The following is a 144179-nucleotide window of genomic DNA, read 5'->3' as shown; positions in this document are numbered from 1 at the left end:
TGCTCTCTCCATTCATGGGGCATGCTCACAAGGCTGAGAGTAGATCCTCTGCACCCCTTAACAGCAAAGCCTTGTGTGCTGTGACTATGAGAATTCTGTGACTGCACAATAGGATGCAGAGTATAGCTGGGTTTCTGGGCAATCATTGTGTCTGGTATCAGAGGCTTAAAGTTCCTTGACAGCCTATGTGGGTCACTGCAGAGGGTTCCTTGCTCATACTGAGGACCACACAGATCCCTTGCGCAATTCATGCACCAGTGTGTACCCACTGTGGGCTAACCCCAGTCATTGATCACCTTTGAAGAGAGGAGGCGAAGTTGTGATTATGCCAACAGGTGTGATCATACCCCCTCCCCTGCTGACAATAGAAGAGATCTACTATGCCCAACTTGGATGTCCCCCTGGATTCTTGCCCTACCCTGGAGAACTGACCAGAGCTCCCTGGCCACCCCCAGCACACACCTCTGGGCAATCACTCTAGGAGCAGAAACCCCACTAAGCCAGAGTCAGCCTTAGAAGCAATGAGAAGCAAATTCATGAGTTAAAGAAGTCCATACATGACATGGAGGAAAAATTTTTCCTGTGAGATTTAGATTTTGAAGAAAAATCAACCTGAAATATTAGAAATAAAGAATTCAATACATCAAATAAAAAATACAGTGGAAAGCCATAACAACAAACTTGGTGAGGCAGAAGAAACAATATCCAAGCTAGAAGACAAAGACTTGCAAAGATTTGCCTTAGTCAGACCAAAAACAGAAGAAGAAATTAGAAAAATTAAAAACAACGTTTGAGATTTATGGGATACTATCAAATGACCCAACATATGGGTCTTAGGAATTCCTGAAAGTGTGGAAATAGAGACTGGATTAGAAGGCCTATTCAGTGAAATAGAATACTTCCCTAATTTGGAGGAAGAAAGGGACAACCAAGAACATCAGCACAAAGAACCTCTAATAGATATGACCAGAGAAGATTTTCACCATGACACATTTTAGTCAAACTTTCTACAGTAAAATATAAAAAATTCTAAAATGTACACGAGTTGCCAGTTTAATCTCCAATTAGACTCATAGCAGACTTATCATAAGAAACCCTAAAGGCTAGCAGAGAATGGAGATACAGTCCAAGTCTCAAAAGAAAAAAACAATCAAGTCAGAATACTATATCCTACAAAACTCTCATTTATGATTTAAAGTGAAATAAAGACCTTCCATAACAGAAATTGAAAGAATTTGTCATCACTATTTCAGACTTACAAATGTTGCTTAAGGATGTGCTATACACAGAAACACAGAAAGATAGTCATGCTTATGAAAGAATGTGAAAGCAGAATGTGGGGGCAAACTGTTGAAATCTTTACTTAATATATACTGAACTGATCTTCTGTATATAAAGAGAATTGAAAATAAATCTTGATGTGAATGGAAGGGGAGAGGGAGTGGGAAAGGGGAGGGTTGCAGGTGGGAGGGAAGTTATGGGGGGGAGCCATTGTAATCCATAAGCTGTACTTTGGAAATTTATATTCATTAATAAAAGTTTTTTAAAAAAACAATGTGAAAGCAGAAAATCTCCTGGTAAACATACAAAGAAAATCCAAAGCAAACAATAGGAATAAGTATGGGAAAATGGCAGGACCAAGTTGTTACTTAACAATAGTAACTTTGAACGTAAATGGCCTAAACTCTCTGATTAAAAGATACAGACTGGCTGGCGCCGTGGCTTAACAGGTTAATCCTCCACCTTGCAGCGCCGGCACACCGGGTTCTAGTCCTGGTTGGGGCGCCGGATTCTATCCCGGTTGCCCCTCTTCCTGGCCAGCTCTCTGCTATGGCCCGGGAAGGCAGTGGAGGATGGCCGAAGTCCTTGGGCCCTGCACCCGCATGGGAGACCAGGAGAAGCACCTGGCTCCTGGCTTCGGATCAGCGAGATGCGCCGGCCGCAGTGGCCATTGGAGGGTGAACCAATGGCAAAAAGGAAGACCTTTCTCTCTGTCTCTCTCTCTCTCACTATCCACTCTGCCTGTCCAAAAAAAAAAAAAAAAAAGATACAGACTGGCTGAAAGGATTAAAAAACAAGACCCATCTATTTGCTACATACAAAAAACATACCTCATCATCAAAGATACACACAGACTGAAAGTGAAAGAATGGGAAAAGATAGTCCATGCTAATGGAAAGTAACAATGAGTAGGTATAGCCATCCTAGTATCAGACAAAAAAGACTAACACAAAAACTGTTAAAAGAGACAAAGAAGAGCATTATGTAATGATTAATGGATCTATTTAATAGGAAGAGGTGACTATAACAAATGTATATGCACCCAATGCCAAGGTGCCTATCTATTTAAAACAAATGGATCTAAAGGAGACATAATCAAATACAATAATAATGGGGGATTCAACATCCCATTTTCATCAATGGACTGATCAACTAGACAGAAAGTCAACAAAGAAACAACAAAGCTAATCTACACTATGGACAAAATGGACCTAACTGATATCTATAGAACTTTTCATCCTACAGATGAAGAATATACATTGTTTTCATCAGTGCATGGTACTTTCTCTAGGATAGACCATATGCTAGGCCATAAAGCAAGTCTCAGCAAATTCAAAAAATTGAAATCATATCATGTGTTTTTTCTGACCACAATGGGATGAAACTGGAAATTAACAACTTAAGAATCTATAGAAAATATGCAAATACATGGAGACTGAAAAACACTCCTGAATGAACAGTGGATCATAGAAGAAATCAAAAGAGAAATCAAAACATTTGTGGAAATGAATGATGACAATACAACATATCAAAACATACAGGATACAGCAAAAGCAGCATTAAGAGGAAAGTTTATAGCAGTTAGTGCCTACATCAGGCAATTGGAAAGTTATCAAATGAGCTATCAATGCATCTCAAGGATCTAGAAAAACAACAGCAAACCAAATCCAAAATTAGTAGGAGGAAAGAAATGATTTAAATTAGAGAAGAAATATACAAATTTAAAAGAAAAAATACACAAAAGATTAGTGAAATGAAAAGCTGATTTTTTGAAAAAATAAGCAAAAGTGATAACACATTGGACCAACTATTAAAAAAAGATATAGAAGGCCCAAATTAATGAAATCAGTGATTAAAAGGAGATTTAACAATGGATACCACAGAAATAAAAAGAATCATCAGGAATTACTACAAACAGCTATATGCTAAAAATTAGAAAATCTAGAAGAAATGAAAAGGTTCTTGGACACATACAATCTACCAAAATTGAGCCACGAAGATATAGAAAATCTAAATAGATCAATAACCAAGACAGATTGAATCAGTAATAAAGACCCTCCCAACAAAGAAAAGCCCAGGACCAGATGGCTTCACTGCTGAATTCTAAGTTAAGGAATTCTAATTAAAGAAGATCTAATTACAATTATTCCCAAGATATTCAAAATAATTGAAAGGGAGGGGATCCTCCCAAACTCCTTCTATGAGGCCAGCATCACCTTAGCTCCAAAACCAGAAAAAGAAACAACAGAGAAAGTATAGACGAATATCACTGATGAACACAAATGTAAAAACTCTCAACAAAATACTAGCTAATCAAATCTAACAACACGGCCGGCACCATGGCTCAATAAGCTAATCCTCCGCCTTGTGGCGCCGGCATACCAGGTTCTAGTCCCGGTCGGGGCGCCGGATTCTGTCCCAGTTGCTTCTCTTCCAGTGCAGCTCTCTGCTGTGGCCCGGGAGTGCAGTGGAGGATGGCCCAAGTACTTGGGCCCTGCACCTGCATGGGAGACCAGGAGAAGCACCTGGCTTCTGGCTTCAGATCAGCGCGGTGTGCCAGCTGCAGCGCACTGGCTGCAGCGGCCATTGCAGGGTGAACCAACTTTGGAAAAGGAAGACCTTTCTCTCTGTCTCTCTCTCTCACTGTCCACTCTGCCTGTCAAAAAATAAAAAATTAAAAAAAAATCTAACAACACATAAGAAAGATTCTTCACCCAGACCAAGTAGGATTTATCCCTAGTAGGTAGGTATGGAGAATATGATTTCTGCCAAAGCACTCTCAGTGAGGATATTTTCTTCCTGGAGACAGAATGTGGCCACATAAACTGATTAAGGACAATATTTGATTTACTAATAAGAAGAGAATTGAGCCCTTGTGGGAATGTTGGCTCCACAAAGACATGCAGTTGCTTTCCCAGACATGCTTATCTAATGTCTTGTGAAAGGAGAGACAGGACACAGGAACATGTTTCAAATAAACCTTAGCATTATGTGAACATGTGCATGTGCTATACAATAGGCTGTTGTAATCATTGCCAGTAAAGAAACATGCTGGAATGGTCCAGCAGCACTTTTCAGAGGAAGAGTTCCTGTGTCCCATCTCTCCCTTTGCTTACATACCCCAACGGGGAGGTATAGTTCAACATTTGAAAATCAATAAATGCAATACATTATATTAATAAGTTGAAGAAGAAAACCATGTGATTATCTCAATAGATGCAGAGAAAGCATTGGATAAAATACAACATCCTTTCATGATAAAAACATTAAGTAAATTGGGCATAGAAGGAACATTCCCCAACACAATCAAGGCAATTTATGACCAATCCACAGCCAGCATCATATTGAATGGGGGAAAAGTTGGAAGCATTTTCACTAAGATCCAGAAACAGACAAGCATGCCCACTTTCACCACTGCTATTCAATATAGTCCTAGAAGTTTTAGTCAGAGCCATTAGGCAAGAAAAAGAAATCAAAGGGATACAAATTGGAAAGGAAGAACTCAAATTATCCCTGTTTGCAGATGATATGATTCTCTCTATAAATGAACCAAAAAACTCGATTAGAGACTATTGGAACTTATAAGAGAATTTGGTAAAGTTGCAGGATGTAAAATTAACACAACAAGTCAATAGTTTTTATATTCACAGACAATACCAAGGCTGAGAAAACTTCTAAGATCATTCCCATTCACAATAGCTACAAAATTTTAAATACCTTGGAATAAATTTAACCAAGGAGGTGAGAGATCTCTATGATGAAAATTATAAAACATTAAAGAAAGGCGTAGAAGACACAAGAAAAGGAAAAATCTTCCATGTTTGTGGATTAGAAGAATTAACATCATCAAAATTTCTATATTACCAAAAGCAATTTACAGTTTCAATGCTATTCCAATCAAAATACCAATTACATTCTTCTCAGATCTAAAAAAAAAAGATGCTAAAATTCATATGGAAACACCAGAACCTTGAATAGATAAAGCAAACCTAAACAACCAAAACAAAGCTGGAGGCATCACAATATCAGATTTTGAGACATACTACAGGGTAGTTTTAATCAAAACAGCCTAGTACTGGCACAAAAATAGACATGTGGACCCATGGAACAGAATAGAAACTCCAGAAATCAATCCAAGAATCTACGATCAAGTAATCTTTGACAAAGGAGCTAAAGTCAACCCCTGGAGAAAGCATACTCTCTTCAACAAAAGGTGCTAGGAAAACTAGATCTCCACATGCAGAAGCATGAAACAAGACCCCTACCTTACACTTTACACAAAAATCAACTCAAAAATGGATCAAGGATCTAAATATATGACGTGATACAATCAAATTACTAGAGAACTTTGGGGAAACTCTGCAAGATATTGGCACAGGCAGAAACTTCTTGGATATGACTCCAGAAGCACAGGCAATCAAAGCAAAAAATAGACAAATGGGATTACATCAAGCTCAGAAGCTTCTGCACTGCAAAAGAAGCACTCAGCAAAGTGAAGAGGCAACCAACAGAATGGGAGAAAATATTTGCAAACTATGCAACTGATAAAGGAGTAACATCTAGAATATAGAAAGAGCTCAAAAAACTCAACAAAGCAAACAACCCAGTTAAGGAATAGGCAAAGGACTTGAATGGGCATTTTTTTTTTGACAGGCAGAGTGGATAGTGAGAGAGAGAGAGAGAGAGAGAGAGAGAGAGAGACAGAGAGAAAGGTCTTCCTTTTTGCCATTGGTTCACCCTCCAATGGCCACCGCGGCTGGCGCATCTTGCTGATCCGAAGCCAGGAGCCAGGTGCTTCTCCTGGTCTCCCATGCGGGTGCAGGGCCCAAGCACTTGGGCCATCCTCCACTGCACTCCCAGGCCATAGCAAAGAGCTGGCCTGGAAGAGAGGCAACCGGGATAGAATCCGGCGCCCCAACCGGGACTAGAACCCGGTGTGCTGGTGCCGCAAGGCGGAGGATTAACCTGTTAAGCCACGGCGCTGGCCCGAATGGGCATTTTTCAAAAGAGGAAATTGATATGGCCAACAGACACCTGAAAAAATGCTCAGGATCACTATCCTCTGGGAAATGCAAATAAAAACCACAATGAGGTTTCACCTCATCCCTGTTAGATCAACATACTGAAATCAACAAACAATAAATGCTGGTGAGGATGTGGGGGAAAGGGTACCTTAATCCACCATTGGTAGAAATGTCAACTAGTACAGCCATTATGGAAGACAGTATGGAGACAGCTCAGAAAGCTGAAAATAAATTTACCAAACAGCCAGCAATGTCACTCCTGGGAACTTACCCAAATAAAATCAAATCAGCATATGAAAGAGTTATCTGTATCCCAATGTTTATTGCAGCTCAATTCACAACAGCTAACATATGGAACCAAACCAGATGTCCGTCAACTGATGACTGGATAAAGAAAGTGTGGTGTATATATGGCATGGAGTAATCCTCAGCTATAAAAAAGAATGAAATTCTGTCTTTTGCGATAAAATGGATGCAACTAGAAACTGTTGTGCCTAGTGAAATAAGCCAGTTCCCGAAAGATAAATACCATATTTTTTCTGTGATCTGTGGTAACAGAGTACCAAAAAATGTAATGTATATGAGTTAAATTGACATTTGAGATTAGAATGATTGTTTACAGCCCTGTCTCTACTGTTGAGGAACAGTATTTCTTTTTTTTTTCCTTACAATTTGTTGAACTTTTTACTTAGTGTAGGGTTAATCTTATGAGTATAAAATAGACTGAGAATAGATCATTATAAGAATTAAAGGAGGGACTGGTGCTGTGGCGTAGTGGGTGAGGCCACTGCCTGCAGTGCCGGCATCCCAGCTGCTCCTCTTCTGATCAAGCTCTCTGCTATGGCCTGGTAAGGCAGTAGAGGATGGCCCAAGTCCTTGGGCCCCTGCATTCATGTTGGAGACCTGGAGGAGATTCCTGGCTCCTGGCTTTCAATTGGCTCAGCTCTGGCCGTTGCAACCATTTAGGGAGTGAACCATCAGTTGGAGGACCCCTGTCTCTCTCTCTCTCTGCCTCTGCCTCCCTGTAACTCTGCCTTTAAAATAAATAAATAAAAATAAATGAATCTTTAAAAAAATAATTAAAGGAAGGAATGGGAAAGGAAGGAGGGGAGAGGGTGGGAGCTTGAGTGGGAGGGAGGGGAGGGTGGGGAGTATCACTATTATCCTAAATCTGTATATATGAAATATATTAAATTTATTCACCTGCTAAAAAATTTAAAAAGAAAAAAGGGGGGGAGTCCTGCTTCTCCCCAGCTCTCCAGAATATTATATACTCCCCAACTCTGCAGAATATTATACTACCTCCAATTCCTTGGAATGTACTTCCTCCCTCCATTCCTCTACTGTCCTGCCCCTAATCTTTTTTTCTTTTAAAGATTTATTTACTTATTTGAAAGTCAGAGTTACACAGAGAGAGAAGGAGAGGCAGAGAGAGAGAGAGAGAGAGAGAGATAGATCTTCTGTCTACTGGTTCACTCCCCAATTGGCAGCAATGGGTAGAGTTGCGCTGATCTGAAGCCAGGAGCCAGGAGCTTCTTCTGGGTCTCCCATGCAGGTACAGGGGCCAAAGGACTTGCGCCATTTTCCATTGCTTTCCCAGGCCATAGCAGAGAGCTGGATTGGAAGTGGAGCAGCAGGGACATGAACCAGCACCCATATGGGATGCCAGCACTGCAGGCAGAAACTTTATTCACTATGCCACAGCACCGGCCCCACCCCTGCCCCTAATCTTTACAGAATGTTCTATTCCCACATTCCTCAGAATGTCCTCCCTCTACCCCCCAACTTCTGAGAATGTTGTGTTCCCTCCAACTCCTCAGAATGGACTGCCTCCCCACCTACTCCTAGAACTCTTCATAACGTCCCGCCCCCCAATCCTCACAATGTCCTTCTCCCCAGTCCTGAGAATGTGCTGGCCCCCTCAAGTCCTCAAAATGTAATGCCGCCCCACTGCTGCCCAGAACGCTGTGTTCCCCAACTCCTCAGAATATTATGTCTCCCTAACTTCAGAATGTCCTTCTCACTGACTCCTCAGGAATATTCTGAGCCCCGAACGTCGCAGAACGTCCTCTATCTTCCGACTCCGCAGAACGCTCTATCCCACCTAATCCTCAGGATACTCTGCCCAGCTCCTTACAATATCCTGCTTTCACGTCCTCAGAATGTCCCTTCCCATAACTCCTCAGAAGATCTTGTCACTCCCAAATGCTTCAACTATTCTGCCTCACAAACTCCTCAGAATGCCTTCCCTCCTACCCACGACTCCTCATAATGTCCTGTTCCCTCAGCTTCTCAGAATGGTCTTCTACCCCAAACTTTTTTTTAAAGATTTATTTATTTTATTTGAAAGAGTTACAGAGAGAGAGGAGAGGCAGAGAGGCAGAGAGAGAGAGAGAGAGAGAGAGAGAGAGAGGTCTTCCATCTGATGGTTCACTACCCAAATGGTTGCAATGGCTGGAGCTGCGCCAATCCGAAGCCAGGAACCAGGAGCTTCTTCCGGGTCTCCCATGCGGGTGCAGGGGCCCAAGGACTTGGGCCATCCTCCACTGCCTTCCCAGGCCATAGCAGAGAGCTGGACAGGAAGTGAAGCAGCCTGATCTTGAACCGGCGCCCATATGGGATGCCGGCGCTTCAGGCCAGGGAGTTAACCCACTGTACCACAGTGCTGGCCACCCCCCGCAAACTTTTCAGAAAGCCTTGCTTCTCACCTGCAATTGCTTACAATATATTGCCCCCTCTAATCCTCAAAATATCCTGCCCCACAAATACTAAGATTGTTCTGCTCCCTAACTCTTCAAAATGTCCCATCCCATAAATCAGAATGTTCTGTCTACCCAGTTTCAAGAAGGGTCTGCCTCCACAATTGCTCAGGCTATCCTGCTCCCTAACTCTTAAGTATGTTCAGCCCCCAGTATCTCAAAACATTCTGTCTGTGAGAATTAACATTTCTCAAAATGTCCTACGTCTACCCCAATACCTAAGAACATTTTGCCCCTCCAACTCTTCAATATTCTACCTCTCCCCCATTCCTCATGTTTTACCCTCCCCACTCCTCAGAATGCCATGCCTCCAAATCCTCAGAATATCTTGTCCCTAAAACTCCTAAAATGACCGCCCTTCCAATTCCTCAAAGTATCGAGCCCCTAACTCCTCAGAATGTCTACCTCCTCCTTACCCCTCAGAATGTCTTAACTCTCCAACTAAGAATATTTTTCCCCCTAATTCCTTAGCACGTCCTACCCGATTCCTGAATTTCACACACCCCAATTCTTTTGAATGCTGTGTTCCCAAACTACTCAGAATGTCCTGTACCACTACTCCTCAAAATATTTGCCTCAACTACTCAGAATATTCTGCCCCTCAATTCCTCAGAATGGCCTCCCACAAACACTGAGAATATTCTGCACCTACCCCCTCCCCGACTCCCTAGCTCGTCCTGCCTCAAATCCTCAGAATAACCTGCCTAACTCCTCAGAATACCCTGTCACCTCAACTCCTAAAATGTCCTGCTCCAATCTTGTTGGTTGTCATTGCATTCGCTCTTTAATGTCAGTGCCACCACTGCCTATAGCTCACAGAACTCCAGCAGGAGAAGGGGATTGCTCCCCAATGCTCTGGCTTTAAGGCACCCAGGAAGCAACTAACCACAAAAGCCTGTCAGACTGACACTATGAGAAGCAATTACTTGAATAGCCCTTATCTTGACTGTCAAGGAACAATTTATTATTTATTTTTTCTCTTACTTAACATAGTATTAATCATAGATGTATTAAGTCAATTGAAAATAGATCCCAGTTAAAAATAAGAGTGGGGATGAGAGAGGAGGGGAGCTATACAGATCAGCACACATTCTCACAGACTTACACCCAAAGGTGAAGCTAAAAACTTGCCATGGGACTCTAAATCCCATTTAGCTGGGTAGCACTAATCCCATCTTATGTGATAAAGTGATCATATTAAGTGTAGAATTGATCATATAGATAGGACCAAAAGTCAAAGGGATTACATAAATAAGACCAAGCATCTGGTAATAATAACGGATAGAATTACAAAGGAGAGAAAGTTCCAACATGTGAAGCAGTCCACACAGCAGACTCAGAATGACAAATGCCCTAAACAGCACTCTGACCTCAGAATCAGCCCCTAAGGTATTTGGACCTGACTGAGAATCCCATGAGAGCATTTCAGGCATAGAAAGCCAAGATATAGTGCCAAAATGGTTCTACATGAAAGATCTCTGTGAGTGAGACCCCAGTGGAAAGAAGGGCCCATCAAAGAAGGCTGTACTTTTCTCTGAAGGCAGGAGAGAATTTCTACTTTGCATATGGCCTATCTAAATACTGACAGAGTTTGTGGACTCAAAAGGCTTCCATGGCCTTGGCAGCTCATGACAAGAGCCTTGGGTGGTCACTGATGTCAAAAATAAGAGTGTTAACTGTTAAATCAACAACAGGAGTCACTGTGCACTTACTCTCCATGTTGGACCTCTGTCCTTAATGAGGCATATTATGAGAATTAACAGTAAAACTTGTCTTCAAACTGTACCTTATACTTTGTGTGTCTGTGAGGGTGCAAACAGTTGAAATTTCTTAGTATAGAGTTGATCTTCTGTATATAAAGTCAATTAAAAACAAATCTTAATGGAAAATGGAATGGGAGAGGGAGTGGGAGTTGGAATGGGAGTGGGAGTGGGAGGGAGGAATGGGGAGAAGAAACACTATATCCCTAAAAGCTGTACATATGAAATTTGTATTCATTAAATAAAAACCTTCAAAAAAAAGCCTGCCAGAATGCGCCCTCTACTGGAGAAAGTAAGAAGACACTTCCTTGTACAGGGCGGGTACCGCGGCAATCTGAGATCTGTTGTCAAAAGTCCACTAAATTACTCTGATTCACAAACTCCCCTTCCAGCGCCTGGTGCGGGAAATTGCTCAGGACTTCAAAGCAAATATGCCCTTCTGAAGTGTAGCCACTGGTGCTTTGCAGGAGGCAAGTGAGGTCTGTCTGATTGGCTATTTTGAAGACACCGGCCTGAGTGTTAGCCATGCCAAATGTGTAACAATTGTGCTGAAAGATGTTCAGCTGGCATGCCACATAGGTGGAGAAGGTGCTTAAGCATTCACTCTGGGGTCTGACACTGTAGCCTACACCCAGTTGTCACCTGCAGTGCTGGCATCTCATATAGCCACCAGTTGAGTTCTGGCTGCTCTACTTGCAATCCGGCTTCCTGCTAATGTGCCTGGGAAAGCAGCAGAAGATGGCCCAGGTACCTGGCCCCTGCACCCACATGGGAGACCTAGATGAAGCTCCTGGCTTCTGGCTTCCGCCTGGTTCAGGCCCTCATGGCCATTTGGGAAGTAAACCAGAGGATCAAAGATCCTCTCCCTCTCCCTTTTCCTGTAGCTCTGCCTTTCAAATAAATAAAATGAATCTTTTAAAAAAAGAATTCACTATTATGGGAAACATTTCATTCTCAAAAGTTTTTTTTTTCTTCTTGTTAGTGATAGTTCTGAATGTTATATCTTTTTTACGGAGTTCAGAAGTTCATAAGTATATGATTGCAAATGGAACAGAACTTACATATTGGCAGTTTTTCCATTTTCATTTGTGTGTGGATTTTTAATATACATGTGGGGACATAAAGCATTAGTTCAAGAGGACTGTTTCAGTGAGCAAACTGAAGAAATTCAACTTTATAACTATCATAAATAAATCTGCTAAGTTTTCCTGGGGAATGACAACATTCAGATTTTTCAAAAAACAAATTTCTTGACAGCAAAAAAAAAAAAAGTTCTGCCATCTCCTCAGAATATTCAGCCCCCCAACCCCTCACAATGCCCTGACTCCCCCTACCCCCAAATGTCCTGCCCTCATCTCAAAATGTACCACCTTTCCACCTCCTCAGTATCTCTTGACACCCCCCTCCCCAGCTCCTCAAAGTGTACTGCCTCAATCTCTCAGAATGTCCAGCACCCTCGTTCCTAAAAATATCTTCCCTCACAACTCCTCAGATTATCATGCGGCTCCATCTCCTCAGATAGAGGAACTCCTCCTAACGTCATAGCCACCAACCCCTAGTGGCCCAGGTGGTTAAGCCTCTGCCTGTGGCGCCGGCATCCCATGTGGGCATGGTTCTAGTCCCAGCTGCTCCACTTCCGATCCAGCTCTCTGCTATGGCCTGGGAAAGCAGTAGAAGATGGCCCAAGTCCTTGGGCCCCTGCACTCATGTGGGAGACCTGGAGGAAGCTCCTGGCTCCTGGCTCCGGATTGGCCCAGCTCTGGCTGTTGCAGCCAATTGAGGAGTGAACAGGCGGATGGAGGATCTCTCTCTCTCTCTCTCTCTCTCTCTCTGTCTCTCCCTCTCTCCATCTGTAACTCTGCCTCTCAAATAAATTAATTTTTTTAAAAAAAGAATATCCTTTCCCCAAACTCCTCAGAATATGCTGCCCTACAACTCCTCATCGTAGTCTGCCACAACTTCCCCACCTGGTTCTCAGTGAGAAGGGAAAAGCGTGGCCACCTCCTCCCCAGGTGGGATCATAAGACACAGCCCTACCTATGAATATTAGCTGCCCTGTATGGATTCCTGCCTCTTTTTCTCCTCTTTCACTTTAGGGAGTAATGGCTATTCCTCCTGGCACAGAACCTTCCCAAAGCCTTTTTTTCCCTGTTCCTGCTTTCCAGACAGACACAAACTCAACAATCACTCATTGTGCCAGGGAACCCAGGTCCACAGAGGCCAAATGGCTTTGCCAGGGTGACCCAGGGTAGGACCACTTGGATTCACTGGTGTGGTTACTCTCAGGCTGCAAGTCCTTTGCTCTCTACATGCTATAGATTAATTTTTAAATTTCATCTTAGGATGGAAAACCCCCCAACACTTTCCTGCCCAGCTCCTTCTCCAACTCCCTTTCTCTGTGCTTGCCCAGTTTCAAGGCAAGGCCAATAAAGGCAAACTCCATGTAATACAATTCCTTCCTAAACTAGAGGCTAGGACCTTTTTTTTTTTAAGATTTACTTATTTATTATTTTCTTATTTATTTGAAAGACAGAGATCTTCCACCTGCTGGTTCACCCCCCCCCCCAGATGGCTTCAACATTTGGGCCCAGGCTAGACCAAAGCCAGGAACCTAGAACTCCATTCAGGTCTCCTACATGGGTGGCAGGGACCCAAGTACTTGGGCCATCTTCCATTGCCTTCCGAGGTACATTAGCAGGAAGCTGGATTAGAAGCAGAGTAGCCAGGATTTGAATAAGCACTCTGATATGGGATGCCAGCATTGCAAGCAGCAGCTTAACGCACTACACACAATGCCAACCCAAGGAGGCCAGAATTATTTTGACTATTTTTATCCTTCATTCCCATTCTCTGACATTTTGCCCCTGCTCAGGGTCCTGAGGGTTATTTCCCCTCATGGTCTCAGTTCAGGCCCCATCTGGGTTTCCCACATAGGGGCAGGGACCCAAATACTTGAGCCATCACCTTCTGCCTCCCAAGGTACACCTTGGCAGGAAGCTCATGTCAGGAGCAGAGCTCCTATTCCATAGCAGGCACTCCTATGTGGGACATAGGTACTCCAATATGGAGGAAGGCATTTTCATCTCTAGGCTAAATGCCTACCTTGGAAAAATGTTGTTTAAAAGAAGTCCACAGGAATATTCAGCAAGCTTAATAGACATGGATCATTTCAAGCACAGAAGAACTGATGTAAATTGCAGGTAAAGCAATTATGCACAGTTAGACTTTTACAATAATTAATTTCATGCTAAGTACTTTGAACTCTTTCGAAGAATGAAATTGGCATCTTGCAAAATTATTCTCCCATTTTAGGAAGAAGGCATGAGCAGAAAGAAAAGTAGAGAGGAGTGAACCAGTTCTAGAAATGTGAATGGGGTGAAAAATTCAGTGTATTTTCTCATTGCTCTCTATATAGACAATTAGGAGATGGATTCAGTGCTTTCTAGGGTCAAAAACCAGGAACATTGCAGTAATGGAAGCAGCAGGATTTTTTTCTCATTCAAGGAACTGGGAAATACCTGTGTAAGATTGTCAGAAAGGCGGACTTTTAGGACTTGGGTTTGAATGACATGGCTTTGAGAGAGCCCAGGACTAGAAGCAGGCCAGTCTAACTCCATCTTAGATCAGACCTCTAACGCCATCCCACACCTCCCTCCCAGCAGGTACACACTGAAAAAATAAAATAGGATACAAGTCCAGTTACTTCAATATTTGCCAATGGACTACAAGATTTAGGGTTGGACAAAAACAAGTTAGAAGTTCCATTAAGATTGCCCCTGCTTTCATGATAGCTAATGTATAACCACTATATCTGCTCTTTGGAGATGATGCATTAAAGACATAGAAATACCCCTAGACCATGAGATCTTTGTGGCTTGCTTCCTTTCCACCAGACTTCCCTTTGCTGGGGGCTTTTCTATTTCCTACTCAAAGAAAGCTTCGCTTCTTCCCCTCTCACCATTGCATCTGGTCTCATAAATGTTCCTTGGACACCAACCCAGGTTCATCTCACCAGTTTCCCTGGAACAGCTGTAGAGAGCATTTAAGGAATTCGTGCTTTGCTCGGAATCCGATGTTATCAGGAAGTGATAGTAAATCTGTAATTGGGAATCTTAATAAACCTGTCTAGAAGTGAGCAAGAATACAGAGTGAGCCTGAAGCTTTCATTGGTTTTAAAAATAACAGAAGCCATCACTCATGTTAGCTGGGACGGAGGATGTGTAGTCATCTCTGCCATTTGAACCACGGTCATGTTTAGTCTTTCTGAAGACCTGATTATGGTAATTTCTTGTTTTTGCCCTAGTTGAACATTGCCACAGAGGGGCCTTGTGTAATGTTACTGCTCTTTGAAATTGTTCACATTCAACAGGAAATCACCATGGCCCAGCTGTGAGTGCCGGACAGCTTCTAGCGACATCAGAGCTTTCAGGGATGCCCAGCTCTTTCCGTCTCCCTTTTTGGCCAGCAGCAGATGAATTCAGCTTGTAGAACATTCATCTGTGATATCCAGATTTTGACCATAGCCAAGATTTTTCTTTAGAAACTGATTTGCAAAGACTGTAGTCTACATTAGTCTCTTTAACTTCCCCATTTTTTAAAACCCTCTGATTTTTTAAAAGATTTTTTTTTTGAGAGGTAGAGTTACAGAAAAAGAGAGAGGCCTTCCATCTGCTGGTTCACTCCCAAAATAGCTGCTACAGCAGGAGCAGGGCTGATATGAAGCTAGGAGTTTCCTCCAAGTCCCCCATGTGGGTGCAGGGGCCCAAGCACTTGGGCCATCTTCCACTGATTTCCCAGGCCACAAGCAGAGAGCTGGATTGGAAGAGGAGCAACCAGGACTTGAACTGATGCCCATATGGTGCCACAGGCTTAGCCTGCTACACCACAGTGCCAGCCCCATATCCTCTGATTTGACATTGGTGACAGAATAGTATTTAAGAATGACAAGGTTTAGGACATAACACCACAAAATGTGACTGTAGGAGACCAGATTATGTCACCTCAAAATATACCCGTTTAGAGTAAGGATCATTTTGAATGGATTATTTTTGGAAACAGCAAACATAGTTGTTCTAAAAACAAGAGTGGCAGTTACCTTTTCACAGGAGGAATTTTTATCTATAAGGGAAATCTCTATCTTAAGGGGTCAGCCTCTCCTCACCAGGATGACTCTAAATCACCAGGGACTCTACTCAGTGGGGAAGGCAGGGACTTAAATCTGCAGCGATTTTAAGTCTGTTAGTAGAGATGTGTGAAATAGGTTCTTGTCTTCACACAAGAAAGAATTCAGATGCAAGACAGAGAGCAGCAAAATAAATCCAGCTATAAAATCATAGCATAGTTTAATCTCTCATTTTCTGGCTATGTGATTTGGTCCTCTATATTGTAGCTAGGCATTATTATAGAAAAAGGTTAGTCATCCCTAGTAGAAGGCCTGGGGATCAAACCTTACACCCTAGTGGAGAGTCGTGAAGAATAGAGTTAACTGCCCATCTGGAAGAGAAATGAGGCAGCAAGTTGGGGCTCCCTGATTGCTTAGCCTGACTTCCTGGGTTTTCAGACTTAACTAGTGCTTACTGTGTAGCCTGACTTAGAGGAGCAGCTGTGGTAGATGTCTCTGCCGTCCTTAGTCTTCAAGATCTTCACCATGTAGCTGATGGGTTATGGGCCTGGGTTGCTGGGTTTAACTAATATTACCATGTAATTCAAAATTGAGTTTTCAGATTCATCTAGGGAGTTTTCTGGCCTTCCGGATTTTCCCTGTGTAGCCTGTGAATACTAAAGCTTTCTTGGGCTCTTGGATCCCAACTATCTAGTATCTGCTGCATAACCGTCTCTAATAGTCTCTCAGTCTCTTTTGGAACACTTCCTCTCTTTTGGCTGGACCTCCCTTTGATCTACATTTTGAACTGGTAATGCCTGGCTATTCAGCGTTAGCTGGACTGAGCCTTTGTCAATCTCCCTTTAGCCTGCAAGCCAGAGACTACTCAGCTGGGGAAAAACATGCTGATATCTGAAGTTTTGCATCATTTCACATCTTGGCAACACCTTCAATATAGTCCAAGTAATCTATTTAGTTATTATCTCTATAAGATGAGACATATATCTTTTGACATTTCCAGGAGCCCAACTGAAAATATCAAAGTCCAAAGAATTTAGAACTTTGATTTTTCACAAAACTTGTTAAAGATGCCAAGAGAACTTAAAGTACCTGGTCAAATTGGAATTCCTTAACGACATGAAATAATAGCCATCCATTTAGTCAGGGGGATTTTACCAGTTGTAGACCAGATTTAATCCTAATGATAAAGTAGCCAAATATTTCTAAAATAAGCACATATTTTAAAATAAATTTAACTTTTAACACAACACTTTCCAACAATCAGAACTTGACAGACAGAGAACACAATAGATTACTTCAACAGAACACAAAAATCTCTTTGGTCATCACGTAAGTTGGAAATAAAATCCTTAAATATAAGAGTTAGCACGTGAAATCACCCCATAATTTGAAACAATCTAACAGTCAGAAAAGAGCATATAGAACCTAAGGATAAAATTGACAGAGTAACCAATTAAACAGAAACTATTAAAAGGAGACATTGCAATTTTTTGAAATAATAGATTTTGAAATTCAAGATGAAGACTATTTCTAGATATGTACTAACATATTAATATAAATGTTTCAACAACCTCATTGCTTTTTCCAGAAGCTCAGTCTTTAACCTTTTGTCAGTGTAACTTTTGATATTAATGCTCAATTTGTAGAAAATCTTGTCAACAAAATTTTGAAATTATAATCAATTTTATCACAAATTTTTCTTCCAAGATTTATTCCTCTCAAACTTTTTGTGACTTGCTCACACCTTTTGCAACTGACTTAAATCTTTAGTTACCTTGCAAGTTGTTAGGACGTCACAAAACACACCAAACACCGGAGTAAGGGAAAAGGTTTATTGGGGAAAACCCAGCAGACTGGAGGGAAGGGGTGAAGAGGGAAAAAGAGAGAAGGAGAATGTAAGAGAGAGAGAGACAGGAGAGGAGCTAGCGAGGAGAGAAGAGAGAGAGCAGAGAGAAGAGAGATGAGAAGGGGAGAGCAGAGAGTGCAGAGAAGAGTGAGTGAGAGAGCCACGTGTAAAAGAAGAGCGCATGTCTGGGTAGTGGGTCTAATATCCCTTTTCCAAGGGGCAGGCAGGGAAGTAGGAATAGCGAATCCCATTAGGATGAGGGTGGAGCTTGACACCGGTGGTTGTGCCATGTGGCCACCTGGCTTCCAGCAATGGCGGCAGGGGCTAGAGCCTAAGATGGTGTCAGGGTGTAGATCATGCCATAGATAAAACTGCGCCATTTTCCTAACACAAGTAGTCTTGAATTGCCATACATGAACAATTTATGAAAGCATATTTGTTAACAAACCCAGTTCCCTTTATAGAATTTAAGATGCTGAGTATACACATCCATATTTTAATTTACCTTTACCCAAGCTTTACTTAGCAACTATGCCTAGATGACTTGAGACACTGCAATATTAATGAATACCACATTGTTATCTGAATTATTTTTAAGGTCAAAATTATATTTGGTACGTATATAATGGTACATATAACACCTCCTGACCAGCAAACACAGGCACTAATGTATGTTAACAACTTTGAAAATATCTTTGTCCCTTTAAAAAAAAAACAAATTTAAAGCATATCATCTAAGATCCATATAAGCCATGTGAACTAACAGGAATTTGGAGTAACATAATTTTTCTGAACCAATCTGTATTGGCTCACTTTAGTGTAACATCAAGGCCTGCATATACAGAATTTACTCCCATTTTTTAATAAAACAACTCTAGCTGGAAACCAATGACATGAGTACAACATAAATTTGGCATCATTTTATAACTTTACAATGTACTTTATATAACCTAAATTAACTAAAACAACGATTATCTCACCAAGTTGAGTCTCATCCTTTGAGAGTTCCTGGATCTGACTGGAAGCCCTAAAGTCAGGAGACTTGTTTTAGAACTTTAAAGAAATATCAGAGTGTCAAATTATTTGGTCAAAATAAAATAATACATTTAACCTGAGCATTTTAACCAAAGCTGTGGGTCAAATCTGATCGGAGTTAAGGTAATCACTCAAACATTTTTTAAAATAGGCAGATTATGTTAACTCCTTTAAGACTCAGTTCTCCCAAACAATCAAGACTCAATAATAGCAAGAGAAAAACACACAACCTTCCTCGAGGTTTTTCCCACTCAGGTTGGGGAAAGCAAGGTTACAGGGTTTAATGGAGAGAACACACCCTGGCAGAGAGGTGGGAGGCTCAGGAAAGAGCTGAGAGCTGAGCACACAGTCTGTATTCAGAGTGGGGCTTATAAAGGGTGCAGTTCTTTTGTTTCTCCTTCCCCTCCTCCTTATTCTTCACAACAAAGGGTTTGCTGAATGTGAATTAGGTAACATTTCCCCCAAGGTTTCACTGCTCAGCGCAATCAGACTGGGTAGCCCACCTGGTGCCAGGCAGAGACGCTTCCCCTAGGGTGCCTGCCTTGGGGGGAAGGCTTGTGAAGTTTATATTGCTCAGTGCTATCAGCTGGGTAACCAATTTGGTGCTGAGCAGAGAGGATTCCTGGGCAACTTTCCTGGGCGGGGAAGAGAGGCATCAGCTGAGACCACCTGTAAAGTTATGGGGGTATGGGCAGGACTTTGTAGTATAAAATCCTGGGCTGCTTCCAGGGTGTGCTTTGAGGCTGTTACATTCGTCTCTTGAAGAAATTGTTGTTTGCCTCAGCCTCCTGACCCCCCTAGCCTGAATGTGTGTGTGTGTGCATGCATGTGCGCGCACGCAGGCGCCTGCCCACATGGGAGAATGCTAATTTATAATTTCCTACCCAGCAAGTTTGGTTTTGTTCATTTTGTAGGCAGGAAATATATTCTAAGAAATTTGAAATGTGACTATCATAGATTGTACTTCCACAAACCTAGATGGTTATAAGTCTATCATGCAACATACCCTCTTGATGCAATTAGGAGACAGGTAAAGAGATGCACAAAGTATATGCCTTGCAAGAAACATTTAAATTTATTTAGTTACTTACTTGAGAGACAGATGGGTAGAGAGAAAGCTCCCACTCACTGATTCACTCCTCAAATGCCTGCAATGGCTGAAGGACTGAAGCTGGGAGCTACAACTCAATGCATATGGCTGGCTGGAACCAATTTACATGATGCATCACCGCTGCCCCCCAGGGTCTACATTAGCAGGAAGCTGGAATCAGGTGCAGAGCTGGTTTAGAACCCAGGCACTCTGATATGGGATGCAGGAATCTTAAACAGCCATCTTAACTGCTAGACCAAATGCCCACTCCAACAGTAAACTATTTTTTTAATAAGGAGTACACTCTAAAATAATGATTAAAAAGCATAGTAATACACAAACTAGTAACATAGTCATTTATTATCATTATCAAGCATTGCGTGCTATATGCAGTTGTGTGTGCTACACTTTTATGGGACTGGTAACGCAGAAGGTTGGTTTACAGCAGCAGCTCCACAACCTTGGAAGTGATGTGTTGAGGTGCAACTTGTGATAGTGGGAACTCTGGAAAAAGCTGATCCTTCAGGGTGGACCCTGAACGGCTAACCGGGTCTAAAATTGAAATTGGAGATAAGTAGCCACTTGCTGACTGGAGGTTACACAAATACTCTTACATTCCATGTTCTTGGAAAAACCACTTGGGGGCCCTTTTCTGAATATATATTGCTGTTTCAGGTGTGGAGATTAATAGCCTCGAAAATACCTCTTTGATGACACGGACCTGACTAATGAATTGTGACCTGTGTTCAGTTTTGAATATCAACTAATCAGGGCTGAGCAATTGCTGCAAGCTCCCATTCCTAATTAGCATAGTGGCCCAGAGTAGGATCTTTCCTGTAAAAGATAACCTCCTTCTTTTGTTCCTTTGGGGAGCGCTTCTATTGTAGACCTAAAGCTCCTTGGTTGGCAAGCTGCCTCCTGAAATAATGCCTTCCGTTTATACTGCATTGTTTTCAAGTGAAGTTTTGTGGACAATTTTTCAGCCTCCTCACAATCTTATGGGACCTCTGTCCTCTGTCGTCCATCAGTTGAACTGTTATGTGGCACATGACTGTTTACCAGTGCAGGAAGGAGTGTTTGCTGTAGCATAAATTCTCCCTTGGCTGCTTAAGAGGTGATTAGGAGCAGGTGTTGGGTTGGCTGTATTCCCATATTGAAAGTGCCTGGTTTGAATATCCACTACTTCATGCTTCTAACCCTGCTTCCTGCTATTGCTCCTGGGTAGGCAGCAGATGTTGTTCCAAGCATTTGGGCTGCTGCTAGCTACATGGGAGACTGGGATACAATTCTGGCTCCTGGCTTCAACCTAGCTTAGCTGTGGCTATTGTGGGCATTTGGAAGATGAACCAGCAAGTGGAAGATCTCTATGTCACTTTGAAATCGGAATATGGTCCCCTTAAAAGTCCCCCAAAAGTCCCATCTGGGGTGCAGGACATCACCATGGGCTTATTAATAAATCCACAATATTAATAAGCCTGTGTGGGTTCTTGCCTAATGTTCAGAGAAGAATTCTGAATACCGGCACAAATCAATGAGGCAGCATGATACGTTTCAAGCTTTTATTCGGTGAGAAAGATGCATAGGAGAGTGAGGGCCCTATCTAAAAGAGAGAGGTAAATCTGGATTCATACCGAGTACCAGGAGCCAGCCCTGTGAAGGAGCATGCAGGCCAGGAAGTCTGAGGCAGGTGGCCCCAAGGCCACGCGCCCTGGAGGTGCAGGGGCAGCAAGCCCCTCATCGGAAAAGGCCAAAAAGCCAAAAGAAGAGAGCGAGCCCACCATGTCCCAGGCTTTTAATCCACTTTCAAAAGGACGTGATTAATTAACCTGATTGGCCAGTGGGTGCACAGGTGTGGCCAGGCAGGGGCAATGAGGTCACACAGGGGCGTGGTGAAGGTGTGGTCTTCCAGCCAGCTCACAAACCTGATCAGTTTTATTCTATATGCCTGCCTACAACAACTTTGCCTTTCAAATAAATAAATAATGATTTTTTAAAAAAGAAATAATCAAAGACTATGTGATTATCCATAACAATCATGGCTAATGAGACCAGTGTGTCTTTCAAAGTTACGTTACTTATGGCTTTTGTTAGAGTATCACAACTTTTGGATCATATTTGCCAGTGATATTATCCTTGATGAAGGAATTACTGCTTACATGATCTGCATGAAAAGGGAGTCAGTTATGCCTTTAGATAGTTTGTTTTTGTTTTAAGATTTATTTATTTGAAAGAGCAGCACAGTGGCAGAGAGGGAAAGAGAGAGGAAGAGTCTAGAGATATCTTCCATATGCTTGTTCACTTCCCAAATGCCCTTAACTGCCAGGGTTGGACCAGACCTAAGCCCAAGTTAGGAGTCATAAATTCCATGTGGGTCTCTCACTTGGGTTGCAGGAACCAAGTGCTCAGGCCCTCCCAGGCATATTAGCAGGAAGATGTATCAGAAGCAGAGTAGCTAGAACTTGAATCTTTTTTTTTTAAAGATTTATTTTATTTATTTGAAAGACAGAGTTACAGAGAAATGTAGAGCCAGAGAGAGAGAGAGAGAGAGAGAGAGAGAGATCCTCCATCGCTGCTTCTCTCCCCAAATGGCCGCAATGGCCAGAGCTGAGCTGATCCGAAGCCAGGAGCCAGGAGCTTCTTCCAGGTCTCCCACACAGGTGCTGGGGCCCAAGGACTTGGGCCATCTTGTACTGCTTTCCCAGGCCACAGCAGAGAGCTGGATCGGAAGGAGCAGCCGGGACTAGAACCGGCGCCCATATGGGATGCTGCTGCTGCAGGCCAGGGCTTTAACCCGCTGCACCTCAGTGCCGGCCCCAAAATAAATAAATATTTAAAAAGCAAAAATGGGAAGCTGGATCAGAAGTGGAGGTGGGACTTGATCCCAGGCACTCCAATATAGGATGTAGAATTCCCTAGCAGTGGCTTAACCTGCTGTGCCAGGACTAGAACTGGTACACTGGTGCTCTGATGGGAGATTCTGGTGTTGCAGTGTGGATTCAGGCGCTCTGAGATTACAGTACTAATAGTTACAGTCCCAGAGCTATAGGGTAGGAAGGGACACCTTGCCCAGGTCCCACAGGAAACATGTATATTGTGCCTTGGTAGCTGTGAACCTGAAGCACTGGAACGGAGATGGGCCTTCCCTAGGTTCCACAGGGCCCGTGCAGGTGTTCCAGGCAATTATAGAGCCAACGGCCACAATGCCAGAGGTGTAGGATGCAGTGGAAACCTTGCTCTGGTCCTACGTTTTGCACACAGGTTATGCTTGGGATTGTGCCCTGGCAGGCATAATGTGGAACAGTGGAATGCAGATATTGTCCTCCCCAGGCCCCAGAGGGTACACTCAGGTGGCTTGTGGAATATAACTCCAATAATCCCTGTCCTAGAACTGCTGGACTCAGAGGATACCTTACCCAGAGCACATAAGGTGAACACAGTTGATGCTGGGGATTAAGCACTAATGGGTACAAACCTGGATCAACAGGATGCAGATAGGGTCTTCCCCTGGCCCCACAGGGTGTGCGCATCGGTATCCCTAAGACCTATAGAACCAGCAGTCATACTCCCAGTGCTGCAGGACTTGGAGGGTACCTTACCCAGATCCCACAGGATGACAGCAGGTTATACTGGGGACTGTGCATTAGCAGGTGCAGGACTGGAACAGAGGAATATAGATAGAGCCTTCCTGAGGTTCCATGAGGGTGCACAAGTGGTGTCCCTGGGATTATACAATCAAGTCATAGTTCCAAAACTTAACCTGCTGTGCCACAATGCTGGTTCCCTGGTTCTACTTCTGATCTAGCTTCTGGCTAATACGCACATAGGCAGCAAATGATGACTCAAGTACGTGGGTCCCTGCCATACACATGGGAGACCTGGATGAAGCTCTTGACTCCTAGCATCAGCCTGGTCCAGCCTTGGCTGTTGTGGGCATTTGGGGAGTGAACTAGCAGATGGAATCTCTCTCTCTATTTGTCTCTCTGTTTCTGTCTTTCTGCCTTTCAAATAAATAAAAATTAAACAAATAGAATTTCAGTATATGAATTTGGGAGAGATACATGCCCAAATTCAGTTCATTGCTATTACCTACTGGCCATTTTAGGAAATCCAAAGATAGTTTAGGCATAAAAGACATCTTAATTGTTTTGTAATTCTGAATGTGGATCTTGGACTTGAGAAGGGCAATAATAAAGAATAGTTATTAGAGGAGGCAAGGCATAAGTCCTAAATATCTAAAGATAAATATGGAGGCCACAGCTTTAATTGATCAAAAATAGAGGGTGAGTTTTGAAGCACAACTGGTTAAGCAGCTGCTTGGGATGCCTGCATCCCATTTCAGAGTTCCTGGGATCCCACCTCTGCTTCTGACCCAGCTTCCTGCTAATGCACCTGGTAGGCAGCAGATGATAGTCCAGTAATCGGGTTCCTGCCATTCATGAGGGAGACCCGGATGGAGTTTGCGGCTCCTGGCTTCAGCTTGGTCAAGCTCTGGCTGTTGCCGCATTTTGGGGAGTGAACCAGCAGATGAAAGATTCTCTCTCTGTCTCTCTCTCTCTCTCTCTCTTTCTGTCTCTCTGTCTCTCTCTCTCGCTGCATTTCAAGAAGCTGAAAATAAATATGTAAGCATTTATTTACCAAGAAATTACAGAAGGCAAAATGCAGCAGCAATCTCTCTTATTAGCCAGGAGAGGGAGATGTTTGTTTATTTCTGTGGCTTGGACAACGTTTGTGCTTTGTGTTCAGAAACGATTATGCAGTGGTCTTGTTTTTGGTCTCAATGCATCACCATCACAGAGGGGCCTTGTCTATGAAATTGTTTATGTGCATAAAACAACAAGACCTAACTGTGAGAGCCAGGCTAGCTCCCATTTGTAAGGGATTCTTTTTCTCTTTTCACCACTGATTTTGAGCTGTGATATGGGGAAACTGGTGATACTATTTAAATATGTACTACATATATTCAAAGTCTGAGCTATCAAGACCAACAAGTCCCTTCCACAAAATCTATTGAGCATACCATAGTTTTGAAATAAGATTTGGAAACTGGGGAGCAAGTATGGGTCAAATTTGTACATCAAGAAGTCTGGAGGGTGGCTCTTTGTCCCGGCTGTTAAGACAGCACTCAGAATTCCTGCATTCCATATCAGCATGCCTAGGTATGGAGTGCGGCTCTGCTTCTGATATTAACTTCCTGCTGATGCACACCCTGGGAAGGCAGCAGGTGATGGTTCAAGTACTTGAGTCCCTGCCACCCAAATGGAAGATCTGGATTGAGTTTTAGGCCCCTGGGCATTTGAGACTGAAACATGGGATGGGATCTCTCTCTCTCTGCCCCCCAGCATCCTCCATCTTCCTCAAGCAAATTAGAAGTATTTATAAAGCCTGTAGAATTTTTCAAAATGAGGAAGGTTGGGACATTTTACTTAGAATCAATAGTTTCCACGGTCTTAGTCTCATATCATTTTTAAAATTATTTATTTATTAGAAAGACAATTACCAAGAAAGAAACAGAAACAGAAAGAGAAAGATGGATCTTCCATCCACTTGTTCACTCCCCAATGGATACAACAGCCAGGGCTGGGCCAGGCTGAAGCCAGGAGCCTAGAACTCTATCTGGGTCTCCCATGTTGGGGTAGAGGCCCAAGGACTTGGGCAGCTTCCGTTGTCTTCCCAGGTGCATTTGCAGGGAGTTGGATCAAAAGTGGAACAGCTGAACCCAAACTGGCACCCATATGGAATGCCAGCATTGCAGGCAGCTTAACCCACTGCACCACAGTGCCAGCCTCTTGTCTCACCTTGGAGGCAATGGATAAGGTTACAACCACCTCCCTTTCCTGTGCCAAAGAAATTTATGGGGCTGGTAGCTGAATCTGTAGCCCAAATGATCACAAAAGTGTAGAATTCCCAATCTCCTCCTCACTGGATCCATCAGTAAGAGTGTCTCCTCTGTTCTCAACACATCTGAGAAACTAGAACATTTGGGTTGAGTCTAGCAAACATACGATTTCTCACAAAGCTGTAGAATAACTCAAAGTTCATGGTCAGAAGAAAACCTTCCTCTTTTTTCACATTGCTCTTGATATAGGCAGGCAGATAGAACAAAACCTACTGGGTCTGTAAGCTGGAGACCACACCCTGTACCACACCCACTGTGTGATCTCATGTCCCTACCTGACCACACCTGGGCACCCACCTGCACACCAGACCATGTAACCACTCCCCTTTGCAAAGCACATAAAAGGTGAGGAGCACCCCCAAATCACTCTATGCCTCCACTCCATTGCCTGTGATAAGCTGTTAATAGTTGCTCAAAACCAAAGCCGGCACCGTGGCTTAACAGGCTAATCCTCCGCCTTGCGGCGCCGGCACACTGGGTTCTAGTCCCGGTCGGGGCACCAGATTCTATCCCGGTTGCCCCTCTTCCAGGCCAGCTCTCTGCTATGGCCCAGGAAGGCAGTGGAGGATGGCCCAAGTCCTTGGGCCCTGCACCCACATGGGAGACCAGGAGAAGCGCCTGGCTCCTGGCTTCGGATCAGCACGATGCGCTGGCCGCAGCGGCCATTGGAGGGTGAACCAACGGTAAAGGAAGACCGTTCTCTCTGTCTCTCTCTCTCACTATCCACTCTGCCTGTCGAAATTAAATAAAATTTAAAAAAAAAATAGTTGCTCAAAACCAAATGCTTGCTGCACGTGGCTTTTGGCCTGCTTTCTGCTTGGTGTGGATTCCAATTGAATTTCCAGACTTTCCCTTCTCCCTTAGATTAGACTAATGCCCTCACTCTTATGCACGTCTCTCACTGAATAAAAAGCTTGAAACTTATCACATTGCCTGACTTATTTGTGCCAGTATTCAGAATTCTTCTCTGAATATGTTGCAAGTATCCACACAACTTATTAATTTTGGATTATTAATAAACAAATCAGTAGCACTCACAGGAAACAATATGACAATATTTCCTATCCAAGCATTGGAGGGTCTCTTGAGATGGATTATGGAAGATCGCTGGCTGTCTTCTTGGGATGTTTTTGACCTGCAACCAGAACATTGCTATCTTTCCAAGCTGTACCATTGATGCCACCTCAAATCATTGTTAAAGAGGAAACAGAGGCAGGTGTCACTATTAAGATACTGCTTGGAACACCTACATCCCATAGTGAAGTGCCTGGGTTTAGTCCGTCCTTTCTACTACTGATTCCAGCTTCCCACTGAGGGGCACCCTGGAAAACAGCAGATGACAAAACCAAGCCCTGAAATGTACAGTATTTTGAGTGCAGATGCTACATACCATCAAGTCTCTGTCTTAGCCTTCCCCTTCCTTAGCTTAAAGTTTCCTATCCCTGAGTTGATGGTTGCAAATTAACATCTGGCTAAAATTAGCTGGCTGAATTGAGGGAGCCAGCCCTACACTAGACTCATACGATCATTTATCTTCCCCTTGATAACATCTTGATGTTGGTCTTGTCTTGAGGGGATTCTTTTCCAGGAATCCCAGGCCCTGAGTGAAAAGTACCATGTACAAGACTCAGCCCCAACTTCAATCTATAAGAACCTTTACCTCCAATCCCTCAGGGAGCCTGGGAATTAAGCAATAGCTGCCCCGGTCGGATGCTTGCTCAGCATTTTGCAATAAATACCTCCTTTCTTCCACCACTTCAATGTCAGTGATTGGTTTTGGGCACATCAGGCAAAGCAGACCCAGTTTCAGGGATTCTAGAACAATTCCTCCAGCCAGTTTTGGGAATTGTTCTATATCAGTGATGACTCAGGTAGTTGGGAGACCTGGGTTGAATTCTGGGTTCCTGGCTTCAGCCTGGCCCAGCCCCAACTGTTGAGGGCATCTGGGGAGTAAACCAGAAGATAGAAAGTCTCTCCGTCTCTCTCTCTTCTTTTCTGTCTCTCTTCCATTGAAATAAATGAATAAGAGGGCTGACGTTGTGGCACAGCAGGTAAAGCCACTGCCTGTGATGCCAACATCCCACATGGGCACCAGTTCATGTCCCAGCTGCTCCTCTTTGGATCCAGCTTCCTGCTAATGGCCTGGGGAAAGCAGTGGAGGATGGCCCAAGAGCTTGGGCACCTGCCATCCACATGGGAGATCTGGAAGAAACACTTGGCTCCTGGCTTAGGCCTGTCCCAGCCCTGGCCATTGCTGCCATCTGGGGAGTGAGCCAGCAGGTGGAGCACTTCTCTTTGTCCCTCTGTAACTCTTGCAAAATAAGTCTTTAAAAAACCACAAAGAAATAAATAAACATTTTTTAAAAACAGGAGTTAAACAGTACTAAATATTTTGAAGGATAATATTAGATCCCTAAATTCCTGCTCTGTCTTACATGGGCGCTGGTTCGAGTCCCTGCTGCTCCACTTCTGATCCAGCTCTCTGCTATGGCCTGGGAAGGCAGTGAAAGATGGCCCACGTCCTTGGGCCCCTGCACCCGTGTGGGAGACCTGGAAGCAGCTCCTGGCTCCTGGCTTCAGATCGGTGCAGCTCTGGCCGTTGCGGCCAATTGGGGAGTGAACCAGCAGATGGAAGACCTCTCTCTCTGCCTCTCCTTTTCTCTCTGTGTAACTCTAACTTTCAAATAAATAAATAAATCTAAAAAAAAGTAATGAGATGAAAACCATTTCAATTGTAAGTGGATTCTCATAGAATGATTAGACATGCAACTTGGATGATCGCGTGCTCATTTTGTGTGAATGTCATCTGTCTGCCAGTGGTGCCCCCACTTTATCCCCCGCCCCTGACCCCGGCTTGTTTGACATGATGCTTGGTAGTGGAAACAGGCTCTTCCTAAAGCTCCTGTGCTCTGGGAGCGTGCGAATCCATTATGGGAGGAGGAAAGAACAAGTGATGTAGTTAGATCACACGAGCTCATGCTTAGCAGTTTCGGTAAGTGCTAGGTCATGGTTGAAAAGGAAATCGTGACGAGCCCTCAGATCTACTCCACATTATGAAAGGAGTAGCATGACTTGGTCTTTTTTATTTTTAATAAGAATTATTTTATTTATTTGGAAGACAGAGTTACAGAGATAGGTAGAAAGAGAGAGAGAGGAAGTCTTCCATTCTGCTGGTTCACTCCCCATATGACTGCAATGGCCAGAGCTGAGCTGATCCAAAGCTAGGAGCCAGGAGCTTCTTCTGGGTCTCCCACACAGGTGTAGGGGCCCAAGGACTTGGACCATCTTCTACTGCTTTCCCAGGCCATAGCAGAGAGCTGGATCGGAAGAGGTGCAGCCGAGACTCGAACTGGCGCCCATATGGGATGCCCACGCTGCAGGCTGGGGCTTTAACCTACTGCGCCACAGCACCGGCCCTTGACTTGGTCTTTATACCCATTTCCTGCCTGGCATATGACTCCAAAAATCCTTGGAATCTTGGAAGTGATATAGGCAGGCAGATAGGATTAAATCAGTTGGACTCATGAGCTGGAAGACCACTCCCTCCCCCACGCCCCCTGTGTGATCTCATGCCCCTACTTGATCTTACCTATACATAACCACTCTCCTTTGGGAAGTGGATAAAAGGCATGGAGCGCCAAAGTCTCTGCTTTCCTGCCCACACTATGCTACCTGTGCCTGCTCCAAACCGCACACTTTGCTCCGCATGGCTCCGGCCTGCTCTCTGCCTGGTATGGACCCAGCTTACCCTTTTAGACTTCTTTCTCCCCTAAAGCCCTCATTTTCCTGTGTATTTCTTTCACTGAATAAATGCTAAAACCTTACCATGTCACCTGTTTCATTTGAGCTGACATTCTGAATTCTTATCTGATAGACAGCAAGGACCCTCAGCATTAATATTTAAATTACTAATAAAGCTAGCCCATATCAATAGTGTCTTTTTATGTTAATGAGTTGGCTGATGGCTGGCAGCCCCCAGGTAGCTTCAGGATGGGAAGTGGTCACAGCAAAGGCCAAGGCAGGACTTTTAGCTCCAAGCCTCATTCTCCAGGGAGGGGAGAGGGGCTGAAGGTTAAACTGATCAGCAATGACCAATGTCTCCTTCAGTCGTATACGGAATGAAGCCTTCCTAAAAGGACAGGTCCTGGGAGCCTCCAGATAGCTGAACACATGGAGGTTCTTGGAGGGTGGGTGGCGCCCTGGAGAGGGCATACAAACTCAATGACCCTTCACAAGTGCCTTCCCCTCCAGGGCTCAACTGTGTCTTCTGCAACACCCTTCGTAATCAACCCATAAACAGAAGTAAATGTTTCCCTGAATCCTAAGTCAGTGGAATCTAAGGAAGGGGTTGTAGGAATCCTGACTTAGAGCTGATGAGTCAAAAACACAGGCCAAACAACCTGAGGGTTTAAAATTGGCATCTGAAGTTGGGGGGCAGTGGGACAGTTTTGGGGGACCAAGCCTCAGCCTGTGGAATTTGATGCCACCTCCAAATGGATGGTGCCACAACTGAGTGAATTGGAGGATCTTAGTCGGTGTCTGCTACTGAGAATTCATTGCATGATTGGTGTGTGGGGAAAACCCCTAAACATCTGGGGTCAGGCATGTGCTATGAAAATATAGTACTGGAAACTGAGAGTGAATTTGGTTGTTTTTTCCTACATCCACAGAAGTCTATACCTTTACAGAATATCAGAAATTCATCTAATCTGGCTTATATAAATAAGGTCCATTAACTTTATTTTTGAGAGATTTTAAATATATTTTATCCTTTTCATAATTATAACAGTAATACATAGGTTTTAAAAATCTTTCTCATACTACAGAAATAAGTGACTTTGAAATGAAAGGCCTGTATAATTTCCCCACTGGCTATAAACACTGACAAATGGATTTTGGATATTACGTAATATACAAGTTTGTCTTTCAAAAATGGAATTTTATAATATATGTGAACATCTATCATTGTCACTAAATATTAATAAAACTTTTAAACAGTAATTCATTATTTTGGAAGAACAAATTTTGTTTGCTTTTTAAATTTTTTTCTTATTTTTGAGATAACATTTTAAATTTACCTTATAGTCGAAGGCTTGATGCTCTACTAAATAAATAATTTTTTTTTTGACAGGCAGAGTGGATAGTGAGAGAGAGAGACAGAGAGAAAGGTCTTCCTTTGCCGTTGGTTCACCCTCCAATGGCCGCCGCGGCTGGTGCATCTCGCTGATCCGAAGCCAGGAGCCAGGTCCTTCTCCTGGTCTCCCATGCGGGTGCAGGGCCCAAGGACTTGGGCCATCCTCCACTGCCTTCCCGGGCCATAGCAGAGAGCTGGCCTGGAAGAGGGGCAACCGGGACAGAATCCGGCACCCCAACCGGGACTAGAACCCGGTGTGCCGGCGCCATAAGGCGGAGGATTAGCCTGTTAAGCCACGGCGCCGGCCTAAATAAATAATTTAACAATTAAAAAGTAAAAAGATCACTGTTCAAGAGGAACATAGGCAAGGGTATAATTTGTTAATTTCTATTAAATATCACATATTTAAGAGTATTTTCACCTAAATTGTATGTTTGGGTAACGTATTGCTTTTAAATTATTTATTTATTTGAAAGGCAGAGAGGAGGGAGAGAAAGTGAGAGTGAGAGATTTTTCATCTGGCTGGGAGTCTAAATTCCACCCCCACCCTTGCACAGAAACCTTTTATTTAAGGTATACGAACATCATGCATTTCATAAATACAACTTTAGGAACACAGTGATAGTGATACCCACCCTCCCAGCCCCACTTCCACCCTTTTTCCTCTCCCTCTCCTCTTCACAGTCTTATTTTTTACTAAGCTCTATTTTCAATTAACTTTTTACACAGAAGATTAACCCTATACTAAGCAAAGAGTTCAACAAATAGTATGAAAAAAATGTTGCTCAACAGTTTTTTGATTTCTCTTTTGATTTCTTCTATGACCCACTGTTCATTTAAGAGCATACTGTTCAGTCTCCATGTTGCATATGTTCTAGAGACTCTCAGGTTGTTGATCTCCAGCTTCATTCCATTGTGGTCAGAGAAGATGCATTGCTTCATTTTCTAAATTAAAAATTATTTTACTTGGGGCCAGCACTGTGGCATAGCGGGTAAAACTGCTGCCTACAGTGCTGGTGTCCCATATGGGTGCCAGTTCGAGTCCCGGCCGCTCCACTTTCCATCCAGTTCTCTGCTATGGCCTGGGAAAGCAGTAGAAGATGGCCCAAGTCCTTTGGCCCCTGCACCCGCGTGGGAGATCCGGAAAAAGCTACTGACTCCTGGCTCCTGATCAGCTCAGCTCTCTTCCTTGCAGCCATCTGGGGAGTGAACCATCGGATGGAAGACTTCTCTGTCTCTCTCTCTCTCTTCTCTCTTTCTGCCTCTGCCTCTCTGTAACTGCTTTTCAAATAAACAAATCTTAAAAAAAAAAAAGTAAGTCTACCTTGGATTGGCTTGTTGAAAATGATTTTATTTTTATTTATTTGAAAGGCAAAGTTACAGAGAGAGGAAGAGACAAACAGAGAGAGAACTTCCAGCCACTGGTTCACTCCCCAGATGGCCATAACAGCCAGAGCTGTGCAAGACCAAAGCCAGGAGCCCAGGGCTTCTTCTGGGTTTCTCATGTGGGTACAGGGGCCCAAGCTCTTGGTCCATTTTCCATTGCTTTCCCCACCATTAGGAGGCACTGTGTTGGAAGTGGAGCAGCTGGGTTTTGAACTGGCACCCATATGGGATACTGGCATCTAAGTGGTGGCTTAACCCACTACACCACAACACTGGCCCCAGATTGGCTTTTTTTTTTTTTAATTATTTCTTTATTTGAAAGTCAGAGTTACACACATAGAGAGAGAGAGAGAGAGAGAGAGAGAGAGAGAGAGGTCTTCCATCCGCTGTCATTCCCCAGATGGCCGCAACAGCTGGAGCTGCACTGATCTGAAGCCAGGAGCCAGGAGCTTCTTCCGGGTCTCCCATGCAGGTGCCGGGGCCCAAGGATTTGGGCCATCCTCTACTTTCCCAGGTCACAGCAGAGAGCTGTTTCGGAAGTGGAGCAGCTGGGAGTCGAACTGGCCCCCATATGGGATGCTGGTGCTGCAGGTGGCAGCTTTACCCAGTATGCCACAGTGCTGGACCCTGGATTGGCTTTTAAACTGAGAATTTTTAAAATCAGAGATTATCATATGGTTAAGCAACTTTCATTACTATACTTAGCACAAATAGTCAATCAACAGAACTAAAATACACCTGCCTTTAGACTGTAACTGTTCATGGTTTTTAGGCATGTTAACTTTGATTTTTTTTGCTTTATATATCTATATCTATCTATCTATCTATACATCTATATATATCTTCCCTTCTTTTTCCTTCCTAATGAATTTTCTTTCTTTTTTTTAAATGTATCTTCCCTTTTGAGCTTTGTGTCTCTTGGCTGTCAGAGCTCTCCAGATGTACAATTCCCCGCAAGATAATGCTGGCCTGGCACTTTGGGATGATGACTCATACCTACAGGGCAGATAAAGCTAAGTTTAACAATAGACTGCAGGTAAAGTTAGGTTAAATACCACTCCTTCTAAAATCTCTTTGTTGCTTCCATGTGGCTAAAAGGGTTTCTGATACTACTGGGTCATCAAATCCTCCCTCCCAACATTGGATGGGATCAACAAACAGGTGCAATCCAATCTGGCAACAAGAGACAAACAGAACCTAGCTACAGGATAATTGATCAGTGATGTGCTCAGAAAAAAAAATCGTGATTGCAAGGAGGAAACAAAAATCAAGATGGAGTCACTGGTGTCATCCCTAGACAAAGTCAGATAAAGCTGAGAGGTGATAAAGGAAGGGTTCTGATTCATGGTTGCCTGACAGTAACTGATAGTTGTCTGCTAAAATTATACCCTCTAAGAAGGGCCCCAACTTCAGAAGAGGAGATGCTGGCTGGAGGTTACTTGCTATTCTGAGACCTAGTGCTAGAATCTACATACAGTACCCACAGTGAGATGCTGAGGAAGCTCTTTGACCTCTCTGTACCCAACAAGCATTAGGGCTGGGAGTAGTAACTTGAAAGTGGCTGTGGGAGGGTGGGGAGTAAAATTATGGATGGTGTAAGTTTGAAAAGTCTGGATATTGTCACCCAAGGCTGGCTGATGTGTCTGACAATGACATCCACCTTGTACATAGGAGACAGATTAGGTCACACTTTTGGATAGCTCACCACTGTACATACAGCTCATTATGTGCTGCCATTTCTGGCCAGAGAGTCGTCCTTGTTAAAGCAGTTACCCAAAGTGGAAAGGCTCTAAATGTCCTTGCAGCTGCTCAATGGGGAACTTGTGCTCCCATTAAAATATTGTGGATACATCTCCCCAGCTCTTCAAGACACCCAGAATAGTGCTATCTCTGACCCTACATCAGGTCTAAATCAATGGCTTTTTTCTTCCCTTTGGTTCAGGACTAGAAGTCCCAGATGGCAGAAACTACTAACCTTTCTGGTTTCCGTTCTAGGTGTAGGAATTGGTAGCATTGCCACCAAGTACCCTAGCCCAGAAGGCTGACTCAAAACCCTCACCCATGCCTTATGCCTTACAGGAGGTATGGGGATGCTAATATGTTGTTGCTGTGGAATGTTGATGCACCTGCAAGATAAAGTTGTGTAACTGAACTTTGCAATCCCTATCCATGATGCAGAAAGATTTCTTCAGTTAAGCCAGGAACAGGGATTTTCTTAAGGAGATGTTTACAACTGCCTCTTTTCCCATCCTGAAACACCCCTACTTCACCCCTTTAACAGCAGGAAGTAGCCAGAAGGATCAATGCTCCTACTCCTACAGGGCTGAGGAGTAACAAAGAATGGGGGAGGGGGGGCTGTGGCACAGTGACACAGTGTGTTAAAGCCCTGGCATCCCATATGGATGCCGGTTCGAGACCTAGCTGCTCCACTTCCTATCCAGCTCTCTGCTATGGCCTGGGAAGGCAGTAGAAGATGGCCCAAGTCCTTGGGCCCCTGCATCTGTGTGGGAGACCTGGAAGAAGCTCCTGGCTCCTGGCTCCAGATCGGCATAGCTCTGGACATTGTGGTCAATTGGGGAGTGAACCAGCAGAAGGAAGACCTTTCTCTCTCTCTCTCTCTCTCTCTCTCTCTCTGCCTCTCCTCTCTCTGTGTAACTCTTTCAAATAAATAAATAAATCTTAAAAAAAAAAAAAAGAATAGGGGGGATTGAAACCAAATCCTAAACAATGGCTTAAATGCAGATGCTGCATACGATCAGACCCCAATCACCTAGCCTCACTCTTAGCTTAAAATGTTCTTGCTCTGCCTTTTGATAGCACTAAAATTAACTCAGTAAATTGAGGGAGCGGTACAGCTGGTCCTGCAAGATTCTAATCAGCAGACTCATGAGGTCCTTTGCTTCTCCAACAGATAACACTTTGGATGATCAGTATTGTCACAGGGTCTTGCTTCAGGGGAATTCCAGGTCTGGGGCAGAACACGTAGCCCCCAGACTAGCCAAAGCCCACTTGGCTATCATAAAATTCCCTAAAGAGCATGATATCATTGCCCAATCAAAGGAAGACCATGACTGTAATACTGCTGGGCCTCAGTACTCCCTGAGATTGCAAGAAAAATGGTCACTCAATAGATCTCTGGGTTATGTCACCGTTTTTGAGCTAGAGTTGTTTTAAGTTCTGTATATGTAAGCTTTTATGCTGCTAAGTCAAAGCGAGCCAGTGCAGACTAAATGAAATATACCTAAAATAATATTCAGACACAATAAGAACCCAAATGCATGTTGGGTCACATAAGTAAATCTTTGACAGATAACCTGTTAGGGGAAGCTATAAGCATGAGAACATATTCTTGGTAAGAAAGGTTAAGGAAAGAGAATTGTTGGATAAGGAAAGGTATTTTATATGAAATTTTTGTCCTAGAGCAGAACGAATGGGTTACTCCAGGCTGGAAAGGAAAAGATGGGACAAATAACAGGGAAATCTAAGAATGTTGTGGAAGGCTTGCAGGAGTTCAGTGTTGTAGGAGATTAGGTTGGCTGAGACTAGAAAAAAATTAGAGACTCTATATTTGAGTTCTCAACTCCCTTGATGGAGAACTTAGCTTCTATTTTCTATCCTGCCCCTAGTGATTCCTCTAATACCTCTCCTCCTTACCTTAACTCGTGGGTCTCCTCTTTTAAAGAAACTAAGTTTGGTTTATCTCCTCCAGAATACTGCAAACCCATTTCCAAATGATAGTGCAACTCCTTCAACATCAAATTCCTTGAGAGGAAGCCACCTACAGTCCCCTTGATAACACGGTAGATATTTCCAGAGTGGATTACCCCTTGTCCCTGAGGCTCCACCTGCTGGAGCCAGGACTCCGGGATACCATAAATCCCTGAAAGATCAACAACCTTTGAGCCAATGCAATGTCCCTGTCCAAGCATGACACAATTACAGAAGATGAGACCGTCACCCAAATGTCAAAGATTTGTCATTGTTGATCTCTCGGGAGGGGGGATCTGGAGGATACCTGGGCTCCTGACAATAAGAAGCCCCTGGTAAAAATCCCCAGCAATAAGGAAATCACTAGTGATGTAGAAGCCTCTGCCAGCACCAATCTGCCCCAGATAAGTTGTCAGCTAATATCTGACCTGCTCGCCTGCAGTGTATTTTAATAAATCTAACTCTGCTTATTTCTCTTTGTTCTACTGCTGGTGAGGCCCATTCACCGGCCATAATCAATCACTTTCCAAGACACTGCTAACATCTAGTGTGTAGAGGCCAGGGACACTGCTTAAATTCCCACAACACACAGGACTGTCCTTACCCTATGTCCAAATAATTAATCATGTATTCCAAAATGTCAGTAACAGTGAGGTTGAGAAAATTGGCCAAAAACCATCTCTTCTCTCTGGCTGCTCAGATTCCCTGTGTTTCAGGATCTGTGTGTCACAGTTGAAAATATTAAAGAAGAAAGAGAAAAGACAGAAACTGGATAAGGACATTTTGTTAAGTTAGAGAAAACCATTTTAGCTCAGTAATTCAGTACCTCCAATCCAAATATCATTTTATAGACTATATCATCAACTATAAAGAAAAAAATGTAACAAACATTGACATGCCAGGAAGCAAGAAGAGATTATTATGTAAATGCCTTTATTTGAACTACTACATTGCTATCAGATTACATCACTTTTCAGAGTTAGAGTAACATAATGATCTCAAAAACTATAGTAACAGCTTGACAAAGCAGGAGTACATTAAGTCCTACCTATATATTTTCAATTTTAGTGACCACATCTCCTTGTTTTAGATGTAAAATTTAAAAATATATTGTACACTTAGCATACTTGGCCTACCGAATCCTGTCTAAGTTCTGAGCATACTCTCTCCTCAAAAGTGTCATATTCAACAGCATTTTAAATGTAAAGAGAGAGTTTGATGGTATCGGTTTTAAAACAAATAAGGATGGATTGAACCAAGCAATTTAAGACAAAATATTTCAATTGTTTACAGCTTGGGTGAGAGGGAAGATGCAAATTTAAGGTACATTTTTTTCCTCTATAATGTATGTGGTTTACTTACTTGAAGACCCCTTAAAAAAAGTAGCAAAATCAGCAGTCTTGCTTAATGTAATCAAAATATTCTTAAATGTACAAAAAAGGATCATGTAGAAAGAATACTGTAAAAAGATACTGATTTCAAAAATAAAAGAATAAGAAAAGCTTCTATTACATTCTGCACAGCCAGTTACTTTGGCAAATTCTCAGTACTACAAAGATAAGCAAAGGATACTCATATCCAAACACCTTCTGATCATAGTCCTCGAATAAGAACTAACATACTGGATGGAAAGTAAAATTACTGTCTAATAATAATTCGTATTCAAACATCTAAGCCAATCCCAAGAGAAGGACATTCTAAGACGAAAAAAAAAAATACAGAGAAAAATAACAAATAGCAAAGGGAAATGGCACGGGCAGCATCCTAGGAGGAGAGAGTAGAACGGTTTGGCTAGGAGCACATTTCAGGCGTGCCCGAGACATCCAACTTTTGACTATGCGGAAGGGGAGCTGTTGTTGTTAAAAATTTTTCCTCCAAGGGCTTTCATGATGAGCTAGTCTTGTTAATCAAAACTGAAAGTCCTTTAAATGACCAAGAGTCCCTTAAGCCATAGCTGACTTGCTAGTCACGCACCCGGGAACAGGGCGTTTTCACTTAGATCGGTTATTTTACACTCTCTTCATCCCCCTGCCCATCAAACACGCGAACACTGTCATGACCATCTTGGGCTTTACTTCCACAAGATCTTCGGGGAGAGCATACACTCTGGCTCCAATCCTTCTGGCCATGGACACCGCATACCTATTTATTGAGGAAACAAAAATCAAGCTGAAATGTTTGCCAGTCAAGGCCACCATGTGAGACTTCATTTCTTCTTATGCATTTAGCTGGGGCATAACAATTCCACATTGAGAGTTCAAATCAGAACGCTTTCACTTCTTGTTTTCTGTTTTACTTTGGCTTTGAGTTCACTTTAAAGTCACACAAGGATCCTAAACCGTAAGCTCCATTAGTTGGGACTGATAATATTTATTCACTCCTTTCCTCCAATGTGAAGTGAGAATTAGTCTTGAAGAACTGACTTTATGTGAAAATGAAATTACTTAGGTTGGCTGTAAGATCAGTGCAAATAAAGCCCTTAGTTCGGTGTGTAACATATAGCCAAAGCTCAAGCATATTAGATTTCAGAAGCAGAGAGAGATCATTCTTCCATCTGCTGGTTCACTCCCCAAATGGCTGCAACAGCCAGGGCTGGGCCAGGCTCCATTCAGGTCTCCCATGTGGGTGGCAGGAACAAAAGGACTTGGGCCATCTTCTGCTGCCTTCCCAGGTGCATTAGCAGGGAGCTGGATTGGAAATGGAGCAGCTGGGACTGAAATCAATACTCATATGGGATTCTGGCATCACAGGTGGTGGCTTAACCTGCTGTGCCACTACACCTGTCTTTTAACTCTGTTTTCCACAAACTTTTTAAATAGCCTTGTAAGAGTGGTCTACATACAGTAAAAGAAACATAAACAGATAATATGTTTAAAAAAGAGTCAGGGCCAAGAATAAAGACACATGAGACAAATAACTTAATGAGTATAAAAACTATTCTGTCTATAAAATTAAGAACTTTAAGGGCTGGCATTGTGGTAAAGCAGATTAAGCTACCATCTATGACGCTGGCATCCCATGTGAGCACTGGTTCGATTCCCAGATGCTCCACTTCCAATCCTGCTGCCCCCACTAATGCTCCTGGGGAAAGCAGTAGAAGATGGTCCAAGTACTTGGGCCCTTGCCACCCATGTGGAAGACTAAGGTGGAGTTTCAGACTCATGGCTTTGGCCTGGGCACTTAGTCCTGGCTTTTGTAGCCATTTGGGGAGTGAATGAGCAGATGGAAGATCTCTCTGTCTCTTCCCTCTCCATCCTCCCATCACTCTATCTTTCAAAATGAATAAATATTTTTTTAAAAAACAGTGAGACAGATGATGAACATTGTAAGGTGTGGATATCCTTAATTTTTTTTTCCTTGCTTTAAGTTTGAACCTGATTTGCATTAAAAGTTACACTACATTATTTCTACAACCCACCAAAGTAAAGTGATTGAGCACTTTGTAGGTCAGGAATGATGCTAAGTTCTTATATATATATTTTTCACTTAATCTCTATAAAACTTCTAAAACATTGTTGCCCTATTTTGCTGATGAGGAATTTGAGGCTAAAAGAGGTTTCTTCCATATGAGTGAGATCGTACAGTATTTGTCTTTTTTTCCCCCAAAGAAACCACTTACTTAATGAGTCAATTTCATAAGTACAACTGTAGGAATATAGTGCTTCTTCCCATTATACCTCCATCCCACCCCACAGTATTTGTCTTTCTTATTTCACATGACAAAATGTTCTTCAAATTCATCTGTGTTGCTGCGAATGATAGGATTGCATCCCTTTCTTGGGTGTGTAGTATTCTACTCTCATATGTGGAATCTAATTAAAGAGCTGATCTCATAGAGACAGCAGTACCATGGTGGTTAGTGGGGAGGGAGGGGTAAGGAATTGTTGGTCCAAGGATATATATAATTCCAGATAAATAGGAGGGAGAATAGGCCCAGGATAGAAAAAGATACAAAGTGTGAAATTGAGTAAGTGATTCCTTGGAGCCAGGGCTGGTGGGTGAAGGGAGGTTACATGGGGGAGGGGAGAGAAATGGGGAGTGACTACTAACGGTTATGGAGTTTCTTTTTTATGTAATGAAAATGTTCTAAAGTACATTATAGTGATGACTGCACGACTCTTTCAAAGTACTATAAACCACTGGATTTTAAAGTACACTTTAAATGGTGAATGACATGAAATGTGTAGTCTATCTTTATCAAGCTGTTTAAAAGAAATGTTAAAAGCTTTCAAAAAAGAAACAGAGGTTTCTCCCAGTTGACACCACCCTTAAGGTGGCAGAACCTAACTAAGAATTGGGGCCGGCACCGTGGCTCACTTGGTTAATCCTCCACCTGAGGCGCCGGCATCCCATATGGGTGCTGGGTTCTAGTCCCGGCTGCTCCTCTTCCAGTCCAGCTCTCTGCTGTGGCCCGGGAGGGCAGTGGAGGATGGCCCAAGTGCTTGGGCCCCTGCACCCGCATGGGAGACCAGGAGGAGGGAGGCACCTGGCTCCTGGCTTCAGATCGGCACAGCGCCGGCCATGGTGGCCATTTGGGGGGTGAACCAACGAATGAAGACCTTTCTCTCTGTCTCTCTCTCTCACTGTCTAACTCTGCCTGTCAAATTAAAAAAAAAAAAAAGAATTAAGATTGGCCCAGCCACAAAGTCCACATTCTTTCCACAATCTTAGGCAGTCTCTCTTACTTGGCATTATTGTGCTTGTCATCTTCTGTTAGATTTCCACTCTTAACAAGGTCATAGTTTATGCAGCCAGGCTGGATGGCATCAATTAAATCCACAACTGCCAAACTGGAGCTGATCGTCTTGTCCTAGTGAAAAGACAGAACCAGAGAGTCTCCATTATGCACCAAGTAATATACGCTTACTTGCATAAAATGTCAAGAACAAAGCTTAGCAATTTAAGAGGATCTCAGCATTCACCCAGCAATTCTCATTCACAGAGAAACCAAAGGTTGTCCTCCCAGTTATAGATATGATCTGGCAAACATAGTGTGGAATCTAATAGGGATTCTGACCTTAAAGCTCTGAATGGAAGTTGATTTCCCAGCTTCACTCAACGTTCTGTTCACCCAGTTCACAATGATGTCATCGTTAGCTTTCTGACCCTCTCCAAGATCTTCCAGGACATTGAGGGTATATCTAAGAAGCAGAAGAAAAGGTCACCATCTACTTTATGAAAAAAAAATGGCAACACCAGAAAGATGCTTTCTCTTCCATTTCTTTTATTCCTTAGGTTTGGAAGACGGAAGATTTCATGGAAAGAGATTCACAATATGTGGAAAAAGTATTTCAAGTAGCAGTGGCTTGTCAGAGCTCCATCCCTTTCAAAGGTGAGGGGAAGATTTACCATGCTTCAGTGAGCAAGTCCAACAGTCTGTTCCAGCGGTGGGAATGACTTTCACTGGGCTTTGGCTGCTACTCAGTTATGATGAATGCTTCTCAGCGTTACAGTTGGGAAATGTTCACTTTCACACGGATATATAGGGATGCTCCTTTTTTTCTTATAGCTGCTTTATTCACTGATACTAAATGTGACTTCAATCTGTTTGGCAGACTTCTTATGAAGGGGCATCAGGTGCAGTGGTTAAGACACTGCTCGGTAGATCTGCATCCCATATGGTAGTGTTTGGGTTCGTGTCCAGGCTTGGCTTCCGATTCCAACTTCCTGCTAATGTAAACCCTGGGAGGCAGCTCAAGTAACTGGGTCTCTGCCACTCTCATGGGAGACTTGGATTGATTGATATAGCTCTTTGCTTCAGTCTGATTCAGCCTTGGGGAGTGAACCAGTGGATGGGAACCCTCTCTCCCTGTCTGTCTCCTTGCCTCTCAAATGGATAAAATAAATAATTCTTAATTTAAAAAGAAGAAATTGTTAAAAAAAATGGCAGGGGAGGGAATAGTCATAGTTTTGCTGCCTAATTTACAAGGAAGAATTTCCCGGGCCAGCGCCACGGCTCAATAGGCTAATCCTTTGCCTGCGGCGCTGGCACACCGGGTTCTAGTCCCGGTCGGGGCGCCGGATTTTGTCCCGGTTGCCCCTCTTCCAGGCCAGCTCTCTGCTGTGGCCCGGGAATGCAGTGGAGGATGGCCCAAGTCCTTGGGCCCTGCACCCACATGGGAGACCAGGAGAAGCACCTGGCTCCTGGCTTTGGATCAGCATGGTGCGCCGGCCGCAGCGGCCATTGTGGGGTGAACCAACAGAAAAGGAAGACCTTTCTCTCTCTCTCTCTCTCTCACTGTCCACTCTGCCTGTCCAAAAAAAAAAAAAAAAAAAAAGAATTTCCTATTGCACATCCAACATATACAAGAGGTCTTAAAAAAGTTCACAAAAACTGCCTATTATGGAAAACTTTGCATGGATTTCAAAATTTCTGGAACCAAAACAAACTTATCTATTAATTCCCTTTGCCATTAGCTTTTTTAATTCATTTTCTATATTCATTAATTAAACTAAGTTCATGGGGCTGATGTTGTGGCGCAGTGGGCTAAGCCTCTGCCTACAGTGCCTGCATCCCATATGGGCACTGATTCGAGTCCCGGCTGCTCCTCTTCTGATCCAGCTCTCTGCTATGGCCTGGGAAAGCAGTAGAAGATGGTCCAACTGGTTGGGTTCCTGCACCCATATGGGAGACCTAGAAACTCCTGGCTCCTGGCTTCAGATTGGCTCAGTTCCAGCTGTTGCAGCCATTTGAGGAGTGAATCAGCAGATGGAAGACCTTTCTGTATCTCCCTCTCTCTGTCTGTAATTCTGCCTCTTAAATAAATAAATACAATCTTAAAAAAATAAACTAAGTTCAGAGTTTAAAAGCAAAGGTTTCATCATTGGCACATTTCTTTATGAAAAACAATGACTGAATCACAGACTTGTATGATAATACAGCTTAAACTGCTATAATTGTGTACTATACCTTCTCATCAGCTGCCAGACTAAAGCTAAAGTCAGGGTTTGGTTCCCATCATTCAGGTCTTGCCCTCCAATGCCAACAAGGGAGAATTTAGCAGGATGCTTTCCTAATTCAACAGCATAGTTGCAGTTTTCTAGCTGCAAACACACAAAAGTCAATGGTTATAGATTTTCATGTGTATGTGTGTGTGTGTAATGACAGGTGTTAGCACTCGAAAACAAGACACAATTTCTATCCTCAAGCGATTCATAGTTCAGAGTTTTTGAAACTAAAGAAACAGATCAAGAATACAAATAGTCTGTATCAAAGATACGGAACAACTTAATTATCTACCTTTTTCATGTTGGCTCCAAGTTTCGGGTATGGAGGTTTATTAACCTTACTCCAGTCAACAGGAACTTTAATTCGTTCATATAACTGTAAGATGACCAGGGCGTCTTGCAGGTCACTAACAATTTAAAAATAACTTAATCAGTGTTTCAGACAGCTGGATCTCTCCTTAAATCTGTTAATACCACACTGTCAAACAAAATGCATAAAATCATAGATAACACCCCAGGTTCCTGTTTTGTATCAATCTGTGCTGAAAACAGAGCAAAGACCATCCAACGCACTTAAAGGAGTTTACTGTGTGAGCAAGGCAATATTCTAGAGGCTGGGCTCACAAGATAAAAATCCCTGCCCTTACACTGGAGTAATAGAGATTGACAATAAACTAGCACCCAGCTAAACAGTATGATTTGGGGTGTGTGTTAGTGTTATGAAGAAAAAGAAGGAACTAGGGTTATGGGTTAGAGAGTGGCAGGTGGTAGCCAGCAAAAGCCTCTTGAATTGCTAGCTGGAATATGATAAGGATGTAAGACATGTGGGCAAAGAACATTCCGAGTTGAGAGAACACTGGGCCAAAGGCCTTGAGGCATTGTGGATGGGCTGCTTGAAATGCTCCCTGGTCTGTCTTTCAAAATATAAAGCATCCGCTCCCCGGGGCCCTACAGACATTCATACATTCTAACACTTACAGTTAATGATTATGTAAAGAAATTTCTGGGTATTGGGAAAATGATGGAAAGTGCCACTCAACATTTTCTGATATAAACAACCACTACAAACTAACATGCTTAAAATCATTATTTGTGTTACATCCACTCATGGTGTTCATAACTTTATAAGTGCATAGAAGTGCTTACGCATAGAGATGGTTTACGTGGGGATTAACGCCAAGAGAGTTCATCCAGTTACGGAAGGTTCTTTCTTCACGAGTTTCTCCTATTAAGAGTATTTCAAAAGTTATTTCTTCATTAAACACCCTATGTATGTGAATATCCATGTGTTGGATTATTTTATCTGCTGTATTCAGACCTAAAAGTTTCTCCAATATATGCATTTTTCTAATGTGATGCTTGAAAAGGGGTCTAAACCTTGGCCAGCACTGTGGCGCAGCAGATTAAACCTCTGCTTTAGACACTGGCATCTCATATGAGCATGGGTTTGAGTCCTGGCTGCTCCACCTCCCATTGAGCTTCCTGCTAATGTGCCCAGGAAGGCAGCAGATGATGGCCCAAGTCCTTGGGCCCCTGCCACCCACATGGGAGACCAAGATGGAGTTCCAGGCTCCTGGCTTTGGCCTGGCTCAGTGCTGGCAGTCATCTGGGGGAGTGAACCAGAAGATTGAAGATCTCTCTCTGTCCCTCTCCCTCTCTCTCCATGTCGCTGTGCTTCTCAAATGAAATAAATAAAACTTAAAAAAATAAAAAGCAGTCTCATCCTGAAACACTGGTTTACTAAGTGGCCTTACATTCACTGCCCCTAGACTTCTTTTAAAAAGTTCACTTGTGGGGCAGGCATTTGGCCCAGCACTTAGGATACTAGGTAGGATGCCAGTGTCCCACACCAAAGCACCTGGGTTCATTTCCTGGCTCTGGCTCCTGACTCCAGCTTCCTACTAATGCAGACCCTGGGAGGCAGTGGTGATGGCTCAAGTAGTTGGGTTCCTGAACATCCATGTGAAAGATCCAGATTGCATTTTGGGCCATGGAGAACATTTGGAGAGTGAACCAGTAGATAGGAGCCCTCTCTCTATCTGTCTCTGGCTCTCAAATAAATTAACCTAAAAAAAAAATTAAGCAAAAGTTCACTTGTATTATCACTTCCTAGCTGCTGCCAATTTTTACTCAACACTTGCACCTGCTTATAGTAGATACCTGCTGAAGGCAAGCAAACAAAGACACTTATTAGGTCCAGATGATAAAATCACCATGGCCTTTGTATTTCTACTCTGTAGTCTACCCATTAGAATTTGACAAACTTTTAGTTACCTTCTAATAGTGTCCAGTCAATATCCTGGTTCTCTGGCTTAGTTAGTGCTGGGTATTTATTAAACAGGTTAGCAACAAAGGCTAAGTTCAGTTTGGGATTTCCACTGACAACATCAGCAGGGGTGACAAACTGTCTGCAGCCTAATTTGTCTGCTTGTTGAAGCATACTCTCAGCTCTCTTCAAATCATCTGTTTCCTGTTGAAGTGAAGTAAAAAGACAGTTTTTTAAAGCCCATACTAAAAATACAGAAATTTTCCCTACAATCATAGTCTGGGTATACAATTCTACTTTCTTTTAGCCAACATATGGTACTTATTATAAAATTGTTTTGAATGCAAAAAAAAAAAAAAAAAAAAAAAAAGTTGGCTTTGCTGGATATGCAATACCTTTAAAATACACTAGGTGGCAGAAGATAATATCTCTACATTCTGGGTACATTCAACTCCATTCCAAAAAGCCAAATAAAAGAAATACATACATAAAAGAAAAAGAAACACACATAAAAGAAACACACATAAAAGAAAAAGAAAAAATAGGGAGAGAAAGGCTAGAATTGCTCAGATTTTAAAATTAGGCCTTTATACCTCCTTTAGTGTACAGCTGGAAAAATATGAAGGAAACTGAAAAATAAGGGAAAAGTGTGAGCAAAGGCTCAGGGGTAAAATGAGTGAGGTGCTTGGGTGCTAGTGGGAAGGGAGGCTTTGGGGGAGGGGTACAGACTTGCGGAAAATAACACAAGGAGAAATTGAGCAAGATTGTGTAGGGCCATAAGTGCTAAGCATAGAATTTTAGATTGAATTCTAGAGTCATAGGGCGGGGCAAGAAATCATTGAAGAATTCTGGGAAGAGACAAGAGGACTGACTCAAGAAGGGTTGTCCCAGAATCAGTTCATATACTAATGGTGTTGCCCCAGGTTCGACATCACTTAGCTAGCCATCCAGATTCCTAATTCACAGGATGGTCCCTAACCCCAGCAAGAGTGACCTGAGCTGAAAAGTTCTACATTTAACATACAGACAGAAATACTCAGATAAGCACGCAAGTCAGTTACAAACTCAGTTCTGGTTAGGACAGTGCAAAATGGTTCAGTCTGTGAACCCACTCTTTTGTGTAATATAGGTTAGATATGTGGATTTTGTTAATTACCGGAATGCATTCCATATCTATTGGGTACACAGAACTACAGAATCCCAGCAACTTGGGACTAAATAGTGCAACCCTTTACTTTATGCATAAACAAGATGAAATTCAATATGGGGAAGGTACTTGGTCTAAGTTCACTAAACAAATTAGTGACTTATGTAACCAAAGGAACAAGGTCCCTGAAAGAGATTCCTCAAATTGAATTTCATGGCTCTAGAGTTTGAATATATAGTCAATTACTACGGTTATAATCCGAATACTTGGAAAAAGTTAACATCTAGTGTTTATTTCCCTATATTTGATTTGAATATTTTATGCCATCAGTATAAACCAATACCACCATAATTATGAAACTCACTAATAAATTATAAAAATAAAGCAGAGCTAGTTTTTTTGGTCTCTGAATTACATGTACAGTAATACATTTCTAAAAGTAATGCTTAAAGTTGTCAATACTACCACATGCAACTTTAAAAATTCTTGGATTTATACTAAGTCAACAACAATTCAAAAGAGCACCTATACTTACATTGAAACCTGACATGTTAATATCTATCCGTGGTTCACCTTCCTTTTGTCCTTTTGGTGCAATTTGATTGAGAAGATGGAAATATGCTTTGGAATCCTACAAATGAATGGAAAATGTCAGTGAGGTCACATTCATAAGGAATGAATGCATCCCATTGTCCCTTGTTTAGAAGGATATTTGCATTAGATTTTGTGAGAATACATGGCAGAAAATTCCGTTTTCTTCTTTAACTGATCTTTTCCCCAGAAAATTTCAGCTACCTGGCTTATATCTCTTGAATATGGATGAATTGGAATTGGATGTGACCTTACAATTTATTGACATCATAAACACGATAATGCTAACAAACGTAACTAGTTCTGTACCTTCACGGAATTACTGAAGTCAATAAGCTTGATAGAGAAAATATGCATGAAAAGAAGTAGGAGAGCAGAAATCCAGGAAGCATAGGGAAAGAAAAAATGAAGAGGTTATGTCATTAGAAAGTGCAATAAATACCATAACCTATGGTAAAGAGATTACCTGTGTAAAAATATACATATTTAATTGTAAATTTAAATGATAAAAAGTCTGAAATGAAAAGTAGTTGGTAAAGCAGCATTCAACCTTTTATGATCTGCACGTACATAACAAAACATGCTTGTCTTTTTGTGTTAAGCTCAGGCTGCTCCATCATTTGCACGTTGTTTACTTGGAATCACAATACATAAAACAAAGTGGAGTTGCTCCTAGTGGGGTTGGCACGGGAGAATTCAGACTGTGGACTATCTAATGAACACACCTTGGCAGTCATTGTCCTAGCCCAAACGCTTAAGTGTCTTCACACAGTCTTCTCTGGAACACTAGAGGACAGGACTGCAGTCAAGATTAACCCTTCGGGGGCCGGCGCTGTGGCGCAGTGGGTTAAAGCCCTGGCCTGTGCCAGTTCTAGTCCCAGCTGCTCCTCTTCCAATTCAGCTCTCTGCTATGGCCCGAGAAGGCAGTGGAAGATGGCCCAAGTCTTTGGGCCCCTGCATCCATGTGGGAGACCTAGAAGAAGCTCCTGGCTCCTGGCTTTGGATCGACTCAGCTCCAGTTGTTGCGGCCATCTGGGGAGTGAATCAGCTGATGGAAGACCTCTCTCTCTGGCTCTACCTCTTTCTGTAACTCTTTCAAATAAATAAAATAAACCTTTAAAAAAAAGATTAACCCTTCAGGGCCAGGGCCAGTGCTGTGGCATAGCTGGTAAAGCTGCCGCCAGCAGTGCCCACATCCTATATGGGCACTGGTTCAAGTCTTGGCTGCTCCACTTCTGATCCAGTTCCTAGCTGATGGCCTGGTGAGGCAGTAGAAGATGATCCAATGTTTGGGCCCCTGAACCCACATGAGAGACCCAGAAGAAGCTCCTGGCTTCAGATCAGTCCAGCTCTGGCCGTTACAGCCACTTGGAGAGAGAACCACAGGATGGAGGATCTCTTTCTTTCTCTCTCTCTCTCTCTCTCTCTCTCTCTCTCTCCCTGTGCCTCTCTGTAACTCTTTCAAAGAAATAAGTAAATCTTAAAAAAAAAAAGATTAATCCTTCCCTATCTAAAGACCACCTTCCCAGCTATGACAATTTTATATTACTGGACATTGAAAATATACACAAGCTATAAAGGAGTGTTTCTAATGGTGAGCTCTATACTATATGCATCTTCATCCCCTGAGGAAGTTGCTCAGTATGATGGGGTCTTCAAAGAGTTTGTGGAAAACTAGTATTATGAAAACCTATGTATGGACCAAATTCTGTTGCACTAAAATAAACATATCTTGTAATCTCATCTTCGCGGGCTTTCTGAAGTGCTGGTATATGGGAATGACTGGATTCAGTCTCAGAACTACTAGAAACGGATCTCTATGAGCTTCCAAGAAGGCGACATCTTAATCTAGCTGTCAGATTCTGAAACTCCGTGCCATAAATGAGTCTAGGAATGGCAGAGATCAGGTGAGTAAAAGCCATGTAGGGCAATTCATGACATGACAATCCAGTACTTATCCTCAGGGGGCGGAAGATTTACCTCCTAAGGAAGAGTGAGTTACAGCTGTGAAAGCCCATTCAGTTCTAATTACTTGCTAATGGTACATAAACAAGTTATAATCGAATCCTATGCACTTGAGAAGAACAGTTAAAGAGCAGACCCAGTAGAATCCGTATTTCCTGTCCTGTAAGAGGCCTTCTAGGTGAAAATGCAAACGTGAATATGCATAAATGGGAAGCTAGTTCTTATATTATCAAACAATTCTTTGCTCTTTAAAAAATTCAAAGAAGGTTTCACTTAAAATACGTCTCAGTACATAAACTCCATTTACAAGCGGTTTTCAGTAACACACCTAATACATGAAGCAAGAAATGCCTGGCCAAATCTATCATGAGTTAAAAAGAAGGGGTCAGATGGTGTTATAATCTGGGGGCTAGCCTTGATTTTCACTGATAAAATCATTCCAAGTTCCCTCTTGCTTCCTCTCACTACTGAATGATATGATCTCCGAATATTGTTTTCATAGCCTGTGAGTGATATCTGATAAAGATCCTCAAGTTTTTTTTTTTCCCCTCTCTTGTTCCAACATCTGGACTTTGGAGAAAGTGGAGATGGTTACTGAGCTGTCTACAATGCAGTCAGCCCTTGCTGTCTGGTTCTCCCCAGACACCAAAGCCTGCAGATGCTCAAGTCCTTTACAAAATAGAGTACATTGCAAATAAGGTATGACCATTCTCCTGATTGCTTTAAAATATCTCTAGCTTGCTTGTATAATGCCTAAAATGATGGAAATATTATGTAAATAGTTGCTATATTGTCTACTGTATGGTTTAGGGAATGATACAAAAAAAAATGCTGTGCAATATTTTTTCCAAAGTTTCAATCTATAGAAGGCTGAATGTGCCGATGCAGAACCTGTGCACACGGAAGGACAAAACCATGGTGATTTTGGCCTTCTCTGTGTGAGAAGCCAAAGGCAACATGTGGTAGATGAACATAACCAACATCTCCCTCCCTTGTTGGCTTTTCACCTACTGCTCATGGTGAAGAGTTGGTGCCAAAATTCAATTCAAATCAGGAAATAGTTGAAGGTCTTTTATGCAGTAGAGATTATGTTACAGACTGGGGTTAACAGGAGGGTTCCGGGGTGGGAGACACAGACATAGGTAAGAGCTCTTCATCCTTCAAAAAACTCAACATGTGAGAGTGGAGAACACAACAGGGGAAAAGGCAAGCAAAGGAAGTGAAGGGGAATGGTGAGACTCTTCCTCTCTCTTTTAGGTCTTTACTAACAGGTACACTGGGCCCTGAGAAAGGCCTAGAAGAGTCGTGCCCCATCCTTTTGTATTCCATGTTCAGCAGGAGGCAGAATAGGAAACACATTAGCACTGTAATTCACTTAGGCTTTTCCCACGAACCACAAGACAGGCTTGGTGCTCATGCTTCTCTATTTGCTTCTGCCTCTCTACTGAAATCAACCACCAGGATCAAAAGGCAACAAGGCTTGGTGACATCCTATTAGTATGTTCTCCCTGGTAAGCTGGAATGCAATTCCCGGAGGATTATATCTCCCCAAAGTGTTCTAGTTCTCTGCACAGTTACCTTAATGTCAGCACTGAAGTTGTTGATTTTTTGCCAGCCTGAGTTTTCCAAGTGAAAGTTGGCCCATCTAAGCAGAAGCTCTTCTGGAGACAACTTCATGAGCTCCTCCAAAGTCTCACCATCTCGGAGTAAAGCAGCCAAGGCTAGAAGAAAAAAAACAACCCCATAACCAATATATGCTAGGATAATGGTCACTGCAAGCTGGTTCACTCTTTTGACTCTCTGTTAAGAAACAGAGGTACAAAAACTACTAGGCACTGATAAACTAATCAAAGGGTAAATATTAAAGTATGGGGGCCAGTGCTGTAGTATAGCGGGTAAAGCCGCCGCCTGCAGTGCCGGCATCCCATATGGGTGCCAGTTCGAGTCCCAGCTGCTCCACTTCCGATCCAGCTCTCTGCTATGGCCTGGGAAAGCAGTAAAAGATGGCCCAGGTCCTTGGGCCCCTGCACGTACATGGGAGACCTAGAAGAAGCTCCTGGCTCCTGGCTTTGGATTGGCACAGCTCTGGCCATTGTGGCCAATTGGGGATTGAACCAGTGGATGGAAGACTTTTCTCTCTCTCTCTCTATCATTCTCTCTCTGTGTAATTCTTTCAGATAAATAAACAAATCTTTTAAAAAATGAAAGCATGTATCTATTTTAAATGATCTTTCAAAAACATTTATTGTTTATTTGAAGGCAGAGTGACAGATTGGGAGAGACAGATAGAGAAAGATCTTCCATCTGCTGGTCCACCTCCCAAACACCTGCAACATCCTGGTGTCAGTGGCTTAAGCCCTTGCACCACAGTGCCTGCTCCAGTAGAAAACTATTAAGCAAGGCGATACACATAGACATTGAATTATGAAAATGTACCATAAATATTATATAATAAATTTTATAATATTATAATTATATAAAATATGTAGTAAATACTATAATATATAATAATTATAATTCTTTGGTTATTCTTCACATTCCAAATACCAAATAAAGTTATAAATTTTGACATTTTCACACTCCACCACATATTTGCATAAATTGCTCTTATTGGATACTTTTTTTGGGGAAGGATATTTAAAACTTGGGAACTTAACCTTTTGATTAAAATAGTCTAGAAACATTATGGTACTTAAGTATATAAAATACTATGTATTTAAATATAATTAATCAATTTACTCTTTTAAAAATTTTTTTATAAAGATTTATTTATTTATTTTAAAGTCGGAGTTATACAGAGAGAGGAGAAGCAGAGAGAGAGAGAGAGGGAGAGAGATATCCTCCATCCGCTGGTTCACTCCCCAGTTGGTCGCAATGACCAGAGCTGCGCCGATCAGAAGCCAGGAGCCAGGAGTTTCTTCTGGATCTCCCATATGGGTGCAGTGTCCCAAGGACTTGGGCCATCTTCTACTGCTTTCCCAGGCCATAGTGGAGAGCTGGATCAGAAGTGGAGCAGCCGGGACTCGAACTGGTGCCAATATGGGATGCCAGCACTGCAGGTGGTGGCTTTTACTTGCTACGCCACCCTTGAAGGGTTTAACGTCTTTTAAAAGGCATTTAATGCAACCTTATATTTGTCATTGCTCCTAACACAGAAAGGCTGCTCAATCATCTTTCTGTTGTTGAAATGAATGTGCGAAAGAAACCAAACTTTCTTGGGTAAATAATTCCATAGGTAACAGATAGAAGCTTGGGTGCTTGCATAGAGCAAGGCCTAAAATTTAAACATTGTTCTAAGAAGTAGGGTGGCCCTTATGCGATAATTCATTCCCATCTCCACTAAATACTGGAAAGAATTACACAGCGAGCCAATACCTTTCTATTTGGTGTTACCCCTTTCCTTCAACTCCTTTAAGCCAGACAAACACCATGGTGAAGGCCAGCAATCTGAATAATTCTAGTCATTCAAAAGTAAATACTTTTGGGTGGGCTGAAAATATAAGTGTACCAAAGCTTGAATGTACAAATAAGCCTTATAACTTACAAATATACAAAATCAGACTGTTGACAGACATTATGAGATCTTGAAAACACTGAGCATCCCAAATCTATACAAGGGGACTTGGAAGGGGCCGGCGCTGTGGCACAGTGGGCTAAGCCTCCACCTTCGGTGCCGGCATCCTATATGGGCACTGGTTCATGTCTTGGCTGCTCCTCTTCTGATCTGGCTCCCTCCTTGTAGCATGTTAAAGCAGCAGAAGATGGCCCAAGTGTTTAGGCCCCTGTACCCACAAGGGAGACCTGAAAGAAGCTCCTGGCTCCTGCCTTCAGATGGGCCCAGCTCCGGCCATTGTATCCATCTGAGGAGTGAACCAGCGGATGGAGGACCACTTTCTGTATTATAAAAATATTTATATATAAAATACTTTACTTTTATATAGACATGAATGTTAATATCTAATTACATAATTATTAAAATATATAATATGAAATTATATATTTATATAATATATATTATATATTAAATATTAATAAATATTATATAATATAAAATTATATATTTTAAAATATAATTATATGTAATTATAAAAATAATTTATATATATATAAAAAAGAAAAGTTCATGGAAAAAATAAAATAAAAAGTTTATGGAAAAAATGGAATTTGAAGATAAATTTATCTTTGTGCCACAAAACTTTCTATGCATAGCTTTCCACAAACTTTTTGAAGAACTCTCATATTCTTTCTCTAAACTAACTGGAGATCGAGATGGTGATGCTAAGAAGTTCTGGAGAAAAGTCTGAATGTTTGGATTGTTGCTCAACATTTTACAGGGAGAAGGAAATGTAGTACTTGCTGGGACCCAACGACAATTGTATGGCATATGCAGATACATCCTATGAATCAGCAATGTGATATAAAACCTAAGCTGTAAAAAAGATGATGCTTCTGCTGGCCCAGCAAACGTGAGACCATCACGGGTAGGTTAGAAGATTTTCAGGGGGCCAGTGTTGTGGTATAGTGGGTAAAGCTGACGCCTGTGACACCGCATCCCATGTGGGTGCTGGTTCAAGTCCTGCCTGCTCCACTTTCGACCCAGTTCCCTGCTAATGTACACAGGAAAGCAGTGGAAGACGGCCCAAGTGCATGATTCCCTGTCACCCATGTGGAAGACTTGGATAAAGCTCCTGGCTTCATTTCAGCCTGGCCCAGCCTGGCCTTTTCAGCCACTTGGGGAGTGAACCAGTGGATGGAAGATATGTCTCTCCCTCTTTCTCTGTAACTCTGACTTTCAAATAAATAAATAAATCTTAAACAAAAAGAGTTTTGAAGAAGTCTATACCAATGATAGGATATAAAATATATTAAAAATAATAGGAGATGGTATACAATGGTAAAGCTGAGGGTAGGGATAGTATGGGCAGGGCAGAAAAAAAAAACAGCTATCAAATTTTGGGACCTTAAGAAAATGGTATGGACTACCCATTTAAGTTCCCGCTTTCTAAGGAAATATACTTAAAAACATTACGGGGCAGGTGCTGTGGCGTAGTGGGCAAAGCCGCCACGTGAGCGCCAATTTGGCTGCTCCACTTCCAATCCAGCTCTCTGCTATGGCCTGGGAAAGCAGTAGAAGATGGCCCAAGTCCTTGGTCCCCTGCACCTGCGTGGAAGACCCGAGGAAACTCCTGGCTCCTGGCTTTGGATCAGCTCAGCTCCGGCTGTTGTGGACAACTGAGGAGTGAACCAGCAGATGGAAGACCTCTCTTTCTCTCTCTGTGTAACTCTGATTTTCAAATAAATAAATAAATCTTTAAAAAACAAAACAAAACAAAACAAAAAACCATGACAGCACCATGGTAGCCTGATAGATTCCCAGCCCCTCCAATCAGAACTTGCTGGACAGTGGTTCTGCATTCTAGCTCCTTCCTACCTAATCCATAAGATTTTCCTCAGGCCCCTAATTCAGGACTTTGATTTGAGAATTACTCCTGATTTCTTACTCTCCTCCCACCCCTCCACCCCGCAAGAACTGGAGCAGGATTTAAAGAGATAGTACACAGTCAGAGGTGAATGCAGGGGGAATCTCCTCCTTACTCTTGTAACCACCTTTCTCTCCACAGAAAGACCTTGGCTTTGGTGACTGGCCTTCTCATGCCCTTGGGCAGACAGACGCATTTTTAACTTCAGTAACAAAAGTTCCTTAACCTCTCTATACCACTGTGTCTTTATCGTAAAGTGAATTTTGACGTGTCAGCTAAACGTTAATTACTACTGAAGGAGAGAGTTGCAATTAGGCTGTTGTCCTGAATAACTCCACAACATTATCTTATGGTAATTCTAGTTATCATCTGATCGCCTCAATTAAATGAAAGCATGACAGTCTGCACAACCAGAAGAAAATGAAGTAATAAATAACTTTCAAAATAACAACTGCATTCCATTACCTTCATTCCTGCTTAACTCAATGTCAGCGAACAAACCGATTTTAATGATCTGCCAAAGCAGTCCCAAAACCAGATGAGGTTTCCCAGCTCTCAAATCCTCCGCACCAATGTTCACAACGTGACATCCAATGGCAGAAGCCGAGTTCAGTGCCAAGTTCAAGTTTTCCTGTGAGACAGCCAAATTATACACTTGCTTTTTGATCTTTCTGTTTCTTAGCAGTCTACCTCTCTCGTCACTGAAAATAACACTCAATGAGGAAATTAATATCCTGTATTAACTTTAGCCATATATGATCCACAGGGAACAAATTCTAGACTTCAGTGTTTAAAAAGCAAAGCTAAAAATAATCTTGGTCTTTTTTTTTTTCCTTTGTACTGTCTTTAGCAGAATTTCCTGGGAAGTTAAGTTAGATATTTTTATTTGGTCCCTCTTGAAGTATACCCTATAGGAAAAGGGTAAGTGACCAGATTAAATCTATCTATGTGAATAAAGTGTTATACTTCTAAAAAAGCCTAAATGAGAGGTCAACAGTACTGCACACACCTGAAAGAGTTCCAGAATTTATAAGTTTCCACATTCCAAGGCATGCTCTCTGCCTGAGGGAATTTTTGCTAATAGTCTAATACTCCATTCCTTAAGCATGCCAGTGATTTAAAATCTGAACTATTTTTTTTTCTTATTTCTGCAATGTTTGAACACATTGTATAGAGAAAATAGCATAGGTTATTGGAGTTAGAGATTTGATCCTCAGGTCCAACATGCACTTCAGCCCCAGCTCTCTTTGTAAGATCTGGATAATAATTCCAACCTTAGAGCTGTTACTGAGGAGTAAGTGAGAACATAGAAGGGGCAGAGTCCAGTCTACAGAATAGGTCCTCAAGTAGTAGTTTGCTGGAGGGAGGGAGGGGAAAACAATGTCTACCTGAATGATGAAGGGTGTCAGTTTCTTCTTGTTGATGGCTCTTTCATCAATTGTATCAGGAACCGAAAGGTTGATCATCTTACTGAAACAAAAAATCAAATGCAGGATATAGATGACTTTTATCATGGTGATCACAAAAAACTATACATACCAAAAAGGCAAATTAATAAAAGACCAAAATATTTATAATAGTTGGGTATCCCAAGAAGAAGATTGGATCACATTTTCTCATTTTAATTTTTTTGTATTTTTCACATCCTCTTATGAGAATGAATAACTTGGATACTGAAAAAAAAAACCCTTAAAGAATAAAGGTTAAAACAGATAAGATCTTACCCCGAAAATGAGTCTCTTCTTATTAAAAATAATCTTCTCATTTAGTAAAATTAGAAGTTAGACTCTAACATTTTAGATGTTTATAATACTGTCCTAAATTTTTTTTTCTGCATAGGTAAAGCTATACTTATTTCTATGAAAAACTTCACTGTTGACTCTGGGGCAAAAGCAACAGAAATAGGTCATTGGAGGGTAGGAACTGAAGAGTAGTAGCCTCTTTTTTTTCTTACTGGAAGCTATGATACATCAGAATAGATACTGACATACTTATGCTCAACAAAGTTATAATGTCCTCCTTGCTCAGTGATGAGAAGATAATGAGAGCTGAGCTCTTCCCTTTAAAGAGGTCCTCAATCTATGACTGAATTTTAGGTTCAGGGACAGATCGAGGGGTGAAATGAAAAAGGCAGAATGCAGATGATTTTCCATTTTAATTATTTCCCAAGGTGAAGCTGGCAGGCATCCAGAAACAAACATACCAACTATGTGGAAGTATTTCTCTGGAAATCTGGATACAGATCAAGCTATCGCCTTACCAAAGCACGATCCCATCACCAACAGCTTTGAACAGGTCATCCGTATTTGGGTTCATTGGTATAACATGTCTGCAGTCAGGATCATTTTCCAAAGCTTTGTTTATCCAGTTAACAAAAGCATATTTCTCTTCCTCTAAAATTATATTAAATAACAAGGTATTAGTTCACACTCTAGGCTAAATATTTGACTTTAGACTCTAAAGTAGTTCCTATGGTAGTGCTGAAAGTTAATGTTTCATAAACATTTGGTTATCCTCTTTGTAAACCCAGATACTAGGAAGCATACAAATTCCAAAATTAACAAATGGAATAGAGCAAGTTAATTGATCCTTAGAGAAGCTACTCTTCAAAATTCTTGAAAAACGACTTTATGGTAGAACTTCACTATAACAAAACCTAGCATTACAAGTATAACGGTACTTCCAAAAAAGTTCATGGAAAAGTGGAATTAAAAGATACTTTTGGTTGGTGCAAAAAATTTTTGAATGCCATGCACAGGTTTTACATAACATGCACATTTCATAAACTTTTTGAAATCCCTCATATGCCTGTATTCCAAAAGCAATTTTTAAAAAAAGATTTACTTATTTGAAAGGCAAAGTTAGAGAGCGGGATACAGATCTTCCAGCTGATGGTCAACACCCCGAATGGCCACAATGGCCATGGCTGGGCCAGACCAAAGTCAGGAGTCACTCCTTGGTCTCCTATGTGGGTACAGGGAATCAAGCACTTGAGCCATCTCCCAACTGCTTTCTCAAGTGCATTAGCAGGGAGCTGGATCAGAAGTGGAGCAGCTGGCACTCGAACCGGCACTCATATGGGATGCTGGTGCTGCAGATGGCAGCTTAACCTGCTACACCACAGTGACAGCGCCGCGTTTCAAAAATTTTTAGCAGCTTATTTTAAAATCCATTTTCCATGAACTTCTTGAAGTACCTTCATATCAAGTCTCTTGCAAGTTAAAAAAGTCATGAAATAAATACTTGTAATGTCTTTATGGTAAATATTCATCCTAATCCCACATATGTGTCACAAAGGACTTCTTCTGGATTCTTAATTAGGAAACAAATATTTCTCTAGAGCCTCTCTTTCACATACAAGCACCCACCATATTAGTTTACTTTGTAAACCCAATGCATGTGAAAGTAGTACCTGAGTAAGAATGCTGTGTTCCTTCGCTGGATAATTCTGAAGTTCCTCCCAGAGCGCAAATCCCTTCTTTCCTGTTGATTGCTTTGCGGAAGGTTTTGGCAATGTCACTGCTTTTCACCTCTTGAAAAATCTATTAAGTAAAATAATTTTGTTGGTTCACAATCTACAGCACATACAACAATAAGCAATTTATCTCCTTTTATATTTTATCACCCACTTTTTTTCTACAGGTGATGTGTGTTCAAAGGAAACCAGGGCTTGAGTATAGGAAAGGCTCAAGAAGTACCACATCACTGCTATGGAAATGAAGCGCCAAAAGTCAATTGCACACACTTGTCAAAAATATTAAGTGCTACATGCATTGATTGCACTTTTAAGCCAAAACTCAGTGGGGTTCAAAGAAACAGGTAAATGTTAATTTTGTACCAATTAGGAAGGCTTTGTTCTTTTCCTCAATTCTTAGTGCAAAAAAAAAGATAAAAATGTATGCCTCCACAAAATCTATTTTGTGCTGTAATGGGGTAGCTCAGTGAGGGTTGATTCAATCAAAACTTACAGGAAAAATATGGTGACAAATGGTGTTAGGTTGGCAGTCATAGATGATTATCAAGAATAGACACACTAAAGAGACTTTTCAGTGATTGTCTAGTCTGGGCATTTATGAAGTCCAGCTTCTCTTCACAGTATGAAACATGGCTAATGAAGTTAAGTTGCACATTCCAATTACACAAAAGCAGGTGGTTACAAAGCAAATTTCATATCCTCATATAAACATTTGCTTGAACGAATGGGTATTCTAAACATCTCTATTTTTTTTTCTTAAAAGATTTTATTTATTGGAAAGGCAGAGCGACAGAGAGAGACAGAGAGATCTTCCATCAGCTAGCTCACTCCCCAAATGGCCACAACAGCTGGGGTAGTGCCAAGCTGGAATCAGGAGCCAGGAACATCATCCTAGTCTCTCATGTGGGTGGCAGGGGCCCAAGTACGTGGCCATCATCTGCCGCCTTCCCAGGTGCATTAGCAGCGAGCTGAATGAGAAGCAGAATAGGCCTCACTCAAACTGGCATTCCAACATAGGATGCTGGTGTCCTAAGCAGCAGCTTAACCTGTTGTACCATAATGCTGGCTCCTGTATATATATTTTCTAAATACCAGCATTTACTTAACTGCAAATTTATTACTGATCTACCAATGTGCATGACTAAATTAGCCACCTCCAGTCAAACAGGAGCAAGATGGAGTAACTTTACACAACTCTTTAAATGCTGTCTAGAACCCCATTTAAATGGACTCATCAAAAGAAACATGTGACTGTAATGGAAAAGTTGTTGAACAAATGCAAAAGAACTCAAAGGCCTTTGGCATTACTGGGAAATAGATACATGTTGTAGAGGGATGCAACCTGTCTGAAGTTCACAGAACAGGGTCAGTTCTGGTTCTATCTGTCGGGGTAGCCATGAGCAGAAGCTGAAATCCAGCACAGGTTACACTAGCCAAGCCTTGTGTCTTGCACAAAGACTATGTCAGGTGGAAGGAAGGAGTGTTTTTTTGTTTGTTTGTTTGTTTTACATTTAGTCTTTTCAGGAAGGCACCTTTGTATAATTAATTTACCTAGAGAAAGTGACTTTATGTATAGTCAGTGGCCCTATCACAAAGTCATTTTTTCTTGTTACTTTAAGTCCTGACTTCTCTTGGATTCACAAGCACAATTTTATTTAGGCAAATAGTAAGCAATAAGTGTACAAAAATCAAGCTTACTCTGTTTGCATGATTGTGATTTGCTGCTATACCTGTACTTTTAATGGGAAAACTTTAGAATGTATGTATGTGTGTAAGGGGTGCTTATCTACATGTAAATGCATATGGACACACACACACACACACTACTCTGAATCCTGCACACAACCAGTGAAATCACCCTTCCTCCTCTACAGCCACTATACTGACTCTAAGTGTCAATAATGTGGAGGGGACTCATGCATTCCTGGCAATTTTCAAATTTTTAAAATTATTTTTACTTACAATCTGATTTTTTTAGTCTAAATTTATCTTTTTAAAAAAGGAATTATGTTTTAATTTGCAAGGCAGAGTGGCAGAGAGAGGAAAAGGAGTGGAAGTAGGAGGGAGAGAGAAAGAGAGAGAGATCTTCCATCCCATGGTTTACTCGCCAATGGCCACACCAGCCAGCACTGGGCCAGGCTGAAGCTGGGAGCCAGTAGCTCCATTCAGGTCTCCTATGTGGCTGTCATTCTCTGCGGTCTCCCCAGGCATGTTAGGAGGGAGTTGAACTGGAAGTGGAGCAGCAGGGACTCGAACTGTTGCTCCAATATGGGATGCTGACCTCATGGCAAAAAATGTTACTGCCCACAGAATGACACAGGAAAAGTCATTTTTCTTATTGGTGCTTTTGTTTCAAGGATCAGTTACCTCTGAAAATGAAGCGCTTTCAATGATTACAATTTCAGTTGAAACAAGGAATGCAAATTTGTAAACATCGTAGAAAAGAGGAGTAATTCAAGCAAAAACCCAAACCAGAATGTTTTTGCTATATAATATCCTAATGCAATTATTTACATAGCTCCAGTAAAATTCCTGATGCTTGGACATAACCAGCAAAACCATAATTAAATCTGTTACAGTTCCAATTGTCTCATGGAAGTTAAATGATCTGCATTTTCTAAATATTTTTAAATAAATTATTTCAGCTAAGCTTAACATTTCAGTTTCATGGTATTTTCTTCTGCTCCTTAGATTTAAAAAATCTCCGAAATCAGAGATAGCACAAGGCCAACTACTGTGCTGGAGTCTTCTCAATGAATCTTTTCAAAGCTGCCCATTGTGATACTAATGAGCTCACTGTTTTGTGCTGTTTTCCTTCCAGGAGGAAGGACTTGCTTTATCATCTGTGAACAAATTCTTGGTGTACTTTTCTCAGGAGACACTATCCAGTCTTGTTCTATACATTTTTTCAATCTCTTTTATGGAATATATGCATTTCTTATTTGTTTTATAAGTGTCAGTGCCTTTCTCTCAAAGACTCAGCACCAGCTAACTTCTTTTGACCCCGGAGTTAGCTCAGGATAGAACTGGTGGCCAAACCAAAAAATAAAAAAAAAAATCCACAGGCGTCTGACTGAAGAAGGAAAGATTTCAGAAAGAAATGCAAAAATATACTGACGGTTTCCAGTGTTTGGGGCTTGTTTCCAAAGCAGCAGGTTTGAAGTTTTCCTCTTTTTTGGGGGTGCTGGGGAAAAATCCGGTTGCAGGCCAAAACCTAGTAACAACTGGAAATACTATCTTTTTTTTTAAGTAACTACCACAACAACTAACACCTATATAACACTTACTATATGCTAAGACTCTTACTTATATTAAGTTCTTTAGTCCTATGAATTTGGTGCTATTAGCAAAAGTCCTGAGAAAGGTCAATGAGTTATTACTGTTGTACAAAAGCAAGCTTCTCATTGTGAAAATAAAGAGTTTAACGCAGCCATCTCTGCTGAATGAACTTATTGGCAAACTAGTTTTAAACTATCAAAGAAAAACATTCTGGCTATAAGTGTAAAAACCCAGTAACTTAGTTTTGAAATGCTTAGATGAAACAAGAGCAGCATGTTAAACTTGATTTTCCTATCTGAAGGTTAAATAAAATATTGAGAGTTCATTTTTAAAAAAGTTTTCATTTATTTGAAAGACAGAATGGAAATGGGGGAGAGAAAGATCGATCGATCTGCTTGTTCACTTGGCAAATGACTGACCGTAACAGCTGGGGTTGTGCCAGGCTAAAGCTGGAAGCCTGGAACTTCATCTGGCTCTTTCATGTGGGTGACAGGAATACAAATACTTAGGTCATTATCCACCGCCACCCAGGTTCATTAGCAGGGAGCTGGATCAGAAGCAGAAGAGCCAGAACATGAACTGGTGTTTGGACATGGGATGCAGATGTTTCAAATGCTGGCTGTCCTTTCTTTCCTTCCATTTCATTAAAAAGGCAGAGAGAGGGGGTGAGACAGAGAGACAGAGATCTTCTACCCACTGCTTTACTTCCCAGATGGCTGCAACAGCTATGGCTGAGCCAGGACAAAGCCAGGAGCTTGAAACTCAATTCAGGTCTCTCACATGAGTGCCAGGGACCATCACCTGTTGCCTACCAGAGTGCCCAGGAGCAGGAAGCTGCATTGGAGCTGGAGGAGCTGGGATTGGAACTCTGCTATGAGATGTGGTTGTCCAAAACAATATCTTCACCATTGTGCCAAATGCCTGCCCCTGAGTCTTTTCTGACTGTTATGATTTGAGTAAGAGTCGGCTCCCCAAACTCATGCAGGGGCTTAAACCCCAAAGTCTTATATTAATGGTTAATAGATTGATGGGTTAAGGGTAGAGACATTATCTGATTATCATGACCAGTAGGTGGACCTGGAGAGAAGTCTTCAGGTCATGGGGGCATACCTTCAAAAGGTAGTGTTCATGAGAAAGCTGATTTATATAAGCAGAGAAAGCACCTCCCTCCCTTCTTCCCTCCCTCTGCTTCCTGGCTTACCACGTGATCGCCCCTTGGCCATCCTGCAACTTTACCAGATGCCCAAACCAATGGGGTCACCCAACCTTGGACTGTGAACCTCCCAACCATAAACTGAAATAACCCTTCTTCCCTCCTAAGCAGCTCTTCTTAGGCATTTTATTTAAAGCAGAGAAAAGCTGATTAACAAACCCACACTCACAGACATTAACACGGGGCGGGGTGGGGGGAGGGCGGTGAAGGGGGGGGGCTTCAGAAAGTTCATGGAAAAATGAAATTAATTAACCATTTTGAAGCCCCCTCCTATTCTCTAAAATTAGCATAGTAAACTGATTTGGTGTCTAGCTTGGATTGTGGTTAACACTTCTTAGCAGCAATTTACATAACAACAAAAACCTACTGTGTAAGAACACGTGTATTTCCATTTGCTCATTCTAATACCTGACAGGAATAACAGGCTTCCTGTTTCTTGGATAACTAAACCCTACTTTGATTTTGCTTTACAAAGTGTAAGATGTTTCGCTGATGACAAAGCAAATAGGTATGGACAGATCTTTGGTTAAGCACCTTTCTTGCTTTCATGTACAGTCATGGCAGCACCAATCTGAAACATCAGGCAAGTTACTTTGCTCTCCATATTCCAAATTTCTTGAATATAGCAAGAAGGTAACTGAAAAAAGTCAAGACTGCTCTGTGTAATGTTGGGCAAATCACTTCCTTTTTCAGGAACCTAAATTTGTTAGTTTCTTGTACTCTGAAAAATGGAGGTGTGTAAACATATTGATTCCTTCCAATTCTGAAATGTATATTTTAAACTAAAATGTCCTCAATAATGTTGTATTTTTTTAAAAAAAAATCCTTGGTATTGCCAAAATGGCTATGGATGTGACTTCCTTATTAAGGCAATCACATCTCCCTTGAAAGCCACAAAAAGCTCCATGGAAACTGCAACTTTTCAAAATGTACAAAATTTAAAAATTTCCCCAAGATCATCTTTTTTCAACGACATCGACAATGTTGTGTGTTATAATACTGGCAAATCTTAACGATTTAGGTCCATTATTTCCAGTAAATTAAAAAATTCTGAACTACAAATTGTATCCAAACCAACCAATCACAGTTAACTGCTGCTCTGAGCTGCTTTAAATCCACAAATAAACATGCAGTTACAAGGGGAGCAAGTTATACATCAGAGGACATGCAAGTGCTCAAATTCCAAATCAACTGCAACTTACTATTGAACACAGAATTCAAAACAAAAAGCCACAACTGGAGACAGAAACAGTGAGAAGAAATCAGTATTTCAAAAGGAAATCACAAGGACTATAACTTTATAATTGTGACACAAGTCTACATTTTAAAAACAAAAAGTGACTCCCAAAGATGCTGTTAGCCGAGTGGATATTCAGTCAATTTGCTTCTGGAACTCCTAGAGTGTTCTAAAAGAGTTAGTTCTGATTGGAGATGATTTCACTTGCTATAGTGAGCCACAGTTACTGAGGGGAGCATATGTTAAAATCTCGGCTGTCTTGGGGCAAAAATAAACCAGCGAAAAGGAACATCAGAGGGCTAGAAGTTTGGGATCGATATTGGGCATTAATTATGAGTTTCCAATACACTGAAAGGAATGCCTAGTAACATCTAGTCCAACTCAACTTGAAATTAATAATAAATACATAAATAAACTCTAAAGGATGTACCTAATTAAGGGAAGAAGCAATAGCTATTTTTTAGTATATACCTCGAATACTTTGTCAGTAAATATAGACTAAAAATGGCTAGAAATCCTAGACCTTAATTATTGGCAGCTATGAGTTAGGTTTCAATAAAGTACCCTTGCTACACACAAGAGGGAACTTCAAAAAGTTCATGGAAAAGGCATGTTACAAAAAAAAAAAAACACCAAAAACCCAAAACAACCTTAAATATCAATTTCAATAATTTTTACACCAAAATACATTTATCTTTTAATTCTATTTTTCCATGAACTTTTTTTAAAGATTTATTTCATTTGTTTGAAAGGCAGAGTTAGAGAGAGAGAGAGGAAGAGATAGAGATAGTGAGATCTTTCATCCACTGGTTCTCTCCCTAATTGGCTGCAATGGCCAGGGCTGGGCCAGTCTGAAGCCAGGATCTTTATTGGGGTCTCCCATTTGGGTGCAGGGTCCCAAGCACATGGGCCATCTTCTACTGCTTTCCCAGACACATTAGCACAGGGAGCTGGATCGGCAGTGCAGCAGCCAAGACTCAAACTGGTGTTCATATGGGCGCTGGCACTGCAGACAGTGACTTTACCCGGTATGCCACAGCGCTGGCCCCTCCAAGAACTTTTTAAAGTGCCCTTGTATACTCTCTAGGCATTAAACATGGAAGATGAAAGTAGGCATATGGAGGATAAAAGAATTAAGAAATCAGCCTCTAGCCTTGAGAAGTATTTCATAATAGAGAAGAAAACGAAAATGTAAAGGCTTCTTCTAATGGACTAAAAAGATATGCTTTTAACTTTTAGTTATCAAAATGATCATCCCAGAGAAAATGGTGCAGTTCAATACCACCACCACAAGAACAGAAAACATCTTGTTAATCAGAAAGTTCAGTTCTGGAAGCTTCCAAGACTGTGAGTCAGGTGTATCATTAAAACTTGGGGGCACACTGTTCACCACAGGAGAAAGAACACTTCAGGGAAGTCATTTAGCACCTTGAAAAATGTCATTTAATTAATGATTTTTCACCTTCCATGAGCACTGTGGCGTTCATTTGTTTCTGTGATCTTTTTTCAATTGTTTTGTTAAGATATTCTTGTGGCTAAAAGAACTAACAGTACTTATTGAATATATTGAGCAAGTTAAAGAGTTCCAAGGATCCCACTAGACAAAGTAACAATCATTACTTCTAGTAATTGTGAATTTTCACATACTTACATAAACAAATTCATCAAAACTTATCTTTCCATCTTTATTCCTATCACCATCCAACATGAGTTTCTGAATAATTTCTCTCACTTTATATCCTGGTAGTGGCATATTAGCTTCCTTGAAAAGCTCATGAAGTTCATAGTCACAAATGAATCCATTGCTGTTGAGATCTTTATAAAAAAAAAAAGAGAACAAGCAGAAAAAATTTATGAGAAATGTGTAAATCTATTACAAGCATTTTCTTTCATTTCAGCTCAGTTCATAAGCTCTCCTAAATAATTTTTTGTTATTTTTGTTTGCAATCTAAGGTTGTTTGGGGAATGAAAATTTTAACTGAAGTGTAAAGTTTTGTTTGACATATTCTATATTTTAAACAGGGCATAAAAGGTTTTGCTTAAAAATAGCATGTTTAATTTTAAGATAATGTGGTTGGCTAATAAAATTAATTATTGAGCTAAGAGACTTTAAAAAACGAATAGGCTGTACACCCACAAAATACTGCCATGGTCTAAAGCAACGTCTACATAACTTTTTAGGGGTTTTATGTTCCTATTCTTCTATTAGTCTAAAAGAGTCTATGAATTAGTGGTGATTCTATTTGAAAGCACACCTATGATTAAGCAAGCTACCTGCAGTACCAATTTTTTTCCAAGAGATAATGTAAACAAACATTAATTTAAGACTAATGTAGAGTTCATAAAAATCAATGCATTACAGAGTAAAGCAGATGTTTGCATGACTCTATATATAACACGTTTATTTTTGTGCTACTGCAGTGTAAACAGGATATGTATCCAACTACTGATTAGATGAACGATGCTTATTCCGAAACTGCTAAAAATGAAAAACATCAACAAAAAACTGATCAATGACCAAAAGTTGACTTACTGAGAAAGAGGGCTGATATCCTGAGGGTTGTAACCACTCGAGTACATTTTTTTAGTGAATAAAGTTTGATTTTGAGTAGCAATCTCAAATATTTTCTGTTTTCTATATTTGTCTAGATTAATGCTTGTTGTTCATGTGGTGCAACCTGGGAGACAACAGGTGATGGCCAATGTCCTTGGATCCCTGTCACTCATGTGGGAGAACCAATGGAATTCCTGGCTCCTGGCTTCTACCTGGCCCAGTCCTGACTGTTACAGGCATTTAGGGAATGAACCAGCAGATGGAAGCTCTCTCTCCATCTGTTTCTCGCTTTCTCTGTCTGTCTCTCTCTCTGTTTCCCTGCCTTTCAAGTAAATAAATTTTAAAAAATGTCTGTACACACTTTTAACAAATGGTGGAGGTTGAAGGCTTGGAAGACAGAGAAGGAGAGGATGTTCCTGGCATCTACTGGGTAACAGAATTATGTACCTCAAAATGTCAAAAGTGCTGAAGAAGTTGGGTAATTCTAAGTTATAGTGACATGGAAGGGGGTGGGATGCTGGTGGTGCTATTTAGACAGAACGGTTAAGAGAGATCTCTCTTGCTGGCGGTGCCGCAGCTCAATAGGCTAATCCTCCGCCTTGCGGCGCCGGCACACCGGGTTCTAGTCCCAGTCAGGGCACCGGATTCTATCCTGGTTGCCCCTCTTCCAAGCCAGCTCTCTGCTATGGCCCGGGAGTGCAGTGGAGGATGGCCCAAGTGCTTGGGCCCTGCACCCGCATGAGAGACCAGGAGAAGCACCTGGCTCCTGGCTTCGGGTTAGCTGGCCGTGGCAGCCATTGGAGGGTGAACCAACGGCAAAAAAGGAAGACCTTTCTCTCTGTCTCTCTCTCTCACTGTCCACTCTGCCTGTCAAAAAAAAAAAAGTGCTCCCCAAAAAAGAAAGATCTCTTTGATGAATTTATATTTCAGGACTTGCATGTGCTAAATAATGTGGATAGCTGGGAGAACAGATTTCAAGTCAAGGAAATAGCAAATGCAGTCTGTGGCACGGAAGTGTGTCTGGTATGTTTTGGAAACAGCAAAGATCAGCGTGACTTGAGCAGTATGAGAGATAAGGTCAGGAAGTTGATTTTATCAGCTCTTCTAGGTCATGAAACATATTTTGAATTTTTTAAGGTGTGATCTAATTGTAATTCCTATTAGCCAAGTTTTTGGTCAACCACTAAAATATTATATACCCTATATGAAGGCATTTCAACAATATTTTGAAGGCAGATAAAATCCTATGCTTAATTGTAATTCAGTATACTTCTAGAATCAAATATTATCTTTGACAAACATTTGAGAAGCAGATAGGACAGGGGAGGGGGGGAGGAGAGAGACAAAGAAAGAACAAACACACAGAGAGAGATCTCCCATCCATTGATTCACTCTCCAAATGCCCACAACTGCCAAATCTGGGCCAGGCTGAAGCCAGGAGCTGGGAATTCCATCTGGATCTTCCACGTGGGTGGCAGGGACCCAAGTACTTGAGCCAACCTCTGCTGCCTCCCAGGGTCTGATTTAGCAGGAAGCTGGAAGGGGAGCAGAGCTGGGGGTCAAACCCAGGCACTCTGATAGGGTATGTGGGTGTCTCGAGCAGCGTTTTACCTGCTATGACAAACACCTGCCCCAATAGTCAAATAGTCTTGAACATCGATTACTACCTTTAAAAATTCATTACCTTTAAAATATCTGCATGAGTACTTTTAAAACAATTACAAACTACTCAATATTTCTGGAAATCACTTTTATTTCCTTCAAGGTAAAACACTTAACTTTCCTAAGTTTTATATGTATAATTTCTTTGCTTTGAATTTACAAAAGGTCATACATCAAGCCCTTCATTTTTATACATAAAGTGTTCATATGTGAAAATCAATCCAGCAACATCTATAGTCACTGAAAAGAACAGAGTAATCCAAATGGCACTATGGCAGAATTTTAGCAACTCTTGATGTATGAAAGCCTTAGGTTTAAATATACCTGCGCCTGTGCATATACCAACCTGTTTCTCCAATTTTCATTATAAAATTAAAATGCAGCCCAATGCTAGAGAGTAAGTAAGTGAGACATGGTGAAAGCTACATAGCATAGTTAAAGGGACACACATTGTAAGTGATGTGACACAAGATATAATTTCAACTTGGCTACTATTTTACACAAGTTAGTTTTTTTCTTTATTTCTTTTTTTAAAAGATTTATTTATGTATCTGAAATAGTTACAGAGAGAGAGGGAGAGGAAGAGAGATTTTTCATCCCCAGGTTCATTCACCAAATGGCTAGCACATTAGCAGGGAGCTGGATTAGGCAAATGGAACTGCTGGGAGTCAAACCAGTGCTCTTATGGAATGCTGGCCTAGCAGGTAGCAGCTTACACCTGCTGAGCCACAACACTGGCCCCCTTATTTTCTCACCTGTAAAAGGAATGCTTTGGACCAAATGATCTCTAAGGCCCCTTTCAGCTCTATCACATTCTGGTACTAGTGAGAGCACATGAGACTTCACAAGCCCCTCCTCTTAACATACACATTAAAATTTTACTTTATTTTCCTAATTTGAGAGGTAGGCAGAGGGAGAGAGAGAGCTCTCATCTGTCTATCTGCTGATTCACTCCCCAAATGCCCACAAATGCTAGGGCTGGCTTGGGCCGAAGCTGGAAGCTGGGAACTCAATGCAGATCTCCCACAAGAGCTGCAGGGACTTCATTACCTGGGCCATCACTGCTGCCTTCTCGGGTCTATACTGGCAGGGAGATGGATTTAGGAGGCACAGCCGGGTATCAGATCGAAGTACACTGGCGTGGGACCTGAGAGTCTTAACTAGTAGGCTAAATGCCCACCTCCCCCCTACATTTTTAAAAGACAGAGATAGGATTAAAATGCATATTAAAAGCAGATATAGAGTGATAACTTTCTGATCAGTACTGTGTTTTATCACCTAAATATAATATTCTTTCATTTTATAATCTTTAGAGAAGGAGGTAGCATATTCATTTTAAGTATCAAAACTTCTTATACTTTAGTGTTTTTTTTTTTCATAGAAAACATTTTAAAATTGTATTCTACTTCTCTCTGGCTTGTGAAATGACATATCTGAGCATATTCTATTTTTTTGTTATTCATGCCAATTTAGAGATGACACCGAACAGGTTCGCAACTACTGTCCCTTTGGATGTCTCAGTGATAGAATCGAAGTAGAAGGTAGAGATGTTTTAAACTAAATATTGGAGAGCTACAATAAACCCAGAGCTACAGGAAACTGACCAAGGCCCTGAGAGTCTCTAGCGTTCAATTTGTATTAGGTAGAAACCGAGGCTTGGATACCAGGGAGAAAGGGAGAACTACTATTTGCAGGAACCCTCTCTGAAATAACCTCTTTTGAGCATTAATTAGAAGAGAGCTCACTGATGTGATTAAAAGATGCCAGGAAGTAGCCACCCTAAAATATAACTAACATAAAACAACCACATGCGGAAACTCCATTTTGAAGTAAGGGGAGTAATAACAGATGCCTTTAGTAAGTGACAGGACAAATTTAAAGGGGGTTGGAAGAATAAGAATTTGTCATTTCATGACAATCTTCCTTATTAGGTTGCAATCTCTTGATAAAGATTCTTTGACATCTCTTTATTTCCTGCTCCAATATGTAGCACAGTGCCTTCCACAGAACAAGCAATGAGAAAAAATATTCTAGAATCATTGACTTTCAGTAACTGACCAAGCAAAGAATGCTCAGATGCTACATAGGCAGTTTAAAAACAAAAATAAACAAGAGTGACAAAAGAATACAGAAATAGTACTAAAAGACTGAATGGCAATTCATCAGGAAACCAAAACTTGACAGAAATATCCCTTAAATAACATTCAATCTCGTTCCCTTTGTTCTAATCCTGTCCCCACCCAGCAGCCTTCAGATCTGTAATTTGGTTTTCTAAGTGAACACACCCACCAAGGAAGGCCCAAGTAGACAACCAGTGAAGGCAGTCAGGTCAGGACCTCTGTCTTCCTCCAAATGTAGAAACCTGCGTTGGCTTTATTAAGAAATACCATGTGCACCTGGTTAGTTCAAGTTGCCTCCAGAGCAAACTGGGAACCTACGTGGTGCAGGCACCGTGCTACATACCAAAGATACAGAAATTAATCAGAACCCCTCCCTGGGTCTTACTTGAAACCACAGCTTTCAAATTCTTGTAAAAATTCAAGTCATGTGGCATATATATCCTTTATCTTTCTTGGGATGAAAAGAATATGTGTCATCCTTGAAAAATTTTACATATTCTGCTATATTTTATCAGCAGATGTTAATCCAGCTTATCTCGTGATCACAGGCGTTTTAGTGTTATTACTGGTAAATTCCATCAAGCCTCTCTCAGAGCTCCTTAAACCATATATTTTGAAGAAAACAATTTCAATTTCAATAAGAAGGCAGAGGATGCCCCCCCCCCCCAAAAAAAAAAGCGGCTAGCTAGCAATTAATTTTGCAAAATCTCCCAGCTGGTAAAGTACTTGGATGACAAAATAGCGTGTAATCATTTTTAAAGCGTTTTATGCTAATTTTATCTCCAACCCCTAGACACTCCCCCCCACCACCAAAAAAATCCTTAAGCAGTCTCAGGGATCTAAACTGCTTTGAAAAACCAGAAAATGAAGTAGCATAAAAGCATTTTACACAGGGGCCATCTCATCAATGACAGTATGAACCAGGAGTTCAAAGCTATGTTTGATGGTGAACTTTTCCTATTTTGAGTTTTGACATAAACATGAGAATTTACTAATCATCTGACCCAAATAACACAGACCTAGATCGAAAGCCGTTTTAACAACTGGAAAATAAAATCACAGCCAGCAGGCAGGATGGCAGTCTTTTATTTTCTCATTAAACCTGCCAATATTCTGGGGTCCCCTTTCTGGCTCATTTGCCCCTTCGTTATGAAGAAGGTAGAAATGTCTCTGCATTTTGAGGAGTCTTCTGTTTGCAGCCAGATCATGAAGTAGAAATGAATTATCATACGGCCTATATTATCCAGAGCAGTCTCTGTATCTCCCTCACATGTCTCCACTCTTGCATTTAGAAAACATGGTCAGTATGGGGAGATGTTAACAAGCAGCAGGGAAAAAAAAAAGAAAGAAAGAAAGAAAGAAAGAAAGAAAGAAAGAAAGAAAGAAAGAAAGAAAGAAAGAAAGAAAGAAAGAAAGAAAGAAAGAAACTGCACTGAACCACTGAACAAAGACCCAGCAGAAGGTAAAAAGCTAAGCTTCAATAAATTGACCAAGTGTTTTTTTCTTTTTTAAAAGGAAAAAAAATCACTATACTCTCAAATCAAATCACTGAGAGTTTCCCAGTGCTGCACCAGACAGGATCATCTTTCATACTGGCTACTGAATTCCTCAGAAAAGAACCAAGGGTTACCAGGGCTTTTCTCTTCTCTTTCTCTCTTGGATGACACATGTAGGTTCACATCTGCATTTTGTTTGAAAGGAAACCTCATTATTCTCTTTTACCAAGTATTATTTGAAATGCCAGTCAACTTCTTCAACACCCTCCCCCACATAACCTCAAAGTAAACAAACTTATTATACAGCCATGTTCCTGCAGAAGTTTGAATCACACCAAGAATGCATATCCTTAAAAGGAAATGTTTTCCCTCCCCTTGCATCCTGTTATTTAAGCTATTTTAAGTGCTTGTCTGGAGAAAGCTGAGCCAGAATTCAAGTGGTTTTGATTTTAGCTGCTGTTTTACACTGCTCTTGTCCAGGTGGTATGTGGTGCAATCCATCACTTCAAACGCATCTTTTGGGGTGCTACTTTGTCTTATAAATCTGGCAATAAGAAAGACTGGGATTTCCTTTAACTCCTTAGGTTTTGTGTGTGTGTGTGTGTGTGTGTTGCTTTAACCATCCTTGACAGTCTGAATCTGGTGTCTTTCTTTACAAAGAGGTTGCATATCGCGTGCCCTCATCTGCAACACACATGCGACCTCTTCATTAACTCACTCGGGACAGTGCTCATTAGGATTAGGAACAAAACCAATCAAGTGCAGATGCAGATCCTTTCAGAGAATCTGGGTTTAAAGACTCCACTGAGTTTGACCAGTATAGTCTCTACATTTTTTACACTAAGGAAACGACAAAAGGAATCTATGTGTCTTAACAATAAATGGATTCTGTGTGTGTGTGTGCCCATGAAAGTTCACAAAATATTGATTTAAAAGACTCAGCCAAAAGACTTGTGCAAAAGAATTTCGACTGTATTCCATTCTAAGATCTAAGCAGTAAAGTCAAGCTTTCATTAGGCTTTAAAACTTTCAAAAAGGCAGCTGCTAAACAACTCCAGATGCTTAGCTAAACGTGGGGATTGCCTCTCACAGCCTATACCTTTTGAGGTAGCTCACTCTAGCAAATACAAGAGAGGCAATTTAATGAATCCCAGCTAAGGGTGGACTCTTGAGGCAATAAAGTGCATCCTAATAGTGGTGGGTTCCCAAAGGGAGAGTCAAGTCCAGCTGAGGACTGGACAAGGTCAGAGGGCTGAGACCAGGCAATCAAAAATGCAGAGTCTCAATCCTTTTCTGACTCAAAATTCGCTGCAGTTTGGCCATCACTTTATTTGCTGTCGTTTTCTCACTTTAAATGCACCTGCATACATACTATCATGAGTGTTCTCACACATGTGTGAGCTCTTACACCCACCCGTGTAAACTTCTAGTACCTTCTATACCATCAAAGCATGACTTTCAGACTAGTCAAAGACCTCCGCTTCTAATATTGCATAGACAATTAACCACATGGGACAGTGAAAGAACACTGGTTATTTTAGTTTAAGTTGGGCTATAGTTTTTATTTTTTAAGGCGCAATTAATCAAATATGTACTGGTAGAGCTTTACTGAATAATAAAAGTAAATTAAACTAAACCACCATGTTTTTTGTGGCATCATCCCGATGTGGTTTTTATATTCTAGAGAATATCAAGTAATTGGAAACAACTCAACTTCCTGGGATGAGAGAAATCTGGTACCGCTACGAGCACCACAACCAAAAAATTTTGGCTTAGTCTGGTGGGTAACCTCATAGGAATACACCCACACTATTCCTAGCCATTTAAAGAAACCCCATTATTCTTTTATTGCGAAAGTGCTGAATTTACGTTTAAAAAAAGTTCAGCAGAAAATGCTGAGGAGAGAAAAAAGTCAAATTTAAAAGTGAGCATTTGTATGACTAAAACAAACCGAAAAAGATTTACATGACATGAATTTGTCAGTATGGTAAATTATCACCCAAATGACTTCTAACTTCCACAGCAAGAGTAAAGTCTTAGAATGTACAAGTCATTTTCTAGCTTGTAAAATGTTTATTTTCCAAGTGGTCTGAAAGCTTTATTTGTTCTTCTTTAGAAAGAAGTCATGCAGTTTTGCAGCATTTAAGTTAAAACATAAACATTATGAAGAAAAAAAATGAGAGATAAGGTTTTTTGTTATCCCAGTGGGAAATATTGGAAATAATTGTTGAGAAAATTAAAATAATTACATGGGATTGGAGCTTAAAACTAAGCAGGTGCAGAAAAATGAGTGAAAGGAGGACTTTAAATCCTAATACTCAATTTATTGCTAGTAAGGAGAGTTTCAAAGCCTTATTAATTGATTGAACAAAACCTGTGATTAGTGGTAATTACACAGATTTTCTCCACACACTATGATTTTTGCTGGATTTCTAAGGAGATAATCAAGGCTATTATTGCTAATAGATGGGGAAAATCATATAATGATTTCCATATTTTGTCACAATTGAACTGACACAAAGTAGTTCTCCGTATTCTCTCTCTCCACCCTCAAAAATAGGAAACAATTGTTCATGACAAGAAAACAAGTTATAGAGCCTGTTTTTAAAATAAAGCTTCCCAAAGGAAAAAAAAGTCCATAACACATTTGACAGTTGCCCAAGGGCTCTATAACTCATGACAACTAAAAAAAACTACAAAGAGTTTTATAAGGAAAATCAAAAGATTCAGCTTGGCCTTTTAATGAGTTTCTAAAAGACAGACTAAACACAAGCCTTTATTATGCTCAAAATATATATATATATAAATTTTACGTGCTACAGTGTAATGGCCAAAACCTTTAACAATAAATTCCACTTTAATGAAAATCTTCATAATAAAGGCTCTTTGAATATATAGCTGATAATGACATAATAACAGTACATCAAAAGATTGTGTATAGTTCCTTGGGATTCAATCAATTAAATATTTGTCAAGGACCTAACACATGTGCAGCACTGTGCTAGCTACTGAACAGGGAATATAAAAGAAATAATACTTGACCCAGACAGAAAGCTTGGACTCCAGAATTCAGATTTACGGCATATACAATAATAAGAGTCTGCATATCTTAGGAACATATGCCTGATAAGGATTTCAATAAAATGCATGCTTCCAATTGCCTGCTTTGGGAGCTGTTTGTCTACCCTAATGTCCTTAAACAATAGTTTTACAATGACCTTTTCTTGCAGTCAAACCTCTAATTGATCCTTCAATTATAATTTAACTGTTTTCTCCATGGAGATAACTGGTCAACACTCTTTATATCATTAAGCTTTTTTTTTTTTAAGATTTATTTGTTTTCCATTTGAAAGGCAGAGTTACAGAGACAGAGACAGAGACAGAGTCAGTCTTCCATCCACTGATTCACTTCCCAAGTGGCTGCAAAGGTCGGGGCTGGGCAAGGCCAAAGCCAGGAGCCAGTAGCTCTATCCAGGTCTCCCACATGGGTGCAGGGACCCAAGCACTTGGACCAGCTCTGCTGCTTTCACAGGTGCATTAGCAGGGAGCTGGATTGGAAGTGGAGCCCATATGGGATGTCAGCGTCACAGGAAGTGACTTAATCCATTATGCCACAACAATGGCCCCCATCATCAAGCTTTTAAGGAGGAATTAAGCTCTTTTACTGGATTTCATGTCCTATCAAGCTGGCAATATCTGAATTTGCTTTAATTTTTCAGAAACACTGCACCAAAATATTACAAGATGCCACATATGAGGACAATGACTATATCTTAACAACTATCACTGATTTGAGGAAGTGAGGCACTGGAGACTACAGAATAATAACATTAGTTAGGCACAGTGCTTACCCTAACATTCTAGTCATAAGGAAGCATAAAATTAAGCTACCTTTATCACTGAAAGATGAATATAAATAAAACAGGAAGCTCAGAGGAAATGCGTCCCTAAAACAATTATAAGACCATTTCTGTAGAATAATGAGACAGAGGAAAACAGAGAGATTAAAAACAAAGCCAAAAATCTCTTGCAGCCACAAACTCACTTGTTGTTTTTCATTATCAGAGCATGTGATACTCTTCTTACAGTAAGTGGTATGCGTGGCAAGTTAATTTACTGCTTTTTAAACACACACACAAAGTTGTGCTAGATTCAGGACTTCTCAGTTTTTTCTCGTTAGCATTCTGATTATGAACAATCATTCCTCCTAAGGTATGTCTTATAGAAATTGGCCATCATGGGGCCGGAGCTGTGGTGCAGCAGGTCGGAGTCCCAGCCCACAATGCCGGCATTCCGATGTGGGCACCAGTTCAAGTCCCGGTTGCTCCACTTCGTATCCAGCTCCTTGCTGATGCGCCTGGGAAGGCAGTGGAGGATGGCCCAAATCTTTGGGCCCCTGTACCCACATGGGAGACCCTAAGGAAGCTCCTGGCTTCTGGCTTCGGATCAGCTCAGCTCCAGCCGTTGCGGCTGTTTGGGGAGTGAATCAGTGGGTGGAAGACCTCTCTCTGTGGGTCTGGTTTTCGAATAAACAATAGAGTAAGTCTTTAGAAAAATTAAGAAAGAAAATGGCCATCATAAACATATGGGAATAGTGATGTACACTTCCTCACTTTTCACTAAAGGGATTTGTAACACCAGTCTAAGTGTAAATTCTTATTGAAATAACAAATCATGATCTAACTTTATATCCTTTAGGGGATATCAAAGAGCAATAGTCTCCACCTCTCTCAGCACATGTGGACTCACTGGAGTATACACCTACAGTCAGTTCTTAACCTGTTTTCTCATTAGCTTCCACAGACTTGACCCAAGCACTGAAATTTGGAATGTAAATACCAAATACTGCTTGCATAGTTGCTCTGTTCTAAGATGTGTTCTGTGATGTCATATGACTTCTCATCTTCTACTGATATTATTATTTAATGTGAAAAGGAAGAAAAAGTTGCATTATCCAAAGGAACAGAAGATACAGGACAAGGCAGCAATGAGGCCTAATAGGCCAGTTCCTGCAATGCTAGCATCCCGTATGGGCGCCATTCGTGTCCTGGCTGCTCCACTTCTGATCCAGCTCCCTGTTAATGGCCTTGGAAAGCAGCAGGAGATGGTTCAAGTGTTTGGGCCCCTGCACCCGTGTGGGAGACCTGGATAGAGCTACTGACTCCTGGCTTTGGCCTGGCCCAGCTCTGCTTGTTGTAGCCATCTGAGGAGTGAATCAGTGGATGGAAGACTGAACTAATATTCTCTCTCTCTCACTTTCATTTAAATAAATAAATCTTAGGAAAAAACGGCCAAGCTAACAAGGAAAGGGCAAAATGGCATTTCATATTTTCTTTTTGTTTTAAAGATTTACTTTATTCACCTGAAAGGCAGAGTTAGAGGGACACATACACACACACACACACAGAGACAGGCAGGGAGGGAGGGAGGGAGAGACAAAGAGAGATCTTCCATCTGTTGGTTCACACCCCAAATGGCCACAGTGGCTAGGGCTAAGCCATATCAAAGCTGGGAGCCTAGCACTCTATCTAGGTCTCCTACATGGGTAGAAGCTTGGGCCATCCTCCTCTGTTTTCCTAGGTATATTAGTAAGGAGCTGTATGGGAAGTGGAGCAGCTAGGACTTGAACCAGCACCTATATGGGATGTCAACATTGCAGGTGGTGGCTTAAGTCTGCACTACAACACCACCCCCAGTATCTAATGTTTTCAAGGGTTCACATATCTCTGAGAATTGTGAACATTCCAAACTCTCTTCAGAAAAAATATGATACATAAAATACAATAATCATAACACAACAAAATCTGTCATAAAATTTTCAGGAGCTACAGTAGCCCTCAGTTAATGACTGGGAACCTAGGTTAAAAACCCTTAACCATATTCAATACTAGATATAATAATTAGAAATAACGAAAGTTTTAAAAATGCTTATTTACTTTTTCATGTACTTGAAATGCAGAGTGACAGGGGAGGGAGGGGGAGGGAGAGGACAGGGGAGAGGAGGAGGGAAGATGGAAGAGAGGGAAAGGGAGAGAGGGAGGGAGAGAGAGAGAGACAGAGATCTTCCATTCATTGGTTCACTCCCCAAATGCCCTCAAAAGACAAGGCTGAACCAAGAACTCCATCAGGGTCTCCCATGTGGTTGGCAGATCCAAGTACCTGAGCCATCATTTGCTGCCCCCTAGGATGCATTAGTAGGAAGCTAGATGGGAAACAGAGCAACAGGCACTCTGATATGGGATGCAGACATACCAAGCGGCAGCTTAATTTGCTGCACCACCACAATGCCCACCCCAAAAATAAAACAATTTTAAGTATACCTTCCAAAAACTTTATCCTTATCTATTTTAACTATTCTGCCCGAATGTTCATGATGAACCATTTTGTAGATAAATAATTTTGAGTGGGACCAAATAAAGATTGTTCTACTATAACTGTATGACAAAAAATACTCACCAACTTTTGCAAAGGCCTCTTTAAGTTCATCAAGCTCATCTTTGGAAATCTGAGTGGTAGCCATCTCATCCATTTAAAGATCTAAAGAGAAATTGCCAAGATTTCAAACTTAAAAAAATTGTGATTATTATATAACCCTCTTGCTACGTGCTCAGTGCTAATTTAACCAGAATTGTAACTGCTAAAACAATATGCTTAGGTAAACCATATCTGCACTAAAACCATATCTGCAATAAAAAAAAAAAAGGAAATCATCATTTACTAAAAGTTAACCTGGAAAAATATTTCCGAACCTTCCTTTTGAGGACAAAACCTGAAATTGTGTTCAAAGAGCATAAGGAAGGGCCAAGGTACCCAACAATGACAGGAAATAGATACATCATAGGAATTCTTGGTTACATGTGTCAAAGCTGAAGGTCAGAATTACGTGACCAATGATGCATGTAAAATATTTTTCCACAAAGTCACTTGCAAATCATTCTCTGTGGAAACACTAATTTTCAAGTAGCATACTGACATTTACCAATCACTCCTGTTAAAGGAAGGCGAAGAGGAATAGACAAAAAGAAATAATATATTATTGATATTGGTAATATAGAATATTCTTGATTTTACCTCTTACTTAGCATACAATATTGACCATCTGAACCTTTACAGAAAAACTTTGCCAAGTCTTGCAATAAAGGAAGTCTGTGTCACAATGGATAATGTCTAAATACAAACTTATTAATAATTTGTGGACAAAGGAAGATAAAATGACTATATGGTATCTTTTTTTGGCTTTTTTTCCACCCTCTTATTTTTGAAACTATTAATTTTAGAACAGCTTTAGGTTTACAGCAAAATTACGCAGAAAGTACAGAGAGTTCCCATATATCTCTTATACCCCCAAATGCATTGCCTTCCCCACCACAAGGTCTCCCACCAGAGTGGTCCATTTGTTGTAACTGATGATCCTAGACTGACATGTCATCATAACCTATTGCCCATAGTGTACATTAGTCTTCATTCTTGGGGTTGTACGTCCTATGAAGATCTGGACACATACGTAACGCCATTATTGATGGAACAAAGATATAAGCCTCAGCCATTCTTGCTCATTGCCCAAAAGATACGTAAGTGTCAGAATTTATTCCTTGTCCCTCAACGTCAATTCGGTCTCACATCCTATTGTCTTTACACCCCTCCCCCGCATTCTTCCCCAGGTTCGGAGGCCACTTGATAGACCAGTATGGAGAAATTCACCTCTGCCTGCTGTCCCCTACCCCAACTCCCATCCCTAGCCCACCTAAGATATAAAAAGGCCCAGCTCCTGGGGTCGGGGCTCTCTGCCACATGTCCAGTCTGTGCATGCTGGCAGTTGGTCTCCCACCTCTGTGGATTTATTTTCTCTGAATAAATTTGGTCTGGCTATAGATTCGTACCCTGCCTCATCTCTGTTTCTCCACCTCTTTTCCTAACATTTTGGTGTGCCATGTGAGGTGGCACTAATCCACACTCTTTTCCGAACATTTATAGCATCACTGCCCTAAATGTGTTGCCTTTCCAAAAATGTATCTTATATGTTAAATTTCTTTTTGTTTTCTTTGTTGACTTTCATAAACTATAAAATTTTGAGAACTTATATGTATCTTTTTTAGCCATTTTTTTAAAAGGCAACAAAATACTTAGCAACTCATCTTTTTGCCAATAAGCACAATACTCATACAGAGAAGTGGGGTCAAGGGGATATGTGATAGGGATTCATAGCAGAGCTGGGCCACATTGCTCTTTTACTCAGCATTGTTACTTCTAGAATTTATCACAATCCCAGGCACATAGTAAGGCACTCAATCAATTTCATTCATTCAACAATTATGTGCCCTAAACCACATTAAATACATTCATATGCATATTAATCCTCCAAACTCTCATAACTATCCTATGATATAAATATTATTTGTAAAACTAATCATTTATTTATTTTTTTAAAGACTTATTTTATTTATTTGAAAGACAGAGTTACAAAGAGAGGTAGAGACAGAAAGAGAGGTCTTCCATCTCCTCAGATGGCTACAATGGCCAGAGCTGAGCCGATCCAAAGCCAGGAGCCAGGAGCTCCCTTTGGTCTCCCACGTGGGTGCAGGGGCCCAAGGACTTGGGCCATCTTGTACTACTTTCCCAGCAGAGAGCTGGATTGGAAGAGGAGCAGCTGGTACTAGAACCGGTGCCCATGTGGGTTGCCAGCACTTCAGGCCAGGGCTTTAACCTGCTGCCCCACAGTGCCAGCCCCAAGAATCATTTATTTTTATTTATTCGAAATGCAGAGAGAGAAAGAGAGAGAGATATTCTATCTGCTGGTTCACTCCCTGAATGGTGGTAACAGCCAGGGTTGAGCAAGGCCAAAGTCAGAAGCCCAAAGCTCAATCCAGGTCTCCTGTGTGGGTGGCAGGGGCCCAAGTACTTGATCCATCACCTACTGCCTCCTACCGCACTCATTAGCAGGAAGCTGGTGTCAGGAGGGCAACTGGGACGTGAGCCCAAGCACTCTAATATGGGATGTGATTGTCCCAAGTGGCGATTAGTCACTGTGCCAAATGTCCACCCTCCCTTTTTCTTATTAGATGACGTAGGGTCAGCAGGACCTTGGAACTGCAATTTCAACTCAGATTTCTCAAATCCTAGGGATGTTTTAAAATGACCATACAACATCACTAGCTTTCATCATAATGCCACACCCATATAGTACTGGCATTTTAAAAACTAAATAAAACTAGACTGTAAAAAAACCAACAGAACTTGTCCCTTCAGAAGCTCTTCTTACCTATAATATTAAAAAGCCAGTAAAGATGGACAAAGTTACAGAAGATAGGCTGGGTTAAAAACTCCTTCAGAGTGCTCTCAGGATCTATGAGGCAAAGAAACATCTCCAGTTAGATAAGAAGTTCATCATTTTAAAGGTTAAGAATAAAAAGTAAAATTTCATAATTAAACTACAGCCTAAGAAGAGTAATTCTAAAAGTAATCTATATTTCACTAATAGGATATTCAACACTGCTGAATACGGAAACACTAGCCAGGAGTAATTCTAATTTTCTTTATACGCATGTCAAGCACTCATGTTCTCAGTACATAATTATTTCCCATCTCCATGAATTATACCATGTGGAACAATATCATAGAATGTTTAAAAGTGAGAGAAATCTTAAACAGGTGACCTCGAAAGGTTTTTCACACACACACACACACACCCTCAAAAAACTCAACACAACTGAGTTTATTTCCAAATAGGTTGAATACCCCTTATCTTAAATGCTTGGGATCACAAGTGTCTCAGATTTTGAAATTTTTTTGCATTTTTTTGCATTACATAAGGGTGAGATACCTTGAAGACAGGCCTGAAGGCTAAACCTGAAAGCCATTTAAGTTTCAATTGCACCTTACACACATGGCCTGAAGGTAATTTTACACAGCATTCTTGGTGTACCTGCTTTCTGAGTGCGACACTTCACATGAAGTTAGGTGTGGAATTTTCCACTCCTTGGCATTATATCACCACTCAAAAAGTTTCAGATTTTAGAGTATTTCGGAGGACTTTTGGATTTGGAATGCTCAACCAGTACTGCCACATCATGTCTACACAAAAACTAAAATCAGAAATGATGGCTCTGGACATAATAACTCTCCCCCATCCTCTTCTCCCTGTTGCCCAGGTGGTTTCTCATGAAACTCTCCTTTCTCAATGTCCCCTCTGCAGGCACAGTGCTGAATAGTGTAGAAATCTCCACCTCTTCTCTACTGCCTTCCCCCTCATGCCTACCCCCTACCTCTCTCCTCCTGAAATGCCACCAATATTTTAGGTATCTGTTATATGCCTACTTCCTGCCCTCAAGGTATTTACAACTTGAGAGGCAAATCTGTAAATAATTACAAAACAACACAAAGTGAATTGGTGGCTACAATAAAAGGTACAAATGCCCAGTTGTTAGAAGGAAAAAAAAGTCTGTGGAAACTTTAAGGATTAGTAATTCCATCTCAGGATGTTCCTTGGACAAAATTAGGAAATGCTTAGAAATCACAGAAATTATTTTAAGGTACCACTTTACTCTAAAAAAAATTAATCCAACATATTACACATGCACACACACATTTTTTATAATATGCATTTTCCATAGACTTTCTGACAACTTCTCATATTTAAGGATTTCAAAAAAATGTTTCTACCCAAAAACTTATTTTCCATGAGCTTTTTAAGTTTTCTGGTTTCTTATTCCTGTTTGCTTATCTTAATAAAGGCCTAGAGTGATTTCTTTTACACCTATACCTCAGATTTTCCGTCTACAGGAGACATTAAGAGGCACTCCTAAATAAGAGTAAAAAGAAGAATTGGTGGCAGGGGTTTGGTATAGAAGTTAAACCACCGGTTAGGACGCCAGCATTCTATATCAGAGTGCCCGGGTATAGATACTTGCCTCTGGCTCCTGATTCCAGCTTCCTGCTGATGCAGACCCTGGGAGGCAGTGGTGATGTTTCAAGTGATTGAGTTCCTTCCATCCATGTGGGAGACCTGGAGTGAGTTCCTGTCTTCAGGCTTTGGCCTGATCTAGCCCCAGTCATTGTGGGCATTTGAGGAGCGAACCAATAGATGGGCTTTCTCTCTCTGTCTCTCTCTCTCTCTCTCTGACACACAAATAATTTTAAAAAAAAAAAACAAAAACAGGAACATGCACACATCTCCAAAACATTTCCAAGAAAAGGTTGGTCAGAGAGAGAGAGAGTTATTTTAAAGTAAATATAGAAACACTCTTCTGAAGTACTGAAGGTCAAACTAAAAAGTATAGTCGCATTTAAAAGGCTCACAACATATGCTCTAATTGATAAAAATTACAATTCTTAAATTTGCCAGTTGAAGCTCTTTAAAAGATTTATTCACTCATTTTTTGAAAGACAGAGTGAAAGTGAGAGAGAGAGAAAGAGGGAGGGAGGGAGAAAGAATTTTTCATCCTCTGGCTTACTCCCAAATGGCAGCAACAACCAGGACTGGACTAGGCCAAAGACAGGATTCAGAAACTCCATCTGGTCTCCCAAATGGGTGGGTGGCAGGGGCCCAAGCACTTGCTGTCTACCAGGGTATGCATTAGCAGGAAGCTAGATCAGAAGTGGAGTAGCTTGGAGTTGAACTGGCACTCCAACATGGGAGGGGCTTGAACTGGCAATCCAACATGGCATGCTGGAGTTTCAAGCTGTGGCTTATGCTGCTGTGCCACAAAGCTGGCCTCAATCTGAAGCTTAAAATAGGTTGTTTAATGAAGATTTTTCCTGCTATGAATAAAAAGATGGTTCTTGATAATATCTCTAAGGAAATCAAGGAATTAAGCCTATCTTGGCAGAAATCATCACATTAGATAAACTTAGAAATGACTGAAGATTTTTAAAAATTAAAATCTTAACAAATTTGAATACTAGAGGCTCTATTCCTCTTCATAGGGCATTCATATACTGCCTTCTTCTCTCAGAGCAAATAAACCATACCAGATTCTGGACTCAGGCAGCAAAACAGAAAATTTGACATCATTACTGCCCCCCCCCCATTCATTTAATCCAGAGTACTTAAACCAAGGGGATCTTGTTCCTTCCCCAAGAATGGAGTATGTTCTAATGGATAGATTGTGAGCCACAGAATCAGAAGCCATCCATTTGTGTCCTGGTTCTGCTAGTTCCTAGCAGTGGGTTCACAAACCAGTTCATTTAATCTCCATAAGCCTGGCTCTTCGTTTGAAAACAGCAGTATAATAATGGCCCCTTCCCTAGGTTCCTCATGAAGACTAAGATGGCATATGTGAAGGCACACTATAAAGGATTAAATGGCACCTTCAAATCCTTAATGAAAGAAAAAAGGTCAACAAATGACTGCCTAAGTAATTGTGAGAGGCCATATAAACACTAGACATTAGTCCTAGTAAGAGTCTTTTAAATGGGGTACATGAAAAGTTATCTCATCTCTCCTATAATTATTGACTACAGAGCATAATAGTTTCCCTCATATACAAAAATTATAAGCCTTTAGTCAAGGTAATTTAAGAAGGATGGGCCTAAAGAAACTGTCAGCCACTTTTTAATCCACGACTTAATTTGGCTCTTTCATAAGACCAGTTCCTAAACACAGTTTCTAAATACAACTTGAAGGACAGATGGCTGATATTCAAAAGTAATAATACAAACTTTACTTTAAATATTTCAAGACCATTTTCCAAAACAACTAATAGCTTATCAATATTATCACATTGTGAATTTGCACATTTTTCCATAAGCAATGTAAAATAAAAGGTTAAGAGTTTAAAATAAAATAAAGGTTGACTTTGAAATATATCTTTTCTCCAGACTGTCTTTCCATAAAATTGAACTTCCTTTACATGACATATGAGAGAGAAAACTGATATTGAAAGAAAGAGAAATATATGTTCCTTGCGCTTAAATTCGCCAAATGAAATATAAACAAAACCTCCCAGGATCTCTCCATTTTCCTGACTTCTCGCCTCCTGAAAGCACTTTGATCTGTCCCAGATTCTGTCTCCTCCCTAGCTCCTGTGCCTGCCTCCTCCGGAAAGGGATAGAGCAGGACAAAAAGCAAGGCCTCTCTCCCTGAACTTCGGAGACCCCGGGAAAACAGATTGTTCAACTAAGGGAGTAACAGAAAAGCAAACAGAACCTTGTTTGTTTGTTTGCTTTCATAAAAGAATATGGTGTACAACTGGGTATGAATTCAGGGCGTCACCCATAGAAGAATCTTATGCCTATGAAGTCATCCCTAATTACAGAGTTTGACTAACAATACAGCAATTATGAAACCACTCCACCAGCTCATTTAACTAAACATAAACCCTGAACACAAATCTTTGCTGAGAAAGGTGCACCTACAACTACCTGAAACTATTACTCAAATTCTGAAAGGTGTTTGAGTGAAGGCAGGAGGGGTGTCTGTTCTCATTTCCTAAGGCAGCTCACCTTAGGTATATGACTCACTGGCTAATCTACCTGCTAGTGTGTGTCATTCAGTTCCACGTCAGGTTTAGGAGGCATGGCTGGCACCCCGGGAATCTCTTCTGTGGAAGGTCAACTTTGATTATGAACTTCATATTTTTTTAGTGAAATTGACAGGCAAGTAAAGGATAAAGGTGGGATATTTGTGTTAGACTTTATCCCAGCCACTGGCATGCTGGATAAATAGAATTGGGAAAGAGAAGCTGATTACTTAAAACAGACATTGGGCAACACATACTTAAGCTTGTTTCATGAAGAAGAAAGCAAAAAAAAAAAAAAAAGGTGGACAAAAATACACACAAATCCATTATTTCACTATAAATGACTACCAAAAAAAAAAAAAAAGCAATGTAGCCTCCAGTACATGTGAACAATTCAAGAGTGGTCAACAGAAAAGAGGTGTTGTCATCTTCCTCTATCCAAAACAGGTGGTGCTTTGAAACACCCACGCTTTACATACCCACTTGTACCAACAGAAACCGCCACCCTGCCTCCTCCCTAGTTAGGAAAGTCAACAGCACTAGTCTCCAGGTTAGTTGGCTGGGCAACACTCTGCGCCAGCGCTCACCTACTCTTCGATTACTCAAGCTCCAGCGCTATGTTTCCTAATGACTTCAGAAGATTTTACTCCAAATGTCTACCACATTCACCTACTTATTATATTCACCAAATCTTTATTTTAAAAATGCATTATGTCTTTTTTTTTAATGTGAAAGGTAGAGAAACAGAGAGCTCCCAATTATGTTGATTCACTCCCCACATGCCTGCAACAGTTGAGGCTGAGTCAGGCAGAACCCACAAACCAGAAACTCAATCTGGATCTTCTATGTGGGTGGCAGGGACCCAAGTACTAAGCCTCCCAGAGTGCATGTGTAGAATCAGGAGTGAATCCAGGCACTGCGATGCGGTATGCAGACATTACATACACAGTCCCAGCCAGTGTACCCAATATCCACCACTATACTGATCTTAACTGAAGACTTAGTATGTACAAGACACTGTTGGGTGCTGCAGAGACACACAATTAGGATGCCCAATCCTCTTTTCTCTGGAAGAGCTTACTATTTAGTAGGGGAAATATATGGGAAAATGGATATAATAAGAGGATGCTTCAAAAAAGTGTGGAGCAGGGGTTTGGCCTAGTGGCTAAGATGCCTTAACCATTCTTACATCAGCGTGCCTGGGTTTGATCTCTGGCTCTGCAGTTTCCAGTTGGTACAGACGCTGGGAGGCAAAGGTAAGTGGCTTGCTGGTGATTAGGTTTTTGCCACCCATGTGGGAGACCTGAATTGAGTTCCTGGCTCCTGGCTTCAGCATGGCCCAGTCCCAGCTGTCCCAAGCATCTGGAGAGCCTCTCAAATAATTAACCAAAATCAAGTGTTTTCAAAAGTTTGTGAAAAAGTAGAATTAGTAACAAGTTTATTTTGGTGCGAAAAAAAATTTGACATAGTTGTTCTCATAATATGTATTTTCTCATGAACTTTTTGAGGACCTCTTATATGCATAAATTTCACAAATTTTTACATCAAAATAAACTCATCTTCTCATTCCCCTTTTCCATGAACTTTGGCTCATTGCTATTACAGTCACATAACCCGAGTGGTGGGTGTCAGGGTAGGTTTTCTGAGAAGGTGACTTTTGAACTTTGTCTTAGAGCACTGAGCAGGAATTGTTCAGATAGGCATCAAGGGTAAAAGTATTCTAGGCAGAGGCACAAAGAGAAGATGATATCTGAAGCTGGAGAAAGACAGTGTGGCTGGAGCTTTGCGCCTAAGGGTTCGTGACAGACACAATTAAGGCAGAAGGTCAGATTGCAACGTAAGAGTCCACACAATTAAGGCAGAAGGAAAGAAAGGACAGAGAATTTGAGGTGGGAAAGTCTAAATTTCCTGCCACATTATTTCCCCCCAACTCTTTCTCCTGACAAACCACGTCTTGTTTTCAACTTGCCTACTTTCTGAAGTTTCCAGGCACATCAATCTAAGACAGCAGTTTGGCCCATAAGGAATTGAGGGAGGGTGAGTCAATCACGAAGTCTTCTGGAGTCTTCCTGTGCTAGCCCTGGGATTCTGCCATCGTATTCCTTCAACACCTCACATCTGGCCTTGCAGCTGATCTGTCTGCAGTCTTGTCTCCCTCCAATGCAATCTTTGCATGACTAACTTCCTGAAGAGCGGCTCTTAGGAGACATTCCATAGCAAATAAAGTCCCAGCTTTGTAGCACAGCGCTCAAGACCTTCAACTGTTCTGTGCTGATACCTGCCTGTGTTTGCCAATGTCACCCCCCCACAGGGACTGCACCCTTGAAAGTGACACTTTAAAAATCCCTGTTCCCCAGACAGGCCCCCTATTTCCCCATGTCCATTCCTGTCCCTCTGTGTTCTCTACACGTCAATGTTCTTCACCGATCTCCCAATCTACTCTTGAAAAGCTCTTTGGATTGTCCCCACCCACATAAGATGCTGCTCATCCCAGTACTCTCACAGAACTGGGCGTTTTCTTCTATTACAGCCAGTACTGGCTTCACTCACAGAACTCCAATTTTAAATATCTCCTTTCACTGTCAGACCATATGTAACACTTTTTTTTTTTTTAATTTGGAAAAACACAGTCACCAGAAGGCTAGCATTTAACACTGTTATACAAATCACTTTGATGGCAGAGAGCATATACCCCATTCATCCTCTTATTCTCACCCCCTATCACAGTGCCTGCACAGAGCAGAGAATAATATTTAAAATATAATAATATTTCATTACAACTTATTATAGCAGCTAACAGGAAGGATTTCATATTGACTCTGCTACATGCTTTTTAGAATGTTATGTAAGTTACTTCTCAGAAAACCTTTACAAACAAGGTAATGTTGTTATTCCTACTTTTACAGAACACTGAACAGTCTTAGAGAAGTTGAGTAATTTGCCTGAAGTCATACAGTCAGAAAGAGGCAGACCTGGTGTCACATCCAGGCCTATCTGACACATGGCAGTACTCTCAACCATTATGCTGGACAGTCTGCTCAACGACAACTTGTTGAGTGACATTATTTCTGCAACAGGACCTACTAGAGTAGAAACACAGCCTGCTAATCGCTATATTCTCCACAGCACCAATACAGTGCATTCTTTGAGGGATGGCATTTGGGCCTGCAGTTAAGACATCACTTGGGACACCTGCATCCCGTAACACAGTGTCTGGATGCCAGTCCCGGCAGGGCTGTGGATTCCAATGCCCTGCTAACGCACATCCTGGGAGGCAGTCAGTAATGGCTTAGGTATTTGGGTCCCTTCCACCAAAAAGGAGAGACCTAGACTGAGTATCTTGTTCCTGGCTTTGACCTGGTCCAGCCCTGGCTGTTGAGTGCATTTGGTGAGTGAACCAGCAGATCAGATCGAGCTCTGTCTCTCTCTCCCTTTCAAATAAAATAATTTTTTTAAAATTTAAAGGTCCAGAATTCTTGAACCCAGAATTCAAAAAGATCTTTGAATTCAAAATGACCCACAACGAGTATCCACACACCATTTGGTCATGTCAGTCCTCTTTCACGATGCTATAATTGCTTATAACTAAGCGGATTGTCTAATCTCTGCCTGATATTTCAGGTCTTCTAGAGTGGACCTACTAGTCACACCTAAGCAGCCTGACCTTTCAGCTACACTCAGAGCAAGCTCTTGGATTATAACCATGCTCCTGAACACACCCTGTTAACTCCTACATCAGCACCTTTGGTTTTAGCCTGCCCTCTTCTTTCCCTCTTTCCAACTAAGGACTCCCTCTTTATCTACTTCTCACACTTTAAATGCCTTCTTTTTTGTTTTTCTTGTCTTCCTAATTCTAGTCACTTTTCAGGATTCAGCAGAAGCTTCAGCCTCTCCCAAAGCATGTTTCCCTGTCACTCCACCTCCAGCTCATCTTTCTCTTCAACTCCCACAGAATTTAGACTTTTGCCACAAAAGTTAGCAATTTAATTAGAGATTTCCTCCTACAGTTACATAAATGGAGGAAAGTCTGGCTGGAACACCCATCATCCTACTTGATTCAGTTCATCTGCCTCCTCCATAATTGGGGTGGAGAACCTTTTTTCTGCCAAGGGCCATTCGGATATTTATAACACCAGTGGTGGATCATGGCAAAATTATCAACTTAAAAATTAGCTTGCTATAGTTTTATTGATTTTTGAGTCCCACCTTCAGTTACCTTGGTAAGGATAGACCAAATGATTTTGCAAATCTTAATATGGCTCATGTGCCAGACATTCCAAAACCTTGATCTGCAAATTTGGTCAAAGAGAATAATTTTCTTCAAGAAAAGAGAACAATTCTTTCATCAACAGAACACAAAAACTTGTCTAATTCCTTGCTCTGTAAGTCTTATTTCAAGATTATTTTTGGAGAACAGAGCCTAAACTTCATCTTTCTTACACATTCTCCCACAATACCTTGCTTGATGCTGGATACATAGGCATGGCTTAAAAATATCCCAAACTGACAACAGTCTTTCAAGGGTACGGATAATTAGCATGCCTAATATCCAGTGATTACAGACATTAGAATGTGAAAGGTAAGGCTGTAAGCTTCCATTAACATCATCCTCTCAATTGTATTGGGAGAGGAACAAGTGCTTGGGCTGGGTAAGTGACTTTGCCCCCAAAATTGCACTATGCGCCAAATCTAAAATCAAAAGAATATGTGCAAAGGAAGGTAATTAAATTCTCTTACCATTAAAAGAAAAAACAAACTACACATTGCTTTGCAGCGAGAAGGCCCATGCCTGGTACAGCCAGTGGAAGATACTTTAAAAGCCCATAAGATGTATAACAATGATATCGAGCAAAACGAATGGCTGCCAGGGAGCCAGTGTTGTGACACAGTGGGTTAAGTTGCCACTTGCAATGCCAGCAGCCCATATCCAAGCATCAGTTCAAGTCTTGGCTACTCCGTTTCCAACCCAGGTTCTTGCTAACGCTCCTTGGGAAGGCAGAGGAAGGCGGTCAAGTGCTTGGGGCCCTGCCACCCATGTGGGAGATCTGTTGGGCATTGCCTAAAACCTCCATTACAATATGGCGCCTGGTGGATGTTCGAGGGGCGTGTCTGCGGCTGCTGCGGTTAAGCTACGTAAGATCAGATCACCAGCAGGGATAGGTCTACTTTGGTTCCGGACACGTGGACAGTGCATGATTCCCTAAACTTTGCTTAGGATGCCCCTGTGCGTGGTCCACCCATGCCTGCATGACCTTTCCGCTGATTGGCTCCCCTACTGCACGTCTTTTGTAAGCCTTATAAGCCTGTACGCTTCCTCAATAAAGTAGTTTCTGCTTCAAAAGAACTCATGGGTGCTTGCTGCGGTGTGTGCTTGACCCGTCGACCTTACCTCTCCCTTCCTGGTCAGGGGCCAGCCTCAGGCTTAAGACTCCAACAGAGATCCAGATGGATTTCTGGCCTCCTAGCTTCAGCCTGGACTAGACAATGGCTATTGTGGCCATTTGGAGTGTGAACCAGCAGATGGGAGATCTTTCTCTCTCCCTCTGTCATCCTGCCTTTCAAAGAAAAAAAAATCTTTAAAAAATAAAAAAAAAAAAGAATGGCAGACAGAAAATGTAGACAGTGGCCCCTGTAGCCAACTGACTTGTTTTCATAAGGGATTCATTGAAACCTTGAACTGAAATAACCCAGACTGTAATTGGGGGAAACATATGGAATATAGATGGCAGGTTCAGCAAAGATGATACAGAGCTCCAAAAATTCTTTCTCCAAAACACTGGTGTAGAACTTGCACTGACCACAATCTGTTTTAGACCATACTCTCAAAATAAGCACTCAAATGCTTACCTTGTCTTGTGGCACATCCATTCCTACATAGGACAAGATTCTGTGTCACCGTAGCTAACACTGCTTAATTTCATGCTCTTGAATGCTAAGTACTGCGAATAACCACTCCTATTGTATCAGTGCTAATAACTTGGTCTAAATACAAACATAACCAAACACCTAGGTTTACTTTTGATTTTAGGATTGGTTTTTCTTACAGGATTTTTCTCAAAGTGCAAGTAGTTTGGGGTATGATTGGCTTCTTTTTAGAAAACGCATGCAGGCTTGGTAAAGGAGTAACTGGACAGCTTAAGAGGCCAGACACATCATTCTCATTAGTGACTTGTTGCTCTGAGGGTCAAGTCAAACTCTGAGTTCCCTCACAGCTGTTAGAGGGCCCTAGTGCTAACAATTTAAGAGAAGTTACAGCAGCAGAAAGAGTTCGTGGAGAGTTGTACTGTTCATCCATTCTAGCATGTCAGCATTATTAAAAATGGCTTACTCTGGTCAATGTGGAGAGCAAACTTCTATGAAAGCAGCATTCCACGTGTACAGCAGACTTTGCTTACTGAGAATCTTTTTCAGCCCAGGTCTTCCGGTAACTATTTAACATTTTAGTCGCAAATTGTAAAACTAAACAAAGGACACCTTCAGATACTCCAAATAAAACTGACAGCATTTTCTTATGGCAAATTGCTACATATGTTGACTATGTTGTATAGGATTAGAAACTAGAGAATTGAGGCCAGCGCTGTGGCATAGCGAGTAAAGCTGCCACCTGCAATGACAGCATCCCATACAGGCACCAGTTTGAATCCTGGCTGCTCCACTTCCGATCCCAGCTTTCTGCTATGGTCTTGGAAAGCAGCAGAGGATGATCAAAGTACTTGGGACCCTGCACCCACGTGGGAGGCCAAGAAGAAGTTCCTGGCTTCAGATCAGCCAAGCTCCAACTGTTTCGGCCATATGGGGAGGGAACCAGCAGATGGAAGATCTCTGTCTGTCTGCCTCTGCTTCTCTGTAACTCTGCCTTTGAAATAAATAAATATTTTTTTAAAAAAGGTAAAAAATAGAAATGTAATCTAAAACTTTCTAGTAACCACACTACAATAAATTAACCAAAAAAACACAAACAAACAAACTAGAGAATAAAGCAGTTGGCTAATGGAACGCAAATTTGGATAAAGTTTGCAACTATGCATCTACAATTCATTTTGATTAGAATAACCTGAACACCAAAATATTCAGGGAACATGATACAAGATTTCAAGCACATTTGTTAAGTAATATGAAAAAAAAAACCTTTCTATATCTATAATGAAATATGTTTCAAATTCCAAATGAGTTAAGAAGTACTATTTGGAAGGCACTGTTATTGAAAGCCAACTCTATCCTTTATCCAACCCCATGTAGCTGCCTACCTATAACAACAATTGGCCTTGGACATAGGGAGATTTAAACAATAGTCTACTGTAGAAGGTGAAGAAGAGACTACTTTCTCCTGCAAGGGTGCTATTCCAAAAACTCCTTCAGATTTAGGAGACATAGAGAAGAAGGCCCCAAAATGTTCCTGGAAAAATGGAAGTAATGGCTAAGTTTGAGGTGGGCACTAAGTGGTTAAAACACCAGTTAAGGCCGGCGCCGCGGCTCACTAGGCTAATCCTCCGCCTTGCGGCGCCGGCACACCAGGTTCTAGTCCCGGTCAGGGCACCGATCCTGTCCCAGTTGCCCCTCTTCCAGGCCAGCTCTCTGCTGTGGCCAGGGAGTGCAGTGGAGGATGGCCCAAGTGCTTGGGCCCTGCACCCCATGGGAGACCAGGAGAAGCACCTGGCTCCTGCCATCGAATCAGCGCGGTGCGCCGGCCGCAGCGCGCCTACCGTGGTGGCCATTGGGGGGTGAACCAATGGCAAAAGGAAGACCTTTCTCTGTCTCTCTCTCACTGTCCACTCTGCCTGTCAAAAAACAAACAAACAAACAAACAAACACCAGTTAAGATGCCCATTCCCCACCTGGGCTTGATTCTGCCACACAATGTAAAGACTTCCATTTTCTTCGCTGCCATAAGGTACTACTCATTAAAAAGCAATGGATTAGGTGGTGGGAATTTACTGCAGTGGTTGGTTAAGATACCCGAGTCCCACATCTGAGTCCTTGGGTGTGATTCCCAGCTCTAGCTCCTGACTCCAGCTTCCTGCTCATGCAGACCCCCAGGAAGCAGTGGTGATAGCTCAAGTAATTGGTCCCTGCCATACATGGGGAAGACCTGGATTGAGTTCCCAGCTCCAACTTTGACCTTGTTCCGGTCCTGGCCATTGTGGGCATTTGGGGAGTGAACCAGTGGATGCAAGCTCACTTGCTGGCTCGAGCTCTCTCCCCTACAAATAAATAAATAACTTTTTAAAATGTAAAACATATATTTGTATACAATATTTTTACAAGATAAGGTTGTTTTGTTGCAAAAAACTTGAAATCCACGCATAGTTTTTTCATAATATACATTTTCCTTGAACTTTCTGAAGGCTCCTTGTGTAAAGGGTTAAGAAAGGCAGGGAGCCCAGATGGCAAATAAAAGTAGTTGTGATATTCTATTGTACAGTATGGGGACTATAGATTATGATAATGTACTGTCTGCTTCAGAAAGGCTAGAAGGAAGGATTTTTAAGAAAACACTTTTGTTTAGAGGTCAGGGTTGTGGAGCAACCACTTAAGGTGCTGCTTGGGATGCCCATATCCTATTTTGGAGTGCCAGTTGAAGTCCCAGCTACTCTGCTTCTGATCCAGCTCCCTACCGCACCTGGGAAGCAGACAATGACTCAAGTACTTGGGTCCCTGTCGCCCACTAGGCAGACCTAGATGGAGCTCCTGGCTTCAGCCTGACACAGCCCTTTGTGTTGTGGCCATTTAGGGGAGTGAACCAGTGGATGGAAGGTCTCTCTCCCTCTGTCACTCTGCCTTTCAAATAAATAAACCTACCTTCTCTGGTGGTCTAGTGGTTAGGATTTGGTGCTCTCTCAGATAAATAAATCTTAAATTTTTTTTGAAATGCAAAAAGTCAGAAAAGGGACAAATAGAGACCTCCCACCCACTGATTTTCTCCCCCAGATGCATGCAATGGCCAAGGCTAGGTAAAGTTGAAGCTGGGAGCCAGGAACTCAATCCAGGTCTCCCATGTGAGTGGTATGATCTGCATTAGCAGGAAGCTGGAACTGGGAGTCAGTGCCGGAACTCAGGTACTCCAGTGTGGGGCACAGGTATCCTAACCATTAGGCCAAATGCCTTTCCCGGAAGACAGGATCCTAATTTTTTTTGCAACAAAGATATCATAAATGTTTGAGGAGACAAATATGCTTACATGGATTTTTAATATTACATAATGTAGACATGCATCAAAACATCACATAGTTCCCCAAAAACTGGTGTGATTTTAATGTCAATTAAAAAATAAATTATAAAAAGGACTGCAAAAGCATGCACAGAGATGTCCAAAATCACGAACAGAACTGAACTGAGCTATCTTTGGCCTCTTCCTATGTCTCTAACACCCACAACCAATGAAACCATCTGCTCGAACTATTTCAAAAAAAGTATACCACAGGGTCATAGTTGCTAACCAGATCCTGCCCTTCCCTAGAGTCCTGTCAACTCTGTCAGTGAGAGGATGATCTACTTCCCTCTCTGTCTCCTCCAGTAGTCTGTGCACTCTCTGAAAGACGAGTTGGTATCTTGACTTTGTATCTCGTGCACAACAAGCGCCTAGTAGATGTGTGTTGAATAAATGAATGCTGATGGTGTGATGTATGGCAAACAAGCAGACCTACACAAGGGCACACAGGCTATCAGTCACCTTGTGTGTTCTGAAAAATACATATGCTATGGGAGCCGGCTGGGAACAAAATGCTCAAAACATAATAAGGTGCTCACATTCTTCACATGCAACTGGCCTATTACCATGTTTTCACTTTCTCCTCTTGTTTAACACTTCAGTATACTACAAAACTCAAGATGTTTGCAAACTGTCCTTTGAATTTAGCAGAAAGTCAAACAGAAACAGGGTGTTGTTTTTTTTTTTTTTTTTTTTTAAGAAACTGCTTTACTGGCAACGATGTTGGCTTACAAGGAGCACGCTTCACCTTTACAGTAAGATACATCATACACAGATGATGTTTTGACAGGCCTGCAATTTATAGAGAACAATTAACATTTAGAAACAAATATAAATTACCTCAAACTAGTCAGACTTCCATTTTTTTATTAGGAAAATTTTCAGTGTATACAAAATAAAAAATACAACAACCACCCATAAACCCACCACAGAGTCTACATTTACCAGGATTTTTCCTCTTCTTTTCCTCCTCCCTTCCTATGTCTTTTCCCTGAATGACTTTAAATACCATACATATAATGATTTCACTCCTACATTATTATCAAGAAATGAATTCCTTTTTCTGGAAATACCCCTATTTGGTGCTAGATTCAAGCATACGCTAGATTTTAGTTAATTTTTTTTTCAGGGCCAATATCTATGAGTCACTTAAACCCCAAAGGGTGCCCAATCCTGTGTCATTTCCTGGAGAAACATCAAATGCTTCCATTTTAAGTAAAAGTTTCCTTTCCTCTTTTTGTACTTAATAAACAAAGGTACGATCTGAAAGCAAAGGCTATTTAAAAATATACGTTAATCACTTTTCCAAAAATTGAAATGTTTGATTCAGTGAGATGAAAGATAGCTTTCAATGCTTGTCAGACAAGAATTTTGTACATATTCAATGCAAGTCTTAATAATGATCTAAAAGTCTCTTTTCCTATGATGAAGAATATCAAATCCCCAAAGACACTCTTCCTTCCCCTATCTTTACAAAGCTAAGACCTATCAGCTCCTAGGACTGAAATAGGGCACTTCCCTTTAAAAAAGTTTAATCCCTTCCATGTTTCCTAAGTAAACTTTTACATCCTCCAAAAGAAATTTAAATGAATTACAGAAAAAATAAATCTGCTAACGAAATGAATTAACCCTCAGACCTGAGGGGTATTTGCAGCCTCTTTTCCTCTGAAAATTAACATGTTTGAATGAAGCCCAGGGCAAATGTCACAGTTGCATAGGGGAAGGGGCCCACACACATGCATATGGCTAGGCAAGATCAGGCTAGCTAGCAGCATCAATTCAACACGAAAACACCACACAGTGTTATGACCTACAGGTCAGAAATCACCAGGTAACACAACTTCAGCTTCCACTTTAAGTTCAGCAGAAATCTGATCTATCTGTCACTGAAGGTGCTCCCTGCAAGTGTTATATACCTTACGCATATGCTCTCAAATACAGTACTTGTTGATTGAAGCACCTAGATTCACTTGTTTTGTACTTTACTTTGCACTTCATACCAGTATACTAAGTTCAATCAATCTGACAGGTGACTCTTAACTCAGAGTCAGGATTTGCTATATACTCCCTATACTTCCCTTTGCCAGAAATATAGGAACAAAATATCAAACTTACCTGATCACCAGGTGACAGAAAACCCCAGTGAATCTATGAGCACCAGAAATCATTATCACTGCCACGTTAACCTACATCAGCAGTGCTTTTCAGATATCTCGTAAATTATAAACACCAAGACTACTGTTTGACATAAATCAGTTTGCAATAGCAGAGCAATAATCTAATCATGGCATGTTCTGTCATGACTGTCACCTCAACTTCCATTTCTTGAATTTTGAAAAATCATTTAACAGGGATCAAAAACATTTAGAATCCCATGTTCCTCACCCCTGGCAATCTATATAGAGAATAATTTCTACCAAACTTTTGGTATCAAATGTGATAAATCCAGCTATATAATTTGGATTTCAGGACCAATTTTTCAAATGCACAAAGTCCCCATAACATTCTTAAATTAAAGAAAACATGAAATATACACAGAACAGGTTAGATACTAAACTTCCAAAATAACTGCTTGTAAAACAAACTTGGTTCTACTTGAATAAATGTTATTTTGAAAGTGACTCTCAACGTTTAACCTTCCCAATAAATAACAGGAATTTCCAGCTTTAAAACATGAATTTCTGCTTAAATATTTAGTAATCTGCAAGTTAGAGCCTAACAAAATAATATTAAAATAGTTACCCTTCTGCGACGAGAGCAAACCTGTTTCGTTCCTTTCTCGCAGCACTAATAGAAAGAACCTTCTCCCACGCCCAGAAGGGCAATCTGGAAACCCAACATTCTTCTTACAATTGCATCTTTAGAGAGCAAGTCACAACACTTCCTGCTAGAAAGGAGAACACTCTGACAAAAGAATGATATAATACTTACGAAGCCCCTTCCTGTTGGCCTTGCACTATTTTGCCAAGGATTTAATAAAGTCTAATTTAAACACAACATTTGGAGAAAAAAAATTTTTTTTTTTTTCATTTCAGCTCCCATAGAACCCATACAAGCACTCGAGAGAATTCAAAGTTGGTTCAGGTCAAATAGCTACAACCCATATACCTATTTAGAGTTTGAACAGTAGCCAAGTAACCTCCTTATTTTAGAACACATAGAAAGAACAGCTTCTCCCTAGTGCCCAAGTCACTCATCCACAATCAGGTACATTACTTAGAAAGGCACATTAACTGTATCAGACCACTTATATGCTCTATTATTCATTTTAATCTGTATGTGAGGTGCTATACCATTTACTTCAAGCATCTACATTTTGTTTTTGGTTGAAAACATGGCTTTGACTTGTAGGAACCGTGAGGGTACTTCAAAAAGTTCATGGAAAAAGTATATATGAGAATACTGCATGGATTTCAAAAACTGTGCTTCAACCAAAAATAAATTTACCTTTCAATTCCCCTTTTTGAAGTTTTTTTTTGAAGTATGCTTATAATTTCTACCAGCATAGCCCATAGGGATGAAACCAATGCTTGCTGAACTGGATCCTTTTCTGTTGACAGGAAGCACTGCACAGGGAAGAGCTCTGCAGCCAGACTGGGTTCAAATCCTGGCTCCACAACGTACTAGTTACGCATGTCCTTGGGCAAGTTGCTTCCCATCCTGGTTAAGGATAACAGGGACTACTTCATATAAAAGTAACTATGTTATCCTTTGTTGTGAGGCTTCAACGAGTTAATACATATCATAAATGTATCATGGCCTGGTACATGCTAAGCACTAGACATATGATAATGACTCTTTTTATTATTGAAACTTGCCTTTTAACCGGTCTAACAATTCAATGAGTAAATGACTAAATTAAGCAACTGGTTCATTGTGAGTGCCCTTCATGGGAGAGAACAGATCATCAATGTAAATACTGGGCGAGGCTCAGGAGATCATTCCTATAGCGACACAGGGCAGGTTAACAATTTGAGAGGAAATGGAGCACAATGGATGAATCTGAGTGGTAGGAGTCTGGGCAACCTTGAAGTCTGCGTGACCCTGAAGAAATCACTTAGACTGAGCCCTGGGTTTATGTGTAACAGTGCAGCTAATGCCACGTAACTTTGTAAGGTTGCTAGGATGAGTCAATTGGAAGATATTAGGACATAAGAGTGGCTGGGTCCACCAAGGAGATGAGGAAGTGGCAGGTATTATTATAATCTGGCTGGGATGCAACTTTGAGGACACCATTGGTTCTAGCTGCTTTATGAGGATGAAAAAGTGGGATAATATATCCTAATCCTTTAGAAACAATACAAAATAAAGGGAGACATTTTTTGATGCACCGAGTTCTCAGCGATCCGAGGCAACTCACAGTGCACTCAGTTGTGAAAAGGAACCCTCACCGGGCAGTCCCCGTTCTGAAGCACACCGTGTCCCCTTGGCCTCATGGCTGAGCACCATCAACACACATCGGGTTACATTTTGTCTCCTGAAGTCAAGTGCTTTCACCAATCACAAAAACTGCGTGAAATATCAAAAGGCAACACGATTTAGCACAGAAGGAATACAGCAGTAGGAGCCAAAAGACATGGTTTTCCATCTGTCTTTGTTGCTGACTCACTATGTGAATGAAGCCTCTTCAACCTTCCCAGGTCTCGATTTCTCCATTTGTAAAACAAGGACAACACTGCCTGCCTGCAGCCTGTCAGAAATATAGGAGATAGTAACTACCAAGCTCCTTGGGCTGATGGCAGAGCAGGTGGGGGAAGTGGGGGACATGAGGTGCACATATAGGCATTATCAAGTATTTTCCAGAGAAAATGGGGGCGCAACACATTGCCCCTGGTAAGAAGACAGTTCCCAGTGTCAGACCAGAAGTGTTGGTTTTTTCCCCTCTTACCTTTTCTTCAGCAACACCTGTCGCCTCCCACGCTCTTTAGATGACTGGTTCCTAGTGCTGCTTAACTACCTTTTTCAGACACATAGCATGATCATAGAAGAAATGGATATTTTAAACATATACTTGGATTTCCAAATTTGTTCGCACTCAAACCAACCAATGTTTTAATTTCATTTTCCCACAAACTTTTTGACGTATTCTTATGCAATGTTCAACTTTAGAAGAGGACTTTTTTAAGAAACAAGTTTTATGGGTCATTACAACAGTGCTACTTAAAAACCATTTCCTTGACTTTCCCTTTCTTGGTCATTGGGAATGTATGTGCTTTCCCTATTGTCAAGGCTAATCTTTAATCAGAGTGAAATCTGTCAACACCAAGTTGTTTTTAATCCTATTCACCATAACATGATGGAATGTATTTCAACAGCACAATAGTGTAATCAAAATTCTAGGAATAGATATTCCCTTTGAAAATTGCACATCTACTTGGTAAGTGGTAGGTAGGACAGTTCTGTAAAACCAGTTTTAGTCTGCTGCTCATTTTTATAAATTTGTATCTCACTCATCTCCTTAAGTGTGTGTGTGGGGTTTGTGTGCAGTGCTTGGGGCACACATTTGTACTTGTGTGTGTGACTCTGTAAGGGAACAGAATCTATGTTTTTACTATGGGTGATGAAGATTGGTTTGAGAATGGAAGATGGTGACAAGAGTAAGGTAATAAATTTTACATTTTTGTAAGCAGGTCACAGAATGAAACATTAGTGTTAGAATCTGAATTTAATCATGAGGAATGCTAAGGAAAGTCAATGGAAACCAAGCTCTTGCTCTGTCTTTCTTAGATGTTATGAACCAAGTCGAGACTTCACACACGTGCCCCCGAGCATACACATATCCCTCAGAATATAAGCAACAAGCATACCCAAAAAGTTGCAAGTTTCATATATGAGTCACTGTAATATACAGTCAGAACACAAGGTGTAAATGTAGTATTTTTAAAGTCTCGTCCAACTTTTACCCAAACGTCATGGTCTCCACCACACCCAGGAATGGCTGTACTCTTTCCACGTGTGACATGCACATCTGAGGCCTCTCCCACTGTGCTTAGTGCCACACCTCAATAACGTGGATTTTCCTCTCATAAAATAGAATTTTACTCATCTTCATGACTTATGAAAACAAAGCAAGCAAATAATGCTCACAATGAGTGAAGCATTGAGACAAAGGGATCTAATATATACAATAGGTACCAAATTAACATACAGCAAATTGCTATTGTAATTTTGGAATATATTGGAAAGTTAAACTAGGCACAGCATTAGGTATACAAACTTCCTGTTACAAGGATGTGTCAATTTTATCAAGTAGATCTTGTTTGTATAAGCCTTTTTCCATAATTGAGAAGAAAAATCAATCACAAAAATATCTTACTTTCCATATTCCAAGGGGTGTTTCCCTGATAGTATTTATTAGCTTTTTATTTGTGTAACAAAGCAATCAAAAGTTTAAAATAAAACACCTTATTGGACATTCAATTATCTACTTTATCCTAATGCACCAAAACCAGATGGTTGAAATAAATTGGAGGCAATTTAAGTACGAGATTTCCAAAAATCATCAGCTGAACTCTACACGATGCAAGAAACTGGTTTAAAAGACATCTGTGTTCTGTTCATAGCTAATAAAAACACAAAGGAATAACTCATATGCTCTACACCTTTCTGTCCTGAGGGTTTCTCATTCAAAGAATGAAGGGAAGGATAGAAGGAAAGGGGAGGGAGAGGAGGCAGAAACAAACAAAATACCAACTAGCCCAAGAATTCCCAATTTTTTAGACCTCAGGACCTTTTTTATAAGGGTTAGATCTAGCCATGGATGTATCACATTAGAAATTACAAGTGGTAGATTTTAAAGACATTTATTTATTTTAACAATAACAACAGGGCAGGCATTTGGCACAGTAATTAAGACTCCCACATCCCACATCAGAACACCTGGCTTCAGGTCCTGGCTCCACTCCCGATTGATTGCAGATTCCTGCCAAGACACACCCTGAAAGGCAGTAGATGATGGCCCAAGTAGTTGGGGCCCTGCTGCCCATGTGGAAGACGTGGATTGAGTTCCTTGCTCCCAGCTTTGGCCTGGCCAGCCCAGCACCCTGCCATTGCAGGCAGTTGAGGAGTAAACAAATAGATGAGAGATCTTTCTGTCTCCGTCTCTCAAATAATTAAAAAAAAAATCTAAGCTGGTGCCGTGGCTCAACAGGCTAATCCTCCACCTTGCGGCGCCGGCACACCAGGTTCTAGTCCCGGGCGGGGCACTGGATTCTGTCCCGGTTGCCCCTCTTCCAGGTCAGCTCTCTGCTGTGGCCCGGGAGTGCAGTGGAGGACGGCCCAATTGCTTGGGCCCTGCACCCCATGGGAGACCAGGATAAGCACCTGGCTCCTGGCTTCGGATCAGCGCAATGTGCCGGCCGCAGTGTGCCGGCCGCGGCGGCCATTGGGGGGTGAACCAATGGCAAAGGAAGACCTTTCTCTCTGTCTCTCTCTCTCACTATCCACTCTGCCTGTCAAAAATTAAAAAAAAAAAAACTAAACAACAACAATAAATATACTACATGTTAACATAAATAATATATTTAATGAAAAATAATGCAAAAAAATGTGGTTAGAAAAGTAGCATGGTTGTACTTTGTGAAACTTTGCTGCACATTGTTTACCTTGTCCAACTTATTCCAATACAACTGGATTTTCTTATATGCTTCTGTATTCAATCTGTTGTATTATGTATTTTAGTTCAAGAATGTATATGAAGAGAAACTGGCCTCCCATAGAAATATTGTAAAGATAAGTATTTTAAGAATCTTTCCAAATAATTATGGATAACCTTCTTCAATACCACACTAAAACTAGAGGAGTACTTTCTTAAATGTTTGTTACCCTCTGAAATCTGATACAGTATCAATTGTTTTTCATATTCTATTACATTAAAATTCATTGCTCTATCTTGTAATTTGAATGACCCTTTTGCTCATGCTTGACTTTGTAATATCATCCATTGGTTATATTTCATTATGCAGGGTGTCAGTATTTGAAAGATCTATATAACTTACAGATCTTTCAAATACTGACACCCTGCATAATGAAATATCAAACAAATCACTTTCATTAATTACACTATCAATCTCATTAGGAAAGTATTGAGAAGACATCATGGTGGCTACACAGATTTTCAAAAACTTAAATTTGTGCTTGAAAGCTCTAATTTTATCATTGGCAATGTATATTCTCAGTTGTTTTCCTTGCAGTGAGAGGTACGCTTGGTTCAAATATTCAGTTCTGCCTAATCAGTCAATTCAATCTTTCAGGAAAAAATGTTTTCCAATTTTAAATGGCAGCTAGCTTAGCTCATATCTGAAAACAATTGCATAAGTGCTTCTCTTCAAGGCAATCATTTTACATCCAAATTGAACAGAAATGCTTTGTGGGTATGTCTCATCTCATTACACAGAATATGGAAAATATGTATACTCACGAATTGAAACTTCATAAAATTAATTTTCCCTGATTCATCAAGGACATTTTGCAAATTTAATGCATGCTGTAGAGCTTTTTCTAATGGTGAAGGGATGATGTTGAGGAACACAATGACTTAATATGGTGTGGTGTCACCTGCTGCCTGGATTCTCACTAAGGTACCATCAGTTTTATCCTCTGTGGCTTTTGTACCATCAACGCAAATGTCAACACAGTGAAAAAGCAAATAACACCTTAGTGTTAGCATGAGTTACTATGAAAGTAATCTTGACCTGCCAAGGGCCCATACACCACCTTTTGAGAATCAGTGCTACATTTAGTAATATTTATGATGGAACCATCTAATTTAGAGACAAATTAATATGTAGGCTTTAACAAGAATTTTTTAATTGATTACAGAATTTTCAAAATCATTTATCCAGGTTTTAACCCGAGTTCTATGCTATCCAACCAGAAAAAGAAACACCATTTTATGAATATCAGTTTTTAAGGAGGTCAGTCTGCAGCTTATCTCTTTCAAGGCACATTTGGCTGAATTGGGTGCACTTTCCAAAGACATGACTTTATCAAGGCATGCTTAAAAGGTTCTAAGACTTTCAATAAATTATTTTTAAAACATTTGTTTTCATTTTATTTGAAGGACACAGAGAGACAGACTCCCTCAGACACACATATGGGGGGGGGGGTGGCACGCGGGGCAGGAGAGAGAATGAGACAGAGATAAAGAGTTTGATCGATGGATCTACCATTCTCTGGTTCATCTCTAAATGCCCACAATGGCCAGTACTGAGCCAGGAGCCAGAAACTTCATCTGGGTCTCCCATGTGGGTGGCAGGGACCCAAGTGCTAGAGTCACTGCTTGCTGTCTCCCAGGATGTGCATTAGCAGGAAGCTGGATTGGAAGCAGAGGAGCCTGGATACCAGCCAGGAATCCTATGTGCCAAACGCCCCTCCTCTAATAAACTACTTTAAAAGATTAAGGATGCCCTTCACCAAGAGGGCTATTGTGAAGTTCTAGGAGGAATTCAAATACCCAGAAAGCCTTCCACCCACCCATATACCAGAAATGGTGTAGGGAAGGAAAAATACAGGATCCATACCCACACCCATAGAAACTCCAGTCTGAAAGCAGATTGGACTCTCAATTGTTTAATGAGATGCCTGTCTGATCTGTCACATATACTCCTTTCATTACTTCTTTCCATTAAACTTGGCTAGCATGCTTACTGCCAGTAAATAAATAAATAAATAATAAAAGATTACAGGGCACGTGATGTGGCACAGCAGATTAAGCTGCTAGTTAGGATGGCTGTATACCATCCTACTTGAGTCCTAGATCCTCTCTTTCCTTTGCTCCTAATGCACCTGGGAAGGCAGCAGATGCTGACTCAAGTGTCAGAACCCCTGCCATCCATGTGGGAGATCCAGATGCAGTTTCTGGCTCCAACTTTTGGCCTGGCCCAGCCCTCGCTGTTGCAAGCATTTGGGGGAACAAAATGAGCTGATGGAAGATCTCTTTCTGCCTTTTAAATAAATACATTTTTTAAAAATATTAAGAAGTGACTTAACATTCAATCTAGGTAGCAAATCAAACTCTCCTTTTAAGAAGCAGTAAGAATGTCCTTTCCTGGCATAAAGTAGTTATGGGTTTAAAGTAGTCAAGGGCATAAATGTGAAAGCCTATATGAAATGCAGAATTTGTCAGTGTGTTAAAATAATTAAAACTAAGTATACCATAATATTTATAGGTTAATTAATAATGTGGATTATTCTGAGATAATTCTCAGTTATAACAGAATGGGAGGAAAAAGATGAAATAAAGGGGCCAACGCTGTGGCACAGCGAATTAAAGCCCTAGCCTGCAACGCTGGCATCCCACATGGGCACCAGTTCGAGTCCCGGCTGTTCCACCTCCAATCCAGCTCTCTGCTATAGCCTGGGAAAGCAGTAGAATATGGCCCAACTGTTTGGGCCCCTTCACCCATGTGGGAGACCCAGAAGCAGCTCCTGGCTTCGGATCAGCTCAGCTCTGGGGAGTGAACCACCGGATGGAAGACCTCTCTCTCTCTCTCTGGCTCTACCTCTCTCTGTAACTCTTTCAAATAAATAAAATAAATCTTAAAAAAAAAAAAGAAAAAGAAAACATTTAAAAAGATGAAATAAGAATGTTAAATGTTAATAATTATTAAAGATGGAGGAAGTTCATGGTGCTATTTTAGCATGTTTGGGCAATTTCATAAAAAATAAGTGTTTAAAAACTCTTATATGAAAGTATTTGATATCTTAGTAAGCAAAACTAAAATTCCTAGCTTTTATTAAGGAACTGTACTAGATGGTATCAGAAAACAAGGATTTATGAAACATGCCTTTCACACCTACAAAGAACTCGGCGTGCTTATGACCATATATGTTAATATTATGAACACATAATATTAATTTCCTAAAATGCATACAATGCTTCCACTATGGTCATTCTAAAGGGTACTTATGCTATGACAAAGCACAACTTGAGCCAACTGAATTTCAAATGGTTATAATGCAATCTTAAGAAGAAATATGGTATGAGAAATAAAATACAAAAAATAAACTAAAAAAAATAAGGAATGAGACTGTCCTTAGTTTGCCTCTATAAAAGGAAAGGAACAGGAGGTGTGAGCAAATATGGGCATGACCACATCATTTTTCCACCACAACCCGTCATCTCATTTCACCTCAGGACAGGAACCATCATGTCATCTCCTTTGAGTCAGCTCTGGTGCTACTCACATATGCAAAAATAACCACGCAGTACACTCATTTCCCGTGGCGAATATTAAATACATTTTAGAATTGTAGACTTCTTCATATGACAAAAAAAATGCATTTACAAATGCCATGAGTTTACATGAATTCTTCCACGGCTACTATGCCTTTTCAACCCCTGCCACAACACACACACAAATTAAGCCCTTCCTAAAGAATAAATCCACAAGCTAAACTAGCGACATTCCTCTGATATTCAAATGATCTGACACAGATAAATAAAAAAATAGCAGTGATCAAAAAAGAAAAACTATTTACTTTCGTTATCAGCTTCTAGTTTCTTGCCCTATATTCTGAACAGCTGTCAAGTTTTCCCCAAACTGCAAATAAAATTTTCAAGAGTTCCCTAACCTCATTTAATGAATGTCTTTTAAAGTTGAGTGATAGTGTTGAATAATTTTAAATTGCTCTACTATTTTAATATTTCTTAAGCTTTATGAGAGCAATAATTTTTCTGCCTGTTTAGTTCAGCAATCTTTTCTTGCATCTAGAACAGTGGCTGGTACATAACAAATATTTATTAAGTGAGTGTATATTGGTGATATCGCATCCTAAAGAAATCAAACTCATTGTCATTTGCCATAGTGGTTTATTACCTCAAGAGTGAGCTTGTAGCATTTGTCTTTTTAAAGAAAACCAAATAAATGAAAATAAAAGGCATCTACTCTTCTCCCATCAGGCAATTCTATAGAACAGGATGACTCCTGAGAGCTGATGTGGCCAACCAAATGGTAGGTTATACCTTTTAGTGGAACCAAACCCAGCATCACATTCGGCAGTTGAAGTGATTTTCTAAGTTCTGTATTATTAGAAGATAAAGACATTGCAGAGAAAAGTAGAGTGGAAAGTATAAAAAACTTTGAGTGCATTGAGTTTTTCCTCAGCTTTGCCACGCCCCCCCCCACACACATGAAAGAAAAACTCATTTAAGATATCACTGTTTTAGCCTTTCAAACTTCAAAACCACTAGTTTTCGACGTCACAAGGAATAACAAAAGCTTCAAAAGAGAGGGCTGCTTTAGCATTTCCTGCCAGCTTGCCCAAGTGTAAGATTAACCTTGTCAGTTCTTAGGGAAGACACATAAAATCCCCTTTAAATGACTAATTCATATGAAGTGGTAACATGAATCCATAGCTTATAAGACTCTGGTTTCTACTTGTTACCAGATGTTGCCATCACTTCAAAGTGTTAAATGCAGCCATGAAGAGTTTCAGATATACTTGGAAGTGAATATTTTCTGACTTCTGCTTATATTATACAGACAACTACACATAGAAAAAAAAAGGTTGCCTCATTTTCTAATAAAATGCCCTTAAGATTGCCAACATTTACTATGCCAGCCTAATTCTCCCACTGATTTTTATAAGCACATATACCACTTTGAAATCACAACACAAATAAATTCTATTTCATTGGGAGGTCGCTACAAATAGCCTGCTTTGCATGTCCTGAAGTTTTTGGGTCTCTCACAAAAACAGTACAGCTGAAAAATACAATTTTTTGTGTGCAGACTTTGGAATTTTTTTTTTGACAAGTAAACAGTTCTCAGCTTTACAGGTAGTTCAGGGTTCTTTTGCCAGCTATACTTGAACAATTCCATCATGCTTTCTGCTTCTAACCACTTCTCTGTTTGATTTCTTTGGTTATGTTGCCATTATGTTTTATTAGTTTAAGTTTTGTATTAAATCTCCAGAGACAGTTTAGTTCAGTAACAATGGTTGCTATTTTCTACACATAATGGTCATTGTTAAGTTTGGCCCAACACAGAATCCTGAACACAATGTGGATTTATCCTTAAGATTGGCTGCAAAAACATCATTGGTCTCATAAAGTGGTTACATTCCCTTAGCATTCAAATATATGGGAGAGGACCACAAATACGGTTTTATTTCTGCTGAGATGTCTCAATCTTAGTTTTTTTTGAGGACAGAGTTGAATCCATAAACATAACACTATTCTGGCTCAGATTACTAGACACTGGATTGCAACTGACTAGTCTTGCTTGTTTGGTATTTTATTTGGCGATCTGTTCATTGGTAACAGCTAAACACTCTCATTATAATGAATCCTGCCACAAGTCTAAAGGTTTTCATGGTCTTCACTTTCTAAACATGATATTGTTAGCAGAAACTCATCCAAGCAGGAATAACCAACCTCTTGCCTCTCCCACTTTACAAACCTCAGAAATTGGCTAGAGCCATTAGCAGAGTTCTGGTGGGGTAGACTGTCCTAAGCACACTGGCTCTGAGAAGTCAATGCTTTAGAGAATGAGCTTTTAAAAGTGTCTCATTGGGGCTGGCATTGTGGTGTAAACGGTAAAGCTGCCACCTGTGACGCCAGAATCCCACATGGGTGCTGGTTCGAGTGCTGGCTGCTCCACTTCCGATCCAGCTCCCTGCTAACGTGCTGGGAAAACAGTGCATATGGCCCAAGTACTTGAGTCCCTGCACCCACGTGAGTGACCAGGAAAAAGCTCCTAGCTCCTGGCTTTGGCCTAGCCCAGCCCTGGCCATTGCAGCCATTTGTGGAGTGAACCAGCAGATGGAAGACCTCTCCCTTCTCTTCTTCCCTCTCTCCTTTTTTTATTTTATTTTATTTATTTATTTATTTGAGAGGTAGAGTTAAAGACAGAGAGAGGGAGAGACAGAGAGAAAGATCTTCCATTCACTGGTTCACACCTCAAATGGTCACAACAGCCAGAGCTGGGCTGATCTGAAGCCAGGAGACAAGAGCTTCTTCAAGGTCTCCCACGTGGGAGCAGGGGCCCAAGCACTGGGGCCATCTTCTACTGCTTTCCCAGGCCAAAGCAGAGAGCTGGATCAGAAGTGGACTAGCCAGTTCTTGAACCAGTGCCCATATGGGATGCCAGCACTACAGGTGGTAGCTTTACCCACTATACCACAGTGCTGGCCCCAATTCAATAAATCTTTAAAAAAAAGCAGTAAATCCTTTAAAATAAAAAAAAGAAAGGCACAGTCTCTGTCTCTCTGTCTCTGTCTCTCTCTCTCTCTCTCTCTCACATACACACACACACACACACACATGGATGGAGAGAGGGAAAGAGAGACAGACACAGATATCTTCCATTCATTAGTTCACTTCCTAAATAGCCACAACAGCCAGGGCTGGGCCAGGCTGAAGCCAGGAGCCAGCAACTGTATCTGGGTCTCCCAACCAGGTAGCAGGAACTCACATACTTGGGTCATCATCCGATGCCTCCTAGGTGCATTCGCAGGGAGCTGAATTGTAAGTGGATTAGCTGGCACTCCATTGTGGGATGGGGGTGTCTCAAGTGGCAACTTATCTTGCCACATCACAACACTCACCCTTTCATTTAAAATGTCTGATTTATTGTTCATAATAGCAAACACATCCTGAATTCCTATACCCTAAATCTCAATGCTTTAGTAGCATATTCCATTTTGCTACTTTGGTAAATGAATTTCTTTAAGACTACAAAAAGGTCAACCAAGTTTTCCTTAAGGCAGAACAATAGGTTTTTAGGAGTCTTTATAAGTACTCTTCTAAATCTAATGCATAGTCTTTAGAAATTCCAGAAGTAAACCTTCAAACGATTTTTAAATTCAAAAGCATATTAGTGATTTAGAACTTGACAGTGATGCAGCTAAACTGAGAATGTGTCCTTTTTTTTTTTGAAAAACTTGCATCTTGGCAATTAGAAAAAAACATCCAAGTTATATCTGAAGAGAAACTACCAATTAGTATTTATTCAATGATCTCAAATCATAATAGGCATTTCTCTAGAAAATAAAACCAAGTATTAGTCTATAGAAAAAAAACTAAACTGTCTTCCTTAATAGGATTATCAATTTTAATGTAAATATTTATTTTCATTTTATTTGAAAGGCAGAAAGACACAGAGAAATAGAGAGATATCTTTCATTTGCCAGTTTAATCCCCAAATGTCCACAATAGCTGGGGCTGGGCTGGGCCAAAGCCAGGAGCCAGGAACTCAATCTGGGTCTCCTACATGGGTGGCAGGGATCTAAGTACTTGAGCTTCCTAGGATACGCAATAGCAGGAAGCTAGGATTGAAAGCTGACCTGGGACTTCAACCTAGGCACTGCAATATGGGATGCAAGTACCGCCTGTGATGTCTTTCTAAAAAAATTTATTTGAAAGGCAGAGTTCCAGAGTGAGAGAGCAAGTGAGCGAGCTTGCTTCCATCAACTGGTTCACTACCCAAATGGCCACAATGGCTGTAGCTGTGCCGATCCAAAGCAAGAAGCTTCTTCCAAAGATCTCCCACATGGGTGCAGAGGCCCAAGGACTTGGGCCATCTTCCGCTGCTTTCCCAGGTGTATTAGCAGGGAGCTGGCTGGGAAGTGGAGCAGGCAGGACTCTATCTAACTGGTGCCCATAAGGCATGCTGGCGCTGCAGATGGAGGCTTAAACTGCCACGCCTCAGCGCTGGGCCCACCAGTGATGTACCTACTTGAGCCATCGATGCTGCCTCCCAGGGACTGCATTAGTAGGAGGCTGGAGCCAGGAACTCTGGTGCAGGGTATCAAACCTAGGTACTCCAAAGTGGGACGTGGGCATCCTAACTCCCAGGCCAAATGCACACTCCTGGAGTTACCATTTTTCACCTTGCTGACATACATACGCAATCTCAAAACTCTTCGATGCAAGTCCTTTCAAAATCTAAGAACATCTTTTTGTAGTTACAGTCACGCTTTTTATTCAAACTTAGGTGGAAAAGAACAAGCCTAAGAACAGTGAAAACACTGAAAAATAAGGTGGTTGCGATCACTTTCCTGGTGTTAAATAAGACTATGTAGCTATAGTAATTAAGACAGTGTGATACTTGTAGAGCAACAGACACATTGGGACAGAACAGGGAATGCAGAAATATACCTAAACAAATATGCTCAATTGATGTTTGACAAGGGTACAAACAAGTACATCAGTGGAGGAATGGTGCTAAAATAATCCAACAACCACAGGAAAAAAAAAACCCTCAATCTACCTCATAACTTACAAAAAATGACTTCAAAATTGATCAAAGACCTAAATATAAAACATAGGACCATGAAACTTTAGAGAAACAATAAAGAAAATCTTCAGAAACCAGATTTAATGAGGAGTTCTTAGCCATGCCACCAAAAAGATAATCTCTGAAAGGAAATATAAATAAACTGAGCCTCATCAAAATAGGTATTTCTATTCTGTGAAAGACCTTTTACAGAGGATGAAAAGCTAATCCACAGACTTGGAGGAAATATTTGTATATCACATATGTGACAAAGGATTAATATCTAGAATGTGTAAACATGTCTTGAAATTCAACATAAAAATACTAATGTAATTAGAAAATAGATAAAAGACATGAACATTTTATTGAAGAGGATATACAGATGGGAAAGAAGCTCATGAAAAGATGTCCAATATCATCAGACATCTAGGAACAGTTAAACTACAATGAGATGCCACTACACACCTATCAAAATGGATAAACAATGACACTACCAGATGCTGGCAAAGATGTGGAAAAACTGGATCACACATACATTGCTAGTAGAAGCATAAGTCATGCTGGGAAAACACAGTTTCTTTTTTTTAAGATTTGTTTATTTATTTAAAAGGTAGAGTTATAGAGAGACAGAGGCAGAGAGAGCAAGAGTCTTCCACCCACTGGTTCACTCCCCAAATGGAGGCAACAGTCAGAGGTGGGCCAATCCAAAGCCTGGAGCCAGGAGCTTCTTAAGGGTCTCCCATGCAGGTGCAGGGACCCAAGGACCTGGGCCATCTACTACTGCTTTCCCAGGCCACAGCAGAGAGCTGGATCGGAAGTGGAGCAGCTGGGACTCGAACCGGCACCCATATGGGATGTTGACACTGCAGGCGCTGGCCCCAAGGGGCAGTTTCTTATAAAACAAAACATGTAACTCCCATACAATCTAGCCATTGCATTCTTTGGTGATTAATGCCAGAGAAGTGAAAGTTGACACACACATCAATGCCTGTACATAATTATAGCAGCTTCATTTGTGATCGCCAAAAATCTAGAAATGTCTCAGATGTCCTTCAATGGGTAAGTGGTTCAATAAACTGGTATATCCACACTATGGAATACTATTCAGCTATGAAAAAAAAAACAAGGTATTGATATACACACCAATTTGGATGAATATCCAGTTAATTTCGCTCAGTGGAAAAAAACAATCCCCAAACACTGTATGATACCATTTATATATTTTTTGAAATGATGAAATTATAGAAATGCAGAGATTGATGGTGTCCAAAAGTCAGGAATGGTGGCAGCGAGAGAAAGCAGTGTGTATTGCTGTGAAAGGGCAACAAAAGGAATTCTAGAGGTGATTGATCTGTTTTGCATCTTGATTGTATTGATGGCAACATCTTGGCTTTGATAGTTTTAAAACTTATTTTTTATTTATTTGAAAGGTAGAGTTAGAGAGAGAGAGAGAGAGAGAGAAGAGAGAGAAGAGAGAGAGATTGAGATTCTTCCATCTGCTAGTTCACTGTCCAGGTGGCTGCAATGTCCAGGGCTGGAAAGGCCAAAGCCAGGAGGCAGGAACAGCATCTGGGGTTCCCACATGGTTGGCAGAGGTCCAAGCACATGGGTCACCCTCCGCTGCTTTCCCAGACACATTAGCAGGGAGCTGGATCAGAAGTAGAACAGCCAAGACTCAAACTGGTGTCCATATGGGATGCCAGCACTGTAGGTGGCCCCTCAATCTGCTGTGCCACAACACCAGCCCCTTGTTTTGATATTGTACTATGTGGTTTTATATTATACTATGTTTTTTCCAAGAGGTTACCATTGAGGGAAACTGGGTAATGGGTACACAGAATCTCTCTCTTCCATTTCTTACAACTATGTATGAATCTATAATTACTTCACAAAGTTTGGTGTCAGGCATTTGGCATAGTGGTTAACATACCACTTGGAACATCTGCATTCCCATGTCTGAGTGCCTGGGTTTCAGTCCCAGCTCTGCTCCTGATTCCAACTTCCTGCCAATGCACATACTGGGAGGCAGCAAGTGATGGTACCTGCCACCCTCATGGGAGACCAGGATAGAATTCCAGGCTCCTGCCTCTGACCTGGCCAAACCTTGACTGTTATGGGTATTTGGGAAGTAAACCAGTGGGTGGAAGATCAAGATCAATCTCTCCACCTCACCACTGAAATAAATAAGTAAATGAAAGTTACGAGAGATTTGAATTTAAAAAAAAAATCTATTGAGAATGAAGCATAATTAAATTAGCATCAATTCCATATCCTGTTTTAAACATTATTTCCACTAATCTTTCCAAAGGATGACTGTTACAGATTTATTTTTCATTATGCCTCTTAATAGCTTGTGAATTTTGTTCTATATGAATGTATTTCATATTTGAAAAAGTAAATTTAAAAAATAAATGTGTTCAAAAATGCTTCAGGTTGACTGTAACCATTGTGTTTCAAAGCATTATTTACTACTGTAGTCCTCGACACTGCTTACCTTTGCTCTTCAAGATTCAAAAATTGTGATTAAATATGAATGTGTTTAACAAAATTTTGTAAAAATCTATTATAGGTTTTAGAAAGTATGATTCTATATGTTATATAAGGGTTCCATTATTCACATAAAAATACTACTATGGAAAGCTATTAGGAATAAATCAACGATAGTAAGCCAGTAAGTATCAGGAATAAAAATAAACTTTGAAAAATTAGTAGTATTGAAAATCATTCAAAACAATGATTTATTTTAACAGTAGACTAGTAATAAAAGAAAGACCATCATGGGGCCGGCGCTGTGGCGTAGCAGGTAGGTGCTGGCATTCTGTATGGGTGCAGGTTCAAGACCCAGCTGCTCCACTTCCCATCCAGCTCTCTGCTATGGCCTGGGAAAGCAGCAGAAGATGGCCCAGGTCCTTGGGCCTCTGCACCTGCTGGGAGACCCGGAGGAAGCTCCTGGCTCCTGGCTTCAAATCGGCACAGCTCCGGCCGTTGCGGCCAATTGGGGAGTGAACCAGCGGATGAATACCTCTCTCTCTCGCTGCCACTCTGTAACTCTGCCTTTCATATAAAATAAATAAATCTTTAAAAGGAAAAAAGAAAGAAAGAAAGTCCACCTTGCCTGTAGCATTTTTAGCTCTTTAGTTGATATTTAGTTAAACATTTTATGTTGATGTAGCTGATAATTCACAAGAGCCAAAAGACAAGACACAATCCAATGTCCATTAATGGACAAATGGATCAACAAAATCTAGCATATATCTAGTGAAATATTACTCACCCATAAAAAGGAAGTGTAAATACTTGCTACAATGTGAGTAAACCTTGAAAACATGCTAATTCAAAGATGCTAGACTCAAAAGACCTCCCATAATATGGTCCCATTTACATGTGATGCTCAGAATAGGGAAATCTATGAATACACAAAGATGACTGGGGCCAGTGCTGTGGCACAGAAGGTTAAGTTGCTGCTTCTGATGCTGGCATCCCATATTGCACTGATTTGAGACCCAGCTGCTCCATGGTAACACACCTGGGAGAACAGCAGCAGATGGCCCAAGTACTTGGGTCCCTGCCAAACCACATGGGAGATCCAGATGGAGTTCCTGGATCCCAGCTTCAGCCTGGCCCAGCCCTAGCCATTGCAGCCATTTGGGGAGTGATTCAGTGGATGGAAAATCTCTCTTGCTCTCTCTGTCACTCTGCCTTTCAAAAATCTTTAAAAAAACAAAAGAAAGATTTAGTGATTCTTAGGGTTGGGAGAGAGAACTGAAGAAGGCGACAGCCAGGGTATAGGTTTCTTTCTGAGATGATAAAAATGTCTGAGGGTGGTACTGTGGCCTAGGGGGTTAGGCCACTGCCTTCAGTGCCAGCATCCCATATGGGCGCCATTTTGAGTCCTGGCTGCTCCACTTCCAATCCAGTTCCCTGCTAATGTGCCTGGGAAAGCAGCAGAAGATTGCCTAAGAGCTTGGGCCCCAGTACCCATGTGGGAGACCCAGATGAAGGTCCCGGCTCCTGGCTTTTGACCGGCCCAGCTCCGGCTGTTGTGGCCATTTGGGGAGTGAACCAGATGGAAGATATTGCTTGCTCTCTTCACCCCTCCTTCCTCCTTCTCTCAAACTCTGTCTTTCAAATAAAAAATAGATAAAGCTTTTGAAAATGTGTTTGAAAATTGACTGTGGGAGTGATTGCATCTATCTGATGGTATGTTAAGTGAAGTGTATCTCAATAAAGCTTCTAAAAAAGTAAGAATATTCATGTCCCAATTTCTTCTTTAATTTTGAAGTTAAGCAGTACTACTCAGAACATTCACTCAGATTCATTCATTTAAAACTAAAAGGTACAGAAAACCAAGGAAGCCATTTGTTTGGTCTTTTTGTAGGGTCAAATATTTTAAGCTCATCTATTTACTTGAAAGGCAGAGCAAGAGACAGCATGAGAGATCTTCCATCTTCTGGTTTACTCTCCAAATGCCTGCAACAGACAGGACTGGATCCGGCCAAAGCCAGGAGCCAGGTACTCCATCCAGGTCTCCCACATAGATGGCAGACACCATCATCTGGTGGCTGCCAGAGTGTGCACTAGCAGGAAGCTGCATCAGATGAGGTGATAGGATTTGATCTCAGGCACTCTGATACAGGATGCAGGTGTCCCAAGTGGTGGCCTAATGTTTTACAACTATGTGCCATCCGCCCACCCCCTCCTTCCAATTTATTCTTTTATTAGCAAGGACTATTTATGGCCATCCATTTTTCACTCCTTCAAATGCATATCCATCCATACATATCATATTGCATGCCAGGGGCGCTGGGAAGGAATGAAGCAAGTGGAGCTTTCTTCAGCTTGTTTCCCTTCTCCCTAGTAGGAAAGCTCTGTCCCGTAATGCATGGAAGAAATGTATCACTGCCCTTGAGGGACACCATATACAGCAGACATAGTACACTAGTTTGTTCCTCTCCCATCAAACAAAACAATGATCACAGCTGAAATCCCAGGTTTCACTGCCCAATTTAAAGTCTGTGACAATCAAGAAGTTCAAGGCAGGAAATTCAGTTGTCAGCTATACCAATAGTTACATGCTTTTATCAGTGAACCAGATAAAACTTAGCAGAATGTTGTTCTACAGAAAGCATGAGAGCTGCATGAAGCAGTAACGACAAAGATGGATTTCAGGCCATCTGCACACATGGCTGTTTCCACAGTGGCAGAACCAACTACTGCAGAAGTACATGTTGTGCACTGCATCTACAATTTAGTAAAGCTGGAAAGAATTTTATTTTTGTAAAAACTAAATGGGGTGTGGCTCATTTTCTTGCCAACGGGCTATTTTATTCCAAGACACTGGTGTCTGCGGACCTTCATTTATAGGCTGAGCAATGTTCTATTTAAGTAAAATTAACTCATAGTGGGCTCTTTTTTTAGGATGCAATAATTATTGCAAAGAAATGACAATGTTTAAATTTGATTTGTTCTTAGTTTAGATTTGATTACATTGGGTTATAAGTGAATGTCTTTGTTCACCCAAGGTTTAAATTTGGAAATTATTTTATGTTGAGAAAAAAGGTCACAGTAAGTTCATTTTCTATGTGTAAGAATATGTTCAGGTTTCATGAGAACCATTATTACTTTTGGGTCTTTCCCTTCTGCTAGACTACAGGAGTCTTACTCATCTTTGAAGCCCTAACATCTAACAGCCTTCATTAAACTTTTGCTAGCTGGGAGTCAGCATTGTGGAATAGGGGGTTAAGCCATGGCCTGCAATATTTACATCCCATAGGGGTGGCAGTTTGAGTCCTGGCTGCTCCACTTCCAATCCAGCTCCCTGCTAATGTACCTGGGAAAGCAGTGGAAGATGACCCAAGTGCTTGGGCCTGTACCCACCTACATGGGAGACCCAGAGAAAGCTCTGAGCTCCTGGCTATGGTCTAGCACAACCCCAGCTATTGCAGCCATTTGGGGAGTGGACCAGCAGATATAAGATTTCCCCTCCCTGCCCCGGTGACTCTGCCTTTCAAATAAAATAAAAAACAAACCTTAAAAAAAACTTTTGCTAGCTGGATGAACAATGATACCATTCCACAAATAGGCTGAGGGATTGTCTGTATGCAGTTAATACTATCTCAATATACAAAGGTAACCAGAAAGTTCATTGACAAATGGAATTAAAAGGTAAATTTATTCTGGTTTAAAAACGTTTAAAGTCCAGGGATACAAGGGGTCTCCAAAAAATTCACAGAAAAAGCCTATGATAAAACAGCTATGCATGGATTTCAAAAACTTTTTAAACCAAAACAAAGTCTTCATTTCCATTTTCCCACAAACCTTTTGAAGTATCTCTCATATACTTGAAAACTTTGGGCATATTAAAGTTTTCCTGAATTTTTACACCAATTTATCAGTGGCCTATAGGCCTTCTTTTACATAAAATTTGCATGTTTCATTGTACTTGCTTTGACATATAAACTTTCCCTTCACCCTTTCACAGCTTTGTCTCTTCTGCTTGTACCTACCACTATATTCTAATTTGCTTTTTCTTTTCCTGAGGGCCAACTAAAGCTGAAACACTTTGATTTAGGTTAAGATACTAAATGTAGAGATGAATTTTTGGCACAGTAGTCAGCTGGGAAGCCTGCATCCCATACCTGAGTGCCTGTTTCAAGTCCTGGCTATTCTGCCTCCAATTCAGCTTCCTGCTAATGTAAACCCTGGGAGGCAGCAGATGGTGGCCAATGTACTAGGGTCTCTGCTACGCAGATGGAGTTCTAGCCTCCTGGCTGTTGTGGGCTTTGGGATAATGAACTAGCAGATGGACGATCTCTCTCTGCCTGTTTCTGTCTCTCAAATAAAAAAAAATTAATCAATTAAAATAACATTAAAAAATAAATATGGGGGCTAGCGCTGTGGCATAGCAGGTAAAGCAGCCACCTGCATCCCATATATGGACATTGGTTCGAGTCCTTACTGCTCCACTTCCAATCCAGCTCTCTGCTATGGCCTGGGAAAGCAGAAGATGGTCCAAGTCCTTGGGCCCCTGCACCCACATAGGAGAACCGGAAGAAGCTCCTGGCTTCGGATTGGCGCAGCTCTGGCCGTTGTGGCCAATTGATGAATGAACCAGTGGATGGAAGACCTCTCTCTCTCTCTGCCTCTCCTTCTCTCCCTGTGTAACTCTGACTTTCAAATAAATAAGTAATTCTTTAAAAAATAAACTATGGTATTTATCTTGAATGATGACACAGGAAAATTAAGAGGTAGATACAGCCATCTGACAAAGATCATGTAAGACAGAATTGGTTAACTTTTAAATGGAAATATTTATTGAGCACTTATTATATGTTGGTTGCTTTATAACTGTTTTTCCTTAATTCTAAGAGCAACACTGAAAGAAAGTGGCATTATTCCCATTATTTAGATGAGGAAATTGAGGTTTGGAGGAATTAAGAAACCGCCTCAGTGCCACAGAGGTATAAAATAGCAAAGCCAAGGCTGGCACTGTGGCACAGTGTATTAAGCTGCCACCTGTGATCCTGGCATCCCATATGAGTGTAGGTTCAAGTCCTGGCAGCTCCACTTCCAATCCAGTTCCCTGCTAATGCACCTGGGGAAGTGGGAAAAGATGCCCAAGTGCTTGCCCACTGCTAACCATGTGGGAGACCCGGATGGAGTTCTTGACTCCTGGCTTCAGCCTGGCCCAGCCCTGGCTGTTGCAGCCAGGGAAATGAACCAGCAGATGCAAGATACCTCTTTTTTTCCATTCTCTGTTACTCTACCTTTCAAATAAATAAATAAATCTTAAAAAAAAAAAGACACAAGGCAAATGTTCCAAACTGTGCTTAAAAAATCAATACAAAATTTGTTGGGTCAACAACAGGAGTCACTGTGCACTTGCTCCTCATGTGGGATCTCTGTCCTTAATGTGCTGTACATTGTGATTTAATGCTATAACTAGTACTCAAACAGTATGTTTCACGTTGTGTTTCTATGTGGGTGCAAACTGTTGAAATCTTTACTTAATATATACTAAATTGATCTTCTGTATATAAAGAGAATTGAAAATGAATCTTGATGTGAATGGAAGGGGAGAGGGAGTGGGAGAGGGGAGGGTTGCGGGTGGGAGGGAAGTTATGGGAGGGGGAAGCCATTGTAATCCATAAGCTGTACATTGGAAATTTATATTCATTAAATAAAAGGGCTGCCCTGCCGTGGAGGGCCGGCTTTGGGACCTGCTGAAGCCCCTCCAGGCCCGGTGGACGCGGCCGCTGACCCCTTCCTGCCACGGTAGTGTGGAGCATTCGAGAAAAGCCTAGACTTGTAGTTGACAGCCAGCTGAGAATATCATTGATAGAATTTTAGTTTTAGGAAAAAAATCGGTTTGATTTCTAGCTTTATTGCTGTTAGGTATGTGAGCTTGGGCGAGTCGCTTAATCTTCGGGTCTGGGTTTCCTCGCGCAGTGAGGATGGCAGGCTCCACGGTTTCCGAGTTTCCAGCTAGTCCTAGAGTTCTATATTTCTACATAGTTGAATTATTTTATCATGCTGTTGCTGGGGAGGATGACTAACACTTTGGAAGCTACTAATTTTATGTCGAGCTTTAAGGTCCATAATTGTTATCTTCAGAAAATATTATTTGACCTACAGTATGTCCAAATCAATTTAATAAAATCACTTTATAACGGGAAAAAAAAGCAATACAAATAAAATTTATTTTTAAAAATGGCAAAGCCATTGGAACTCATATGCTAACACTGGTTCTCTAAAATAGTGTGTGCATCCTTCTAAGAAAAATAAGAAGGTGGTGAGAATGTGTTGAGTCAGACAACTCTTCCACATCATTTCTGGGTCGTCATAGGGTCCTTAGTGAGATTACTGAACCAGAGAAAGGAGACAAATATCAAAGATGGGTCCTGTAAAGCAGCTTGGGATAAGGCACAAACTACATGGCAGCATCAGAATTTTTTTTTTACCAGTATCAGACCAATATTTAATATTTAATTGTTTAAGCAGCCTGAAATATAAAACTTTGACTCTAACTATAGTTTATTGAGTGATAGCAAAGTAACATGAGAAACCAATAGCCAGAGATAAAACAGCCAATCAACAAATGGTCATTTAACCAACTATAGGATTTTAAGTTTTCTTATGGACACACACTTTGAATACCAGAACCGAGTTTTATAGCAATCTAAAATATAAAGAGTACTTAAAAACAAGCCTGTCTCTCTCCTCCTCATTAACAGTTTATTTCAAAAAACAGAACTTCCTATGATTGTACACCCTACAGCATTCAACTTCTTCCTGCTTTACACCTGTTAACTAGATCAGAGGAAACCAAAACATTTCCAAGACATATAGTGACCTAACTAAACCAGTTCCAGTTTAGAATCAAACATAATATAATACACTACATGAATAATGGCCTTTTGTTTAAGGCAATGTTTAAATTTCAGAGATTGTCAAAGGAATTCATTTTTAAAACAATCTTGGCAATTTCTTGTCTTATAATCATAGAGCTGTATAATGACTTTTTGCCCAAGAATTTTCACTAATGCATTACCTAGAAGGTATGGAAAAACGTAAATGTCCAACAACCTATAACTAGTGAAATAAATTATGAAACATCCCTTATTTAGAATATTATACAGTGATTTAATTTAAAAAATCAATTCCAATTTTTAAAAAATGTTTTTCTCTATATATTTAATATGTATATAGGAAGTAAACAGACAAAACTATGAGCAAGTAGCATAATTGAGTAGTTTTTATTTTCTTTATGTTTAAGATAGATTTATTTATTTACTTATTTATTTAAAAGCGTTATAGAGAGACAGGGAGAGACAGAGAGGGATCTTCCAGCCACTGGTTCATTCCCCAAATGGCCACAACATCCATAGTTGGGCCAGGCTGAAGCCAGGGGCTTTCTGGCTCTCCCACATAGGTGGCAGGGGCCCAAACACTCAAGCCATCTTCTACTGCTTTCCTAGCTGCATTATCAGGGAGCTGGATCAGAAGTGGAGCAGTGAGAACATAAAAAGAAGCCCATATGAGATTCTGGTGTCACAGGCAGAGGACTTACCTGATAGGCCACAAAGCTGGCCCTCTATTTTTCTTCATTATAACCTATTTTATGGTTTCCTCTAATTTCTACACTAATCTTGTATTTTCTAACCTATAGTGAAGTGACTAAAAACATCTTAAGTATGCACCACTTAAGACACTTTCCCAGTAGATGAACTATTTAATATACATTGAATATTATAGCAATAAGATGTGCCCCAGAAACAGTTTCATGTCGTTTCCACTTTTGTGTAAACACTTTGCAGTCTATATTGGTAATTCTCTCTCATCTGAAATACAAGGCCCAAAATATCAAAAAGAACAAAAAGAAATGGCAAGAATGGCAGTAATAAGCAAATTAATAACTAGACAAAAGAAGCTTAAAATTCACATCTGGCAATGAAAGACAGTGTATTATTCCTCAGTGTCAACAGCAGAATGTTAATGTGAACACAACACTATGCAATTAGAGAAGATAATGTAGAACTCTATAATCACTATTTAAAGCTAACATACTGTCCTAACAAACTGTATTTGATAGAAAGTAAAATTTTTATATTATTTATATATATATTTTAAAGATTCTATTTATTTGACAGGCAAAGTTACAGAGAGAGGTAGAGCCAGAGAGAGAGAGGTCTTCCATCCGTTAGTTCACTCCCTACATGGCCGCAACGGCCAGAGCTGCGCCTATCTGAAGCCAAGAGCCAGGAAGCTTCTTCCGGGTCTCCCACACGGGTGCAGGGGCCCAAGGACTTGGGCCGTCTTCTACTGCTTTCCCAGGCCATAGCAGAGAGCTGGATCGGAAGAGGAGCAGCGGGACTAGAACTGGTGCCCATATGGAATGTCAGCGCTTCAGGCCAAGGTGTTAACCCGCTGAGCCACAGCGCCTTCCCCCTATTATTTTTAAATATTATATAAAATCATATAGATACATAGGTGTATATATACTCCTGTGTGTATCACAGCTTAAAAGAATCACAGCTATATTTTCAATGGATGGGTTACAAAGATTACACAATTGATAGATGGTAAAATGTAAAAAAATATTTTGCTACGCAATCTTTTAAAGAAGAAGTGGTAGAAATAAGGGTCAGACTTTACAAAAGAAAATTGTTTCTACCAACAAAATGAACTTGCTTGTCAGAATTGGTCACATATTAGATTATTTAAAAAAATCATTTAACTCAGGGCTTTCTGTTTATTTGTAAGTACTACCACTTGACGTTTTAACAAATAACATTTTAACAAATGTTATTCATTATAATTTTAACTAACAAAAATTTTAAAAATATGATAATTGAAAGAATGAGTTATAGAACCATTATATAATTGGCAAGATGAGAATAAATTTGAAAATTAATTCTGGGGTCGGCATTGTGGTGTAGCATGTTAAGCTGCCATCTTCAGCACCGACATCCCATATGGACACCAGTTTGAGTCCTGGCTGCTCCATTTCTGATCCAGCTCCTTGCTAATGCACCTGGGAAAGCAGTGTAAGATGGCCCAAGTGTTTGGGCTCCTGTTACCTACATGGGAGACCTGGAAGAAGCTCCTGGATCCTGCCTAGCCCAGTACAGGCTGTTGTGGCCATCTGGGGTTTGAAGCAGTGGATGGAAAATCTCTTTCTCTCTCTCTCACTCTCTGTCTGTAATTCTGCTTTCAAATAAATAAATCTTAAAAAAAAAAAACTAATTCCAAGTTAACAATTTTGAGGGTGACAGGTGAAATTTACCTGAGAACTTTGAAATAAAATTTACATAAGCCTCCCACACTTTGTATGTTACTAATGGCAGAGCGCTGAGATACATAGATGATCGCCTCCATTATGCACTTTTCCATACCCGCACATTGTCCTCCTTCAGACTGCAATAATGAGGATAAACACTCGATTTTTTTGTGAGCTATTTTACATAAAACAGGCAATCACAAAACGAAGAATGAAGTAGTATAGCCAACAACTACCAAGGAAGACCAAAACACTCAGTAGTTTAAAAAGAGAAGAAACACCATCAAGTGAATGGCTTTAACAAGTTACTTTAGACTATACTTGAGGGATGGAATATAAGAAATCACATGCAGGTGTTTGGGTTTTTTAATTAACCATTTCTCTTTTCATATTATATATGGCTTTATTTCTCCTTTCCTTGTAGAAACTGGCTAGTTGGAGAACATTTACAGACAAGTCAAACATAGCAAGACTTAAGTGATGAAATTCTGCCATTTCTGTAAACTCTTGTCAAAGCCAAGGTCTATGATATACTACTGCAGTACTTTGAATGTACATAGCACCTGCTCACGAAGAACCAAGGCTTCACAAAGCTCACTTAGCCATTCAGAATGCCTGTAAAATACATATTTTGGAAAAAGATGGAAGTAAAGTGAAATCCAGATATAACCACAGAGAAATTTCAATGATTTTCTTAAGATGACCTACCTCTCCAGATTGCAGAGAACTAAAAGACTCTGGACTCCATGCTCAATGTCTTTTCCAATGAACAATACTACCTCTTTATTGTCAAACAAACTGCTAACCTTCCAACAAAACTTAAGTGCTCTCATATTGTAAAACCAGTAGGTCTAATACACCAAAAATCCTTGTCAATGAATGATGTAAATAGTACCTCTAAATTTTAAACAACTACCCTAGTCATAGAATAAGCCACTGATGGTTCCCAGATAGTCCCCAATTTAACAACAAGGTGTTTAACTTGCTTCAATATAACTACATCATCATTTGGCAAACACACTGATAAATGCCTATATAACCGAAATAAGCCAGTTTGTAAGTATTTGAAAAAATACCAGCAAACAAGAAATCTTGATCCATAACCTCATCTAATAAATGAGAAAATGGATGATGTCTAGCACATATATGTCTTCAACGTTAGTTGTCAATATAATAATTTAAGTGATTTTCTTAAGGTCAAACTATGAGTTGGTGGCAAAACATCTAGAATCTAGTTCTTCTGAAACCAAGTCCACCATACTTCACTCCTTATTTTCACATAACATCAATGCTTCTTCACCCCTAAAACAGCTTAGACTCACTAATATTTGTCTTTCAAATGCTAAGAACAAGACAAAATTCAGTCTTATTAAATTTATTATGAATCTTTTGAAACTGTCTCACCTCCATAACTAAAATAAATCAGCCCAAGTATGATCAGACCTTCTAAAACTATTTCATGAACAGACATTTTTTGTAACTTTAACCAAAGCTCTCTCATAACTAAAAACAGCTAGTCGTGACCACTGGCATCTAAAAGAGTTTCCAACGTTGTAATGCATCCAAAAAGCTTTCAAAATCTCCAACACATTGAACATACATTATAGCATATCACTCTCCAAAATAATTATGCAGATTCAAAACATGACCCAGCTGTTTTCTTCTAAACTAAGTCTTATTACTTTCACAGATTAAAAATTTCCCCCCAGATCACTTTTCACTAAAATAAAAATTGCTATAGTATAAAATGATTCTAAAAACAGATATTTAAGTTGTCATGTACTGATAAATGTTCATTTTCAACTTTTGTTTTATGTCAGCTACTTGTGTAATCTTTACCAAATAACAAAAACAAGAAACAATCTGGCATACACACACACACACACACACCTACACTCCACCTAGATTACACAAAGTAAAGCAAAATAATAAATTCAAGAATTATCATGTGTGCCAAGAGTATTATGTCAGTAAATTCTGTGAAAGCCAATTAGACATAATGCCTAAAACAGAATATGGAATAATGGCAAGTAAACTTTTTTTCTTTATCAGTTTTACCAAAAAGAATCACTTTAGTGCTTAATCACCATGGCCTTTTCTTTTCACCAACACTAGTACTGTTTGCCTAGGAGCAAAATTTCATTGGGTTTCTGATAGCACCCTGGATACTGACATTCTGCCAGTATAAATAGTCACAATAAAGTCTAACATGCATTTGTAGAAGAGACTTAATGTCCCCCCCCCCGAAATTATTCCTCACTAGTTCTAATTAATCCTTTAATCCCAAATGTCATAAGCCTAGTCAGTTTTTACAATTGAATCTAAATAGCATCAGACTAGAGACTGGACCTCAATGCTGATCATATTAAGTGAAGGCAGGGCATAATTTACCAGGCAAAAAAGGGGGTTGATACCCAGCTAAATCTAACAGCAGAAATTAAGAATTAGATTCACAGCACTCTAATTTTAGTGAAACTTTGGGTTCACTGGATTATCCCACTAAAAACATGAAGTCAGCAATTTTGAGGGTGGTTGTAATTGAATAGGCATCCCAAGACAATGAAATGCTGTGGACTACAGCCTAGTGACTATTCTGTGTTGGCATGAGTTCATATTATTTTAAAAAGAGAACTTACCTCCCTACCACTATAACCTACTTGGATAGTGCTCCTCCCCTTTTTTGAGGTTAAACAGCTATTAAGACTTCAATCTAAAATTATATTATCACCTCACTTCCACTAGGGGGGTCTATCTACCAGTGTAGTTAACTCTAGTAACTCAGGTGCAGCTTAAATTCATAACCTATGCCAAAAGGCTAACCTGGGGGGTCAGAATTCTGTGTTTTAAGGAAGCTCTTCCCTTGAGGATTAGAAAACAATGGGACAGCAAGAAAATGGAGTCATTCAGAAGTTGCTAGAGCAAACAAAGGATTTTTTAAAAAATATTTATTATTTATTTGAAAGGCAGAGTTACAGAGAGGCAGAGGCAGACAGAGAGAAAGGTCTTACATCTGCTGGTTCACTCCCCAGATAGCTGGAACAGTCCAAAGCCAGGCGCCAGGAGTTTCTTCTGGGTCTCCCACGTGGGTGCAGGGGCCTAAGGACTTGGGCCATCTTCCACTGCTTTTCCAGGCCATAGCAGAGAGCTGGACTGGAAGTGGAGCAGCTGGGACTCGAACTGGGACTCGAACTGACGCCCATATGGGATGCTGGCACAGAGGTCTGGGGCTTTAACCCACTGCACCACAGCACCGGTCCCAACAAAGGATTTTTTGACTAAAAAAATACCAAGCCAAAATATCTTAAATAGTCCCAGTTTCATTTTTATAGCTTATGCCCTATTTGTTTCTCTCTCTCGCTCTCTCTCTCTCTCTCTCTTTTTTTTTTTTTTTTGACAGGCAGAGTGGACAGTGAGAGAGAGAGACAGAGAGAAAGGTCTTCCTTTGCCGTTGGTTCACCCTCCAATGGTCGCCGCGGCCTGCGCACAGGTGCTTCTCCTGGTCTCCCATGCGAGTGCAGGGCCCAAGGACCTGGGCCATCCTCCACTGCATTCCCGGGTCATAGCAGAGAGCTGGCCTGGAAGAGGGGCAACTGGGACAGAATCCGGCGCCCTGACCGGGACTAGAACCCGGTGTGCCGGTGTGCCGGGGGAGGCAGAGGATTAGCCTGTTGAGCCTATTGAGCCGTGGCACCAGCCCTATTTGTTTTCAAGGTTTAATATGCATCAACCAGATGCATATTTGCAAATAAGTAAAGCTTTTAAACTCCTGACCTCAGAGATACCTCTACCTGTTTGTATACTCTGCAATATATCATCTGAATGGCAAAAATTGCCACATTTTTCCTAGCACAACCTTAACTTGAGCCTTATGGGTGGGTGCAGGTCAATATGGGAAAGTTGTTTTGGTGTCTCCTCAGTATTCTACCAAACCATCAGCAGGTAAAACTCCAAGCAATTCCATTTATTAAATTTAGAGTTCAGTTTTTGTGTGTGATTTCTAACCCAATTAGTTCCAAACCACAAATAATTGGTGGTTAATTTTAGTTAAGACATTACCCACTGCTTTCAAGTAGATGTCTAATATAGATAATGGTACAATTAAAATATAGGCCAGACCAAGGAATATGGACAGAGACTGATTTTTTAGCATTACCTTTTGGGATATGGCTTCAAAATCTAGCTTTTAGAAATCAAACAAGGGGCCGCGCTGGCGCTGTAGAATAGTAAGTTAAGCCTACGCCTCTGGCAATCCAATATGGGCACCGGTTTGTGTACTAGCAGCTTCTCTTCCAATCCAGCTCCCTGCTAACGGTTCTGGGAAAGTCTCGGGGGATGGTCCAAGTGCTAGGGTCCCTGCACCCACATGGGAGACTCAGAAGAATCTCCTGGCTCTGGTGTTTGGCCTGGCCCAGCTCTGACCATTGTGGCCTTTTTGGAAGTGAACCAGCCGATGGGAGACCTCTCTGTCTCTCTGCCATTCAAATAAAATAAATAAATCTTTCAAAAAAAAAAAAAAAGAAATGGGGCATGAGTAAAAGGATTTTCCTAGAAAATAATTAGGGATTTTCTTAGAAAATAATTAGTAAGATATTTTTGAAATTCAGAAAAGCCTAAGTAAGGGGAACAGGGAAGAAACATGTTCCAGCACAAACCTATTTCAAATCTTATTAAAAAAAAATGATGCTGTTATTATTTTGGAAAAAATCCAGCGCCAAATTCACTTTCTGTTTCCCTCATCTAAATCCAAGTAGAATTCCCGTGAGTACAGGCTAGTTTCATTCCCCCCAACCCCCCCCCTTTTTTTGGTTGCAGTAGTTTTTGGAACAAGGGCCTCAGCCATCACATTCCAGTTTTAAAGTCAAAAGACGTCATGTGACCATCACCCCAGGGGCATCAGAGATTTGGGGCACGTGATGCCAATTGGCATGTGTGGGGCTGTGGCCACTTAGTAGGAATGCACTGTGTAACTGCATCTCCAGGATGTAGTTTAGGCTCCCAAATACACTGAGACAACCCGTAAAGTGAAGTGAATGCTTACTCCTCAGTCATTTTTCATGTCACTTTTCTACCTACTGTGGCCAAGCAGACTTCCCCTTGTCCCATGCCATATTACAGGCCAGGCGCCCCCAGCATCCCTTCTGTCTGATCCTAAATGGGCAGGCTCTCCAACCCTCTTAGTTCCAGGCTCAATCTTTTGCACCTTTAGAGAAGTTGCACAGGTCAGGTGAGAAGTAAGCAGCGTCGCGGACGGCAAGTGTCAGATGGTGTATTAACCCCGCTCCACCTCTCGGACTAGGATCCTCTCCCGCCCTGGAACCCGGCGGTCGCAGCCGCCAGCATACTGGGGCGACGGCGGCGGCGGCGGCGGCGGCGGCAACAACTTGGGGACTGGCGAGCAGCCAGGGCGGGGGTGGTCGGCGGCCCCCGGCCGCTCATTAGAGCGCCTAAGTACTGCGGGTGGGGAAAAGTAAACACGGGCAAGTGCAGCTGTGCCGAGGCAGGGGGCTCTGACCCCCGCCCACCGCCCCTGCGGCTCTGCCCTCCCAGGGAGCCGGGACTGGTTCCCGGGCTTCCGCAGCCGGGACCGCGCTCTCCGAGCGGCAGAGCCCAAGGCGCTGAGGAGGAAGCAGACACAGGGCCCGGGGACGGGGAGAGAACGCAGAGGTACTGCCTTACTGGTGCGGGGATGTTCTGCTACTAAAAGCAAAAAAGTGCTTACTCATACGGAGACGCGGTGCGATCCGACGCTCGGGGTAATGGCCAGAGTGGGAAGCCGGAGGAGGACAGGCAACCTGAGCCTGGTTCCTTTCCGAGGCCACGGCACCTTCGCCCCCTCTCAGAGCCCAGGGGTCGGCGTGAGCCCGCCAGGTCACCCGAGGCGGCCTCTCGGGCTGTGGGCTCAGGGATTTCCTGAGTCCGGGCGGGAGGAGGAGGAGGAGGAGGAGGAGGTGGCAAGAGCTGGCGAAGGACGGCAAAGGGAAGTTGGGCGCTCGGCTTTCACTTAGGGGCCGCAGCCGCGGAAGGGGATCAGGGATAGGGTTGGCGTCAGGATTCCAGCCCAAGGCTGGCAGCAAGAGCAACTGGTGAGAAAGCCGGCTCTTCTCAAGTGAGGGGCAGAAAAAACTGCGGCGGGTACTGGTGGGGAGCCCTGTATCTCTGCCACCCATCCCGCTTGGGAAGGGTCGCCTGGGCGCCCAAGGGCTCCACTTAAAAGTTTTTCGCTCTCGCTCTCTCTCTCTCTCTCGCCCCCCGGGGCTAGGCACGCTCCTGCTGAGGTTCCGGGAGATGCTCTCTCCCGGGGACCCACTCCTGCCCACGCCCAGGAGTCCCGCTCCCCTGGTACCCGCCAGAGGCTGCACAGCACTTACGTAAAGTCGCAGAGTCTCCGGTCTGGCCCGACAGCCTCCGACCGACGCACTCAGACAACTTCTGCTCCTTGGAATCTTTGCGGCTGCGGCTCTAAAGCCAGCGCTCCCTCCCCTCCTTCCAGCCCCCTCCGCCCCGCGGCCGCCGCCATTGGCTCGGGTGGTGCTAGCGGTCGGCCCTGGGAACCAGGAAGGGGATTGGACCACGAGCCTGTCACTTCAGCTGGGTGGGGAGCTAGGAGAATTGGCACGGGGATGGGCACCCGAGAGTGATGGGAACTGTAACTGCGGCGGGGAGCGCAGACTGTTCCCTGGTGCCTGCTTCTTCCCTCCCTACCTGGGCTAAAAAGCAATTAGAAGTCCATAGAATCTGACTTGGAGGACATGTTGGAGAAATCTTGTGGAATAAATAGAAAGATGGGAATGTGGGAAACAGGAACTTGAACATCACCTATTTAAGACTTGAGGTGGGGGGTACAGTTTCTCCCGCAGTCACTAAGAGAGTCTCGGCACGTGAGGGGGCCTTTTTAGTTTCCTGTACTCTGATCAGCCCAGGTGCCAAACGACACTGAGGGAAATATCCTTAGGGATAGGCAGAGGACTGGGCCCTCGTGCCTTTGGCTTCGTGCCAACTAAATTGTTGACCAAAATCACCTGTCTGGTGTGTTGGTCCGTGTGGAGAGAAGTGGAGGTCAGAGGAGGTGGTGGAAGGAACTTGATTCCACTCATTTGACAGGAAATGGGCATAAATGGACATTGGGGTTCGCTTTGCACCCGAGAGATCTTGGAGAAATGCTGCTGCTTCCCGGAGTACTACTACTCCTTCTCGGCCCTCAACATGGCCTCCATGTCCCAGCTGACCTCTTTCAATAATACCCTCATAAGTTTTCCCTCCTTATCTGCATTCCAATCCTTTGGCTCACTGAGGTCCAAAGTGAGCTCTAAGGGCCAGAGTTTCAGGGATTCTGCAGGATCAGGTCAAGAGATTGGCTTGTTCTGAGACATCTGTAGCAGAAAAATCTAAGCCCTCCTGTTCCAGTCCTACCCATTTTGTTCAGGAAGTGTATGCTTGGGAGGTTGTGGAAAAAGGTAAAATTGGTTTACTTATGCCCCATTTTTTTTCATGCACTCAAAAAATATGCTAAATGAAGGCAAGCTAAAAAAAATTGAATGCTCTTGTAAAGGAACCCCCCCACTTCATCTGCTCGCCTTAATTTCCTTAGAGAAATTAAACTGTAGTCAGTGCCAGGGCTTCTTAAGTGAGGAATGGGTGAGTTCATATACTGCCTAAAGGCTGGAGCAGCAGAGAAGGACTTGGCACTGGGAAAAAGCCTTGTTAAATATTAATTAATGATTAACCAACTGGAAGAACTTATGAAAGGCACAGGAAGGTGAAAAAGAAATAAGAGGGCAATCATGCTTTCAGAAACATTAAATTTCTGTTACGAGGGCTTTTGTACTGGGTCACGCTTGGGTCAGCACAAAAGCACTTATTCCAACACGTTGCTGTTGGATTGAACATGTAGTGCATTGCCCTACACGTTTACAATAGGCTCTAAGAGGACAGTTCTACCTTTCAATAATTGGCTCAAGGTTTGGTGTGGCTTCTGGAATTCTTCCCACAAAATTTGTACATTATAGAGGGTGCTTCAGTTTTCTACCTTTCGTGGTGTCTGCCAGTCGCCATTGAAGAGCTCCCGTCTGCTTTGAACCTTAAATTGTAGACTTAGCAACAAGCATAAAGGCACTCCGCAAGCTAAGTTTTCCAGTGTGGGTATATTTGTTCCAAATACTTCGTGTTTTAGTTTATTTTTCAAGATCTAAAATTTAAGACATGTCAAAATATTAAGATCTTATGCATATGCTATTCATATTTTCCTGTCTCTTATTCAAAAAATCTTAATAGAAGCTTTGATAAAGGTCTTTGTTCATCACTAACACTGAGAATTCAATCAAGAAATTCCATTTTAATGGAAGTAAGGTAGCCCCGCCCCCATCCAAAGCCACAGGTGCCCCAGTGATGGTAATGGCACTGCTTCTCATTGCCTCAGTAACTTTCCAACAGACAAAATGGGCCTTAAACACAGAAGCACCTTTTTGGATGCTACTTGAGATTCCTGTTGAACAAGCTCAACAATATAATCCTGGTAGAACTCCATTTTAATGAGTACTATTAAGATAGCTGGTTTGATGTAACTAAGCTGCCTTTGTGTTGCTTAAAATCTGAAAGGCCTTTTCAAAGTTTACTATTTTCTTCTAAGAGAGGAGTGTGATATTCAAAGTTTCATTCAAACTGCATTTCTTGTGATCTTTCACCCCATTAATTTAGCTCATATAGGATAATTCACAAAGTAGCCCAGAGTGGGTTGTTTTCTTATCTGTATAGAGGCTTGCACAGATGATCTTCAGGATCCCTTCCAGCTGCTACAGGCAGGCTACAGCCTCAGATTCATCTCACCAGCACCTTGCAGAATGACTGGCACAAAGGAGTTCAGTCAATGTTTGTCAAACTAATGGTTATTTTATGGGTCTATTCTTGTAAAACAACAGCAACCCAAAGCTATATATAGGTCTCCTAGATGCTGTGAATCGATAACCTAGGAGTTTTCACCTTTTCCATCTTCAGTTTTCGATCTCCGTATTCCTTTGTAATGAATAACTTTAACATCACAATTTTTTTTTATTTGAAAGGCAGAGTTATAGAGACAAAAAGGTGGAGAGAGAGACAGATGGGTCTTCCATCTGCTAGTTCACTCCCCAAATGGCTGCAACAGCTGGAGCTGGGCTAATCTGAAGCCAGGAGCCAGGAGATTCTTCCGGGTCCCTCAAGTGGATTCAGGGACCCAAGCAGTTGGGCCATCTTCTACTGCTTCCCCAGACCATAGCAGGAAACTGGATCAGAAGTGGAGAAGCTGGGACTCAAACCAGCACCCATATGGGATGCCAGCACTGCAGGTGGGGGCTTAGCCTGCTACATACACCACAGCGCCCAGCTCTGGCCCCTACCTGCGTCACAAAATTTGGACAGCATTTCTTTCTGTGCTCAACATCCAAGGAGGCTCTGATTTCCCGATTAGGTTTTATCTCTGTCTGACCTACCTTTCTTTCTTCCTTTGCACACTCACATCTCCCTTGTCTTTGCTCTTTGTCCTTTGGCTGTGCCTAGTGTTCTCCACAGTCTAGTTCTCAAGTTATGACATGTGTGTAGTCTAAGGTTTTTTCCTGAAATTTTCATAGGGTAAATTGTCAGTTTGTTTTTTCATTTCTTTTTTAAAACCTCCTTTTTATAGTTTAATAAACTGTGGTTGTGTTATGTAAACTTCATATAACAGAAGTAAGAATTAAAGAATCTTGATCAGAGCAGGTGTTGTAGCACCCCAAGCAGATTATGATAGCCCTTGGCATGCCCACATCCCATATTGGAGTGCCTGGATCAGTTCCTCCTCTGCTTCTGATCCAGCTTCCTGCTACTATGCACCCTAGGGGGCAGTGTATGATAGGTCAGGCCCTTGGGTCCCTGACACCCACATAGGAGACTCGGATTCATTCCTGGTTCAGCCTTCGTTGTTACAGGTATTTGAGGAGTGAGCCAGCAGATGAAAGCTCACTTGCTCTCACTCTCTGCCTTACAATTAAATAGAAAAATATAAATGAAGGATAACTTTGTATAATCTTGATCAATTTCATACTAAATCAGTTTTCTAATCCACGTAAGTGTTTTCTCAGTGTTTAAATGTCCAATTCTGTACCAATCTGATTTAGTAAAATGCTTATTTTATTTATTTCTAGGAACTCTTGTATTTTTCTTTCACTTATGGTTTATATGAGAATTTTATTCTATGTTTGTACTGTTTTAGGTTCTTGGATTGATCCTTGATTACTCTGTTCTCAACATGTTGTAACATGAAATTTTGATTCAAATTATGTTATTTTAAAGGTTTCTTTTATCCTTAAAATATTAGTCATGGAGGAAGGTTTGGTAGACCTAAAAATTCTCAAAATTTTTTGAACGAGAAGATAAAAGTTTGAACAGTTATTCCCAGTTTTTACTAAGGAATGTTTTTGTGTTCGAAGCCCAAAAATGTACATGTATAACACATGAATAGATATTTGTCAAATACTTTTCAAGCCTCAGAGGTTACCGTGAATCTGAATGTCTGCTAAGGAAAGCTGATTATCTTACAATGGGTTCTACTAGAGAAATTACTGTTAATGTCCAAGGTAACTTCATATTTTTACTTGTTTAAAGAAATTTAAGACCAAAAAAAATGGAAACGCGTTTAATAGGATTAAGACTTGGAATCGAGCTTAACCTTCTGTTCTGTAGATCCAGTGAAGGTCACTATCATCACTGGAAGTTCTCGAATTTAAAGTGTTTCCCCTAGGTTTATTGTCTGTTAAATATATAATTCATCAACAATATTCTTTTAAATTCCTGTTATGTTCTAGCATGGAATTAAGTATTATAAGTAGCATAAACATGCATAGTTCCAGCACACAAGGAATTAACAGACTGTTACTAATTCAATACAAAATCAACATAAGTGAAATAATGAGAAACATTTCAGGGTAAATATGTTAGGGATGCCCTACGAATTTTGAAAAGAATGAGAATGATAGGGCTGAAGCAGTCAGAGAAGGCATTGTGCAATGAGAGGCAAGCTAGGCTTGAAAAGATGGGTAATACTTGATAAGACTAAAGAGAAATGAAAAACATTCCATTCCTGGGAAGAAAACAAAGAGAAAGCTTCAGGTGAATTTCTGTGATTGTGCTTCTGCTTTGTCATCTGCAAAACAAAAGCTGAGGTCCAGTGATTACATCAACAGGTAAGAAGTTTGCTTGAGATCTCCATTTACTCTGTTTACTCCATTTAAAAGAAATAACCAAGTTGGTCCTCCTGTGTCCTCCAGTTCTGCATCAGAGGACTCAATTGGTGATGCAAGATATTTGGTGAGGGGTCAGGGGAGATGGGAGGGATTGCATCCATACTAAACACATACAGACTTTTCTTTCCATCATTATTCCCTAAACAATACAATATAATAATTGTTTATATAGCCTTTATGTTGTATCAGGTATGATAAGTCATCTAGAGATAAGTTAAAGCAGAAGGGAGGATGTGCTTGTTATAGGCATTAGGAGAGTTTGTTCTAACTGCTGATTCACACCCAAATGCCTGCAATAGCTAAGGCTGGGCCAGGCAGAAGCCGGGAGCCAGGAACTCCATCCCGGACTCCCAGGAGTAGCAGGAACCCAAGTATTTGGGCCATCATCAGCTGCCTCCCAGATGCATTAGCAGGAAGCATGGAGTAGCTGAAACTCGAACCAGGCACTGTGTCGGGGATGTGGGCATCCTAAGTGGCAGCCTAACCTGCTCCACCGCAATGCCCACTCCACTATAACATTTTATATAAGGGACTTGGACATCTGTGGATTTTGTTATCTCTGGGAATCCAGGAAACAATCCCTTACGGATACTGAGGGATGAATGTATATTTGTTAAACACTTCAGAGATCGAAAATATTTGCTAATCTTGTTTTATAACAATTGAAATGCAAGTTACATAAAGTCTTATTTTGGTTATAATACTTTTGACAGTTACTTTAGATCTAGTCATATTAATATCCTCTCTTTTGAGGTGTACATAACTAATTGGCATTTGCTTTTAGAGGAAATATGGATATAGCTGTAACTTACAGGGATGGTCAGGTAGGTGAGCACCTAGTTAATGTATACATCTCGACCATCATTTTGTGCCTCTGGGTTATGCAGCATTCTTTTTGGTGAAATATTCAACCTATACTTCTAAAAACTTTGAAGTTATATTCTGATGAAATGTTTTTTTAAATATTGGAGATTTCCCTATGAGAAGCATTTGTTAAAGATACACTGAAGACCCTTGGAATAAATTGTAGAGGGCATTTCAGAATTCACGAGAATTATTCATAATTCTCCATACCACTCACCAGGCTCCCCAGATTTTGGTGCATTTAGGAGTGTCTGCCTGTCTGTCTGTCTGTGTGTGTGTGTGTGAGAGAGAGAGAGAAATAGAGAATAATTACATGTTAAAAATGCTATCACTATTTATTCTTCCAAGAATGCTCATAGTTAAATATTTGAGTCTGTGTCTACTAAATATGCAAAATGTGACTTTAAAAAGAGAATGACAGTGTTACAACATGGATGAACCCTGAAAACATTATGCTAAGTGAAAGAAGCCAGTTATAAAAGAGCACATACTCTATGATTCCATTTATATGAAATGAACAAAAAGGGAAAATCCATAGAGACAGAAAGTAGATTAGTGGTTGCCTAGGGCGAGAGAGGGGGACTAGGAGGAAAATGGGGAGTTTCTGCTAGTGGGTTTGAGGTTTCTTTTAGGGGGGCAATGAAAATCTGCAAAAATAGATTGTGCACAACTTTATAGGCTAAAAATCATTGAATTGCCCCACTTAAACTGGTAAATGATGATATGTGAAGATCCTAGTAAAGCTGTTATTAAAAAAGAGACTGACTCAATTAGGCTGCTGCTTGAGCACAAGGAAAAACCACACTAATGAGGATATGACATGTGATGGCAGAACAAGGAGAGAAATGATCTGTAATTGCAGGAGACGAAATAAATCCATAGGAATCAAAAGGGCCTCGGAAGATAAAGTAATAAATAGCTCTTGGTCAGCATGAGCCCTTGTTTGCTACTGTCTTTGGGAAAAGGACAAAGCATGTCAATTTACCACAAAAGAGATTTAAGTTACACATTACAAAAAAAAATAAAAACAACACCCCCATTTTAAATGAATCAAGCAATAAATAGAATTTGGATAACAAAATATATATTTCTTTTGCTATTTTTGGGAAAGGTTTGGTTCATTTGATCTAAGTATTTAAGTTATGCCATAGTTTTAATAACAACTTGCAGTTCTAATGATAGTTGCACATTGGATCTGCATAACCAAGAGCTTCCTTAGGAAGTGTTAAAGAAAGGTTGAGGATAAGAAGCTTCAGTTTGAATGAACATCATCTGTTTGATAATTCAGAGCTAAGAATGCTTTCATTGGTTTGTTTATCTTGTAAACAGAATGGAAAGCTGTCTGTTGGGGCAGGGAGTACTCCCTTTCACACACTGAGCAGCGTTATTGTAGGAGAAAACCCACTTAGTGGATGAAATGGAGGAGGCCTATAACTAAGCTTAACTCGGCTTTTAAAAACTTAAAAAAAAAAATATTTGAAAGTCCTCTGGAAAGGACATCATGTGAAATGAGATCAGTTTCCAGAGGAATTTTTAAAATGCTTATTAATCTACTTGAAAGGTAGAGAGAAAGAGATCTCCCAGACACTGGTTCACTCCCCAAATGCCTACAACAGCCAGGGTTGGGCCAGGCAGAAGCCAGGAACCCAGAACTCCATCCAGGTCTCCTACGTGGGTCGCAGGAGCCCAAGTACTTGAGCCATCATCTGCTGCCTCCCCAGATGCATTAGCAGGAAGCTGGATTGGGAGTGGAGTAGCCTGGACTGGAACCAGCATTCTGATATGAGATGTAGGCATCCTTGAAGTGGCTGTGCCATAGTGCTGACCCTTCCAAAGGAAAATTTTAGGTCAGGTGTCAACATACTTTGTAAGAGGACAGCTAGGAAATATTTTTTGTGTACAGGCCATATAGTCTGTGTTCTAACTACACAACTGCTATTGTATGGAAGCAGCCCTAAAAAATGAACAAATGGGCATAGAGGTGTGCCAAGAAAACTTAATTTACAAGATTGGATGGCAGCAGATTGGGCCTGTAGGGTGTACTGGCCAATCCCTATCTAGATCCCTGTGCTTATTCCAGTATGTTCTTGGCGTCTGGATGGAGCCCTGTCCTTAAAGGTGTATATTGAGATGTTTCATGACTGAAGATAAGAAAATAGAAATTAGTACCTTTCCTTTCCTACAACCTTAAGTCTTCTCAATCAATTTATTTATTTACATTTGACAGGCAAAGAGAATGAAAGAGAGACAGAGATGCACAGAAATCTTCCATCTTCTGGTTTACTCCCCAAGAGCCTGTAACAGACAGGGCAGGTCCAGCCCGAAGCCAGGAGCTGGGACCTCAATCCAGATCTTCCTTGTGGGTGCAGGGATGCAAGAACTTGAGCTATTACAGGATGCCTTCCCAGGGTGAGTACTAGTAGAAAGCTGCATTGGAAGCAAAGATGGAACTCAAACCCAGGCACTAAGGTATGGCAGGTGGGCCTCCTAAGTGGCATCTTAACTGCTGTGCCAAATGCCCACCCCTTGCTAATTTTTAATATCACACAACTAACAGATGCTATCTATTCTTTTTGATTTTTCACCTTTCAAATTTGACTCCAATAATAATGGCAAAATTCTACACTGTGAGGAGGGAGATAAAATGACAACTATTATAACTACCCCTTATTCAGCTGCTTATAGTAGCAGGTCCACTTTTATTGAATGCTAATAACTTTCCTATGAATGGAAGCATTATTGTTCCCATTTTTGGATGAGAAAACTAAGGCTTATGACATAGTAACTATTTTTTTAAAAAGATTTATTTATTTGAAAGAGTTACACACAGAGAGAAGGAGAGGCAAAGAGAGAGAGAGAGAGAGAGGTCTTCCCTCTGCTGGCTCACTCCCCAACTGGCCATAACTGCTGGAGCTGTGCCGATCCGAAGCCAGAAGCCAGGAGCTTCTTCCAGGTCTCTCATGTGGGTGCATGGGCCCAGGGATGTAGGCCATCTTCTACTGCTTTCCCAGGCCATAGCAGAGAGCTGAATCTGATGAGGAGCAGCCGGGACTCGAACCGGCACCCATATGGGATGCTGGCACTACAGGTGGCAGCTTTACTCGCTATGCCACAGCGCTGGCCCCATAAGTAACTTTTTACCAAAGTCATTTTGGCTGCTCATGCAGGAGCTGGAGTGTGTGTACGTGTGTGTATGTTGGGGAAGGGGTGGGTTTAGGGGAATGACTCCATCTCAAGTCTGACTCTACAGCCTGTGATTAGAACCATAGGATTTTACAGGAAAGCGTTCACTGTACTTTTATACCCAGAAATAAAGTACAGGAACACTAATGATTAATTTGCCTCCTCACTTCCCTGGAAAATTAGTTAAGCCACTGATGGCGCGTTTCTTCGATATGCAGTCATGATTATTACATGCTGTGGTGTGAATGCTTGTTTCCGCCTGAAGTTCACATGCTTAAACATAATCACCAAGGTGATGGTATTAGAAGGTAGGGGTTTTTGGAGGTGATTAGCTCATGAGGGTGAACCCCTCAGAGTACAATTAGTGCCTTGATAAAAGAGGTCCCAGAGATCTGGAGGACACACAAAAGGAACCATGTGTGGAGGAGAGAGCCCTCCAGATCTGTTGGCACTCTGCTCTTGGACTACCAGCCTCTAGAACTGTGAGAAGTACATTTTTATGGTTTAGAAATTACTCAGTCTGGGGCCACTGCTGTGGCATAGTAGACTAAGCCTCCGCCTGTGGCACCAGCTTCCCATACAGGCAACCAGTTCGTGTCTGGGCTGCCCCTCTTCCCATCCAGCTCTCTGCTGTGGCCTCGGAAAACAGTAGAAGTTGGCCCAAGTGTTTGGGCCTCTGCACCCACGTGGGAGACCAGGAAGAAGCTCCTGACTCCTGGTTTCCGATCAGCCCAGCTCTGGCCATTGTGGACATTTGGAGAGTGAACCAGTGGATGGATGACCTCCCCTCACCGCCCCCAACTCTACCTCTCAAATAAATAATATAGGGGGGCACAGTGGCGCAGCGGGTTAACGCCCTGGCCTGAAGCACTGGCATCCCATATGAGCACCAGTTCGGGACCCGGCTGCTCTACTTCCGATCCAGCTCTCTGCTATGGCCTGGGAAAGCAGTAGAAGATGGCCTAAGTCCCTGGGCCCATGCACCCACATGAGAGACCCGGAAGAAGCTCCTGGCTTCTGGCTTTGCATCGGTGCAGCTCCAGCCAGCCGTTGTGGCCATCTGGGGAGTGAACCAGTGTATGGAAGACCTCTCCCTCCCTCCCTCCTTCCCTCCCTCCTTCCCTTTCTCTCTCCTCTCTCTCTGTAACTGACTTTCAAATAAATAAGTAAATAAATATTAAAAAAATAAATAATATATATTTAAGAAATTACTCAGTCTAAGGTATTTTATTACAGTACAGACTAAGACATTCTACTAATAGCTCATCTACTGTTAGCTATATATAATAGCATGTGTTTATTTGCTGTTTCCTTACCACCACATGGCAGTGTCATGTAATAGTAATGTCACAGTAATAGTAATATCATGTTATAGTGGATCCATGTGATAGCAATTTAAACTAGAGGTAGCAACAATAGAATTCTACTTTATATTTTTCCTATGTCCAGGAATAATTACATAGATGTTTCAGTACTGCAAAGGCTAGAAGTAAGGCTGTTTTATCTTCAGTCTATATTCTGCAGGATATTAACATTTAGGATAATTTCAGTGAAAGGTTTAGTTAAACTTGTTGGTTGTTAGAAACCCAAAGATTTTGGTTATTCTGTAGGCACAATATAGAAAGAGTCTTGATTTATCAAAATTTCCAGCAAATACACTATTATAACTCAATTTGTCCTACATAATGATTCTGAGTAATGAGTACTTAAATAATTATAGAAGAGTATTTTAAGCAAATTAAATATGTATTCTAAAATGTTTATAGGGAAAACATCGCAAAGCATATGGCTGACATTTCCCTTAATTTTATTTAATATAGGGACTCTCTTAAAGCATCAGATTTATTTAATATAGGGTCTCCTAAAGCACCAAATTGAAAGAGTAAAATCATTTGATAAAGTGATAGTATTTTTGTATGATAAGGAATGTTATAGACCATCCACTCATTTTACAGATTGGTAAAACTGAGACCCCACAGGAGCAAAATGATTTGCCCTAAACTTTTCATTCTTTCAAAGTTCTTTTATAAAAGTTACTTAAGTAGTTGGCAGTTTAAAGATTATACTTTTCTCTCTGTATATTTTAATTTTATGTTTAAAATTTGTTCACTTTTTAAATTTGAAGGACAAGAGAGACAGAAATTTCCCATTGTTGGTTTACTCTCTAAATGCTCACAACAGCCAGAGCTGACCCAGGCCGAAGCCAGGAGCCTGCAGCTCAGTCTGAGTCTTCCATGTGGGTGGCAGAGACCCAAACATTTGAGTCATCATCTGCTATCTCCCAAGGTGTAATAGCAGGAAGTTGGTTTGGAAGCAGAGGAGTCAGTTTTCTAACCAGGCACTCTGATATGGGATGTAGGATTCCCAGTCAGATCCCATATGCACCAAATGTCCATCCCTGTATTTCAGTTTTAAGTGTGGCTTTGCAAATATGCTAGATGGTTATGCTTTCCAGAGACATTGCCATGACTCATGTCGTATAGTAGTGTGGAGACCCTTCCAGCCATCAGTTTCCTGGAGAAGTGAAGTCAGCGATAGAGTATTGGCTGAGGTCAAATGCAGTTCGGGTGTAAGTGGGTACCCAAAAGCTTGCACTGGCAGAGTTAAGATTCAGGCCAAAACTGACCAAGGCGAACAACCCTTCAAGCAAAGAAGAGCAAAATCTAAGCTTTAGGGATCTAATCCAAGATGAAGACTTGACAAGGGAGCATATTAAACCTTAATGGCATCTCAACAGAGAGAGGGAGGATTAGTTTCAAGACAGTGCCTTTGAAATATCACACAATGCAAAACGTCCTTTATTTGGACTGCTCTTTGAATCTGCTCTCATTAATGACTCTAATTGTAGGAGATGCAAAATTCACTGCATTATTCCTTGGGAGGTCAGAATAAAATATTCACTTCATTAGTAACAACTCAGTGCCTGCAAAGAGGTCCGTTGTCAGGTCATTCTGCCACATGATGGAAAGGCCTTATTTGTTTTGCTTCCTTAATTCTCCTTTCTTTGTCACCTTATCTTTGAATATTAAGATCCTGGGGCATTGCTTGCATCCCACATCGGAGTGCAGGTTCGAGTCCAAGCTGTTCTGCTTCCAATCAAACTTCCTGCTGATGTGCCCAGTAGGAGGGCAGCAGAAGATGGACCAAGTGCTTGGGCCCCTGCCACCCACGTGGGTGACCTGGATGCAGTTTCTGGCTCCTGGCTTGGGCCTGGCCCAGACCTGACTGTTATGGCCATTTGAGGGGTGAACCAGTAAATAGGTGATCTCTCTCTCTCCCTCTTTCCCCCCATTCCCCCCTCTCCCTCTCTCCTTCTCTCTGTCTCTCCCTCTTTCCCTCTCCCTCACTCTCAACCTCCCTCCCTCTCCCCCTCAGTCACTCTGCCTTTCAAATAAATAGATATTTTTAAAAATATATAAAAGATCTTTTCTCATCTGTAAAGGGAGAATGAAACCCTTTCTCTTCTTCAAGTCTGAGAAATAAGTCCCAACCTTATTTTCCTTTCTGACTTTTTTAAAAAAAATTCTGATTGAAGTAGGTACTGCTCACTAAAAAACAGTGGCTTAGGGGCAGACATTCAGCCTAGCAGCTGAGGTGCCCGTGTGTCACGTCAGAGTACCTGGGTTTGATTCTTGGCTCTAGCTCCTGATTCTAGCTTCCTGTTCATGAAGACTCTAGGAGACACCAGTAATCACTCAAGGGATTGGGTCTCTGTCACCCATGTAGGAGACCTGGATTGAGTTCCTAGCTCCTGGGTTTGGCCCAGCCTAGTCCTGGGTGTTGAGCATTTGAAGTTTAACAGTGGATGGGAGCACTCTTTCTCTGTCTCTAAAGTAAAATAATTTTTTAAAGATTTATTTATTTATTTGAAAGGCAGAGTTACAGAGAAGCAGAGGCAGAGAGAGAGAGAGAGAGAGAGAGAGAGAGAGAGAGAAATAAAGGTCTTCCATCCTCTGGTTCACTCCCCAAATGGCCACAAGGGCTGGAGCTGGCCTGATAAGAAACCAGGAGCCAAGAGCTTCTTCCAGGTCTCTCACATGGGTGCAGGGGCCCAAGGAGTTGGGCCATCTTGTACTGCTTTCCTGGGCCACAGCAGAGAGCTGGATCGGAAGTGGAGCAGCCAGGACTCGAACTGGCAGCCATATGGGATGCTGGCACTGCAGGCAGCATATTTATCCACTATGCCCCAAGTAAAATAATTTTTAATTAAAAAAATTAAGTAATGGATTATTGTAATTTTCAACTTCTAATGAGCAGAAAACCAACCAAGGAGAGAATAGACAACAGACAGCAAAGGGTTAGCAGTATTTACTTTAAATATAACTGTGGATACCAGCATTTCCTTGGTCCCAGCACCATGATGATGTATTAAAGCCCCAAGATGTACAAAATGAACATGCATGATGAGAAATAGTTGTCCAGGATTCTTCCTTCTCTCAAATTTATCTTGCAATATATGTCTGTTATTAACATAAAATAAAATATAAAATATGTGGTAATATTTTTTGCGATAAATGATTCAGAACATTAAAGTCTTTCCTGTGACTTATTTTCCATTTAGAATTAAATACACATTTTAAAAAAATGAATCAGTGCCTTCATTATTTATTTCAATCCATTTGTGTGTGTGTGTGTGTATGTGTAGGAAAGAAAATCCTCTGATGGTTTAGAACAGCTCAGTTTCCAAAAGTGAAGGTCAAAAAATTGGGCTAATTGAATGCTTATCAGTAGTACTATATTTTTTTCCAAAATGTCATAAGACATTTTATAAATGATTAGAAATACAAATTTCATTTCTAAAAGGGAAATTGATATATAATCACAACAATGTGTATGAAAATGTAAATTATCATGTAAATTTAAGGAATGCATAACTCTTAGTAGTGTTTTGAATTATTGTAAAATTCTATAGCTAATTTCTGTTTTCAGTTACTTCTACTAAAACCCATTAAATTAATTGTAAAGCTTTGATACTCCGTGGTAGCTAAATATTTGCTTAAATATTAACATCTACAAAATTAAAACCAATATATTCAATCTCAATACAGGATATAATTCTTTTCCATGATCACGAAGATAGGTCATTTCAATTACTCTCCAGAAGGCTTACTAGAGATCTCATGAAGTAACTCTGGGTTCGTACTACTTAACAACTCAATCTTTATTGCAAAACATTTGCTTTTATTTTGTAACACTAACTTGCCACATTTATTGATCATTTATTGTGATTTAGTTTTATAAATAATAAATTTTCAAGTTATGTGTTGATTTTGGCAGTATGTTTTGGAATATAAAATGACCTAAATACAATATAGTTATACAACAAAAAAGCTGCCATTTTCATTTTTGTGTTCTCCATATTTGCTTCAGATAGCTGTTCCCTTATCATTGGTTAGGTCCTGGTATATGTCTGGAAAGCTAGCTGATACATATTCATGATTCATGATGTTTTAAAGTAATTGCAAGTAAAAAATGGTTGTACTGAGAGTCATTTTTAATTCCTTTTTGTTTTTATTTCCCACAAGTTTATGGGGTCATAAGTTTCTATAAACTTTAAAAAGTTATTGTACTTGTTCCAGAATCTTCTTGGAAAGGCACACACTCAAAAAAAGAATTACTTCTCCTTTTCTAAAAGCAAATGTGAATGATCAGATATGTAAGCCTTGACATGCAAATTACTGAACTAGTCCACAGATTTTTCTGCTGTCACTTCTCACCCCCTCAACCCTCACATCTGTTTGCATATTCTAGTGAAACAAGATATTCGATCATGTCCCCAATATGCCTGTGTACCTTTGTAACCCAGTGTTGGGAGGTGAAACGGAAAACTTGTGTGTTCAGAAGGCCAGCACTTGATTTGACTGTGTGTTTCTTACTGTGTGGCTTTCAGAAAGTCACTTTGTCTCTGTATTCCCTGGTGCCCTCACATGAAAATTCAGAGCATTTGCACTTCAGTGTAGTGGTAGGTATATAGCATGTGCTAAACAAATGGTTATTGAAGGAAGAATCAAATATAACATATATGAAGCACTTTATATAGTACCTGGCACATGATGTCAGTAAATACTCCCTCTTATCATTTGCCCTCTGTGAGGCCTGCCTGCACACTCCCTGTTAACTTAGCAAATCCCTAACCTTCCTTCAAGTCTCACACCAAATGGCATCTCTTTGGAGATGACTTCTCCAGCCCCACTGGGGAAAGTTAATGCTTCGTCTCTTCATCCTCATGACATGTTATCCATTGTTGCTAAGCACCGTGTTGTCATTGCCCTTGTTGACTTGTCTGTCTCCCTAACAAGACTGCGATGAACCCTCTAATGGCAGTGACCCTATCTTACCGGTCATTGTAGTTTCGAAGTCCCAGGAACATAATAGAGCAAATAAAAACTTGGTAAAAGATGAAGACATTGTTATCCACTAGAGCTTTTACTAGAATGTAGGATTTGGTGGAATTATTAAGTTCACATATCTATTTTCCTCAATAGACCATGGAATTGTTAAGGTTAGGTCTCCTTTCCTGTATTTGCAGTACCAACACAGTCCTTGGCTATTAAGTGGCTGTTGAATTAATGTAGGAAAAAAAAATCTGACTTTAGGGATCTTTTATCCATTTTTTTAACTTTTATTTAATGAATATAAATTTCCAGTGTACAGCTTATGGATTACAATGGCTTCCCCCTCCCATAACTTCCCTCCCACCCGCAACCCTCCCCTCTCCCGCTCCCTCTCCCCTTCCATTTGC

At 41.1% G+C, this 144179-nt stretch overlaps 1 protein-coding gene across 3 annotated transcripts; it reads right to left on the bottom strand.

Annotated features, from left to right (window-relative positions):
* Positions 1 to 36931: 36931 nt before the first annotated feature.
* PLS3 (plastin 3) lies at positions 36932 to 128614 on the bottom strand. Of its 3 annotated transcripts, XM_062182885.1 has the most exons (17): positions 128507 to 128608; positions 80734 to 80817; positions 77931 to 78011; positions 65294 to 65457; positions 57851 to 57980; positions 56699 to 56831; positions 55827 to 55908; positions 54904 to 55069; positions 50537 to 50679; positions 46938 to 47033; positions 45264 to 45459; positions 44136 to 44214; positions 43282 to 43396; positions 42952 to 43085; positions 41059 to 41182; positions 40727 to 40851; positions 36932 to 38183 (listed from the first exon to the last, which is right to left on the bottom strand). In XM_062182885.1, exons 3-17 carry the CDS (start codon positions 78001 to 78003, stop codon positions 38051 to 38053), a joined length of 1893 nt encoding a protein of 630 aa, XP_062038869.1. In that variant the 5' UTR covers positions 78004 to 78011; positions 80734 to 80817; positions 128507 to 128608; the 3' UTR covers positions 36932 to 38050. The 3 variants fall into 3 exon arrangements, with proteins under 3 accessions (XP_062038869.1, XP_062038868.1, XP_062038870.1); XM_062182884.1 differs by lacking the exon at positions 80734 to 80817 and having other exon boundaries at positions 128507 to 128614; XM_062182886.1 differs by lacking the exons at positions 80734 to 80817; positions 128507 to 128608 and adding an exon at positions 127858 to 127969.
* Between the last annotated feature and the right edge of the window lie 15565 nt (positions 128615 to 144179).

The sequence above is a fragment of the Lepus europaeus genome, chromosome X, assembly GCF_033115175.1.
Source record: "Lepus europaeus isolate LE1 chromosome X, mLepTim1.pri, whole genome shotgun sequence".
Lineage (NCBI taxonomy): Eukaryota > Metazoa > Chordata > Mammalia > Lagomorpha > Leporidae > Lepus > Lepus europaeus.
This window is presented reverse-complemented; position numbering and strand designations above follow the sequence as displayed.

What these genes read in the sequence shown, in the direction of transcription:
- PLS3 (XM_062182884.1), bottom strand. Translation starts at nt 78,003, where the DNA reads ATGGATGAGATGGCTACCACTCAGATTTCCAAAGATGAGCTTGATGAA. An exon ending in GTTTTGATGAATTTGTTTAT is followed by an intron (nt 57,981 to 65,293) that starts GTAAGTATGTGA and finishes TTTACTTAATAG; the next exon opens with ATTTTTCAAGAGGTGAAAAG. An exon ending in CACGTAAACCATCTCTATGC is followed by an intron (nt 43,397 to 44,135) that starts GTAAGCACTTCT and finishes TTAAATTGTTAG; the next exon opens with TGACCTGCAAGACGCCCTGG.